General features: G+C 36.9%; 3 protein-coding genes across 4 annotated transcripts in view; 1 reads left to right on the forward strand and 2 right to left on the reverse strand.

Annotated features, from left to right (window-relative positions):
* The window catches only part of LOC117338505, a 6,645-nt gene extending 3,382 nt beyond the window's left edge, over positions 1-3,263 (reverse strand). The window contains exons 1-2 of the mRNA XM_033899861.1: positions 3,117-3,263; positions 1-2,692 (exon numbers count right to left, since the gene is read on the reverse strand). The exon at positions 1-2,692 is cut by the window's left edge and continues 3,069 nt beyond it. Coding sequence (XP_033755752.1) covers positions 1-2,418 — 2,418 coding nt within the window. The 5' untranslated portion in view covers positions 2,419-2,692; positions 3,117-3,263. The remainder of the gene's footprint in view (positions 2,693-3,116) is intronic.
* Positions 3,264-13,271: 10,008 nt separating this feature from the next.
* LOC117337146 (small conductance calcium-activated potassium channel protein 2-like) lies at positions 13,272-18,630 on the forward strand. The gene is made up of 2 exons (XM_033897981.1): positions 13,272-13,372; positions 17,093-18,630. Exon 2 carries the CDS (start codon positions 17,094-17,096, stop codon positions 18,489-18,491), a length of 1,398 nt encoding a protein of 465 aa, XP_033753872.1. The 5' UTR covers positions 13,272-13,372; position 17,093; the 3' UTR covers positions 18,492-18,630.
* Positions 18,631-32,666: 14,036 nt separating this feature from the next.
* LOC117337147 (small conductance calcium-activated potassium channel protein 2-like) lies at positions 32,667-96,353 on the reverse strand. 2 transcript variants are annotated; one of them, XM_033897982.1, is made up of 2 exons: positions 96,134-96,353; positions 32,667-38,620 (listed from the first exon to the last, which is right to left on the reverse strand). In XM_033897982.1, exons 1-2 carry the CDS (start codon positions 96,194-96,196, stop codon positions 37,235-37,237), a joined length of 1,449 nt encoding a protein of 482 aa, XP_033753873.1. In that variant the 5' UTR covers positions 96,197-96,353; the 3' UTR covers positions 32,667-37,234. The 2 variants fall into 2 exon arrangements, with proteins under 2 accessions (XP_033753873.1, XP_033753874.1); XM_033897983.1 differs by lacking the exon at positions 96,134-96,353 and adding an exon at positions 71,572-72,032.
* Positions 96,354-127,586: the final 31,233 nt, after the last annotated feature.

The raw sequence follows: 127,586 nt of genomic DNA on the forward strand, positions 1-127,586 counted from the left end.
GTCTCCATCGATACGTTGATCTACAACATGATGTGCAGATACCAAGTCCCTACCAATCAAAATTTCAATTTCCACACTGTCGTTCACGGGTGGAATAAGTGACGCGATGTCTCGTAAATGACTGTAATTCTCTGCCACTTCTGGAGATGGAATTTCACTACGATTGTTTGGGATCTCATTACACTCAATCAAACAGGGTGATTGCAGAGTACATGAACCATCAAGAGATTGTATTACATATCCAGATGCTCTCCGACCAGAGGTAGTAAACTTGCCAGCACATGAAGTGAGTACATATTCTGCACTTGGACCAAATTCTCTAAAGGCGTCGAAGAATGCTGACGTAGCCAATGACTTATTACTCTGGTCATCAATCATACAGTAAACATTGCGGGCTCGAGATGGCTGCCCATTGGGAAATACACTGACAAGCAGTATTTTAGCACACGACTTACTAGTACTGTGACGAGTACTACAAACCTCAGTACAGTGAGTTTCAACTCGGAGCTTCTCCTCCTCGTGGTCTTCACTAGGTATTTGATGTCGCTGACTTCTGTAATTATCTTGTGATTTCTCCCCCTTATACTGTTTCCCAGAGTCTGCGTCTGGATGAAGTATTCCGATGTGATCTGGGGAACCACAAACATTACACTTGACAGTTTCTTTACATGTTTTCCTTGTATGGCGCTTCTGCCCGCAACACTTCAAACAGTAACCATTTTTATATACAAAGTCTTTACGATCTTTCAGAGTTCTGTTTCGGAATTTAAAACAGTCTTTCAGTAGATGATTAGAATTTTCACCATGAATAGGACATTTCCCACCTTTAGGGTTGGTTTCCGGAGTAACCTCGGTCTTCCGTGATGATATCGAAGTTTGATGATGAGAATCCTGTGACAAGGGTTTATATTTCTGTTGTGTACTAGGAACTTTGTTCGGCTTCACAAACGAAACATCAAAATCAAAACTGGGGTCGTTACGTAGACGGGCCAGATCACGCAAGTATCTTGTGAGTACTGAGAATGGTACTTGCGACGTTCGATTTGTCTCTTTGTAGCGATAACACTGATTGGCCCATTTTTCCCTCAAGCGTTTAGGTAATTTTCTAACAAAATCATTTATCCCACTAGAAGTGTCATAATAGCTAAAAACTGGTCCCAACACTGTGTCGGTTTTAATGGATTCAACCTCCGCTGCCAAATCTGATAGGTCAAAAAAGCGCTTAGTGTCATTTTCCTTAAGATCCGGAAACTGGTATATTCGTTGTTTCAATGCTCTTTCGATAATTTCTGCACTACCAAACTCGCTATCAAGTCGCTTCCAAATTTCGTCCACAGCCTTCTGAGAATTCCTGGGATTAGAAGCGCGTATGTTCTCTGCTTGTGTTTTAGACTCAGCACCAAGATGATTTACGAGCAGATCTAGATGTTCCAAGATAGACGCCCCAACTTCTTCCATTACATTAAGAAAGCCGTATTTCCAGGTTAGGTACCTAGCTGGTTCATCTGTAAATTGAGAAAGTCTCTGAGGCAAAAGTTGATTTTTTGCCACTAATTTTGCTAAGTCAAATGCCTCATTTTTATTTTCAGGCTTAAACGCAACAGCACTAGGGTTAAGAACACGTGTAGTATCAGCCGCTCCAGTAGAGGGAATCTGTACAACAGTTTCTATTGGTTCATCCTGAGTAACATCTTCTGTAGGAACAATAGGTGGAGATACATTATTGTCTTTATTCTCCTCTACATAGCGCAAAATGTGACGATTGGTCTCTGACCCAATATAACTGCCTCGCTTACTTGCAGAATCTTTATTGCTAGCATTTGAAGATCTAAAGTCAAAAGCTTTGTGAATTGCATTAAGTCCAGTCTCAGCTACTTCTAATTCTCTCTTCAGATTTAATAAATTCCTACTTGCCTGTAAAGCTGCCTCTTGTTTTATCAATTCAGCCTCCTCTTGTGCATATTTCATGCGAGATCTTGCCTTTTCAACTTTGGCTGTATGTTTTACCAACATTTCAGTCAACCGACTCGACCCTGAAACACCTGACCGTCTGGTTGACAGCATCTTGTGTGAAATTGACGGCAACAAGGACTGTAAGTGCTCTATAAATGACGTCACTTTATCATGTAAAGCTGCAGATGTGAGACGATGAGCTGCCTCTTCACTGGCACTATGATCTGTGCGAGTCCCTTGTAAGAATTGTTCAAACTTTTTAGCTTTCGCTTCATAGCGAGCTAACAGTTTTTGTATGTCATCAATAATTTGCTGGCCCTGGGCAAGATCTATATTTTCTGAGGAATCGATGATAAAGTCAATGTCCCTTTTGATTTTCAATAATTTGGTTGTATAATGCGACACCTTTTCTTCATAAAGATTCACACCGGACTCTGTCATCTTCCTATTTTGGCGGACATCCATCAGTAAACAAATTAAAGTTGAAAACAATTCAATTCTATTGGTGATACGAAGGATACATTACTACTGCTGTGTACTGCAGGCCAGGTCATCTTACTGCAGGCAAGGTCAAACTACAGCAGGCAAGGTCAAACTACAGCAGGCAAGGTCAAACTACTTCAGGCCAGGTCAAAGGATTTTTTACTGTGATGTATCATGCTTCATAATCATAAAGGACGAATAAAGTCGATGTAGACTCCCTTTATTTGCATCACACACCTCAAGAGAGGGTAAAAAACTACAAAGAAAACAAAACCAAAAATAACAAAAGTTAGGAAACCAACAGAAAGAGTAATCGTCTCGGACAGACCAATAACTGTTCCTCCTAATAAATCATGTTACAAATACAATGAAATACAACACATTATATGTTCCTACCGGATAAAATTATGAGAAATTGCTCACTATCTTTCATATTCTTAATAATAAAGATTTAAACAGCTCAAATGAGGTTATTCGAATGTCATTTGTCCAAGTTATAACATGTATTCAATGTATAAACAAACCAGCAGACGACACTTGATTGAAATATGGCGGGACCTACTCGGCCAAGCCTAACACGATTTACCAAACTTACAAGATGAGAATATATGCATATGACATAATAACAAGCATCATAGATATATTATGCATTAAACCACATATTAATTATCAACACTTACTCCTTAGGGAGGCCAGTATATCCGAAAACAATAGCGTGACAGCGACGCTTCCACATGGTACTGTAGACATGGGAACTTGTAACTAATACACTAATATGCGGATAGAGGCGGACTCTAATTTCCGGACAACAGATTCCGGACTTAGACCATCACAATGTCACCTCTGTGAAACTATCTATACTTAGAGACTCTAGTTTAAGCACTTAAGTGGGATAAACGAGACTGGCTATGGCGTTGTGGTTAACATATACGTGTATATCTAATTTTAAAAATCAATATAAAAGTATCTTTCTTTAAAATTTGTATTATAGATACAGTAAACACCCTGGCATTCTACATTATCACCCAGGGAAACCTCAACACACCGTGTAATTGCTACCAATAGAAGATCACTTGAATTTCAGTTATACTGGAACTGCTTGGGTTAAATATATACCAACCCAATGTAACTGTATGTACATAATTTTATGTATATCACAGGTGTCTGCATCCAGGTAATGTCCGCCTCTATTTCTACTTTATCAACAAAGGTGTAACACTTAAAGATCGGACGATGCATCGACTGTGGAACGGAAGTAGGCAATCTATCTTACCTGAGTATACCATTTTTATATATCAGATCACTGAAAAGATTAAAATAGTTATTCTCCATGAGCCCCACCCCTCAAACTCCTTAGGAGCCAGTCCTTCCTTTTGTACAATATTTTCTTTCTTTCACCTAATGATCATCCGGACCATATTTGATCAGGCCGTTCTTAAGAAGTTTTTTAAATACTTTATCTTTTATATCTCTCTTAGACTTTGTCCCTCCAATCTATAGGGAGCCAGTTCAATTGTTAATACAAAATTAGTTTCTTTACCCAAAAATGATTCAAACAAAATTTGGACCAAATCCTGTCTTCCCAAAGAATTATTTTAAAGAATTAGGTGAATTTATTCTATTGGGCTCTGTCTTTCTGGCCCTTGGGGATGGAACCACTGTTATACAAAATGGATTCATTTATCAAAATATGCTCCAGACGAAGGTTGGGTTTCCAGCAATTTTAATTTCCCATATATTTTTTTGCACTTTGAAACCATTCATTGACACATTGCTTTGTACCATCAAAGTTATTTGGCTATATATTTTACATGCATTTGCCTAATAAACCAATTACGTACTTAAATTACTAAACTAAGAACTCAGATTGTCAAAAATGGATTAAAAAATATTATTCATTAGCGAAATATGAAAGTTTGAACCATTAATTAAATACCAAAATACTAAAACAGTAAGTATACAGACGATAATATTTATTTTTAAGTATTTTGTGGAAAAAGTTAACTTTCGGTGAACCATTAACATTTTGAATGTCTTCCATATTCAGTCCATTCAAAATAGTTTAGCGTAAAGAGAGCTTTATTATTTACCCTAACCCTGTCCGAAGATCAAAACTTTACCATTTGTGCAAGGTGGTTTTTTTACTTTGATGTGTGTCACCCCAATGACTTGTTGAACGATAGTGGACATAACAGACCACCCTGTAACACTCCAAACCTTGATGCACACATGTTCTTTTCCTAATATATAATCCGTAATACACATACAAATGATGCCGACATGTGTAGGCCACATCCTTACATGCCCATCGCTGCTAATTATACATGTATTTAGGACGTGAATTACGATAAAATGTATTACGTGATATTACACGATAGTGATTAAACATATCTACAAATAAATATACAACATATACCCCAATATCATTATTCTTTTGACATTATCGTTTGAATTTTCTTCAAGTAAATAGCTTTTATGTCCATAATTTTAAATATTGCATTAAAGCGCGTCTAAGCTATTAAACAAATTTCATCTGACGGGGAATTTAAACACTCGATACAGTACCGTTCTCGAGAGTTAGGTGTGTAGATTCGGATTGTGAAGTTGTCTTTAGTAGAGACATTAAAACCAAGACATCTGCTAGAGACATTAGACTTCCCCAGTACAATAGGTTGCTCGATGTTTTACAAGCAGATGGCAATACCTTTACTGATGGTCAAGAGGTTGACATGTGTGCGGAGTGTTTCAAGGAAAGCCGCAACCTCAAGATCAAAACGTTAGTGTTGATTTTGAAAAACGGCTGAGCATCCCATTACTATCCATAGCAGATATATGTTATTGCCAGCCTCCCCACACCAAATGCACACTATGTATGAATAGTTTAAATCAAAACCATTTTGCACAAGCTCCTGAAACACTAACACGTCTTTCATCATAAGCTGCGATGTCCTTGGTCCTCACATATGTGTTCACATCATCTTATAGGGAAAGATCCGAACTCTAACGTTGCAATTTACACAGATTAAGGAGAAATCCTGACTTCTCGGCTACATTCCAGTTCAAAGGAAATCATCAATGATCTTCTGGAGATATCACATATGCTATTAATGTAGGAGTCTTCATTTACTCTGCGTTTGTTCCTCTCTGGATGATACAGATTATTGGGCCTGGACAGTTTCTAGAAATCCTTCCACATTATTCGTGCTCTAATGACACTGGTATTTACACTCCAAACCACGATGATGCACTGTTTTTGTTCCGGGGAAATGTGGAATCGGAAACATTGCTTTCCGTAGTAAAAGCATTAGACATAACGTATGTTCCATTGTTCCTTGGACGTGAACATCATACAAGAGAAAACATTCTGGAACACAACACAGTGTTATTCGAAGAATGTTTTGGCAATCGAGCAACTGTCATACTTGACGGTACATAACTATTTAATCCTGAGTTCTAACCACAATCTCCAAAGAATCTCCTATCGTGGCAAGATGAATCAGAGCTATTTGAGATTCATGAGCATAGCCTAATGGTTTCATTCTGGATACAGTGGCTGAAGAAAGATGACAATGTCGTTGTTGATCAAGGGTTAAGGGGTGTTTTGCCAGATTTGGAATAACGGGGTTTAAAAAAAAGGTGCCGTCTTATTTCAAACCTCAACAGACTCAACATGGCCTACAAGCTAACCTAGATAAAGCCATAACAAAATCCAGATTGGGAGTTATATCATACACGGTTCAAGCATTGGGTGTTTTTCAAAAGCACAGCTCGCCTCCAACATTTTTTATTGATGTCATCGAGGCACCTATTAAAATAGTAACAGCCTGTCTCAATGGAATAAGAAGACCCATATACAAAAAAAATGTATGTTGCAACACCAGAGTGAGACGCAGAGGATAGGGTGCTGGCTGACAAAATAAAATCGCGCCTTAGTGTTTACAACTCATTACCTCAACGTGTGAAAAAATTATCCAGATCTTACCGGAAGGGTGAAGTCACTATTTGTCAAACTAGATGCAACTGCGGATAATTGTGACCTTCCAAAGTTAGTTATGGAATACCTGACTATGAGATCGTGATCTATTGGACCTCACGGGACATTGTACGTTGTTGTAAATCCACTCGAGGCATATGTGCAGTGTTGATTTAAGTGTCAAATATCATAATACAGATAATAAAACACAAATAAAATGTACATATGTTATAAAATAATAGTAAAAACAATCCACACATACCCTCTAACATCCTATTGATGTCCACAGACGTACCCTGTAACGTCCTATTGATGTCCATACACATACCCTCTAACATCCTATTGATGTCCACAAACATACTCTCTAACATCATATTGATGTCCACAAACATACTCTCTAACATCCTATTGATGTTCACACACTTACTCTCTAACATCATATTGATGTTCACACACTTACCCTCTAACATCATATTGATGTCCACAGACATACCCTCTAACATCCAATTGATCTCCACAGACAAACCCTCTAACGTCCTATTGATGTCCACATACATACCCTCTAACATCCTTCTGATGTCCACAGACATATCCTCTAACGTCCTATTGATGTCCACACATACCCTCTAACATCCTATTGATGTTCACACACTTACCCTCTAACATCATATTGATGTCCACAGACATACCCTCTAACATCCTATTGATGTCCACATACATATCCTCGAACATCCTTCTGATGTCCACATACATACCCTCTAACGTCCAATTGATGTCAACAGACAAACCCTCTAACGTCCAATTGATGTCCACATACATACCCTCTAACGTCCAATTGATGTCCACAGACAAACCCTCTAACGTCCAATTGATGTCCACACACTTACCCTCTAACATCCTTCTGATGTCCACATACATACCCTCTAACATCCTTCTGATGTCCACAAACATACTCTCTAACATCATATTGATGTCCACAAACATACTCTCTAACATCATATTGATGTTCACACACTTACCCTCTGACATCATATTGATGTCCACAGACACATACCCTCTAACATTCTATTGATGTCCACAGACATACATTGTATCCTCGAACATCCTTCTGATGTCCACACACATACCCTCTAACATCCAATTGATGTCCACAGACATATCCTCGAACATCCTTCTGATGTCCACAGACATACCCTCTAACATCCTAATGATGTCCACAGACATACCCTCTAACGTCCTATTGATGTCCACATACATACCCTCTAACATCCTTCTGATGTCCACTGACATACACTCTAACATCCTTCTGATGTTCACACACATACCCTCTAACGTCCTATTGATGTCCACAGACATACCCTCTAACGTCCTATTGATGTCCACATACATACCTCTAACATCTAATTGATGTCAACAGACATACCCTCTAACATCCTATTGATGTCCACATACATACCTCTAACATCTAATTGATGTCCACAGACATACCCTCTAACATCCAATTGATGTCCACAGACATACCCTCTAACGTCCTATTGATGTCCACATACATACCTCTAACATCTAATTGATGTCCACAGACATACCCTCTAACATGATATTGATGTTCACATACATACCTCTAACATCTAATTGATGTCCACAGACATACCCTCTAACATCCAATTGATGTCCACAGACATACCCTCTAACATCATATTGATGTCCACAGACATATCCTCGAACATCCTTCTGATGTTCACACACATACCCTCTAACGTCCTATTGATGTCCACATACATACCTCTAACATCCTATTGATGTCCACAGACATACCCTCTAACATCATATTGATGTCCACTGACATACCCTCTAACGTCCTATTGATGTCCACAGACATACCCTCTAACGTCCTATTGATGTCCACATACATACCTCTAACATCCTATTGATGTCCACAGAACATCCTTCTGATGTTCACACACATACCCTCTAACGTCCTATTGATGTCCACTGACATACCCTCTAACATCCTATTGATGTCCACTGACATACCCTCTAACATCCTTCTGGTGTCCACACACATACCCTCTAACATCCTCTTTATTTATTATTTATTTTTTTATGCATACATACTCACTCGCTGTATCCATCAGACAGATTATTGAATTGTTTGAAACACTAATTATCAACAAGACTATATATTTTCTATATCATATACATGTTCAAATTAAAATGACCAGACAAAGATCATATGACGACCAATAAAGTCATAAAAAGCCTATACTAGTGTAAAATGGCCTGGATGTTATATTAATATACTCCGTCTATACAACAGCTGTCTCCTTAAGATGTGAAAGCAGACATTGGTAGTTATGCGTAATATTTCAATATTTCTAAGGAGCACTGGTTATTTCTCAGAATTATGCATACTACTAAAAACCAATGATAGCTGAAAAAATGGCATTCAGTAACAACAAATAAAGCACAATATGTCTTCAACAGGTAGTCTTTCGTATCGCCCTGTGTCAAGTACAGACAACACTACTACACCTGAAGAAATCATATGTACATATTTCTATATTATTTATTCAACTTAAACGACTTACGGCTCAGAAACATTCACTACACCATACAATTTGATACATCAGTGATATGAATAACCAAATAAGAGTATCATCAAGAATGAAGTATTATCTTACTTGTACGACACTTATAGTACAGCTGTTCACGGACATTAAAAATGATAAGTTATGAAGATGAACAGCTATTGTATAATATGTAGACATTGCTAACAAACTGGCTGGCTTGCAAATACTTTTCTAGATTCGAGCTGTACAAGTTTAAATAATTATGGACGATTCCAGCAATACTTTTTGAAGGTTTTTCTACGGCATCTAGATGGAGTGGACAAATAAGAATCAAATGGAACTCGTCCTCAACTTGGTTTTGGTTACAATAACAGCATAACCTATATGGCCTTGGATTGTTACGGTTACGACCTTCTACAGATAACTGATGCGACGAAAGTTTAAATTTCGAAATGAGTTTAAGATACAATTCCGGGATAAACTTTGTTGAGTAAATCTGTAACGTTAAGCTATCAGTCATGATTTTTTACAAATAACATTTCGATGACCTTTCAGCAAATTCATCTCTTGTTTGAATGAAATTAACAATCAAACGCTGCTTAAAACAACGTTTTATTACAAACAGAATGGGTTAACTAGACATTTCCAAAACCACACGACAATAATAAATTTCTAACTTGACAACACCAATTACAATTTCTGTGGTTAAATGGATCTATTTCTTCATAAACGAATTAAAGAATACAATAATACGCAAAGTTAGCTAGCTCAGAGTATGCCATCAAAGGTGGCGTACTTGTTTACATTTAAGATTCCTATTTAAAATTTTACCTGAACGTGTTCTACTTTGTCGGCAGTATGAAAACTCCACGTTTCAAAACCATAGCAAAGAACGGACAAAACATTGACGTCGAAAACATTTTGTTTAGATTCTATATTTAAGAACTTATTATAGATTCTCAATGCATTATGCATACGATGTACCTAAGATTTTCGACCCAGTTGCGCAATTGTAGCTAGCGTTTTAGTTAACTTGCCATTAAAGTTTAGCACCGCACCAAGATAATGAAATATGTTTATAACCATTAAAACGATTTTCGCCCGCACGTTATCTGCCACCAATATTTCATTTCGAAATATAACACTTTTAGTTTTCTATGTATTAACTGTCAACTGCCTCTTGTCGCTATATTATTTTAAAGAGTCTAACATTTTCTGCAAACAAAAGGCAGATTCTGAGAAAAAGGTGTCTATTGTATACACCTGAACAAATAAAGAAACATCTCTTAAGAAAAATATATTAATATGTTCATTTTCAGTCATTTATGTACATGGAGTAAAGGAAAGGAGATAACCTATCACCTTATATCAAGGTTAGTTAGCCTGAAATAAAAGGATAATTTTAACTCTAACTAACACAAGATTTCAAACCTTCATGTAAAGATTTTAGAATATCGAACAATTTTCCTCTAACTCCAAAGTGAAAAAGTTTCAAAAATAATCTATTTATATAGACAATATTGAAAGCTTTACAATGATCAACAAAACAGCAGTAGAGCTTACGCTTGTAAGTCAACATTTTCTTAACAATACCATGTAAAGCAAAAATAGAATCATTAGTGCCAACGCCAGGTTTAATCCGAAACTGGGCATTGGAGACTATGATGTTTTCCTTAGACCATTCTAGTAGTCTATTGTTTAAAGCACAGGTAAATAATTGAGATAAACAGCTAACCATTGTAATTCCTCTATCATTGACGTCATCTTTTTTAAACAAAGGGAAAATTATGCCCCTCTACCAGGAGAAATACCTGTGTCAAACATAATATTAAATAGTTTTAAAAGAATCGGAGCAGATGTCTCCTTATGCTCGATAAAACACAAAAGAATATTCAATAAGAATATCATCGATTCCAGGAAATTTACCTGTAACTTTTTCAAAGCATTCATAACCTCGTTATTTGTAAAATGCAAATCTAACTCACCATACACCTGTAAATAATCACCATCTCACTGGACTATCAGAAGCAGCATCACCACTACTTACATTCTTAAAATATCGAAGATTCATATTTTTTAGGCAGTCCGATTTTTTTCTTGAAATATTGATAAAAAAGTTTCGAATTTCGTCTACGTAACATTCTAATAAGGCCACTCTTTTATCCGAAATATTCACTTTTTACCAGCTGGAACCAACAAGAGAGAGCATGTTAAACTGTAGAAAGACTTCTATCAGATTAAAAGGAACATAAATTACGTCGATATAAGCGGTAAAGTCGCCTACATTTATTATCAGACCAGGGTTTGTGATGTTTTACTGTCCAGTGGAGGAGGTAGAAGAAGATTTACAACATGGACCAAGTATCTCGTTGATAACGGATGAAAAAAGTTCAATCCGTTATCTACTGATACTATTGAGGACTATATGTCATTTACAATGTTATGTAACAAATCAATTTTGTCATTTAGATTACTATTTACAGTGTATTTGAGTTTCTTCATTAGCATTCCATTCACATTTATATTCAAATTAATTTTAGCATTACTTGTGTGATTATCAAAGCTCTAATTTATCTCAACCGGACAGAATGAAACTGAATAGGAGCATGGTAAGACTATCCCTTTAAATCACATACATTAAATTAAGTGACCATACCGAAGGTGTCCCTTTGTATGAGAAAGATTGTAAAACGTTACTTTATCTGTGATGTCACCATGTGATATACCATAACACGCCCGGAGGACATTACTTTTACACAGTTATAATAGTTTACGACCAAGCATATTAACAAAGGTTCGACATATTAACTGTATCGCTATCATATGCAAATATATTGGAAAGCGTATTGAGACTTGGCCTGGTCACGGAATTCGACTCTAGTCTATGTCGTCAGCTGAATTTCTAAATCCGCTATTGAGATCACCGGCATTAATGGTGGTACCAAACTATCAGAAAAAACAAGCTTCTGGTACACGTATAATAATGCTCTATCTATACTGTCAAAAGCTTTTTAAAAATCTATATGCTGTGTAAGGATATGTTTATTTTGTTCTTAATGTTTTTTCTTTTCTCAATGAATATAAAATATGATACATGTTCAATAGAAGTTATCCATTGACGGAAACCTTTCTGTTCATCTGACACTTCACCGTTATCCTCCACCAATGGGGGCCGATCGCAGGTTTCCATTATGATTATTACGGAACTAGAGTCACGATCAGCTCTTCTGACTGCAGTCGTACCCTGCTTTGATGATTTGACCTCTTATCGGGATCCCTGCTTGTACAGATGTTCATGACCAATAACACGGATAACAGTTTTCATGTTGTCCCTGTCCAGGGGTGGGATAAGACAGCAGGCACGCGCTATGAAACTACTCAAAATAGCGTGACGTCATCATTTTATCAAGCGTAAACTCGTCGCAAATTGATAACGTCATCAATTTCATCGACATGTCATTGGTCATTGATTATGACGCGATGAAAAAGGTTTCGTTCCTTTTGGGCAAAACATTAATTCAAGTACATGTTCATTAAATGGTTGACTGACATTTACATAGCAATGCATATTGATGATACCAGACAATATTCCGATACACGTGATAAATGATGCAATTGTAATGAGAAACTTTAGCACATGGGATGGTTTACCTTTTCTCTCAGGATATTGAAATCGTTGCAATACACATAGCCAGAATATGTGCAAAATCTCATACACAGCTGGTCAACTTCTACATGATATAGTTGTGTACACTATTGACCAAGAATAAGACGAACGAGAAATATTAATCTCGTTTTTGTATTGTCCATAGTTTAACATAGCCAAGTATGGCGACAGCTTGTACTCAGCAGGGGCACACGAAGGGGAAAATTGGGTTACATATTTTAATGTTAATGTCTGTAGTTTCACTTTCACACCTTAGCTTTAAAAATCCATATATTGAAAATTATTTTGCTTTATATCAACAAGATCAATTGTGTTTTGTATCAATGTGTTCAATTTTATAATTGCTGTAATTAAATATAAGTTTCGATATGGTATGCCCTGGTACATCGATGATAATATGCCGTCATTTTATTGAATTATAATCAAGTGTATCAAATTGGATCTCCTTCGTCACAGATTGGAGAAATGTTCACGTCTAGCAAATCAATATTAGCATTATTCTTACGTTTGATGGATGATCGACATTTTACACGTGCACAACTATAAATAGTGTAGGCGGTATCGACCAAGACGTGTGTTTGGGCTGTAGATTTAATTATTTTGTTTAACCAAAGAAAGATCAACCCGAAAGGTCCCTCACTTAGTCAATGTTTACTCAACAACACCATCATGGAAATCAGAAGATGTCATCTAACTCAAAGCTTACAGCATGCTTTTCTGTTAAAGGTAAGTTGCATAATATCTTCATAAATGCCGTTTTATATATAAAGTATATCATATCTCTCGACGAAGCTAAGTGTAACAAAATTATTGTATAATTTTATCCCAGAGTTTGACGTAACTCTGCCTGCCACGTTTGTAAATTCCTAAGATAGTGGTGCGAATCAGTACATGTTTATTTTATATTTAGTTCCAAATGAACAAATTATTGAATGGATTCAGCTTCGTGGTACGTGCACCTGGTTTTCTATTTGTTTACATTTGTTGAGTCCAGTTCAGATTTTCTTATATTTCTGTGTGGATTTCTGCACTTTTGGCACCTAGCATCTCTGACGAGTTCTATAGGACGAAACAGCTGTATGATACAGTTTTATATTCATCGGTGATTGATGCATATCAAATGTTATCACTAAATTTACATTTAATGGGTTTTTCACATATGTAGTGTATTTAAAACAATTTTAGAGCTGTTTGAAAGTAGAATAAAGTATTGTATTGAAGTATATTGATGTTTTATACAAATATGCATATTACATTGTAGCAAGTAGTGCATGCAGTGATTTTAAACAAATACACTCTGTCTTAACTTAAATATCAGAAAGATTGAATTATTAAGATTATTTTATTTTTCATCAAAATTAGTATTGAAGATTTTTAAAGATAGATATATCAATATATCCTCGCTGTTAAAGCTTAAACTTAATGTCGTTTTTTAGTCAGTCCCCGAGGATGACTATAACCCTCTAGCTGGTGGACAATCAGTCCCCGTGGATGACTGTAACCATATAGATGGTGGACTATCAGTCCCCGAGGATGACTGTAACCATATAGCTAGTGGACTCTCAGTCTCCGAGGATGACTGTAACTCTCTAGCTGGTAACCTATCGGTCCCCGAGGATGACTGTAACCATATAGATGGTGGACTCTCAGTCTCCGAGGATGACTGTAACCCTCTAGCTGGTAGACTATCAGTCCCCGAGGATGACTGTAACCTCTAGCTGGTGGACTATCAGTCCCCGAGGATGACTATAACCCTCTAGCTGGTGGACTATCAGTCCCCGAGGATGACTGTAACCTCTAGCTGGTGGACTATCAGTCCCCGAGGATGACTATAACCCTCTAGCTGTCGTACTTTCTGTCCTCGAGGATGACTATAACCCTCTAGCTGGTGGACTATCAGTCCCCGAGGATGACTGTAACCCTCTAGCTGGTGACTATCAGTCCCCGAGGATGACTGTAACCCTCTATAGCTGGTGGACTCTCAGTCTCCGAGGATGACTGTAACTATCTAGCTAGTGGACTATCAGTCCCCGAGGATGACTGTAACCCTCTAGCTGGTTGACTATCTGTCCTCGAGGATGACTATAACCCTTTAGCTGTCGTACTATCAGTCCCCGAAGATGACTGTAACCTCTAGCTGGTGGAATATCAGTCCCCGAGGATGACTATAACCCTCTAGCTGGTGGACTATCAGTCCCCGAGGATGACTGTAACCCTCTAGCTGGTGACTATCAGTCCCCGAGGATGACTGTAACCCTCTATAGCTGGTGGACTCTCAGTCTCCGAGGATGACTGTAACTATCTAGCTGGTGGACTATCAGTCCCCGAGGATGACTGTAACCCTCTAGCTGGTTGACTATCTGTCCTCGAGGATGACTATAACCCTTTAGCTGTCGTACTATCAGTCCCCGAAGATGACTGTAACCCTCTAGCTGGTGGACTATCAGTACCCGAGGATGACTGTAACCATATAGCTGGTGGACTATCTGTCCCCGAGGATGACTATAACCCTCTAGCTGGTGGACTATCAGTACCCGAGGATGACTGTAACCATATAGCTGGTGGACTATCTGTCCTCGAGGATGACTATAACCCTCTAGCTGGTGGACTATCTGTCCTCGAGGATGACTATAACCCTCTAGCTGGTGGACTATCAGTCCCCGAGGATGACTAGAGAGTTACAGTCATCCTCGGGGACTAATAATCCACCATCTATATGGTTAGTCATCCTCGGAGACTGATAGTCAACCATCTATATGGTTAGTCATCCTCGGGGACTGATAGTCCACCAGCTAGAGGGTTACAGTCATCCTCGGAGACTGATAGTCAACCATCTATATGGTTAGTCATCCTCGGGGACTGATAGTCCACCAGCTATAGAGGGTTATAGTCATCCTCGGGGACTGATAGTCCACCAGCTATAGAGGGTTATAGTCATCCACGGGGACTGATAGTCCACTAGCTAGAGGGTTACAGTCATCCACGGGGACTGGTAGTCCACTAGCTAGAGGGTTACAGTCATCCTCGGGGACAGATAGTCCACCAGCTAGAGGGTTACAGTCATCCACGGGGACTGATAGTCCACCTGCTAGAGGGTTATAGTCATCCACGGGGACTGATAGTCCACCAGCTATAGAGGGTTATAGTCATCCTCGGGAACTGATAGTCCACCAGCTAGAGGGGAACAGTCATCCTCGGGGACAGATAGTACGATAGCTAGAGGGTTATAGTCATCCTTGGGGACTAATAAGCCACCAGCTAGAGGGTTATAGTCATCCTCGGGGACTGATAGTCCACCAGCTATAGAGGGTTATAGTCATCCTCGGGGACTGATAGTCCACCAGCTAAAGGGTTACAGTCATACTCGGGGACTGATAGTACACCAGCTATAGAGGGTTACAGTCATCCTCGGGGACAGATAGTACGACAGCTACAGGGTTATAGTCATCCTCGGGGACTGATAGTACACCAGCTATAGAGGGTTACAGTCATCCTCGGGGACAGATAGTACGACAGCTACAGGGTTATAGTCATCCTCGGGGACTGATAGTACACCAGCTATAGAGGGTTACAGTCATCTTCGGGGACTGATAGGTTACCAGCTAGAGGGTTATAGTCAGCCTCGGGGACTGAGAGTCCACCAGCTATAGAGGGTTACAGTCATCCTCGGGGACTGATACTCCACCAGCTAGATGGTTACAGTCATCCTCGGGGACAGATAGCTATAGTACGACAGCTAGAGAGTTACAGTCATCCTCGGGGACTAATAATCCACCATCTATATGGTTAGTCATCCTCGCGGACTGATAGTCCACCAGCTAGAGGGTTACAGACATCATCGGAGACTGATAGTCCACCAGCTAGAGGGTTACAGTCATCCTCGGGGACTGATAGTACGACAGCTAGAGGGTTACAGTCATCCTCGAGGACTAATAATCCACCATCTATATGGTTAGTCATCCTCGGGGACTGATAGTCCACCAGCTATAGAGGGTTATAGTCATCCTCGGGGACTGATAGTACACCAGCTAGAGGGTTATAGTCATCCTCGGGGACTGATAACACAGTCATCCCGGCTATATCTGTTTTACGCCTGTGGCGTTTTATATTTACAACCAGCCTAGAATTCGTTTCATGTTTACTATAAGTTAACTGCCGTTAAAATATTCAATCACAACAAACAAGGGATTATTGATTGCTGTAATGTATTCGACATGTTGCTGTTATTGATATTGTAACGTTGATCAATACAAATATGGCATCATGTGACAATATATTTCCATAAAATCGTTAACAGAAAACATTAATGATGAGGACCTCTACACCATTGCTAAGATCATGTACATGTTATTAAACAATGTAAATGTCGCTAATGTTGCACGTGTGTTTGTATTGTTTTCCATTTATTCTTCCTAATTCAGTAAACAAAAATCGCTCCTTTTCCAGGATGATGCACGAAGAATATGAAGAAATGGAGTTAGATTCACCTAAAACGCCTCTGTTCAAATTCATCAGAAGTAAGATGACGTACTCTGGAAATGACATCAGTCTGAATAAAAATGACGAAATCCGGATTAAAAATCGTGATGAACCGAACGCTTTACCTCTAGGAGATCGGATAAATCTACGTAAGGAGTATATACAACGCAGACGCTGGATTGTTGATTTAGAATTCGTCTTTGCGATGGCTGGTATAATTCTGATGATGATTGAAACAGAGCTGTACATCAGTCACAACATAGCCAAGACTAGTGTAATATCTCTGGGAATAAAGTGTATTATCTCCGTCACAACAGCTGCACTGCTGGTCACTATCTGTATCAACTACTACACAGTGGTACAGATCAAAGTTTTAGATGTCGGTGTGAAAGATTGGCGGTCAGTAATTACGACATGGATGGTTTGCAGTTTACTTCTAGAAATCATTGTGTGTTCTCCACATCCGTTTCCTGGTGACTATAACATCGTGTATACGTCCCCTGGCGGAAACCAACGATTGGTCAGCATTGACGCGGTATTATCCATTCTAATGATGACCAGGCTGTATTTGGTTGGGAAGTTTGCCGTTGTGCACAGCCGGCTGTTGACCGACACGTCCACTAGTAGTATAGGAACATTGAGTAAGGTGAAAATCAACACCAAGTTTGTCTTCAGGGCTGCCATGACAAATAGACCGGGCATGTTGATTTTCCTGGTCATGGTGATCACATTCCTTGTAAACACGTGGGCGATGAGAACTTGCGAGATTTACTACGAACCAGTAAACAGTAAGAACACTTATTTAGAAACCATGTGGCTGGTCGCCATCACCTTCCTGACAGTCGGGTATGGTGACGCCACGCCTAGTAGCTACTGCGGAAGATACATCTCAATAATCACGGGCAGTATGGGTGTGGTGACGACAGCTCTTCTCGTTGCAATGTTGGCGAGGAATCTTGAACAGTCTCGACAAGAAAAATATGTATTTAATTTCGTATCGAGGATGCAGATTGAGAGCAGAAAGAAAAATGCCGCCGCCAATGCCATTAAAAACGTTTTAAAGATATGGACTCTGAAAAAACATGGCGAAGGTCAAAGTAAAGACGTGCGGAAATATACTGATCGCTTAAAGCACGCCCTGAAGGAAATAAATATTGCGCGAGATGAAATGGATCATATTGGTGACGGAATGCTGGGAATGGTGGATGTGGCTCACACTGTAGACCGGATAGGGACGGTAGTGGACAGGAACTTTCACGGACAGAATAAACTAGAGATGAGAATTAACTCCCTTGATATGCGGCTCTCTAACATAGAAGACAAACTTAACGAAATCCGAACGCTTTTGTCTGCAAAGTTTAGGTAGATTTGTTTAATGTATACACGAGAGCCTATTCGGTTCATTTTGAGAAGCAAAATAAAAATATCTATCTCGTTAAAACGCGATAATTATCTCGTTAAAACGCGTTAGTTATCTCGTTAAAACGCGTTAGTTATCCCGTAAAAACGCAATAGTTATCTCGTTAAAACGAGTTAGTTATCTCGTTAAAACGCGTTACTTATCTCGTAAAAACGCGTTAGTTATCTCGTTAAAACGCGATAGTTATCCCGTTAAAACGCGTTAGTTATCTCGTTAAAACGATGACGTTTGGACGATATAACTAACGTGTTTGAGCTAGAAAATTATCGTGTATTAACATGATATCTAACGCGTTTTAGCGTGATAATTATCGCGTTTTAACGCGGTAGTTATTGCGTTTTAACGAGATAAAATCAAACTTACACGTTTTAATGATATAGTTATTGCTTTTTAATGAGATAACTATCGCGTTTTAACGAGATATATTTTTTTTAGTTTACATTTCAAAATGACACTAATAGGCTTTCGTATGTATATGTATGTTTTAGATTTTAGATTTTTTTTTTTAAATATTTCTTAACGACATTGGTTGGTAAATTATCGGGTCATCTTTCTCGCACGTGTCAAGGATTTATATCATTTGTATAATTGCGTACATTGGGTTTGAATATTAGTAGATCCAAGCAGATGTAGCCCAAGTATATCACGGAGATTATGTTTATCATGCATCCTTACGCCTGAGACAGCAACTGCTGTTAAAAACTTTCAAATTATTAAAAATGTAGTAGTTTGAGAGCTTTGGATTTGAATATAAGGCCGTGAACAGTTTGAATTTAAATAGAAAATAACGATGGTCTATTAAATGTATACAACCATATGCGCTTTGCTTATCAGTGTAAACATAATGGAATACGTTTAACCCGAGTCTAGTGAATATTTCTAAACGTGTGCGTTATCGTATAGAAATAAACGGGTACATTGTACGGGTGAAGGCAAGACTACTTTGTAGATCTGAGTTTGGCATACTCTCTTAGTCACTGCTTATAATACAACAGCATGATATATGCGAAGATTATTTTATGAAGATATGGGATATTGTCATCAAAAACAAAACGTCCTGTTATGTATGCGAAGTCACAGAGATCAGACAAAATGAAAGAAAATCCTATTTACTATCATAGTTTCCAAACGAGTTGTGGAACATCACATCACCTTGTAGTTATACAGGTGCTCTCCCTGCTTTATATAATTATTAGTTAAACTGTTAGGTTGATTTTATTTGCCAGTTCACTAGATATGATTCGAAATCCTCGTCGTTTATGTACAGGATGTAGAAGCTGGTGTTATCATAATACATGAACCTGTGATTGATATTTAGTTTAAACTGTGTTTTATTTGTCAATTTCCATTTAACAATATATATACAGCATATAATTTATACCAAAAGGAATCAGAAACATGTTTCAATACATTTATATAAATCTGACAGCTATATATATATATATAGGTTGACGTTACATAACAGCATAGACATGATAAAACACAACATCGTATCATAATGACAATAGAGTCGAATGTGAAAACATCAGTTGGAATTTGATTAAATTATTAAATACATTATAGTTAAAAAGGGAGAAAAACGCGAAAGAAGATTTGCTGCTTCCACCTGGTTGTAGATATATATTTAATGTGATATAAATCTAAAATAATAAACGTACAAAATATGTACATGCTACGTTAACATGGAAAAGCTGTTTGATTTTTAAGGAAATTTTTCACAGTATGGAATATCCTCGTGTTATCAATATAAAGATAATGTTCTATGTATTATTGTAATTTTCCAATGCAGTTCTGTTGTTATGGGGGTCATGTACGTTTATACATGTACATCTATCATTATATATTATGTTATTACTAGTTCATTATTGATAATTGTATTACCAGATTACCATTGATAATTGTATTATCGGCATATTATTGATAATTGTATTATCGTGATATTATTGATAATTGTATTATCGGCATATTATTGATAATTGTATTAGTAGTATATTATTGATAATTGTATTACCGAAATAGTATACACTTATCAACCTTTGTTTTAGGTGAAATAATCGTATTTACTTGAAAAAAAAATGTTGATAACTGTTTTATTATATGGTATTTTACTAATTGTTTTAAAGCAAAGGTTGACAGGACATAGTTCGTCAACATTCATTTGGAGGAAGTCGGTTTCAATATCATTTTCCTCCATGTAGGATCGCAGGACAGTAATTGCCGTTTCCGCGGCCCTATCTCCTTGTATTTTTTGCATCCTTTTCGTTCCCGATTCTTGCTACTTCCTCCTCGGAAACATTTCCAAAACGCGGTTTGTCCGTTTTGTTTACGTCTGCCAAAACTGAAGCGACCGTGTTGATAATTTTTTAACCATTATATTATTGATAATTGTATTACTAGTTTATTATCCATGTTCAAGCTGCCTTCGTTTGAAGATAAAGCATTTTAACTGTGAAGTAACAGGTTTCCTTGACAAGTTCACATGGAGAAGGTCAAGTCTGTTCCTCGAAAAACTTTTTGGATAGTGGGATTTCTAGTTAAATGCAAAGCTGTGGTAACGAGGCTCCGGGGTATTTCAAACAATAGAAGGTGAATAATTTGATTGTTGGATTTAATTTAAATATATATATTGATTTCCAGATTGTACCCGGTCTAGCCCAATCTAATGCATATCTATTCTTGTTTGATTATTATTTTCCGAGCTACAAATTCAAAAAAAAAACCACTTAAAACATATAAACTTATCGGGGTTGTCTCCCCTTGGTCGTAATGTACTGGCAATGTATGTGATGCAAAATGATATAGAAATAATGTAAATATTGGTCAAATACACATAATGAATCTGTAGATACGATACAATGTGTGCTTTAATAAAACTATGACATACAGCTGTTCAAACGTTATTTTTTATGAATATAGAAAATGTCTATGTACTGTATACATGAATAATTAACATATGATACTTTTATAAAACAAGTGTTTCCAAGGTGTGTGTCGCGACAATTAGTATGTACATATATTATATCATATTTCATATAACACATGTAAATCATGTATTCATACTCCAATCAACACGTTAGTGTCTATTGATAAATATGTATATCACAATAAAAAATAGGTATCCCATCGATATATTTCACGGCGTCACGAGTAAGTTTTGTTTTAATGTATCATCTGAAAAATGTCCTTCGCAACAATTTTTTTCCCACACTTTAATTAATTATTATCTCGATCGTACATATCCTCAATTTTATTCTAGTAGGGACTTTTTTTCTATTATACTTCAGTTACTTCCAGTTATTTTAAGCGGTTTTAAATTTGCTCGAGTAAGTTGATTTCAATATTTTTTCAAACTTCTTACCGGAATGATATTTACGGAAGGAACATTTTTCATTTATAATCGGATACTATGGCAATGTTTGGTTTATTGAAATTGATGGTTTGTTTTCCTCTCCTTGGGATTTATTGTACAAATATAATACAGGTTCGGAAATTCAGAACCACTAAGATATGATTCCTTGTAAGATGGTTTGACCGGAAGTGGTGTGACACGGACGACATCTGGTGTGGTATTTCAGTGTGATGGTACTATAGACTGCTATAAACACATTGGTCAATGATCTTTTCATAGACACAGATAGCTTTTACACTCAGTGATGTACTACAGCTTGCCTTTACACTAGTGATGTACTACAGCTTACCTTTACACTCAGTGATGTACTACAGCTTGCCTTTACACTCAGTGAGATACTACAGCTTGCCTTTACACTCAGTGAGGTACTACTGCTTGCCTTTACACTAAGTGAGGTAATACAGCAATTACCTTTACACTCAGAGATGTACTACAGCTTGCCTTTGCACTAGTGATGTACTACAGCTTGCCTTTACACTCGTGATGTACTACAGCTTGCCTTTACACTCAATGAGGTACTACAGCTTGCCTTTACACTAGTGATGTACTACAGCTTGCCTTTACACTAGTAATGTACTACAGCTTGCCTTTACACTAGTGATGTACTACAGCTTGCCTTAACGTTCGTAATGTACTACAGCTTGCCTTTACACTCAGTGAGGTACTACAGCTTGCCTTTACACTCAGTGAGGTACTACAGCTTGCCTTTACACTCAGTGAGGTACTACAGCTTGCCTTTACACTCAGTGAGGTACTACAGCTTGCCTTTACACCCAGTGAGGTACTACAGCTTGCCTTTACACTCAATGAGGTACTACAGCTTGCCTTTACACTAGTGATGTACTACAGCTTGCCTTTACACTAGTAATGTACTACAGCTTGCCTTTACACTAGTAATGTACTACAGCGTGCCTTTAATCTAGTAATGCACTACAACGTGCCTTTAATCTAGTAATGTACTACAGAGTGCCTTTACACTAGTATTGCACTACAACGTGCCTTTAATCTAGTAATGTACTACAGCGTGCCTTTAATCAAGTAATGTACTACAGCGTACCTTTAATCTAGTTATGTACTACAGCGTGCCTTTAATCTAAGTAATGTACTACAGCGTGCCTTTAATCTAGTAATGTACTACAGCTTGCCTTTAATCTAGTAATGTACTAAAGCTTGGCTTTACACTCAGTGATGTACAACAGCTTACCTTTACACTCATAAGGTACTTGCATGTATTACTGCCCATCCTTTGATTTGACATTAAAGACTTAATTAAATCATATATATTTTCATAAACATTATTCTCTATCAAATAAATCAGTTGAAAAATATTTTAGAAATCAGTTTGCGAATGATACTCCATAGACCTTACACACCTCTTTATTTCCCTGATGACTAGGCTGGTAACAGACAGGGGAATCATTGACACAAATCTATATCAGCCTATAAAACTCAGGCATTAAAACAAAAAACTATATATCTGTGGACGAATAGACGGATACTATGGTGTTCCGTTAGAGCCAAATTTCCAATATCGCCCCTTCGATCTAAACGCGAAGGAACGAAAACACGATAGTGATGGAGCGAAAACACGATGACGAAGGAGCGAAATAGCAAAAGAACGAAGGAGCGAAAACACAATGGTGATGGAACCTCGCTCCTTCGCAATCGTGTTTAGGTCGAAGGAGAGAAGGGACGATATTAGACAATTGACCCTAACGGATCACCATGCGAATACGGCTAGAATTAAACAAAGTGACTCTACATATAAACATATTAATGTAAACTAACTTTGAATTTAGTAACGTAATCAAAACTCTTAAATGTAAAGAGGCGTGAGGACCCGACTGTTCCGACATGTGCAAAACTACATCAAATCCAGCAATAGATTTTGATGTGTATTCACGTACTCTTTCTTGTGAGCCTTTGTCTATGTTAAATGTTCTATATGTTTATGCCTATCTCAATGTTTCCATGTAATGTATTTGTATGATGGGAGAGAGCGTCCATAAGTTGAAAAATATGGTGCCTAATCCTTTGTCTCTATTTTGTCAATAAAATATGTTAAAAGTCAAAGTTAAAAGACCCGAACTATGTATGTAATGGAATCATAAAACACGATAGTCCAGTGATGATGCTAGGACTGTCTATTCCATACCGTTATTACTACCCTGACACTATCTACATAGACAATGTGGCCCCTCTTATCCTGGAAATATACGGGTTTTCTCTAGTATGGATAGATTAATTTAATGTCTGAAGGTGAGAAATCTTTAGTTTGGGTTCAGAAAAAAAACATAGATTTTACCATAATCTATGTCGACCTCCGAGATATAGATACGATCCACGCGGTTAATTGTCACAGAAAAGGTTAATTAAACGATGTCACATTAAAAACACAATAAATGAAAAACAAAACAAGAAGATGACACAAAAACTCCCTGTGTTTCGTAGATTACATACTGACTAATTCAATCACTTTAAGTCCGGGGGCGGAATGAGGACACCTCCAAATAACCAGTAAATATCTGTCTCAGGTGGTGGTGGTGTAGTACAGATAGATTGGTTGTCACAAAGTCTCAAGTATGTGGTACATCTCTGTCATATTAAGGAAATTGATACCGATCGAAATTCCTGTTATAGGCTTGTTAGAACTTACCATTACTATATAAACACGCATCACGGACTAGCCATTTCAGTGAGAAAATAAAGTGAAAACTTTCGTCAACTTTATGTATTTTCAAATGTATTCCTAAACATTTGTGTTTTTAGAGCATTTTAGAACAAATCAGATAGGGTGTGTAATCTGGTGGACGGGGTGAATGGTGGTTGATTGTGGCATGAAATCACGTCAGCATATTAACTATTCCCATTTCGGTATTATTTTTCTTAACTTCGCGAGTCTGTTTAAATTCTATAGCATTAAAATGTTAAGCTGAATAAGAGAATGATTACTCGTTGCACGAGCGGTTGGTCGGTAGAGGAGTTACATGTAACCGTAATTGAAATAATAATGCACATGCAGTCACGTGCGAGCGCGCATACGAAATCCACACCATTACTTTGCCATACTCTAACCAGACCACCATTAACAAAGCGAGATGAAAATCTTTATTACTTACATTATCGGTCACAAACGAGGAAAAGATTTCAAGGAATTGAATAAATGATTAGCCAATGTCGTTATTGTGAAGTGACATATGTCGTTCATATAACGACAGCATTACTGGGCCATATAAACACGACTAGCCCATCTTCTTGTTCCCGTATTTACATCTCATTTGAATATTTTCTCCGGCGTCTGAATGCTATTTACATTATTTTCAAACAAGATGTGAATATCGGTCGGATGGAGTGTTTCGTAAAGTGTTATCCTATATCAAGTCAAAGACACTACTGTCCGAACGACGGGGAACCAAACGATCACAAAATGGTATTCCTAGGCAACACCTATAGCAATATACCAAACCACAGATCAAACGAACAGGTTATCACCTAAAACACTGCTGATCGTTATTTTTAGGATGAAAGTGTGTGATACTGAAAACTTTTAATAGGTATTTCAATATCAAAATCAACAGCAGATATAAATAGTTATATTCCAGTTTGTCAGTCCGGGACTGCAGATATAAATATTTTTTGTCCACATTCTCAGTCCGGGACTGTATATACATTGTATAAATAGTTTTTATCCACATTGTCAGTCAGGGACTGTATATATAAATAGTTTTTATCCACTTTGTCAGTCAGGGACTGTATATACATGTATAAATAGTTTTTATCCACATTGTCAGTCAGGGACTGTATATATAAATAGTTTTTATCCACTTTGTCAGTCAGGGACTGTATATACATGTATAAATAGTTTCTATCCACGTTGTCAGTCAGGGACTGTATATATAAATAGTTTTTATCCGCTTTGTCAGTCCGGGACTGTATATATAAATAGTTTTTATCCACTTTGTCAGTCAGGGACTGTATATACATGTATAAATAGTTTTTATCCACGTTGTCAGTCAGGGATTGTAGATATAGATAGGGGTTTTTTTCCACTTTGTCAGTCTGGTACTGTAGATATAAATAGTTTTTATCCACTTTGTCAGTCCGGGACTGTAGATATAGGTATTTTTTTCCACTTTGTCAGTCCGGAATTGTAGATATAAATAGTTTTTATCCACTTTGTCAGTCCGAGACTGTAGATATACATAGTTTTTATCCACTTTGTCAGTCAGGGACTTTAGATAAAGATAGTTTTTGTCCACTTTGTCAGTCTGGTACTGTAGATATAGATATTTTTTTCCACTTTGTCAGTCAGGGACTTTAGATATAGATAGTTTTTTCCACTTTGTCAGTCAGAGACTGTAGATATAGATAGTTTTTATCCACTTTGTCAGCCAGGGACTTTATATATAGGTGTTTTTTTGCCCTTTGTTAGTCAGAAACTTTAGATATAGATAGTTTTTTCCACTTTGTCAGTCCGGGACTGTAGATATAAATAGTTTTTATCCACTTTGTCAGCCAGGGACTGTAGATATAAATAGTTTTTATCCACTTTGTTAGTCAGGGACTTTAGATAGATAGTTTTTATCCATTTTGTCAGTCAAGGACTTTAGATATAGATAATTTTTTTCCTCTTTGTTAGTCAGAAACTTTAGATATAGATAGTTTTTTCCACTTTGTCAGTCCGGGACTGTAGATATAAATAGTTTTTATCCACTTTGTCAGCCAGGGACTGTAGATATAAATAGTTTTTACCCACTTTGTTAGTCAGGGACTTTAGATAGATAGTTTTTATCCATTTTGTCAGTCAAGGACTTTAGATATAGATAATTTTTTTCCTCTTTGTTAGTCAGAAACTTTAGATATAAATAGTTTTTATCCACTTTGTTAGTCAGGGACTTTAGGAAAACAAATTTCACTTTGTCAGTCCAGGACTGTAGACATAAACAGTTTTATCTGCTTTGTCAGTCCGGGACTGTAGATATAGGTAGTTTTTCCACTTTGTCAGTCCGGGACTGTATATACATGTATAAATAGTTTTTATCCACTTTGTCAGTCCGGAATTGTAGATATAGGTAGTTTTTTCCACTTTGTCAGTCCGGGACTGCAGATATAGATAATTTTCCACTTTGTCAGTCAGGGACTTTAGATCAAGATAGTTTTTGTCCACTTTGTCAGTCCGGGACTGTAGACATACATAGTTTTTATCCGCTTTGTCAGTCAGGGACTTTAGATATAGATAGTTTTTTTTTCCACTTTGTCAGTCCGGGGCTGTAGATATAAATAGTTTTTATCCACTTTGTCAGTCCGGGACTGTAGATATAAATAGTTGTTCCACTTTGTCAGTCAGGGACTTTAGGTAAAGATAGTTTTTGTCCACTTTGTCAGTCTGGTACTGTAGATATAGATATTTTTTTCCACTTTGTCAGCCAGGGACTTTATATATAGGTGTTTTTTTGCCCTTTGTTATTCAGAAACTTTAGATATAGATAGTTTTTTTCCACTTTGTCAGTCCGGGACTGTAGATATAAATAGTTTTTATCCACTTTGTCAGCCAGGGACTGTAGATATAAATAGTTTTTATCCACTTTGTTAGTCAGGGACTTTAGATAGATAGTTTTTATCCATTTTGTCAGTCAAGGACTTTAGATATAGATAATTTTTTTCCTCTTTGTTAGTCAGAAACTTTAGATATAGATAGTTTTTTCCACTTTGTCAGTCCGGGACTGTAGATATAAATAGTTTTTATCCACTTTGTCAGCCAGGGACTGTAGATATAAATAGTTTTTATCCACTTTGTCAGCCAGGGACTGTAGATATAAATAGTTTTTATCCACTTTGTTAGTCAGGGACTTTAGATAGATAGTTTTTATCCATTTTGTCAGTCAAGGACTTTAGATATAGATAATTGTTTTCCTCTTTGTTAGTCAGAAACTTTAGATATAAATAGTTTTTATCCACTTTGTTAGTCAGGGACTTTAGATATAAATAGTTTTTGTCCACTTTGTCATTCCTTGACTGTAGATATAAATAGTTTTTTCCTTACAAAAGCCGGTAAATATCTAGAATACAATATCTTGTGTACTTAGTCTACAGACAACAAAAGTAATATTCTGTTATCGAATAATTTCTTAACGATTATAGGCATGTGAGTTTAAGTAAAGGCTTCAATGGTGAAAAACTCCTTTATTTTCTCTCATTATGAAATGATGGTCTTTATTGAAGCCTTTCAATGACTTAACATCATGTTATTGATAAAATATTGCCGTGTGACTTTGGACCAATCCCTCAGATGACGTTCGGCCATCCAGTTATTGATTTCATACACCAGAGAGGTTTTCTTTCAACTCTAAATTAAATTGTCTTTTGCTGTATTGATACATGCATACTTCTACCAAGTCGATACTTTATATCAAAGTACATCTCTCATCAATTTGATGAGAAAATTAAAACAAAGATATGTTTTACACGTTCATGTTTTAGACGTTGCATTCATGTACAATTAAGCGTACCTAATCTCGTGAATTTGAATGCTTTCTACTCGTTTTTTAATAAGTATATTTAGTCACCATTCAGTCTGTTAATCCTTGCCTACTCGTTAAGTATATTTAGTCACCAAACAGTCTGATAATCCTTGTCTATATTCGTTAAGTATATTTAGTCACCAATCGGTCTGTTGATCCTTGTCTACTGGTTAAGTATATTTAGTCACTAATCGGTCCGTTAATGCTTGTCTACTCGATAAGTATATTTAGTCACGATTCAGTCTGTTGATCCTTGTCTACTCGTTAAGTATATTTAGTCACCAATCGGTCCGTTGATCCTTGTCTACTTGTTAAGTATATTTAGTCACCAATCGGTCCGTTAATCCTTGTGTACTCGTTAAGTATATTTAGTCACCAATCGGTCCGTTAATCCTTGTCTACTTGTTAAGTATATTTAGTCACCAATCGGTCTGTTAATCCTTGTCTACTTGTTAAGTATATTTAGTCACCAATCGGTCCGTTAATCCTTGTCTACTCGTTAAGTATATTTAGTCACCATTCAGTCTGTTAATCCTTGTCTACTCGTTAAGTATATTTAGTCACCAATCGGTCCGTTAATACTTGTCTACTCGTTAAGTATATTTAGTCACCAATCGGTCCGTTAATCCTTGTGTACTCGTTAAGTATATTTAGTCACCAATCGGTCCGTTAATCCTTGTCTACTTGTTAAGTATATTTAGTCACCAATCGGTCTGTTAATCCTTGTCTACTCGTTAAGTATATTTAGTCACCAATCGGTCTGTTAATCCTTGTCTACTCGTTAAGTATTTTTAGTCACCAATCGGTCTGTTAATCCTTGTCTACTCGTTAAGTATATTTAGTCACCATTCAGTCTGTTAATCCTTGTCTACTCGTTAAGTATATTTAGTCACCAATCAGTCTGTTGATCCTTGTCTACTCGTTAAGTATATTTAGTCACCAATCGGTCTGTTAATCCTTGTCTACTCGTTAAGTATTTTTAGTCACCAATCGGTCTGTTAATCCTTGTCTACTCGTTAAGTATATTTAGTCACCATTCAGTCCGTTAATACTTGTCTACTCGTTAAGTATATTTAGTCACCAATCGGTCTGTTGATCCTTGTCTACTGGTTAAGTATATTTAGTCACTAATCGGTCGTTAATGCTTGTCTACTCGATAAGTATATTTAGTCACGATTCAGTCTGTTGATCCTTGTCTACTCGTTAAGTATATTTAGTCACCAATCGGTCTGTTAATCCTTGTCTACTCGTTAAGTATATTTAGTCACCAATCGGTCTGTTGATCCTTGTGTACTCGTTAAGTATATTTAGTCACCATTCAGTCTGTTAATCCTTGTCTATATTCGTTAAGTATATTTAGTCACCATTCAGTCTGTTGATCCTTGTCTACTCGTTAAGTATATTTAGTCACCAATCAGTCTGTTAATCCTTGTCTACTCGTTAACTTATACACCTGATCTCTGACATTTACATGTACACTGGAAATGCCACTTTGGCAACTTTAAAGTCTAGAAAGATCTGCTATATTGTTTCAATCAATTATAATTCAATTTCAATGTATACACAAAACGTTTTAATACATTTATTTAATTCTATCATCTTATATATCGTGAGAGCATATTGGACATTTTTTATATCTACTTGCTACAATACACCCTCCGATAATTATCATTATGGCGTCGAAATGTAATATGTCATCATGTATCAAATTGAGCTCTTTATCACCCAGCTAATAAGTTAATGTACATTTTTGTATCTGGTTCTATACTGGCCATGGTGGTATACTATTTGTCCTTTTTTTCTATTTACTTAATACATTTAGTAAAATTAATGATACATCTCTTTCCGCCTTTAGCATTTAAATACCAGTGGCACCAAGCTACACCGCTCGTACGTAGCTTATATCAACAAGGTTGTGTATGTTTGTAAGTATTGGTTTTTGGACTTGTGGGTGGCATTCATTCAAATAAATAAATAGTTTTTATTCGAAAAAGTACGATTTTGCGATATTTTGGCAGTCAGCTCTGAAAAAGAAATATTTCTTTAAAACTATGTAACATTTATATTTCTAGATTTCTTTAAAACAATATTTTTGTTGTTGTCTTTTCCATTGTTTATCTAATTTATACTCAAATTGTTTGACACTGGTTGAATTCAAAATAATGGAAAGTTAATTGTTTCAAAATGTCGACAGTTCTCTGTGTAAACGAATGCTTTCCGAGATTTAATCTTGGATGTTTTTAATAAATCTTGAAGTGTTAATGAGCCCTCCCTGAATTTAAAATCGTGTTACACTTAACAATCGTATTCCCCGGACAGTATTTTGTAGACGTCTATCATGTCGCCTTCACGCTAGTGTTGGTAGGTGGGATATCGCGGTATAGGATACGTCTTTTAGCCTCGGTGCTTGTTTTGTTGCTCAGCGTTATCTATTATATCATTTCATATCATGGAATAAGCATATAGTAGTTTACTGATGTTTTATTCAGTTTCTCCAACAAAGTACTTATAATTTCGAATTTGTATTATCCCGATTTATATCTACAAAAATATCTCTTACCCATAAAGGATGTCTTTTTGAGAATACATTCCTTCACCTTAACCAAACGTTATAGAGAATAAACATGAACTGTGTGTTCAAAAGTATATTAAGTGATGGATTATGTCAAGTGATGGATTATGTCAAGTGATGGATTATGTCAAGTGATGGATTATGTCAAGTGATGGATTATGTCAAGTGATGGATTATGTCAAGTGATGGATTATGCCAAGTGACTATTATGTCAAGTAATGGATTATAACAAGTAATGGATCATGTCAAGTGACGGATTATGTCAAGTGATGGATTATGTCAAGTGATGGACTATGTCAATTGATGAATTATATCAAGTGACGGATTATGTCAAGTGATGGATTATGTCAAGTAATGGATTATAGCAAGTAATGGATCATGTCAAGTGACTATTATGTCAAGTGATGGATTATGTCAAGTGATAGATTATGTCAAGTGACGTTTATGTCAAGTGATGGATTAGCATGTGTTTTATGCAAGTGTAAAAGTTATAGTGATGGACACACATACACGATCTTACTCTTCCTTTTAACGTTATAACTCGCCGTTAAGTTTCCGTTGTAAGTTTCTGTACTTTCAGTACGATTCAACTGTAATGTACTATATATTTTTTATCACTCTGTAATTGGGCCGATGTACGTGCTGTTATGCTGTTTGCAACCAGAATACCCTCGGCATTTATCCCTAAAAAACTCTTCAAACGTCCTATCATCGTCGATGGTAATTTGAGGACGGCCTCTTATTTGGATGGCTGCAGTGTGTTTGTGTTTGTCTCCTTGTAACTCGAAACTCATGCCGACTTTGTAGTGCTAGCTCACTGAAGCATACTGCCGAAGATACTCAGTAGGACACATGGGTATCAATCACGGGGAGCGTATTATGATTGACACACGATTACCGGTGTTGTTTTTGTGTGCTTTGTGTGTGTGTGTGTGTATTTTTGTTTTTTGTTTTCGTTTTCTTTTCCTTTATAGATTTGTTTTGTATTTATTACCGAAAAACCTAAACATCGATAACTTTGCAATTTGTTAGAAGTTTTAAAATGTTTATGTCATATATATATATATATGGCAGTGTAGAACGATGTTGTAAGCTGTTAAATAGAATCATAAACAGTACAACAAGTAATATGTTTACACTTATTAATCAAAGGATATATTTCCCAAATCTAATTAAAATTTAGATGGTCATTCTCACTACGTTACATGAACATCTAACAACATCCCATAAAGGGTCACGTTCTGATGACCTTTGAGATGTGTGTATTTCACTTTTAGGGCGAAATGTCAAATTGTCGATATCATCGAAGCAAAACATTTCGTCAAAGCATATATTAGCAAATTGACATATTGTGCAAGCTATGCACTCTATTCATGTAATTCGGACATATAAAATTTACTTCCAAGATTCTGGAAGTAGTAATTTGATTGGCTAATCGAAACGGTCACCCTGACGTGACCCCTTATGGGATGTTGTTATAGATGTTCATGCAACGTAGTGAGAATGACCATCTAGATTTTAATTAGATTGATATTTCCAGGTGAACATAACCAATACGTTATACTGTATTGCGGTATTTTATAAATCTATGGCTGGAAAGAAACAACAAAATTCTGATATAATCTTTACTTTTTATTTTGTCTGGTCTTACACTAACAAATTAACTACTGGCACGCGCAGCTTTACTGGGACCAGCAAACAATGCGGTTCTCTAACACACTAGAATACAATTCAACTGGATTCATAATCTACATACTACATGTACATATGGATTCTAGATAGTTTCGCATATAATACTGACGAAAACATTACCACAGATGGCAGCATCGTAGCTAGGAACATTTTTTCACAACCGTCTTCGTGTCGGGTTTCTGAAGTGCTGAACATCGCTATATTTTCTAGAACAATTTATCAGGTATATCGCGATGTACCAATTTGCCTACAAGTTATTCGCGAATTGTTGCATTTTCGAATTTGCTTCATTATTTTCACCATTGATGGAAATCATATTAGGAAATATTTTGAAAATAATAGTCAAATAAACTGTCAATAAGACATAATTTTGATCTCTCACGAAAATGAAGGGATGTACAGAACCACCAAAACCGTGAAATAGCACTACAACATGGTTAGTTCCTATATATATATATATATATATATATGTACATGTATGTCATTAGTTATAAACCATGCTTTATCAGCAATCACATGGACACGCTCACATTGCTTCTATATTAATAGATATACAATTATTGTGTATGAATATCCAAGTACATATAGTAAACACAATACATGGTTATTTAGAGATTAATTTCCGCTGTATTTATGGAGTAGCTGAATGTATACATCACTTGAGACTTTACCTGACGAATGCGGGTACAATGCATGTTCAGGATTACATAGTAAACCTGCAAAACTGTCCTTACGTATTTATTTTCAGAGTTCACTTTTTACATTTCCTTTCCGACAACGCTATGAAGCTGACAAAGTATCGCGCGTATGATAATATTTTATAAACCTCATGGACATATCTAGAACGTCGTTCAACGTAAATAAACAAAAAATGTCAAAGCATTGAAATATGAAAAGTGATGTTAACATATATGGAAGAAGGAATGATTGCCCGAAGAGGGAACGAAATCAATGAAATAGAATTTGCTCGAATTAACAGTAGAATTTATGGTAAGTGCATACTTTATGCTCACTTTATAATAATTTAACCTTAATCATTGGAAATTCATCATTGGTCATATATAAACTAATTCCATCTACAATGTATACGAACACAACCATACAAATATAACAATATTATGTCACCAGATTGACGTGACCTACTTTGATGCTCTACGACCCTTGCTTTGAGACCTTTTCATTTAAAATCATTTATAGCTTGAAAATAATATGCACATTAACAACATATAAATATATGTAACTATATATAACGCAAGCCATGTTTGGCAAATCAACTTCGATAATAAGGTCTGCTACTGTGCAAGGCTGATTTAACAACACACCATGACATCACCTACATTTGTGACAATTCCATAGACGACTATTAACCGTTTTACAACCTCCCCGTAACACCAATACCAATATATTAACCAGATATCAGTTATTGTACGGAACACACATCATTACATTCATTTAAACGTTAATCTTTCTATTTATGATGTGATTTTTGTCGGATTCTTTGAATTAGTGATTGATTCTGGAACCTGCCGAACATCTTTGTGATTCCCACAACATGTGTCTGATATCTAGTAGTGTCACCACGCTATGTGCTAGTATTCTATGCGACAACTACCTTTATGCAGACATTTTATCAATCTGGCTAATATGATCACATCTGATCCATTATATTGTTATACATGGACGTTAGTATTTGAAATGGAGAGATGAGGCACGCACGCTGCATTCTCACTCTTTCGATCAATTTAATGATTAAGGTTCTTCTTAGAATTTATCACTGAAATTGATATTAGCTTTGTTTTAATACTAAATGTTCACCGCGCGTGACATACACATCAAATTCTAACGAAATCCAAACTCTGGAATGTAAAAAATAATTTCATGAAAAATGATTGGATGTTGTTTATCATGTAGTGACACACAGAATATATTATCTGAAATATCTGATGACAACACTACAGCAAAAATGGAGATACTGATTTCATAAACTAAAAATAAATACGAGGATCACTGCTATATTAACAACATATACAGCAATCTGAGCAGGATATTTTTTGTCAATACTGGGTAATATCAAATCACATTGATCAGAGAACATATAGATAAGAAAATCAATAATGTATCACAAATTACGACCGCATGTATATGTACCAATTAAAAGGGATTATGTATTTTATAGAGAGAACGTATATCAGGTTAATATGCCAAACTTATATAACATGATATCCACAACAGCGCTATACTTTTAAATTGGGTATTTTTATGGCAATGTAACAAAGACAGCTGACAAAACCCAAATGAAATATAACCTAGATGGCAATACACAGCCTTTATATCCCGACTCAGTAGCTCCAAAACCTTTGCGGAATGACACAAAATATGTGAAATATAAAATTTCATCCCTTGAGACTGAACTCCTGTCATATCTATTTTCAGATATTACGTATACTATCACGTTTAACACTAAGTTTATATAAAAAAAACATTTGCTATTCCACTGGCAACGGTGGTTGATAATTCAATATCAATATCAAATTGTCGAAAGCTTGGTTAGTTTTTTCCCTCAAAAGTCATGTCTTTTCAGTACATTTTTTCGATAACACTGTTACATACGTTTAAGGAGCTTTTTCAAATAAATAGATAATTCTTGTACATGTCCATAATTTCGTATAAACTAGCATCAATATCCTTATGCTTACTTTAATAAAACAAAATTGCTGCAAAAAGTCATCAATATCAATTATTTCTTGTACTTTACGAATCTGTAAAATATCAGTTCCGTTCAAAGCTCTATCAAATCGTAATTTAATTTGTTACTGGTGCTACTTGATCCAATCTTATTTTTGGATGAAATGGTTGTTTAAAAACATTAAAGTTTAATGATGAAAACATATAAACAATTGAAGAAAAGACTACCACGTACATGTTTGCTATTTATTAATATTAACTTGTCTGATTGTTTTAAGTGATTTGTGACGTTCCTGGACAGAGACAATGATAACAAATCAGTACCGTACAGGTAGTTACATTTCACATTCAAGGACAGAGGCCATACCTATACTTCCTTGTATTCCATAATACACCAACCACATTTTACAGATTTTCGGTATTAATGTTTTTTAATATAACATATCAGTTCTTTTTTTATTTTAGAAACATTAAAACAAAATCATAAACCAAAAACAAGAATAAAAAATCAACTACAGATACGTTGGCAACAAGTTTCCATCCGACGGACTATAATGGTCTTAATGTGTTTTGGCTAGGTTTATATTGTAGTAATTATGTGATAGGTTTAATCCAAATGAGCTGCAAATTGTTCAATATAATGTTTGGTTGAAGAAAGGTTACTCTTTTTCTGATAATCCTAAAGGTGATTGTTTCAAGGGATTGCATTGGTGTTCGTAGGTGCTAGAAAATTATCATCTCAGGGTACAGATTCTAGAAAGATTGATGGGAAATTACAAACGTTATGGATATTGACGCCTGGCATATGCTATCGTCAACAACAACACAAACAAAACAAGATATGGAACAAAATACAACAACTGAAAAAATGTATTGCTATCACATAAACGCTTGTCAAATCAATAGAATACTAACATTCGGTTGTTGTCATACCATGGAAATGAAAATTTGGGCGCCGCAAAGCACTTTGATACAGTTTACCCATATGCATGGTTTAAATGATACAATTTATTTTCAAAATGGCCTATTATTTTACGGTAAAAGTAGACAACTTTCATAACCGGAAAAACAACTACAAATTAATCTATCCTGACAAAAACTAAAGGTTCTGAAGGTACAATAAATACCTACTTTGTTTTTATTTCTGACACGAGAAATCAAATATAGGCCTTGCTTTGTGTTCTTTTTACTTTTGATATCAACAGCCAAACTTAGTTTGCCAATAGTGTTTGCCAAATCTTTTTTTTCGCAAATTATTGATATTCATAAACCGACAACATAGTGTCGATATGATATTGTATACAACTATCTTATTTGAATTTTTCATCTACTTAAGCGTATTTACACAGTAGCACTTGTCCACTGTATGTACGGTCATAACCACAACTGGAAAACAATCCTTCTGGTCTATATAATTAATTATGTAACCTCTTACGTATAATCTATCTATCAACATGTGATTTATGATATCTAAAAGCGGTTTACTTTTGAAAATATTTTTTAACATTTTTATAATGACGCCAAAGATACCATTACATAGCCAACACATGGACCATGTATAACCTCAAGAAGAAAGCAGTCCGTAAAACAATTTAACAACATCCGCCTATAATATGTAAATTTGCAATTAATGAATAACATCTAGGATTAAATGAGGTCAACATGCACATATCATTTATAGGCTTTCATGTAAATTAAGTAGCTTCTGGCAAATACCCGCTTAAAATGATTCCATTGACAACCATATGATAACCAATTTGGCAACCATCACCAAAAGCATCAAAAGGTACTGAACATCTCTATAACACATCTATCTATGAGCAATTGCATGATAAACAGCATCCATTTTGTTGGCAAGGTCATCCATCTTGGATTCCATATCGTTTATCTTAACCTGCATATCTCTCTGGTTTTCCTGTATACTATCCACCACTTCGTTCACTTCATTTATCGATTTTGCTATCTCGATAAACCCTATAGCGCTTTCACCTATGCACGCCTTTTCATTTTTCGCTTCGCGCATATTCGCAATTGCTTGGAGTAACTTTCCATGAAGTCGTATCCGCTTCCGGTCGTCATCAGCATCCTGCCGCCGAAGACGCCATAGTTGAATGACGTATTTTATGGTATCGGCTGCTGCATGCTTCCGTTGTTTGTCAAGCTGAGCACGTGATACAAAATTATGGACGTATTTTTCAGCGCGACTTTGCTCGAGTTTTGAAGCAAGTACGGCTACAAGAAGAGCCGTAGTTCCAACTCCCATCAATCCTGTTGTTACAGCAACAAATCTCCCGCAATATGAGTTTGGGTATATATCACCATACCCAACCGTTAGGAATGTGATAGCAATCATCCACATGGCGTTGAAAAAACTGGAATGTGCCTCGTCAGGATGATAATAAACTTCACAAGTGCGCATGGCCCAAGTATCTACTATCAAAATTGCAAGCATTATACTGACCAAGACAGTCCCAGGATTGGATGACATCAGTGCTTTGAAAACAAATGCAGTGTTGATTTTGACTTTGTTTAAAGCACCAAGACTTTGAGTAGCCGTGTCTGTTAGCAAACGACTATTTACAACCATAAACTTACCGACCAAATACAGACGAAGTAGCATGAGAATACAGAGGATCGGATCAATGGACACCATTTTGGTTTTCCCATCCGGATTCAACCCTGGAATTTCAATGCTACTTGGGAAGGGATGTATTGCGCAGATGAGTAGCTCTGCGAAAATTTTTAAGTATGTCCAAGGAAAAGAGACAGCAAGGCGCCAATCCTCTAGGCTGTTGTCAGTCATGTGGAGCTGGATTCCAGTTATGTGGTACGATATGATAGCTACCAACAAAAACACCGTTGATATTGAAATGCATGACTTTAAAATCAAAGATATAGCATCCGTTTTAGTTATAACCTTTTGAATAAAGAGTTCAGTTTCCACCAACATAAACACAATACCAATCAGAGCAAGGGTGAACTCAACGCTTACTACATGTCGTCGTCGTTTTATTAGCTTCTTACGCCGGCTCAATCGGTAACTGATGTTATCGAATTTGGATACGGGCGTAAGGTTGGAAACAAGATCAGTCTGGCTCGTATTGTCATCCGCCATGTATTTGTTGTACTTCCCGTTCTGGCGATCAACAAGTGGTATCCCTGGATCTTCCACAAGTGAACTTCCGGTCATTTTACTCTGCAAAGACAAAATCAGATGATATTATTAAACGACGTGCTTTCCCTGCTGCACAGTCAACAATATCGTATAGTGTCATCAGATTATACTAGAAAGTTTCCAATTTTCAGCTACCTTTCCACAAAGCGTAGGAAAGCAGCTCAGAGGAATAGTATTGTCTCAGTACTGGAACTTGTTAGATATTTGCAACTTTTTATTTCTTTTACTACATTTCTGGTTTTATCGCACATTGTACTCCCTAGACTTATCTTTGATCGCTTATCATTAAAAAAACATCTGTCGAATAGAAATTAACAAGGTACATGTATAACGTTTCTGCTGCAGTGCAAGTGTTTGACCAACACGTATATATTTTGTTATTAAGTGACTTCATGTATTAACACTCTAATACCACGACATTGGGAACCAAACAATAAACAGAATAAAAAAAACATGAAGTAAAACAATGATGTAAAGAGAAACAGAGACAGGTTTATTTTAGATCGTCGATATCATCTAGGAGTATTAGATGTTTATAGATATTTACAGATAATCAAAACAGTATCTCACAAAGCTTGGTAATAAACTATAACTATATAATAATAAACGACACACCGTCGATTTCACAAATAAAATAGCCTACATTTGTTTATGAACAGCATAACTGATCATATTGAAAGTTTTATTGTCAATATCTGTCAATAAGATATTGACACAATATCAGCGGAGCATCAATCTTACCTGTCCTACTCAGATAGTCTGTTAGGTTCGAGTTCTATAACAGCTGTGCATTTGTTAGTTTATCAAGGACAATCCAAAATCACGTGGTATAGAAACTGGTAACAAATGGTACATGATATATATTATCTACCCTATGTTTATATTTAGTCTTTAATGATAAGGTATCAATTTTAATTGAATGCATGTGTGTATGAAATATCATAAAGGTATAAAAAAAAAATACATACCATCGCCTACGTACAACGACAGATGTAATATAATGGGAATCTGACCCAGTCAGTATTTATTTAATATGCAGACGTCATGTATATCGATTATGTCGGATCGAATTGTACGATTTAACGTTAGGTAGCTGGTAAGTAAAGCTACATAACTGTGTAGTGTCATAAAAAACGATATTCGTAATTTGCTTCTGTTTGTTCATTTGTTTACGTGAAATCAATCGCCAAGTTCATATGAAGATGTACCCAGGGATGATGTGATCATTTCCGCACGTTTTTATTGTATTATATTGCTTTTACCTGCATAAGGTAGCGTAACTTCGTCTGTATTTGGTCGGTAACACCCATCGGAAATAAAACTTTTATATAGGCCAAAGGCAGTTTCTGGTATTACCCAAATCTTTTCAAATTTTTAACGAAATTCGATAGTAAATTATTTCACTGATATTTTGCATGTTGTTCTATGTATGTGATATCGGTCCAAATTAATGATATTTGATATTCTAATACTATATCAATTTTAAGAGAATCTGTGATAATTGTTTACTGTACTATAGTCTTATTTATGTTATATGTGATGACTGTTATATTAACGTGCCTTTTGACTGAATAAACATAACAATAATAATATAACCATATCTTATTGGCTTTCATGTCCCAAAGCAGAGATCATGAAAGCAATCCCCAATTTACGCAATATTTTTCGCCTCTTCCGTCGAGAAAAAATGTGAGAAGAGGTGTCTAGACACATATGGACATACCTATTAAACCACTTATGATGTTATGGATGTATAGCTTTTAATTTAATTTTAATTTTTCTAATATATATATATATAAACTTTACCAGAAAAAAAAACATTTATTTCAAAATTCCTTAGCACATTACCCCGCTTAACGATACTAAACCATGCATAAATGCTTCCCTCTTAAACGTGCAACATATCAATAGTATACCTATGTAAGAAAGAACTGTTAAAGGATCGATTACAACACAGATTATACTCTCTAACTTACGTTTAATGATTCTGCATTATGATAACGAATCGTTCTGATATGATGATATAGTTTAAAACAATTATTGAACCATTGGCAGCTTTACTATGTCTGTAATAATTAGAGCACTGGTCACGTAATTACAAATGATTAGAGCGACGGCCACGCAACCTCAGTCGGTTAGAGTGCCGGCCACGTAACCTCAGTCGGTTAGAGTGCCGGCCACGTAACCTCAGTCGGTTAGAGTGCCGGCCACGTAACCTGTCGGTTGCAGCGCTGACCGCGAAACCTTAGTCGATTAGGGTGCCGGCCACGTAACCTTAGTCGGCTAGAGCGCCGGTCAAGTGACCTTAATCGGCTAGAGCGCCGGTCAAGTGACCTTAGTCGGCTAGAGCGCCGGTCAAGTGACCTTAGTCGGCTAGAGCGCCGGTCAAGTGACCTTAGTCGGCTAGAGCGCCGGTCAAGTGACCTTAATCGGCTAGAGCGCAGGTCAAGTGACCTTAGTCGGCTAGAGCGCCGGTCAAGTAACCTTAGTCGGTTAGAACGCTGGCCACGTAACCTCGGTCGGTTAGAACGCTGGCCACGTAACCTCGGTCGGTTAGAACGCTGGCCACGTAGCCTTGGTCGGTTAGAGCTCCGGCAACGTAACCTCCGGGAAGCTGAGAAACTGGTCGGTCTGTGTTGTCATGGTCTTGTCCTAAGGCAACACACTTTACCCTAATTGATCTGGATGGCATGCGACGGGCCTCCCGTACATTCAGTCTGGCAGTCAACAACTACTTCAAGGAGACCCCGCTTCAAAATGACAATGGCCGTTCACGGAGCAATAAACCCAGCAAACAAACCAAAAAAAAGTATCAGTACCGATCGTTTACTACATCAGATATCGTACCGCCACTCGGTGAATATATACTCACTATTGAGTTTTTAATTATTTTACCATATGTGCATGAACGCTTCACATCCAGATTGAAGAAAGAATCGACCTGTATATGTTTTTGAACATTATTTAATATTGTCAAAACATTGATTTATGGAGACTTTACGGCATGGCTTCATCTAAGTGGGCTTTATTATAAATGCAGTATGTTGTAAAATTTCAACGCGCTCGATCAAATGATGTTATTTATAGCCTAGATTTACGTCATCCAAAACGTGTACGTACATTGTTGATAAGATGTATCGACGTTTTCATTCATCAGAACATCTGGGGCGATACAAACATTGTTTGCATTGCATTAAAAATGAAACTTTCATTGAATGACAATCTTTTCAAACTTCATGAGCGCCAACATATGTTTTTTAATAGCAAAACATGATCATGAGAACCGAAAGAAGTCAATATCGGATTGCCGTGTATGTATTTCTATTGTTGGTATCTTTATTTAGGTTTGTATCGTGACAGTTCCAAGAATTGGTAAATGGAGGACTTCCACATTGGTGTTAATTGTTGGTATAAACGTTATTTTACTGTAGGTTTGTTTAGTGACAGTACCAATGAGTGGTAAATGAAGGACTTCTACGTTAGCGTTAATTGTTGGATATCACATTAACGTGTATTAACTGTTGTATTTAGAATTAAAAAATAATGAGAAACAATATACGAAAAGTATCATGGTACAGATGTTGATTTTGACAATTGCTAGTTTGGTTGTCGTTGTACTGATGAAATAACATCTTAAGAATTTCAAACAACATTACATGCTTAAAATGATACAGACCCAACCTATCTATTTAACCTTACACAGTAACAATAACTGCAGGGCAAATGAAACAGTGAATATTGCGCAACTGCATTAACTAAAGTATGCGTATCACCACAGTCGTTGAAAAAGAACTTTCTAATCAGATTGGCATGATAACTATTGAAGATCAGAAAACGAAGACTATCCAAAATTAACTGTAGTCTCTAAAATTTTAAGTGTAATATTTCCGTTATCTGTGATAACAGAACTACATGTTACATATGTAATAACTAACGGTATCAAATACTGTAATCCTGTATTTCCTTTCATCAGATTTCAAAGTAGAAATTGATGCTGAAATCCTGATATAACCTTGAACATCAACTTACCGTGAACGATATCATCAATGTTTTCATGCAACCCATATGGTGCGTTATGTTATAACTTGACTCTTGGCGTGTTAACGAAAACTGTTATAACTCTAGGTGTGGCTAGCTAGGAAACGAGGATAGAATTTAAATGCGCATCTGATGAGAACCTTCTTCTCTATTACGACCAAATGTTTTTCACTATCTAGCTTTGGATTTACAAGCTTCCATTTACATAAGGAAATCATTACAGAATTAAAGTAAGCTTCCTTCACTGAGCTTTTTTGTTTTTAGTGATTTTCCTGTTCGCTAATATAATCAAGCATTTATGGGTAAAAAGATGGAATGAAATCAAATTGAATGATTATGTTCTTGTTATCTTATATCCAAGATATTCCGTTAAAGTAGCCTTTTGTACGCTTAATCTATTAATGCCACTTATCTTTTTCTTCTTTTTTTTTTTTTGAAGGTTTTTGTTTCATTTATGGCGTTATATTGATAGTCATAATATTATTACGCTCAACAGGACAGCTAATTACAGAACGTCTGATGGTATTTAACATCTGTTCAATACTTATTGTATGATACATGTCTAGGACACATATAACATGACATATTCAATAAACAAAAATATGCAATTGATACAAACACACTTCGCACTCAATCAATTTACTCCTGACATTGGAAACAATCACTTGTCATACAACAAATGTGACAAGCTTGACACGATACAACTTTTTTCAGACATATTATTTAGAAAAGATAAAAAAAAAAAAACTCATTTCAATTAAAGAAAAAAAATAGCAAGCTAACAGCAGTCATTCATCACGAATGAGCGAGTTTCATGTCATACTCCAGTATTTATATCACTTAGCTTTTATAGGCCGACATTAAAATAGACATTTGTAGAGTTTTAGTATAGTGTAACGTTATTCAGGAGGAATTACTGAAATGAAGATAAATTTGATAACGCTTATGAATCATTACTAGAGCGGAATCGAGTGTTTAGGTGGTATCACTTTGCGTTAAGTAATTTAGAACAATGACAATAGAGAAACACTTAAAAATGCTTCAAACAATTGAAGCACGTTATCAGATAACCAAACAATAAACCATAAACAATAAACATTTACGTCATGCGTATTGTATTTTCCCAACTGTTCTGATTATGAGATATTGCCGTATGAAATAAATATTAATTATATCTTGTTTTAACAGGAATAAGCGTTTTACAAAGGTTTACCTTGACTCATCTAAATTATAATGAATAAAATATAAACAATGCTGGTGCTGCAGCTAATTTCATTGAAATTTTGCGAGTATTAAACTCAAGAGATAAAAGATCTTATTTAGCATCACATTAATTTGGAATAGAACTATATAATCATGGGGCAGTGTTATTGAGAATACCATACCTACAGGTAGATCTTAAAATATTTGAGTTTTCCGTGATTAACGTCACTGTCAACAGTACTATGGTCGGAGGTAGTTGTTCAATGCACACCCTTAGCTTTGTGATAAACATGGGGTTAGTTCATATCCCCTCCGATTTAAAAACTTATTTGAAGGACTTATCCCTAGTATTCCCGTATTCTGAGAGTATGTACTGTCAATGGAAGAACAATTCATAAATAAGTCTTAGAATGGTTTAAATACAATATCCAGAATAGCCGAACACTGTCGCCTACGATAAAAAGGCTTCATTTATTATTCATTACATAGCTACATTATTACTTATACTGTAAGATGTTTTTCGATTAATTGAAAGCTAAATGTGCAACAGTACAGATTATGTCAGCTATATTTGTAATATCAAATTTAGATTTGAAAGTAGACGCCTTTTACTATACACAAATTGCAACGACAGTCTTGTGAAAGTAGAGTTGCTGATTAATCTTAATGATAAGGGGTTTTACATTATAATTAATTCTCTCATTGGATTTTGTCTTCTATACATTGTACATCAGCACACTTGATGTATGACATAGCAGTGAAATGCGTGAAATTATTTTAATTAGAAAATATGTCGATGTTAAATCGTCAATGTTGATTTGGCATACCGTAAATTCAAGCCGTCCTTGAATGACCTTGGCTGTTGATAGAATGTTAAGCAATACTAAACCAAAACAAAATCGAAGGTCCCTCCCGGACAATTACAAACTACTGGGGGATGATTTCAATTCAGATAGAAACCACATACATAAATTGCTATTTTGTATTGCCTGATCAAGATTCATTTCTAATGCGTCTGCAGGCTAATCTTTCATATGACACCATAATGAGTGTATTTGTATCATTGTATCTATATATCAATTAGCTATTTAGTAACAGTTTATTTTATTTCTAAACATAGTTAAAACACACATTACGAAATAAATGAAGATAGAATCAAAATGAATTGAAATCTATTTTTAGTAATTTTGTCATTCTGATATCTTGACTCAATGACTTGTTATGATCGCTTTGGAAATCCGTTACAGTACAAACCCATTACAATGTATGCTACATTAAAAAAAAAAACGAATAGATTTCACACTTTACAAAATATGTTCACGATCTCCCAGAATACCAATCTAGAAAATGGAGAGTATTTGTGTAAAACAAGAGCATCAAATGTCGTCCACATCAACCAGAAAATGTCTAGTGCATTATTTATTTTATCTGGCAAATTCGCATTGATTGCATTTCAAAATTGCGTTTCAAACAAGATGGACTGGAGAGGCAATTCGATTTCAGATGCTCCTAACAAAACCCTACTTCGTAGTTCCATGCATAGTTATCCTTACTGGAAGCTGTCGGAACATATATTCCGAACATTAATTAAATGCTATTCAACAGTAATATTTAGTGGTTTCAGAAGATCTTCTTACAGAAAGAAATGCCCAAATACTGTAATACATTCCAAATATTTCTGAAACATTTCTTTTCTAAAATTCGGAAAATTACTTTCTAAGCTATCATGCTTTAAACAACCAGCCTTGAAGTGTTGAATGACTTAAGTCGCTAGTGAATTCCCCATTTATTTAAGGGAGAAAAGCCTGCTGTATTTACAAAAAAAAATCCGATATTTCTAGTACAGACACAGTTTAACACCGTCGCCAGGTGTCACAAATGGTCCTGTTTACATTATTATCAACGTTTATCAGAATTGTGATGGAAAGGTTAAACGTGATTTATAGCTTCATGTTCTATTTTCCGGTCACCCAGCCAGTGCCAGTTTTGAGAATTACTGTAAGTGTTGGAATGAAACACTTACGTTATTAGTGACGGCATATACCAGTTTTACAAAGGTAACGCAGTATATCTAACGTAAAACGCGGGAGTTTTCATTAATACAGTTTTTAAAGAACTGCTACATTAAGAATTTCGGAATGTGACTAAAGATATATTGTACAGTCAAAATCATTTGAATGAGTGGAGAGGTCAAAGTGGACCTCAGGTTATACCACATCCTGACGGACACTAGATAACACATTTTACTATAGTCTATGAAGGTGTTAACAGATTGCGGCTTTAGAACAACAGTAAATACATTATATGAACAAATAATTGATTGGTGGATAATTGAATTAAAAGGTCGGTGCTTATATAGTGGCGAAAGTTAATGTACTGTATGTACCTCAAATATTTGAAAAAGAAATACAAAACTGTTTTAATAAATCGATCATGGTTAATCACTATTCAAACTCAAAATTGTTTTGTTTTGACCCGATGCCTTACGTTTTAAAATATCAAGATTATCTATTACCAACGTTTTTGTGCTGTGAGTGCCAATACAAATTCTGTAATTTGTCCTAATAATTTGGAACCCAGGCCGATAAGTCCCGACACGAGATTGATAATACGCACGAAGAAAAACAACTCACCAATCAATCTGTTCACTTCAGCACAATATTAACTTTTTCTTCTTTTCATTACATGGTACTTGATAATTTATGAAAGCGAAAATAATAAATGACAATAATCAAACGTATCTTCCGCAATATATAACGGGAACACGTGTCACGTGAAGGTTTTGTTTATGATTTGACTCCGTTTTCCAGAACGTTGCATAGGTATTTGATTGGTTTATTTTCAAACTGATCTGTATTTTGGAGTGACATTTCATCGTGTTTACTACAAATGGCTGAAATATGTGAGGCAAAATCACGTATTTCTTAGTAAGCTTCGGATCGACGATATAAAACTATCAATGAAGTAAGCGGTGGAGTAAGTCGCAATGATACATGTACAACTATCCCAAAGAGAATGTCAGCTTATTGAAGGAACTAGCATGTGTATATATGGTGATTCTGTACATAGACTGGATTCCATATTCAACAGCTTAGGAACGTAAGATTGTGGTGTTGATTCTATCTGCATGTTCGTAAAAGGGCCAGCTGTATATACTCCACGTACGTCATTCTATCCCCGAACGTGCTGGTAAATATGTCCCATGGTTTCTTTATGCCAAGCGAATTAATAACACTGATGGCAGGCATATAAACTGCCGGCGTTCGTGTCTTGTGAGGAGGTCACAAGGGGCGACAATTTACGCAGGATCAATCGATGGTTGTTTTCAAAATTATTACCAGAAGCTGTCAAACTGTGTTTCTGTAATTTATTGGCAGACTTTCCAGGCAGGGACCGTATTTCATGGTCAGATCATTTCTACTCACATTATACTACTGATAGTTACAGCAGCACGGGATAGTCTTACCGAGTATTACAGCTAAACCGCCCGAATATGATTGGTAGTCAATGTATAACGAACACTATAGGTGTCAAGTATTTTATTGTCAGATAAGTCTTATTCGTGTGTGAAGGGAGTGTAAAAGATACGACTTTTCAATCTAACTTTCTATAGACATCAGTAATGTATATCCCTGTTTACATAGGACTGCAACATATCAACAGTCCCAGTGTCTTACCATTACGAGATGCTGGGTGTTGTTTTTGTTGTTTTTTGTTGTTGTTGTTGTTTTTTGTTTTGTTGTTTTTTTGCTTTTGTTTTTACGTGTTTGTTTTCATAATCATATGAGGATGATTGTTGCGGAAACACCAAAGGAATAAAAGAAAGCATAAGAAATACAGGGACGAATGGCTGAGTTAAAGATCTCAGTTGTCCAATGGAGAGGCAAAAATTCAATATTGAATTCGTTACTGTACCCCAAACAGAAGGATATCTGTTGTTAAAATCAAACGACGGTATCTTCTTTATAAAGCTATCTTGAACATGGCTGATAATCGACGTTTGGTTCCTAGCCCCATTTTAAATCGATTTACTACAATACAATATTTGGTTCAATATATTTGTATTAGGTTACCGAACATTTTACGTTTTGTATTAATTTTACCTTCCACATCAATGGAATCCTCTTCAATTTCGATATCTCAGATGCCAACGAAATAAATTTGATATTGATCAAAACGTTTCTGTCGAAGTTTGTTGTTTATTTATCTCCATACATTTAAATGAGTAGGAGGATTGGAGTTCTACTACTCTACGTCATCCTTATGTTTGATTAGGCTGGGTTGGCTGAGGTCGGCATGTGTGTAGCTTTTATTAATTCTGTCAGAAGAATAATCAATTTTACGGAATCATATACAAACAATTGCGGAACGAAACAGGATGAATTTACTCGTGTTCAACAATATGATAACAAATTTCGATTAAAGCGGGTTATTGACAGTTGAGTAACTGGTGTTTACTCTCACTTAGGGTCTTGGTTTTGTCAATAATATCACCGAGAGTTAGCTTTGTCTCCAGTCGACAACGGACATTAGGGCATTGTTAACGAAACCAGAATAATAGTCGGATGTATATATGGAGAGTAAGATTCGCCGTGCAATTTTTTCCTCGTATTACGTAACAAAAGTGTCGTCACCATCAGGGGTAAAACCAGGTCTACTGTTAATAGTGATACTTCGTTAATTAAAGTCATATCTTAGTAGTAACAGTTAAATAATTAAATGTATGGTACACCAAGGTCGTCTGCTTCCCCTTAACTCATGCTGGTGGTCCTAGTTCAGTCTTTATCTTCATTGACATGGCATTCCTGTGACTTTCCTATTCGAATTTCACAGTTAACCCCTGACACATCTATATGGGGCAGTTTTGAATTTATTACTTGGCATATACATTTCAATTACTTCATTCTTAATTAAAGTCGCATACATGTATGTGTGTGTGTGTGTCTTTTTGTAGAAGGCATCTTTGTCTTGTATGTACAAGAGTAGTCCAAAACAACGCAAAATCATATTGGATTTAAGAAACCATTTGCACACCTATCAGCCAATCATCGTCTTCATTACAGAAACATCACCGTATGATAAACGTAATTCTCAAAAGGCTTCCATACTAATGTGCATTCGATTATTTTCACACGGTTTGTCAATAGTCCCCCTGATTATAATCCTATAATTGCCATTGGTATTCTTGATTAAGTATTGTTCTATAATGATTTTGTTCAAGAGGAAATCTCACAGCAGTCAAACAATACCTTAGATCAAAGATTACGCGTTCCTCTGCAACACCTGTATAGTAGCACGCGCTAATTAGCGACACAGACATGATACCTGACCAAATTAACATGTTTACACTGGCATTGTAAACACTAATCGTCCGCACTTTGTCACTTGATATGGTTTCAGTTTAAATAGATTTGAACGTTAACACAGTTAAATACACATATGTATGTACACAAATCAATCATGTTGTATAACAAATACATGGATGAAGAGTATAAAAACCTTGTTTATTTCCTTCTTCATTATGTTCTGAGTTTGAATAAAGTATGGCTGGTACAAGTAACTATTGATGGATACATATTTGCAAGCAACATTGTAATTTGCCCATTGACGTCAACTCCTTTCACAAAGAAAAGAACATTCAAGAACAACATTAACAGTACTTAAGAATGTAATTGATTCATGACAAATATATAGTAATTACGAATGTAACAGATTCATGAACATAAGCAGTAATTACAAACTTTACTGATTCGTTACAAATATACAGTCATTACGAAAGTAACTAATTCATGACAAAGGAACCAATGAATATAACGAATGCAAAACAACCGAGATTCTCACTCAAAACAAATTAAAAGAGTTCAAAAATATAAGCCAAAATATCTTTCAGAGGACCGTTGAAAAAGTATTAGCAGAACTTCTGATTCCTGAGCGGCAACCGTAAATAGGGTAGACACAGGGGTTTAAGCCAGAGGGTAGAGACAGAGGGCACAGATAGAGGATACAGACAGGGGGTACAGACAGGGGGTACAGACAGGGGGTAGAGCCAGAGGGTACAGACAGGGGGTATAGACAGAGGGCACAGACAGAGGGCACAGACAGAGGGTACAGGCAGAGGGCACATACATAGGGTACAGGCAGAGGGCACAGACAGAGGGTACAGACAGAGGGTACAGACAGGGGGTACAGACAGGGGGTACAGACAGAGGGTAGAGACAGAGGGCACAGACAGAGGGCACAGACAGAGGGTACAGACAGAGGGTACAGACAGAGGGCACAGACATAGGGTACAGGCAGAGGGCACAGACAGAGGGCACAGACAGAGGGTACAGACAGGGGTACAGACAGGGGGTACAGACAGAGGATACAGACAGAGGGTAGAGACAGAGGGCACAGACAGAGGGTACAGACAGAGGGTACAGCCAGAGGGTACAGACAGAGGGCACAGACAGAGGGCACAGACAGGGGTTTAAGCCAGAGGGTAGAGCCAGAGGGTACAGACAGAGGGTACAGACAGAGGGTACAGACATGGGGTACAGACAGGGGGTAGAGCCAGAGGGTACAGACAGAGGGTACAGACAGGGGGTACATACAGAGGGCACAGACAGTGGATACCGACAGGGGGTACAGACAGGGGGTACAGACAGAGGGTACAGACAGGGGGCACAGACAGAGGGTAAAGACAGAGGGTACAGACAGGGGATACAGACAGGGGGTACAGACAGGGGGTAGAGACAGGGGGTAGAGACAGAGGGTACATAATAATATAACAAATAAGAATGCAAGGCCTTCAATATGTGATACTGTTTGTAATCTTGGGCCAAAAATCGTTGACCGATCGGAGATCTGTTTTAGTATTTCAACTTTATCCAAAGAAACCCGGACACCTGGGCATCTTTATACTGGTTCCGTGGCAATAACAACGTGTAGCGAATAACGTTGTCTAGACAATGGCGACTTCAGAACCATAAATCAGCTCTCCAATGTGATATCGAGGAGTGTTTGTCTAACGAGTAAACAAGCTTCGCTTGGTGGCAATTTCGATAAACAGATGTACAAATTACATTACGTGTACAAACAGGACACAAACGATGACTTCGCCATCTTGCTCACTACGGTGACAAAATATCAAAGGCTTAGCAGTCATTAATTTATATCTTATTTTCCCCCAGATCTCAACGGTTAGAAATGACATCAATAATGTGTTACGAATATGAATACACAAACGCAGTCTAATTAAAATCTAGATGGTCATTCTCACTATGTTACATGAACATCTAACAACATCCCATAAGGGGTCACGTCGGGGTGACCTTTTGGATTAGCCAATCAAATGACTTCTTCCAGAATCTTGGAAGTGAATTTTATTTGTCCGAATTAGCATGACTAGAGTGCATAGCTTGCATAATCTGTCAATTTGTTTCAAGTCATTTCGTCCCAGAAACATAGCTACATGAATACACATGCTGTGCCGAAATAGTTTGCTTCAGATGCATACTGTGACGAAATGGTTTGATTCGATGACATCGACAAATTGACGATTCGCCCTGAAAGTGAAATACAAGGTCATCAGAACGTGACCCCATATGGGATGTTGTTAGATGTTCATGTAACGTACTAGTGAGAATGAGCATCTAGATTTTAATTAGATTGACACAAACGACACAATAATTCCACCATTTACCAATATAGAACGTTACCATAATACTGTCACTAGTAGAAACGAGTATTCTTGTCTTGTGTTCTGTGGGATTTCACAAGGTCTGGCATAGAGGCCTACTATTCAAACTTCGTCAATATGACATATGGAGCGAAATGCTGCCATGCTTGTCAAATTATTCAAGTAACACTTGAACAGACAACGATCAGTTGTATATATGACTAGCGTTTCATCTTTAAAACCTGTTTCCGCAGGGGTTTACCAGGGTTCTGTACTTTGACCCCTGTTATTTCTTGTTGTATTTATGACCTCGCTGATCCAATGGGAACCTTTGTCAGACATTTTGAAGACGGCTCATATTTCCATAGATCTTCTTCTGATCTATTTGAAATCGAACAAGCATTTTGAATCGTGATTTACAATGTCTACAGACTGGCCCGGCCAATGGCTTATACAATTCAATCCTGGAAAGATCGAGACAGTTCTTTTCACTTTTCTGCCCTGCAGGTAGGGCGTAAGAATTGTACCTGCTGTCCCCATTGTATGATCGTAAGAGGCGACTAAATTTGGGATCTTATCTTTTCTCTTCTTTCTTAACAACTTTCTTCTTCCTAATGTCTCCCTTGACAATGCCTTACGCTTGGCATTTAGTTGAGCGTTCGCCCCTGTAAGGAGGGCTTTGGGTTCTGTCCCCTGGCCGAGACATACCTGAGTCTTTAAAAATGGTAGTTGCCACTCCTGCTTAGCGCTCAGCATATTTGGAGTGGGACGACTGGTTCGCCCGTTGTCAGTATAATGTGACCGGGTGGGGTGTCCTGCTGGGTGTCTTCGGCAGCATGCTTCAGTGAGGTAGCACTATAAATCGGCAAAAGATCCGGCCTATCACAAAGATACTCAACACAAACATACCACAGTCTCCCAAAACTCACATACGCACTCACCACACGCATGTATATCGCACGCACGGGAGGCCGTCCTTATAAGCAAATAAAACCAAACCAAACCAAACTTTTCACTTCTAGAATATCCGAAACAAATCAAACTTGGTTTGCAACGATGACAATATAGAGTTCACAGATTCGAATCTTCATTTATTGCAAATGGGCTGACCATATAAATCGAGTAATCAATTCTCCTTCTCAAAAAGTTACCGCTTTAAAGAAAACTGAAACACAAAGTAAGTAAAACTACTACATGGCCGGATAAGTCGCCGCTGTAGTGGTCTACGGTCAGATTTGTTTACAATAGGAATGTGTCAGTCTCCTGTTTGTTAGTGTTGTGGCGGTGTTGAAGATGTACACACTTTCTTTTTATATGTCCATATTTTTTAAATCGGAGCCAAGTTCTGTTTAATACCTTACATGACCTTAATGTATACTTCAATTTAGAAGTTATTTATACGAAACAAATACCGATATTGTCAAATCTGTAAAATCATTTTGCATGCAACACAGATTTTCGATACTACATAAGAACATTTTTCCTATCTATTTATCATTTCGGACAATAAAATATGTTAAAATCAAGGTATGATATTGAATATTAAGTGTAAGTTAATTATAAGTTAAGTTAAGTATAACAATAAAATAAGTATAAGTTAAATATAGATATAAGATAAGTAAAAGTTAAGTATAAATATAAGATAAGTTAAATATGAATATAAGATAAGTATAAGTTAAGTTAATAAGCAAGAAATATTTATAATTTACATGATTATACAATAGGTGATATACACAGGACTATATAAATAAATATGGAATCAGGTATGAACAGAGGATCATGAAACATCTTCGGTAATACAACGTGGCCGAATCATTGGACATTCGGTGTCTCTTGTCTTTTATTATTGATTAATACACACGGCCCGGACCAGCTGTCACGTTGACAAGTTGACATGTAGTCATCCATTAGACGAAGCCTGTGGTCAATATGTGACAATAATGTCCGAACTTGGCCGGTCAGCTGTCGTAGTTAACGTCCGGCTTTTGTTTTAATGTGGTCATTTCATCAATTAAGGAATTATGTTGCCAGCCTCAAACCATTATTGATAGACGAATTTACTCAGTATTGTTAAAGTATCGTCGTTAGAGCATTAAAAAGATCAGGCAAAAATTATTCTAGGACAGGTTTGATGTCGCAAGCAAAATACTGTATGTACATGTATGATGTGAAATAATAAAGATATTTCAAACATTTTTTTCCGATGGGGTTAAATTTACTCAATTGCACAATTGTTATTATTTTGAAAATAGCACATGACTCTATATATATCTTTTCGATAGTCGGTGACTTAGCCTGTCGAGTTGAAATCCAGTCACATATGTTTAGTTTATCGGTCATCAGTGGGCACTATTACAGAAAAACGCTATGTGTAAACAAGTTTTCCGGTATCGCTATGTAACAGTCTACACTGTATGTATGCAGCCGTCTAGAGAGAATGGAATGGCATTCCATCAGGTTGTATTGCTCATCAAAGCAGCATTGAGAGACATCACTGGCTACGAAGAATAAGCGAGGTAAGAACCAAAACATGTCCCAGGAGCGACCGTTAAATGTCGGTGTAATCCAAAATTCTTAATTAGGGTGGATATAGGCGTTTAATTATATATTGGCGTGGACGCATATATTCATCGAGAAATACATGCTTTCCTTTAATTATTGAATCCCTGATTAGTTACTTTTGATAGAAAGGTATTTGTACACCGTCTTGGTTTGTCTTCACGGAAATGTGCCACAAAATTTTGATATAAACGAAGTACATACTAGACCTTACATTCTAGATAGGCTTATTTTGTGGGGACGCATTAACAAGATAAAACCTTCACCTAATCAACAAGGAAAGTTTGGAAAAGATACACAATTGTATGTTATTAGAAAATTGTCGCATGCAATATACACAATCTAATTATAATCTAGATGGTCATTCTCACTACGTTGCATGAACATCTAACAACATCGCATAAAGGGTCATGTCATGATGACCTTTTGGATTAACCAATCAAATTACTACTTACAGAATCTTGGAGGTGAATTTCGTATGTACGAAATAGCATGACTAGTTTGCATGGCTTGCATAATCTGTCAATCAATGATAATTGATATGTTGTGAGGCTCGTATTGAAGGAGTTACTCAAGGATGTTCTTTTGAAGTCCTACTATTCTCTGACTATATAGGGCTGTGTATCCAAGGACTGGTCTCATTTGGTTAGTTTATATCGACGAGGTAGCACTCTAAAGTAAACAAGACAATCGGCTTTTACAAAATGGACATAGTCGGTGAAAGAGCAGTGATGCAATATTTGCATTAAAAAAGGTTTAACACCTAAAGATATCCATAATGATATCATATTATTATTATATTATTCACCTGATCTCGCTCCATTAGACTTGCATCTATTTCCAAAACTGAAAACAGCTATTTTAGGCACCCACTTTTAGTCCGATGATGACGTCATACATGTAGTGGATGACTTTTTGAACAACCAAGAAAAGGAGTTCTATTGAGGCCCTTAAACACCGCTGGCAAAATTGAATAGATACTGAAGGGGATTATGTTGGGAAATAATACAATATGTCAGGCAAAATTCAAATCCTTCAATATGAGGCTCACAACATATCAATCAGCCCTCGCAATATTCCAGCTAGTTCAATTTACCCACAGAGTAATCTCCTACTGTTTTAAGTTGAATAACAGGGACACAATAACGTAATTTGTTTACAATAATGGAGGGCCTCATAGTTACTGATACTACTGAATACCGCTATCCGATGATATTTAAAGTAACTTTTTTTCTGGTAGACTGCTTTATAGCATTGATTAACTGGAAATACCACTATTCTATTTACAGAACAAAATGGCCATTTAATGTTCTAATTAGACGTTTTGGAAACCTGTAATTTTCTACTCAAATGACCACTGCCTAATTGTGCTGGATTCTTATATGCCGTGTCAGGGAAACAGCGATGTCTGGCTTCAGTGACGTAGGGAGAGAGGATGGGACATAGAGTAGCTGGGATTTGATAACTTTTCGGTCATATTCCTATCGTCAGCGTTCGCAGAAAGTCGTAGTGATGTAGCGTTTAATCGCTAGACGTACATTTTTCGGCATAGCCGTATAATATTCGTTTGGCCCCGGATATGACGCGACAGGTGTCGTTACTGGTCAAGATGAAGTATGTGATTGGTCAATGTAGCGGTAAATGCAAAATACAGCTATGAAGTTAAAAACGAAACAAACTTAAGATTGAATGCAAGCTGAATAAGTGGATGTATCTTTTCAAATGACACATTAATAAAGTTATATTCCTGATTCAAATGCAGTCTCATTATCACTAAAAATGATTCAAACTGATATAATTTTGTAATCCGTGCTGAAACGCATTAGTTCGTTAATTTATTTTACCAGCAGTTTTACATTACAACCACCAGCATTAAAACTATGCCGTTTATCTTTTTTAAAGATATTTCTGGTTTGTATTTATAATATAAATGATGCGGTTTCATTGATAGGAAGTTTTATCATTTAATTCTGCTGATGATTTTCTCGTGAATAAAGCCGCAAGCCGTTTTTATTGGTGATGTACGTGTAAGCATGCCTAATGGGAAAAAAAACAACAATTAAATGTAGATTATGTTTTAACGTAGCCGAATGGGAAGGTACCGAACTTGGTGTCATTTAGCTTTTCTCCAAGGAGATGGCTTACCACATTGTAAAACTATAATCAAATTGTATTACATTCAGCCTCGTTTTAATTCATAATATCCTTGTGGTAAGACTGTGTAAACCATAACATAATTACTGCTGTAGTCGTTGATTGTGTTTTTAGTTCTTACAAGTTCAGTGTCGCGATTCCTCTACAAACGTTGTCGTGAGGAGAAGACTGCACGAACGAAATCCTGAGCCCGGACATAGCGAAACCTGTCTAATCTAAATTCCATGTAAGACTCGGCAGATTGGTTAGAATAAACAAACACTATCAGTTTGTATCTAATGTTAGATTATATAAGAAGGATTTACATCACATGATTCTGAATAAAGAGGAACACTTCAGTTTATTTACTGGGGAAATGAGTCAAGCATTATGTTGATAGAACGAAGTTGACGGACTTTTCATTTACCTTAGGATGTATATAGAAACATTATATTTTACATACGTATACAGATTAAGTCTTAGAACGGTGATATTGTGAAAGAGGTACAATTCAAAATAATTTAAAAAATGAATTCAATTTTATAACCAAGAAGATAGCATTGGACAATATAATATTGTTATTGTTCTTTAACAATCTCTTTATTCAATTTTGACTTCTGTTTTGTTTTTGTTTGTTTTTTTATGAATGGAATGAATAAGTGCTTTTTAATTACAATGTATCTCATTAATATTAACCCTGTTGAATTGTAATGGAATATAAGACACGTACTCTTGCTTCTAGAATTGAGGCACTTAAGCAGTGGATTATTCCAGCCGAAAGTTGAAAACAACCTTTTCAACACTCCAGCCGTGGTAATGCCGTATGTATTTGCAACCGTAAGTCCCCAAATACCACAAATTTGTCAATTCAGTGTCTGGGAGCCGCAAAATAAAGGCATTGCTCTATTGTTAGAGTACAAAGCATTACATTAACAGACACGTGTACTGTACATCTCTACGGCGGCTGTTCTTCCCGAGTCTTATTAGTCCTCTTACTTAGACAATCTATGTTATATTAACATTATGGCGAGGCTAAAGCCATTGTCAACGTGGTAACACAACAACCCCCGATATAGTCGTCACCAACTGGTGTTTTGTGTGATTGTGTTCCTCTTAAGTCCCCATATTTATTAAACTACCCCGATCATATACAAAAATCGTTAACAATAAAATGAGTGACCCTTGAATTAGAAATAAGGCCACGTGTTTCAGGAGAGTAAGCGTCTTCTGCTACATCGAAAACACCCGCCATGCAAATCTACGTCATATCCGTGTTAATTGACATACCAAAATGTGAACCAGTCGTATTACCATTGAATACGTCCAAATCTCTGTCGCTCAAGGAAATTGGATGAAGTATATCTTAACACTTTCCGTTGATGTCGAAATCTACATTGTAAATCGTGATACTGGGAATAAGTCACGGAATATCAAATCAACCAGAACATATACACCCGTACATAGGGTAAGCAAGGGTATCACTATCTATATTCGAAAATCAACAATTGAAATAATCGTGGGGTTTTTTCCATACAAACTTTGTATCTTTTGTCAATTAATAACCGTCGCTGTCCGTAGACACTGGAGCATATTTCTTTACAAATTTAAGCTTTGTTTTCTAGTTTACCCTCTTCATAATGGTCAATGCTGATTCTGATAAAAAAAAAATTGGAAAAATTCTAAATAAAAAATTATGATTTACCACAAGTAACATCCATGCACGCCTAACGACTCCGCCAGTAGGTTTATATTTGTAAGCCATTCAACAGTTTGTAAATGTACTAAATCAAAATAATGAGGCTGTCGTAATTTAATAAATACTTTAACTCAGCCTTAGAGTGTCAATTAAAATGATTAATTTTTAGACAGTCGAATAAAGTTAGTCTCCGATACCTCGATTGGGAAGACGAACATCATTTTATTGCCAGTTGTTCATATAAAATAATCATCCAAAGACCTTGATGTATAATGATTTGATATACACAAAACGTAATTAGTCGTAGATATGAAAAAAAAAATTAATTCATATTACAGTTCTTTGAATTTTAGAGTTGAATAATTAAATGTGGGGCCAGGGGACAATATAGTCTAGTCTTTAGTGTAAAACTGTGAACTAAGCTTTGCTAGCGCTTCTATAATGGTAGCTACGGTGGATTTGGTTGTTAGGTTAAAATAGTTCCCATGACTCACAATAAACAGACCAGTATAGACCGCAAAGTAAAAGGATAGTATTTTCTTATTTGATAATTGTAAACTTTTAATTTGATTCATTTTTTATCAGAATTCAGATTTCTTTGTGATTACTATGTGAAGTGATGCGACCAAATGTTGTATAAAACAAAAATGTATGGATATACAGTGTTAAGGGTGTTCCATCTGTTGTGTAATAGAACATGATGGACCTCGAAATGCTACGTTATTTCTACGTGATTTGATAATCGTAAAACCCTCTTAGCTCAATCTGAAATGTATCCTGACAGGCACTACTGGCGACTTCCTGAATAAATATACTTCCCATATCTACTCCCCATGTATACTACCCATGTATACTCCCCATATGTACTCCTCATATGTACTACCAATGTATACTCCCCATGTATATTACCCATGTATACTACCAACGTATACTCCCCATATGTACTCCCAATGTATACTCCCCATGTATACTACCCATATGTACTCCCAATGTATACTACCCATGTATACTCCCCATGTATACTCCCCATGTATATTACCCATGTATACTACCCATGTTAACTCCCCGTGTATACTTCCCATATGTAATCCCCATATGTACTCCCCATGTATACTCCGAATGTATACTCCCCATATGTACTCCCAATGTATACTCCCCATGTATACTCTCCATATGTAATCCCCATATGTACTCCCCATGTATACTCCCAATGTATACTCCCCATATGTACTCCCAATGTATACTCCCCATGTATACTCTCCATATGTACTCCCCATGTATACTCCCCATATGTACTCCCCATGTAAACTTCCCATGTATACTCCCCATATGTACTCCCAATGTATACTCCCCGTGTATACTCCCCATATGTACTCCCCATATGTACTCCCCATGTATACTCCCCATGTATACTCCCCGTATGTACTCCCCCTATATACTCCCCATATATACTCCACAATGTACTCCCTATGTTAACTCCCCATGTATACTCCCAATGTATACTCCCCATGTATACTCCCCATATGTACTCCCCATATGTACTCCCCATGTATACTCCCCATGTATACTCCCCGTATGTACTCCCCCTATATACTCCCCATATATACTCCACAATGTACTCCCTATGTTAACTCCCCATGTATACTCCCAATGTATACTCCCCATGTATACTCCCCATATGTACTCCCAATGTATACTCCCAATGTATATCCCCATGTATACTCCCAAAGTATACTCCCAATGTACACTCCTTATGTATAATCCCCATATATACTCCACATATGTACTTCCCATGTATACTCTCCATGTATACTCATCGTGTATAGTCCCCGTATGTACTCCCACTGTATATTCCCAATGTATATCCCCATGTATACTCCCAAAGTATACTCCCAATGTACACTCCTTATGTATACTCCCCATATATACTCCACATATGCACTTCCCATGTATACTCTCCATGTATACTCCCAATGTATACTCCCCGTATGTACTCCCCATATATACTCCCCATATATACTCCCCATATATACTCCCCATGTATACTACCAATAAATACTCCCCATATGTACTCGCCATATGTACTCCCAATGTATACTACAAATGAATACTCCACATATGTACTCCCCGTGTATACTTCCCATGTATACTGCCCATGTATACTACAATGTATACTCCCCATATGTACTGCCAATGTATACTCCCCATGTATACTACCGATGAATACTCCCATATGTACTCCCCATGTATACTCCCAATGTATACTCCCCAGGTATACTACCCATATGTACTCCCAATGTATACTCCCAATGTATACTCCCAATGTATACTCCCTATGTATATTCCCCATATATACTCCCCATATGTACTCCCCATGTATACTACCAATGAATACTCCACATATGTACTTCCCATATGTACTCCCCATGTATACTCCCCGTATGTACTCCCCCTATATATTCCCCATATATACTCCACAAATGTACTCCCCATGTTAACTCCCCATGTATACTGCCAATGTATACTCTCCATATATACTCCACATATGTACTCCCCATGTATACTCCCCATGTATACTCCTCGTGTATACTACCCATATGTACTCCCAATGTATACTCCCTATGTATACGCCCCATGTTTACTCCCTATGTATACTCCCCATGTTTACTCTCTATGTATACTCCCCGTGTATACTCTCTATGTATACTCCCCGTTTATAATCCTCGTGTATACTCCCCATATGTACCCCACATATGTACTCCACATATGTACTCCCCATGTTAACTCCCCATATGAGACGACGGATCGTTCTCGCCATGTACATTGTTACAAACTACCTGTATAATGTCACACAGAGGTAGGCAAATCGTCCAGAGTGAGTCGTCATATACTCAAAAACAAGAGATCCCAGAGGGATCTTGGCGCCCACCATTGAATGATCTTGATAGGTTCCATGTCAGATTGATCTTCTCTCTATTTTTCCCTTCCTTTTACTAATCTGTGCAAATTGAGAAACATCCCTCCAGTACTTTTCAAACAAGGGAAACCTAGCTATATATGAAATTTGAGATTAAGCGATAATGGCTGTTTGTTGGCCAGGTTGTTTTCAGGACAGATTGGTCCCAAAATGCAATACCAGGGACCAAGGGGAACCTACATATGAAATTTGAGAAAGATCCCTTCAGTACTTTCTGAGAAATAGCGATAACAAACTTCAATTGTCAAAATCCAAGATTGCTGCCTGTCGGCCATGTTGTTTCCCGACTGATCTCAAAATGCATTATTCAAATCAAGGGATCAGGGGGAACCTACATATGAAATTTGAGAAAGATCCCTTCAGTACTTTCTGAGAAATAGCGATAACAAACTTCAATTGTCAAAATCCAAGATGGCTACCTGTCGGCCATGTTGTTTTCCGATTGGTCTCAAAATGCAATATGCATAACTAAGCACCCAGGGGAAACCTACATATGAAATTTGAGAAAGATCCCTTCAGTACATTCTAAGAAATAGCGATAACAAACTTCAATTGTCAAAATCCAAGATGGCTGCCTGTCGGCCATGTTGTTTTCGATTGGTCTCAAAATGCAATATGCATAACTAGGCACCAAGGGAAACCTACATATGAAATTTGAGAAAGATCCCTTCAGTATTTTTTGCGAAATAGCGATAACAAAGAATTGTTTACGGACGGACGGACGGACGGACGGACGCAGGGCGATTTGAATAATAAAGAAGAAAACTGCACTCCGATGCGTTAATCGAACACCGCATTTGCCTGATCAGTGTTCCGTTTGCCGTTGTGATAGAAAAATCGGTCTGGCTGATAACGAATTAATTCTCCATATTTTGAAATATCTGTCTATTTCTCCACAAATGTAAGACAGTCTTGTAATTTTCTTAAGTAGGGGTCCTGGTCTGCATGTATCTCTCTCCATCTTATGATCACTGTTGCGGTTACAACACAGAGCAGAACCTAGAAACCAGTCAATACCATTCCATGGAAAAAAGCTACACATATTCTTACGAGATCCCGTGTCATTGAAACTAGATCGCCTCCAGAGCAAACACGTCTGGTACACTGTAGCCATATTGGACTTCAAATGGTTGGTACGTTTGACATCCAGTCCGGTAAATGTCAATCAATCCACCTTTCGGGTGATGTCACTGATGAGCCAATAATGGGTGCGTCCTATACGGCCGTGTGTTTTACTGAGATAGCAATTGGTATCGAACCACCATACAAAATGTATATAGTCTGTCGACATAATGGTCTATGGTGCATGAGCGTCTGGATTCGGTGCGTTCTATGCAGACAACGTAAATTTGTCTGTAGGGGTAATTACATATATGGGGACGCTACCCAGTCAACATATGGTAGCAACATCTGTCTAAATCTCGAGTCAGCAAGAAACCAAATATGCACTGAATCAGTCTTTCATTGAACTTTTAGCTTGCAGTTACGTTAAATTGGGGAAGTTTTCTCAGATCAATGCTAAATTTAATTACTACACACATCTAAGTAATCCTCCAGTTTCAAATAGGATATCTATATGCACAAGGCATCCAGTTTGTTAAGTATCACTACGAGATACGGGATATACAAAATACCTTGTACGAGACTTGCAATTTACCATCGAATTTACGCATATAAATAAAGTAGTGCATTTGTACTTTGACAAACAACTGTAATTTTTGACACCTTGACATTGGCAAGCATGATGTGACGTCATTGCCACGAGGAGACTGTTAAGGACAAAACGGAAAACGTATGCATCACAAACAAAAACTTACGCTTGTACGATTTGAAGTGGTCACGTTTTTCTAGAAACTTTCAACTTGTGAACTTAAGAATCTGTGATGCGGAATCATACACTCACTTCTTATTCGCGAGAAATTCATTTCACGTTATGTCTTGAGAATACACTATTGCCAGGTTGGCGTCTAGTGAGGTTTCCTGGAATATTCTAGTATCTATAAGTCGATTACATTATGAAGTATTCAAACTTCCTCAAAATCATAATTTTTACAACAAACAGGACGCCGATAGCTTCGATCACTGCAAGGAGTCAATCAAATTATCGTGGCAATTTTGTACTGAAAAATACCTCTTTGTCCCTTAAAATATTGGCTATTCAAATACGCTTCTTCCATTGGTTGCAACGTTAGTGATCGCAAAAACACTTTTGCATTCAAGTTAAAATAAGCAGAAATCATTAACCCTAAACCGCCAATTCTGTTTAGTTAAAGGTAAAAAAAAACACATACACACAAAACATACACAACAAAACATCAAAAAACAAGTCTACAAGCTGTTGCCAACACACCTTTCTCGTAAAACAAATACTGGGTCAATATCTACCAGTCTTTAAAAGGCGTCAGTTTACAGTAAATCCATAGCTATAGCTCCCTGGAGATTTATATCTAAACTGCCATCACCATAAACCGGTATGTACATGTAAGTTTTGTTTACCTTTATATCTGTATATACCGGATGGCTTTAGGTTTCACGCGATTCAATGCTAAGAACGTTATAGTTTGGCGTATTGAAAATCTCTGGCTATCGATCTACAACTCCCCCGCCCTACTCCTCCCCCATTCCGTGTAATGACTAAAATCCATGAATTTTTAATTTCCCAATTTGGACATTTTCCTACCTCCTATTAAATTGCAATGCCTCGTGTCTAGAAAGTAGTTACTTTTAGGAATATACATTTACCAGCATCGTCATACAAGGTTATCGAATACAGGCGCGTGAACGTCGTCACAGTTGAAGGACAATGGCGGTACAGTTGGTACAGGTGTGACGTCAGAATATTTAGGATTTCCTTTAGAGAATAAGAAGAGAAAATGAATGTACCCTTATTTCCGTTTTACAGTCCGTAAATAAGCGTGTATTATGTCAGTAAGGCAAAGCACCGATACAAATATCATAGTGGATGTTCCCTTTCGGAGACTTCTCGACCATTTCTTTCGGGCTCTAAAGTGTTAATCATATCGTGACATCAATTCCAATGTTATGATTGTGACAATATTTAAGTAATATGGCATTATTGACGTCATAATGCCGATGCTGATGACAATATTGTTGTACTGATAACGTAGTGATTGCAATATTCTGATTGTAATGATCCAGTGATGACAACATTATACATGTCATAACGACAGCAATACAACTTCTATGATTTAGGTACTGTAGTATATTATACATCTGTTAAATCTGGCAATGTATAAAGGATGATATAAATAAACAAGGATGATATAAACACACAAGGATGATATAAACACACAAGGATGATATAAACAAACAAGGATGATATAAACACACAAGGATGACATAAACAAACAAGGATAATATAAACACACAAGGATGATATAAGCTAGAAAATGCCCTCACTGCCACTTGACACCCCGAAACACAGTTTGGTGAGGGTCGAAACTGCAGCTCCTGAGATAAGCTATAGTAACATTGCATCGGGAAGAGACGGAGACAGGGACAGGACGGGACGGGACGGGACGGGACGGAGACCGGGACGGAGACAGGGACGGGACGGGACGGGACGGGACGGAGACAGGGACGGGACGGGACGGGACGGAGACAGGGACGGGACGGGACGGAGACAGGGACGGGACGGGACGGGACGGAGACAGGGACGGGACGGGACGGGACGGGACGGGACGGGACGGAGACAGGGACGGGGGCGGAGACAGGGACGGGACGGGACGGGACGGGACGGGACATAGGTAACACTATACCCCCGCCCAGTTTCATGGAGGGGGCATAACAAAGGGGTCTATATAAACGGCAAAGAAATACTCGCTGTGTCCTCCTGAAGGTTGAATGCTTGACATTGTATATACCAGTATGTAACGGCTAAATTGTTTGCGACAAATAAAGGGACTCTATTTTAGACCTAGTTTGTTTAGAAATTATTTAGCATTGTAAATAACATCTTCAACACACTGTATTAATTTTGTTTGTCAAAAGTAATTGACGTCACACAACTTCCGGTATAAAATAGGCCTTGGAATATCACTATGACCCGTGTGCAAGAGCACAGTTGGATGTGAAATTCGGCTAATATAATCAGGTGATGTTTTTAAAATCGACATCCGGCATCCGCTCATCGACACGATTACTTTAGAAGCTATATATCTGAGAGTGCCACACAGGGAATCTGACAAAGTGAAATAACCGCCAACAATACCAGAGTCACAAGTTAGAATCACACAATATTGATGCAAATTACAAAACTGACTTTTTACCAGGAAATTTCTAATGGGAGAAAATCGATAGGGTGGTCCTATAGGATTCTGTTGTAAATTTCAATATTTTTAAATACCATTTACATACGACAGGCGCGAGATTTCGATATCGATCACGCAGCTCAAACATTTGAGCAACATGGACTGCGGTAGCTCGGATCAGATCAACCCTATAATGCAAGCGTTTGAAATGCACAGACTATGCATTGAGATTGGGACATAAAGCAAGAATAATGGATAATAAAACAAAACAGGCTTCAAAAAGTAACGTCGGATTTCCATAAAATTATGTTTTTCTCTCATGCAAGGGTCTAAAGGTTGTAGATTTCGTCTGAAAAAGTCACGTTTATATACGGTGGAACATCAGTCAGATTTCACCGCAGTGCGAAATGGCGTGTGAGGCAGTGCTGTAGCCGACTTCGTGATGTAACATGGTCACGTGGGTGGTCAGTAAAACACCTTCTCGCGACACGTGGGGCATCTAAACAGCAAATGTCTCAAAATACCTCTCTGTCTGTGTGATTATTTCTATTTCTTTTTTCTTCGTATACAGAAACTGTAGTGTATATACTCTACTCTAGTGGCACTTTGATCCAGACGCACGTGATCACCAGACACACGTGACCACCAGACACACATGCTCACCAGACACACGTGATCACCAGACGCACGTGATTTGTAATTTTCAATCATAACATGGGGCGTGGCTTGTCAAATGAAATGCATGCACACATGATAGCTTGAATATTACACCGATTAATATTTGACGCTGCCAGTACGTCCTCGTCAATTTCTGAATATACACTGCATTTCATTTGCCTTAAAATAGACTGACCGCTGTCTGCAGAATATTAAAATTAAAGATGTAATTGAGCTTTGCAGTTTTTGTCTCTAGGATATGTCTGGTCTTAATTTCAAACTAAGGGAGGTAATCTAGTATTAGAATTCAGTCAATCTTATAAAAAATGGGTCCGGAAGCCAGTCTAGACTAAGTGAGCAATTTGAATAGCGTCATCATACCGCTTGATATATAACGTGGGACAAGCGTACGATACAAGCATTCATAACATTTAGATGATGGTTAGTCTTTACGGAAATTACACTGTACTGTTGGTAATTCAATAATCTATTTTTCTGATATGTCTGGTCCAAGAGAACACTGAATAGACTGTGTCAGTTTGTGGTAGATTGTCACCTGGAATAGGAAAGTTAGGCATGGAAAAATTCTAGGAGCTGTGAATGAAATAGTTCAATAAAAATAATGTTTAGTTTCAATTTGAAGCTGAAGTTAAATGATAACTTAATAAATTTCTCATACTCCGAAAACGTCGTCCTTAGCAGTCACGGATACAGACAGAACAATACCATGTCCAACACACCACGTCAGTATATATACATGTATGTATAAATCAATTCCTGGATCTATTGATTCCCAGCCTCATCTTCACCCGAACGATCTATTTTTCGAGGATTCGCTTTTCTGAAATCTCAATGATCCAAATGACAATTAATAATGTGCCGAAATAGCCGATTGTTCTCAGGTCTGAAAATCAAAAACAAAATAGTACGTCTGCGGAATTGCTGTGTCCAATCCTTAACAGACCTATCATTACATCTGTTGAAATGTCCAATCATTTACAGACCTATCATCTGTTGAAATGTCCAATCATTTACAGACCTAGCATTACATCTGCTGAACTGTCCAATCATTTGCTGACCTTACATTACATCTGCTGAACTGTCCAATCATTTACAGACCTATCATTACATCTGTTGAAATATCCAATCATTTACAGACCTAGCATTACATCTGTTGAAATGTCCAATCATTTACAGACCTAGCATTACATCTGTTAAACTGTCCAATCATTTGCTGACCTATCATTACATCTGTTGAAATGTCCAATCATTTACAGACCTATCATTACATCTGTTGAAATGTCCAATCATTTACAGACCTAGTATTACGTCAGCTGAACTGTCCAATCATTTACAGACCTAGTATTACGTCAGCTGAACTGTCCAATCATTTACAGACCTAGCATTACGTCTGCTGAACTGTCCAATCATTTACAGACCTAGCATTACGTCTGCTGAACTGTCCAATCATTTACTGACCTTACATTACGTCTGCTGAACTGTCCAATCATTTCCTGACCTAACATTACGTCTGCTGAACTGTCCAATCATTTACAGACCTAGTATTACGTCAGCTGAACCTTCCAATCATTTACTGACCTAGCATTATAACTTACAAAGTGAAACGAAGGGAAGTAACTCTTATAATCAGACCTGTGGTACTACTCCCTGCAGAAAACACAGTGAAACCCCTTAGTATCATAATCACAGGGATCTGCTAATCAGTAACTATCCCCAACACATACGGTGTAGTCGATTATCACGCCCCTCATGATTAGAATCACAGGGACCTGATAATCAGTAACTATCTTTGGAGCAGTAACAATACTATCCTCACAACACATGTTGTAGTCGATTCTCACCTGCCTAGAAGTACTTTTGGTTTGTTTTTGTTTAATGTCCTATTAACAGCCAGGGTCATTTAAGGACGTGCCAGGTTTTGGAGGTGGAGGAAAACCGGATTACCGGCGAAAAACCACCGGCCTACGGTTAGTACCTGGCAACTGCCCCACGTACATTATGTAGGTTTCGAACACGCAACTAGAGGTGGAGGGCTAGTGATAAAGTGTCGGGACACCTTAACCACTCGGCCACAGCGGCCTAGAAGCACAACTATTGTTTCGTCCATGTGCTAATATTCCGTGTTTAAGAAATGATATTACGTGTAAATAATGTATATAGCTAACTGTCCCTCTGGGGTATATACAGAGTTGACGTTATATGGTACAGTAAATGTTTATGATTGAGGTGAATCTCTTTTACCATAGTAGTCCATATAGATCAAACTAAGGCATGTCCATGAACATGTAGTTCGGAGTCAGACATGGATTTCTGACACCAGAGACAAGGAAGCAACACATCAGGTTAAAATGCATATACAATTTATGTATGTACCTGAGGCCAATATTGCTTTTATCTCCATCATTTTGTGGTATTTAATTCCATACTCCTCCGCCGACGCCTAACATGTATCCTGTGAGGGGACTTTACATCAAATTACACTAATGATATATATACATGTACCTGTACATATGTGTGTAATTATATATATTGGACATTTGATCATTGACAGGTAGATAGTTTATTTTTTTTTTATGTCGAAACACTGTTATTTGCAATTGTAAAATATGAAATTTACATAATGTAACATTGTAATAAATCATTTTCTTACTGTTTCGAAAATAATGTTTTTGTAATATCAAAATGGTTTTTTTTTTCAAATCGAATGTTTTATTTGCAGTTTGCTTCACAGAAGATCAACATATTTTACACATATTTTCAATAGTAACAACTTTGTAATAACACTCTACATAAGAACATAAAAATCGGGTATGTTAATTTCAAAACTAAAATGAATAATTTAAAAAAAAACTTATGACGGCATACTACGTATTATAGTTCCGACTGATACCGAGCGCCAATCGGAAATAATCCGGGAATTTCCGCCATAGCTTTATGATTGGTGGCCGAATAAATATAAACTTTATTTATTTTACAACAATACAAAACAAATTATATCAATCTATATAAGTCATTCTTATTGGCCCAGAGGGGAAGGCGAAAGGGGTCTTACTGTTGGAGAAAACCAGAGTACCCGGAACAAGAAATATCTTTAAAAAAGATGAACGGCATAGTTTTAATGCTGGTGGTTATAATGTTAAACTGCTGGTGAAATAAATCAGCGAACTAATGCGTATCAGCACAGATAACAAAATTATATCAGTTTGAATCATTTCATAATAAGACTGCAGTTGAATCAGGAATATAATTTTATTAATGTGTCATTTGAAAAGATACATCCACTTATTCAGCTTGCATTCAATCTTAACTTTGATTCGTTTTTAACTGCATATCTGTATTTTGCATTTACCGCTACATTGACCAATCACATACTTCATCTTCACCAGTAACGCCACCTGTCGCGTCATATCCGGGGCCAAAAGAATATTATACGGCTATGCCGAAAAAAAACCGTACATGGTCGGGCAGGTGAACCCATCCCTTTTCACGTCCGATCGGCGAATTGAACCCTTGCCGCAAAGGTGAACGACAGTTTGTTACCAGTGTGCCACCCAACCACACGAATCTTATACAGTATAACGGGAAAATAGTCACGCACATAACCTACATGAGCTTTTGATGCTGTTAATCTGATTAAAATACATCTCTTCAATACGCCCACGCTATGAATTGAGAGAATCGAGGTAAATTAAAATATGGTCTAAAAAGATTGTTGATGTTGTTAATTTATAACATTTTTGGGTTGTTCGTTTTGTCAGAGGATTGAACAAACAATACATTTATATGTTTGTGTGCAAACAGCCTTATACTGTTTGGTTAAATTTAACTACTTGTACATGTAAGAAACTATTTAGTACCAGTATGGTCAGACATGATTTTATTTACTCTCGTCCCATTACCGTGTAGTCGGTTATTTTCGCTTTCTCGCGGGCCATTGACGTGTTCGCGAAAATTTGATCGTGAAATGATAAGACACGGGTCATTCTGTACCGTCATTAGCCCACTCGGCTGTATGACGCGCGGACAGTGTCAAAACTTTTGGTACCATTCAAAATTAGCGGGGATTATTGAGAAATCTACGGACAGTATATAGTGGTAATTATCTCTATTGACCAATCACACGCCAAGTTACATCTCCAAGGAATTCAAAATAAGAATACTAAATCATTACGCTGGAAGTTGTGGTTTGAATAAGTAGGTCACTCACATTTATCGGTCTTGTTTTATTCTGTTTATAGTAAATAGACAGAAGATACAAGAGCTACACTATCTTTCTTTACTTCACACTGTATTGCAATAGTTTATAACACTTTGAACAGGTTTGAAAGATACCAAAGCCAAAACGATTCGCTGAAACAACAGAGTTGACTTCTAATGGCGCGTGGTTGCATGTATTTTGACGGCCTACCAGAGGTTAGTCCAACAAAATATCACTATTTAATTCCACAGTATTCCGGAGATCTAGATACGATATTCACTAATATAAATGACAATGAAGTACAATGTGAATTCAGTGCATGTGTAAGTCATGGAATTGGTCAATCTGAATGTTTGCTTCCAACGGTGTTCACACGTAAAGAGAAGCCAGACTGGAAACTTCAGAATGAAGCGGATCCCATGGCGACCATAGTCATGGGTACGCAATCATAGACAGCTACTTATATGGACATCCCTGACTTCGTTGTACATTGTACATACTACTGTAGCACATAACTTACTACTTTAATTTCAGACTCCACTGTTCTGTCCGAAGAGTACAGCTAACGGAATGATTTCCCAGAGGCCATAAAAATACGGAAACATTCACCGCCTGCTTCATTACACAAGTCTTTAGACATTCATCAAAAGTATGTTGTGTTTGATTCAATCCAAAATTGCCCTTAATTCAATTTTTACGTATACAAGGTACAAAAAATGCTGAAACTTTGATAAGATTATACATTAATACAGACCATATCTAGCTCCGTACATCTTCGGAGCCAATTACACGTGTACCCTCAGACGAGAGAATCATTCCCACTAGGTTTGTCCAACGTATTGGTACCATGTTGTCGACACCTGTATACCCTGGGCCCAGACTCTCAATACCGTTATTCGTACAAACTCGGTTCAGAGATACCGGTATACTAGCTATGTTTATAATACTCAACTCAATCTGCCATCTGACCTTTTAGAACCCTTGAGCTGAACGTGAACTGTAAAACTCAACTGATTTACATTAAAAAGGGTATAATCATCTAATTATAACCTTGTTTTATTAATAATTAGAATAATATTACAAGAAACATTTTTAGGTATTCACAACCCATTATTATATCAGGTGTGCAAGCCACTTGAAGCCAGTGACACAAAAACTGAGCAAACTGGAACTTCTCTTGGTTATAACACAGAGCTCAGACACAATCCGCCGCAATTTGTAAATAAGAACGTTTAACGTCAGCACGTGCTTCAAACCTTTTGTTTCGATTAATTAACTCATCTGGATATTCTCTTTCCGTCCCAACAGTTGAACGCTAAACTACAACTGCAATTCAGCTCGACTTCTAACGGGAAACAATTTTTTTGATAAGCAATGCAACTTCTATAAAGTACGATTATTGAAACATTTATAACGATCCCAGTTTAAAACTTGCATTAACCATTGCACTTTTAAATGTTGAAGCTTAATGAATTGAGATACATGGCTATACATGTGTTTACATTGTAAAAGTGATGGATTAAAGAAATCACTAAATGAAGAAAACGAAAATAACTTACAATAGCCGACTGGACTATATGTCGTATTCTCATCCGGGTATCTACGTACTTATCCATGGTACGTCTATGGTGCAGAATTTATATCTTCACATCCCGTTCAACAAGTGACAATAATTATCTAAAACAGATTACTTGTCTCGAAAACCTTTTGTAGAGGCGAGAATGAAATGTCTGTATCTTTTAAGCGTTTGGCACAATCAAAATAAATCCTAGAAGTGCTTGTAATGTCACTTTAAATTGGCAGTTATCTTTTGGGGCTCCAAGCTGATCAACTATAGCGTAATTCACATTTTACATCTTCTATAAAGTTAGCGATAATCCGATGTACTCTCCGCTCCAATCAGGCCTCGTTACAGACCTGTTTGTCTCCGAATCATTCTAACAGAGCTCTGTGTCAGAATCAGTGTGAAATCTGCCAACGAAATTGACATTGTCAATATATCGTTTAGATATATATATATGGCCCGGCCTATTACAGCCAGCCGCACACGACAGCTACTGAACCACCGCGGTGTATTGGAGAGTTGCACTCATTATGGAAATAAATAATAAAGAGAGGGGGTTCGATTGATTTGGGGGAGATTTGTTCCAATACGTTTTCTCACTAACGCCTGCCTGTAGCTGACAAGGACTACCTCGGAGATTCTATTTATGGACCAATGTTTGTCATCCGAGCTATAGACACAGGTATCTTATAATCAAAATATTGAACTCCGCTGCCACTCGAGGCTTGATGAACGCGGTTGTAATAGTAACAGTTGATTAGAATCTATTTTAGTAAATATGAACGGAGTTTTGAAAACTCGTTCGATTTTTTCAGTGACCATGTAACAATACATATTGTGTAGTAATGGGGAAACAATTGTAAACTATTAATAAAAATCAATTTCAGATATCATACATATCTACAGACGATGGGGCATGCGCAGGGGTCGTGTCATTTAAAGTGATAGGAACGGTAGATATCACTTTATACACGTGCTGTCGACTATAGCGCCTGGTTGGCAAATATCATCATAGTGCATACTAATACAGCGGATGTTTAGAGTGTCAGAAAGATAATTCACAGAACCTTCTCGTCACCAAGTCCTATTCCGAGCCAACTCCCGCAAAAATACTCATTTCATGAATGAACGTTACTTTGACTGCGTTTACTACAACTGCGAACATTGTTGGCAACCAATAGCAATATCAGTGGTTTTCCTGTATAGGTCTTTTAGATTAATATTACATCAGCACATTCAAAAGAACACTTAACAATGTAATATAATATTTATTAACAAATGGGGGGGGGGGGGGGGGGGGGGGGGGGATCTTTTGAGGAATCTTTTACAAGACAATCTTAAATGTTTGTACAGCCCAATCGTTAGACATCCATTCATGGTATTGATTAAACATGACAAAATGTCGTGTTTACATAACATAAATGTCAATTTTAATACAAAAGATGTATCCACCACGCACAAGTACTTCCTTTTTGAGGAACATCAATGAGGTTATAGTTTGTTGATATCCACAATAAATAAAAAATAACTTTCCTGTCATCTCCGTTGTTCATTAAAATCAATATACCTTCATTTATTTCAATTGACGTATTTTACAATTTTCAATTGTAGCGACTTCATTTATGTGGTTCGTGCGGTCTGACTGGCCATTCACATTCCATTTGTGTGGTACGTGAGATCAAACCAACCGCCCACCTCCTATTTGTGTGGTACGTGAGATCAAACCAACCGCCCACCTCCTATTTGAGTGGTACGAGCGGTTGAATTAGCTATACACGGGATTGTCAGAAACATATTCCGTTAATATGCAATAACTGGGCACATCATAATACAATTATCCTCACTTATGCGTGATTTTCTATCAGCTCCTTTTTCTGTTATGTCTATCGATAAGTACACGTATAATTATCGTGCATGACAGATTGCAAAATGTGGCCGAATTTTGCAGATTTCCAATTACTTAGGTTTTGGTGAATATTTCTCCTTTGAGATCAACTTAAGAGTGCTGCGATGCATTTCGTTTGATGTCCCCGACATACACATAAGGAAAATACAGAAGATGAGAGGTACCATAGTGCTGAAGCCTCTATGTGATGCGCGGTCATATTTCAACTTAACATTATATGTACAGTACATTATACATGTCCACTGTATCTTCCTGAATGTCGTAAGGCGACTAATTGTCACTGTTACCACCCATTTATCTCCCCTCCCTATCCATATCCTTCTGATCTCGACCATTGACGATCTGGAGGAAGAGGGGTCCCGAAGGTTTGGGACAACATACAGCCTAGGAATAAAATTTCTTATCTATAATATACTATTGATTCAATAAGGCAGATAACTTTAAAAAAAATGGTTACATATGTCTCTACAGGAGGCAGAGAAAGCAACAACAATACGTACATAGATCTCTACAGGAGGCAGAGAACAAAACAACAATACGTACATATATATCTACAGGAGACAGACAGCAAAACAACAATGCTTACATAGATATCTACAGGAGTAAGACAACAAAACAACAATGCTTACATATATATCTACAGGAGTAAGACAACAAAACAACAATGCGTACATGTATGTCTACATGAGTAAGACAACAAAACAACAATGCTTACATAGATATCTACATGAGTAAGACAACAAAACAACAATGCTTACATATATATCTACAGGAGTAAGACAACAAAACAACAATGCGTACATGTATCTCTACATGAGTAAGACAACACAACAACAATGCGTACATGTATCTCTACAGGAGGCAGAGATCAAAACAACAATCCGTACATGTATATCTACAGGAGGTAGACAACAAAACAACAATGCTTACATAGATATCTACAGGAGTAAGACAACACAACAACAATGCGTACATGTATCTCTACAGGAAGTAGACAACACAACAACAATGCGTACATATATATCTACAGGAGGTAGACAACAAAACAACAATGCGTACATATATATCTACAGGAGTAAGACAACACAACAACAATGCGTACATGTATCTCTACAGGAGGCAGAGATCAAAACAACAATCCGTACATAGATATCTACAGGAGTAAGACAACAAAACAACAATGCTTACATAGATCTCTACATGAGTAAGACAACAAAACAACAATGCTTACATATATATCTACAGGAGACAGACAACAAAACAACAATGCTTACATATATATCTACAGGAGACAGACAACAAAACAACAATGCTTACATATATATCTACAGGAGGTAGACAACAAAACAACAATACTTACATAGATATCTACAGGAGACAGACAACAAAACAACAATACTTACATAGATATCTACAGGAGGTAGACAACAAAACAACAATACGTACATAGATATCTACAGGAGTAAGACAACAAAACAACAATGCTTACATATATATCTACAGGAGACAGACAACAAAATAACAATGCGTACATAGATATCTACAGGAGGTAGACAACAAAACAACAATTCTTACATAGATATCTACAGGAGGTAGACAACAAAACAACAATACGTACATAGATATCTACAGGAGTAAGACAACAAAACAACAATGCTTACATATATATCTACAGGAGACAGACAACAAAACAACAATACTTACATAGATATCTACAGGAGACAGACAACAAAACAACAATACTTACATAGATATCTACAGGAGGTAGACAACAAAACAACAATACGTACATAGATATCTACAGGAGTAAGACAACAAAACAACAATGCTTACATATATCTCAAAAGGAGTAAGACAACAAAATAACAATGCGTACATAGATATCTACAGGAGTAAGACAACAAAACAACAATGCTTACATAGATATCTACAGGAGACAGACAACAAAACAACAATGCGTACATAGATATCTACAGGAGGTAGACAACAAAACAACAATACGTACATAGATATCTACAGGAGTAAGACAACAAAACAACAATGCTTACATATATCTCAAAAGGAGTAAGACAACAAAATAACAATGCGTACATAGATATCTACAGGAGTAAGACAACAAAACAACAATACGTACATAGATATCTACAGGAGACAGACAACAAAACAACAATGCGTACATAGATATCTACAGGAGTAAGACAACAAAACAACAATGCTTACATATATATCTACAGGAGTAAGACAACAAAACAACAATACGTACATAGATATCTACAGGAGGCAGAGAACAAAACAACAATACGTACATATATATCTACAGGAGGCAGACAACAAAACAACAATGCTTACATATATATCTACAGGAGACAGAGAACAAAACAACAATGCTTACATAGATATCTACATGAGTAAGACAACAAAACAACAAAACGTACATGTATATCTACAGGAGGCAGAGAACAAAACAACAATACGTACATGTATATCTACAGGAGTAAGACAACAAAACAACAATGCGTACATATATATCTACAGGAGTAAGACAACAAAACAACAATGCTTACATGTATCTCTACATGAGTAAGACAACAAAACAAAAATGCGTACATGTATATATACAGGAGTAAGACAACAAAATAACAATGCTTACATAGATCTCTACATGAGTAAGACAACACAACAACAATGCTTACATAGATATCTACAGGAGGCAGAGAACAAAACAACAATGCTTACATATATATCTACAGGAGTAAGACAACAAAACAACAATGATTACATAGATATCTACAGGAGGCAGAGAACAAAACAACAATGCGTACATATATATCTACAGGAGGTAGACAACAAAACAACAATGCTTACATAGATACCTACAGGAGGCAGACAACAAAACAACAATCCGTACATAGATACCCACAGGAGGCAGACAACAAAACAACAATCCGTACATAGATATATACAGGAGACAGACAACAAAACAACAATGCTTACATAGATATCTACAGGAGGCAGACAACAAAACAACAATCCGTACATAGATATCTATAGGAGACAGAGAATAAAACAACAATGCTTACATAGATATCTATAGGAGACAGAGAATAAAACAACAATGCGTACATAGATACCTACAGGAGGCAGACAACAAAACAACAATGCGTACATAGATATCTACAGGAGACAGACAACACAACAACAATGCGTACATAGATCTCTACAGGAGGTAGACAACACAACAACAATGCGTATATATATATCTACAGGAGGCAGAGAACAAAACGACAATGCGTATATATATATCTACAGGAGTAAAACAACAAAACAACAATGCGTACATGTATATCTACAGGAGAAAGACAACAAAACAACAATGCGTACATGTATATCTACAGGAGAAAGACAACAAAACAACAATGCGTACATATATATCTACAGGAGTAAGACAACAAAACAACAATGCGTACATATATATCTACAGGAGTAAGACAACAAAACAACAATGCGTACATAGCAGAGACGTTCCTTTTTAGGAACACCTGTTGCCCCATTACAACACTGAGAGTATTTTAATTATTTACTGTACTGTGGATTTTTGGATTTTCAATTTGCTGTAAAACATTACGTTTATTTTTGTTTTCCAAAACACCTACAACGGTCTACTTGAAGTTGTTCACTAAGTTCCCCACTGTGTCATGTATACTACATGTAACAGCACCGGGAATGACGTTTACGAGAAATGACTTGTATCCTTACTGTCCATATACCTCTCGGTTTAGACGACGCTACCGGGGAAGATTTTACAGACATACTTGTATCAGGACGAGACCACATGCACGAGCTGCGGGATTAGCCTACACGAGGAAACACTCTATGCATAATTAAGCCAATGCTGATTAGATAGACTCCAGCGGCTAATACCAACACAAAACTTAATTTACTATCGTAGACTTCAATATGATTTATGATTATTTTGGTATATTAGATTTTCCAAAATGTTTTTAATTGATTAAAGCTTTTTTCATCGTGCATATTTAGTTGCTTTCTTAAACGACCCATTGAAACATTATGTGAATACAGTAAATATTACACGTTTTTATGACTTTTGATTTCTTCACGACGCCACAAATTTACTGTCTCTTGGTACACGTAAAAATGCCGAGTTGCTTTAATCAGTTTGTCGCCTCGAGCTCCGCGCTTGGTGTGACATAAAGTTTAGGTAGATTTTTATAGCAGTGCTAATTATAAAAATCTATATCACGTTCTTTGAGGGTCATGCGTACACAGGATTAATCTCGATAATCTACGGAGATGAAGGGATCATGATAGATCCGCTTCCGTGCCGAATCCCACACGATGCCAGCATCCGTACCCTAATAGTGGCAGCAACAAATTGCTCCCTTGACAGTTTAACTCCAGCGACCAAAGAATCTGTGCCCAGAAATTGTCGTGATCTCAAATAAATAAAAAGGAAACGTGCATGATGTAGCGAAATGCGTAAACCAATTCCTGTTACATATCCTATAGTTTAATCAGTGGAATTTCTCTCTTGTGAAAGCTATAAATAAATCATGATCTTCTCATTTGTTTCATGGGACAGAAGGGGTTATCTGAGCATACGAACTCTGGTGAGATGCTTCACAAACAATTAAACTGTATATTTAGAGTAGCGATTCAAAAAAAAATGGCGGAGGAATAAAAATGCCGCATAGATATGTAAATCATAAATAATGCATCTATTCAAGTTAAAAATACGTATGGAAAATTGAAAAGATTTCGGACGATCATGACTAAACTCCTACAGGCGGGCATCAACATCGGTGTTAAACATGCAAGATGTTCAGAACTGCTTGACAGGATGCAGTCAACTTATTTACGATCGCTTTTTGTTTAGTCCCCGTAGACGAAATAGTTTACATACGTTTATGAATATGTATAGGGTTCTCAATCCGTGTACATATTTTTTCAGTCTTTAAACAGGATTGTAAATCTGTATGACATTGACCAGGCGGGTGTACAGCAGTAAGGCTATCCATCAGCTATCATCTAAAGTACAGTTAAGTAATATAAATAGTATACAATAACGACACATATCCGGAGCGTCAGTCCGGAATTCAGTATTAAAGTTAAGGTCGGCAGAGGCCCAAGTTTCAATAACGCTCCTTAAAGCCTTTCTATTTTTTCTATTTTTAGATATAAAACTTTATCAAGTTAAAATTCATAATACCCTATGAGTTTATCTTAATTTAATTCCTTTCAAGACTGCTCAGTTACGTCAACAATTCATAATTAAAACATGTAATAAACATCCAAAAATAGAACGCGAGCCAATCCTGCACGCGACGAGTTACATCCCCGAAATACAAGCTCTTTTGAGCTTTTGTTACTCTGTTGTGTATATTCGACGTAAAATAAAGTTTCTTGTATCTTGATAATAAACAGAAAGGCAAAGGTTTGCTTATTAAATGCAAAGAAGTGTCACTGTTAATTCACTATCCGTTAATTTTGTCTGACAGACTCACATAGACTCTTTAAAATTCGTAGATGATGTTGTGATTTTGCCCATCCTTTTCCTGGAGTTGCCTTCGTGACAGAAAATATCTGTTGTGCGTCTGATTGACTTTGGGCTTCTGATACGTGGCTTGATCGCGAATCCGCCATTCTTCATCAAACAAACCAGTCTACGCAGGCATGTACGACACATTTTCCGTGGCTCATTTACATATAGAGACTGGAGCACCGCATTAGAGATTCCCCGTAATTAGTGGATAGTTTCCCGGTTTTAATTATATTATGAAATACTACGATTTTGACTCTCATATGATATAATCATTAGGGAATATATTCTATCATTCAAGTTATTTTTGTAATTTTGTCATAATTGATATGTTACGGGAAAATAGAGAGGCTTTTTATCTCAAGCATTTCTTAATGATTTTGTGAATTTGGAGGTGTTTTTTTTGTTGTTTTTTTTTAATTTACCTGCATACTGATGTAATAATGACGTTAATGAATTGAGACTTTTGTTGTGGTACTTCGTATAATCCCGTTTTCCACGCTGTCAGAATCTAACCGAGTGGTAATGCACGAGTTGTATCCCTTTAGTTAAGTTTTGTCTGTGTCACTTAGCACAGGGCATCGGCGATAAACGGAAACAAGCAAGGAAGAAATGGCCATTGACATTCTAACTGACACAATGTGTCGCTCTGGATTTTTTTCCTTCTTTTTTTCTATCTTTTTTTTCCCCAGCATGAATCAAATCCAGATTGACCTATAACTAAGGGGCAATATAACGCGAACGGCAGCTAATCATTGCCATATGATGTCTGATTTCTTCAAAAGGGTCCATATTGTCAACGATTTTAAATTTTTAGATATCAAACAAATACAAAACAGGGAAAAAACAGAACTCAGAAATGATGGAAATCAATACAACAAAAGGAAACATATTAGAAATATAATGTTAAGCACCATGAACTCCAAACAAAATATCGATATGCAGTGTATATCAGGGTCTGGTGTAAAAGATGTCTCCCATCACAACTTGTAGAACTCGTCATGTCTCCCGTCTCCACATGTGGTACCCGTCATAATGTCACACATCACTACATGTACAACCCGTCATGATGTCTCCCGTCACTATATGTAGTACTCGCCATGATGTCTCCCATCACTACACGTACAACCCGTCATGATGTCTCCCAACACTACATGTACAACCCGTCATGATGTCTCCCATCACTACATGTACAACCCGTCATGATGTCTCCCGTCACTACATGTACAACCCGTCATGATGTCTCCCATCACTACATGTACAACCCGTCATGATGTCTCCCATCACTACATGTACAACCCGTCATGATGTCTCCCATCACTACATGTACAACCCGTCATGATGTCTCCCGTCACTACATGTACAACCCGTCATGATGTCTCCCATCACTACATGTACAACCCGTCATGATGTCTCCCATCACTACATGTAGTACCCGTCATGATGTCTCCCATCACTACATGTACAACCCGTCATGATGTCTCCCATCACTACATGTACAACCCGTCATGATGTCTCCCATCACTACATGTACAACCCGCCATGATATATCCCGTCACTACATGTACAACCCGTCAAGACAATATAATATAGTAACATTTCTGTAATTAGTTCTATACAAAACGTACCAATTCTGTTTTTCTGAGTGTGATAAAAATGTATGGCAGTTCAATAGTCGTTTTATCACTTAAACCACAAATAATAGAACTACATAAAATATTTTTCTTGTAAATATTTTAATAGAATGTAATTTAAACATTGATTCCATACATAAGTAAATATTATAAATAAGACATAGAAATAATTGTTGTCATGCAACTTGAAATCATCAAAGTTTTGAATTAGGAAAGAAAGTTAAACGAAGTTACACGTACAATGTACGTGCTTCAAACGCGATCAGGAAATCTTCGTGGTATGCTGTAAATATGGCGACAATTTACAAAGTATTTCATCCATTTTCTGTGTAACACTACAAAATCTGTTCGACAGCAGGAATTTCGACGATTACATTATATTATAAATTCTCATACATCTTATCAACAAACTTGACAGATTATGAGCCTCTTGATTAATTGAAACAATTTAGAGGTATTCAACATCCCTTAATCCGCCTCCGTAAATCTGTTCATAGGGCCCTTTTCCATCTTTCTCGTAATACAATTATGTATCCGTTCACTATTCGGAAAACGGTCCTCCACCTCCTCCTCCTCCTCCTCCTCCTTACTACTGCCTCAGCCCACTCCATCCTCCTCTAATCTACACTCATCTGCCCTCAGCTCGTCCTCCTTATCCTTATGTTGCTGTCTACTCATCCAGGAAATGAGACAGTCGTCCGCTGTGGTCCTCAGTCCGGCCACGGTCAGTTGAGGGCGGGAAAGTTTTGGACAACCGACAAGACTTGGTGTGTCGTATATATCATTGCATTCGTCCTCTGTGTCCATAACACAGCGAACTCCCTTGGCAGCTTTCGGACGGACATTTGCGTCCGCGGTAGAACACCCGGGGATAGACTGTGCCACCAGAAGGCTGCTCACATCATTATCAAACGCGCGTATCTTCTTGACCATTTCAGGTGTCCGAGCTCCTCTGGCCAACATTGGGTCAGAATCCGATCCGCTACTGCTCACATCTGTAGCTGATTCCTCGCCATCCTCATCGCTGTCGTCTGAACAGGAGTAGATCTCAACAACATCTGAAACATCGTCGCTGTTGATGTAGTCGAACCGTTTGTAGTCCTCCACTTTTCGGATGATTGTCCTGGTGAGGCGGCCGTCCAACACTGGCGATTGCTCCCCTGTCTCTCCCCTTCTGTCATGAAAGCTATCGACCGTGTCGTGTCCTCCGACAACAAGAAAGTCTTCACTACCGGAGTCTGAGGCACAGGTCTGATCAGTATTACTTTTTGTATGGATGACGAATGTTGTGTTGCTGATAGACCTAGCGAGACGAGGCGGGACCGGACTGCTTGGCCGTGAGCAAGGCTGAACTTCTACTGTGCGGACAGCAGGACGTGGGCTGGTCTGTCCGTCCGACTCTTGTGATTTTACTGACGCTGGAGAACCTATCGGACTTCTAGATCCTCTCCTGATAGTTTTCACCACTTTGCTGTGTTTACAACCCATTTCCAAACTGTATATGACGTTGAACGCGTAGAATTTACTGGAGAGACGAGAAGATTTAGCGTATGTCGTTGTTAAAGGTGCATAGAGATGGGCGATCCCGAAATGCACACGTAAACAATACTATGACGTCATCATGATTATCACGTCATCTCAAGTATAGAACAAGTAAACAATACATGAGATGTAAGCGGCCTACTGAATAGAACGCCCTTCTGCATTTTTATAGAACCGTGTCGAAGAGTGTAAGACGGGTTTCACATGTACGGGGTGGTCAGCTACACAATTAAATCCCGGTTCTCATTAAAAACTACATATGTTAAGATGTATATTTATCCGCCTCTGCAATGAAAACCAGTTGAACCCAATCTCTTTTTAAAATGAATGAGCATGTTGCATTTAAATAATCGGAATAAACGTTACTGGTAATTTTATAAGGCTCCCCCTCCTTTTTTTATTTTACTTTAAAACTAATAATTTTTTTCTTCTTTATTTTATAGATTTTTAACTTTCCAATTCCATTTCATGTAGACGACTGACATGTCCGAAGATTGATATACATAGTAAACTGTTGTAACGTTACATGTTATTGTATAAACGTCGGAATATTCCTGAACACCGGCAGACATGATTCACCATACGAAATAATAATTGGAATTCACGTTAAATCTTATCTTTATTTCTACCTGACTATGAATAATTAGGCTAACATTCGTTGTAACGCCGGCTACAACGATACAAGTACAGTTTTTAACGTTACCATTACGAACATATTTTCACTCAGCTCGAAAATGTACGGATATTTTTCCAAAGTTAAGAAGAAAAAATCCCTTGTTTGACATTTTTTAAAGTGGGGGCAAAAAGATATGTTTGGGATTTAAGTAGAAGCTAATACTAAACGTCCTGTATTGAGTGGATGTCGTTTACACTAGGATATGACAAGGTTGACTTGCAATGAAAACCATGCTTTTTGAGGTCATCATTGCAACTTCCGGTTTGGCTTTTTGGCACTTTCCATAAGCGTGGGAACATTTGAATGATGGCGATAAACATTCACACAACAGGGTCGAGACAGGAAACAACAAATATAAACACAGAACTTTCGAAATCGTCATTCAGGGACAATATGAGAGAAAAACCAACAAAGTCCAATTCAGAGAAACATGGAACAGATATCAATAGTAATTGTATGTCTGTCTATTGATATAATTTCGGAACCACTAGTTCCTCCCCGCATAGCTTCGTGGAATTTTTGTAAATGTTTTCTCATTCAGTAACAGCTAGGTCCTACCAGGGTGTAAACTTATCTTTAATGTACACACCATATAAAACAGTATTTTAGTATTCCCACAGGGACCTTAGTATTAGTAACAATGAGCCAAACTGAAGTACACATTCTGTCACATATAACTTACTCCCATGTCCCGGGGTATCGGCGCGAAGTAAAACACATTAACGTTAACGATACAGCCTTTTTTTTTTTTTTTTTCTACATGACTGGATGTTTATTCTAGGAGTTCAACAAAAATAGTAAAAATGTGTGAGATGTATTTAGATATATGCAAAGTGTATTACTTTGGTTACAGTACATGACCTAGAACCCTTAAAACAAACATATGTGACGTCATGTGAACGTCAAATACCTATTCGTTACATTCCCATCTATCAGAGTTAGTTCCCTTTGTTCCGTTTTATCATCCAAACGTTTTCAAGTATCAAGATATAAACAGATTTTGGAATTTATCAATTCTATTGAAAATTAAGTAATTTTATTTAATTTCAGTAATACCATTTGAATCATAAAATACATGTACACACGATACAGATATATACATGTGTGTATCTATATACAAATGCACTGTACCGGGTACATCAGGTCTTGGCGCACAATCATGTTAACACTACACTAGAGTGAACTCCGTGGCTAAAAGATAATGACACAATGACACAATGACATTGTCTTTGTCTGTTCACTAGACTTCGTGGTCCATTCTAAACATCGATACCATATTGAACTTTATCCTTTGACAAAATCACAAAAAGGCACTTACATCCATTCCTTTTGACCAACCCCTTGCTAAGAAAACGCAATTAAATATGGTTAAATCAAATAAAAAATCCGTTCGTTGAAAAAACCTTAGCTATTTCTTAAATTCGACGGAAAGAGCGAAGCTTAATCGAAAATCTATGGTTTATTCCTTGGGCGAGCGACACGAGTTTAATCTACGGAACTCAAGTGTATATTCTTTGGGCGAGCGACACGAGTTCAATCTACGGAACTCTAGTATATATTCTTTGGGCGAGCTACAAGAGTTAATCTACGGAACTCTAGTATATATTCTTTGGGCGAGCTACAAGAGTTAATCTACGGAACTCTAGTATATATTCTTTGGGCGAGCTACAAGAGTTAATCTACGGAACTCTAGTATATATTATTTGGGCGAGCGACACGAGTTTAATCTACGGAACTCTAGTATATATTCTTTGGGCGAGCTACAAGAGTTAATCTACGGAACTCTAGTATATATTCTTTGTACGAGGGACACGAGTTTAATCTACGGAACTCTAGTATATACTCTTTGTACGAGCGACACGAGTATACTCTACGGAACTCTAGTATATACTCTTTTGGCGAGCAACACGAGTTTAATCTACGGAAATTTAGGGTATGCTCTTTGCAACTAGTGGCTTTAAATACTGTTGTTATAAACATGTGCCCAATCCTTTTTGCTTTGATTTTTGGCTATAAAAATATGTTTTAATCAAAACTATTGTCAATAAACCCCCCTACTAGGAGTAAGCTGGTTCCATGACGTCACAAATGAGGTGTTTTTCTTTGTGAAATTAATAAAAAAAAAAAAAAAAAAAGTGGGTTGAGGGACAGCTAAAACGTAGTCACTTTTGTTAGAATGTTCAGAGCTGTTTTTTTTATTATTTGAAACGTTTACTATGTTTAATACAGAATACGCGCACATACTCACTTTGAAAAAATGTACAATGACACGCGTATGGCAGTTTTGGTCTAAAAGCAAATTGATCACAAATTTTGAACTAGAATTGAAATGTTTATAACCCTTTTCGACGCTAAATTTATTAACCTGGCCTGGGCAATTCCGTCAATTCTACAGCACAAATATATGATCATTTTCATAAATCCAAATAAACAAAACGGATCTCGTGTCTATTGCACAAAGAACGGATAGTATCGTTTTGCGCTATAGTGGACAAAGTGCATTAACATAACACATATGAGTGGTCGTGTGGCACAGTGGTAACACACTTGTCTTTCACCTAGGGAGCGCGATGGCCGAGTGATTAAGGTGTCCCAACACTTGATCACTACCCCTCCACCTCTGGGTTGCGAGTTCGAAACCAACGTGGGGCATTTGCCAGGTACTGACCGTAGGCCGGTGGTTTTTCTCCGGGTACTCCGGTTTTCATCCACCTCCAAACCTGGCACGTCCTTAAATGACCCTGGCTGTTAATAGGACATTAAACAAAACAAACCAAAACCTAGGCGGCTGGGGTTCGATTCCCTGATCGGGCGTACATTGTGTAAAAAGGTACATTGTATGGGGTCACCTGCCCGACCACGTGGGTTTTCTCCGGGTACTCCGGTTTCCTTCCATAGTTACCCCCCAATACGCTTCAATCCTGGCCAACAAGCATGATAAACATAAGTTGATATAACTTGTTTCGCAATTGTTGTAAACAATAAAGTTTACAAAATACAAAACGCATACCTGGTAAGAACACCAAGACAGGAAAATATCGTTAGATGTATTTTCTAGTAAACAAAACGGATGTTCGGTCTACAGCTCTAAGACTAATCATATCATTCCGTTCTAGCAAAACGGCCTTGAATATTAATCTAGAGTAGTAATTCCAGACTCCATTAATGCTTCATACTTTACTGATGTAGTCAATATCAAGAAGGATGATATTAAAATGAAAATATCACTTTAAAGAAAGCAAAAAATGATGAATTACTACAAGTAAAATAAAGGCACACCTACCGTTGGAACAATGACATGGTTCGATTCCCGGGCGTCCATGACAAAGGAATGAAATTGTCCTTATAGCGAGATGATGTTTTTGTCTAGCTGTTGAAAGCAGATGTTTCTCTGTTTAACTTAAGAGTAACATTGATAAGCATGCTAGCATCAGAAGTCGATTTGCCAACTAGAGTCAGCAAAGATCGAGTGGACAATAAATAATGTATGTATGTTACAGTGGAATATGAAAGTTAGGTGATGGGTTTGTTAGCATTGTGAACAACTTCATAGTAATGTATACAGATATCCAGCTGTACAATAGGAACGACGGATCGATGTATACAGAAATGTGGACAGATGTTGCACGCGGATCAGCCCTTACCTCCATAACCTACAATAAAGGCCATTTGCTGTGAGGACTCAATCCTATTGTTCCAACTCCTGAACTAAAAAAACTAATTTATTCCTGTGTGTAGACTTAAATAGTTTATAGATTACCGTAAACATCTGTAAACTATATGTGTGTAGGTATGTACCGAAAGGTCAAGGATATACGTGGCAATAGTTTGTACAGTACAAAACCCGTCAATATTTTGCCGGAGAAAGTGACACGTCGCATAATTACATGTGGAGAATTTATATGTAATGCAAATAACATTACTGACGTTTTATAAAGTTGTTTTCGTTTCGAGAGTATATTCCCTGAAAACATTTTCCATTTTACAACAATTGCGAAACAAGTTATATAAACTTATATCAATCACTCTTGTAGGCCCGGATGGAAGCGTATAAGGGGTCTAAGTGTGTGCTCGGGTAAGTTGACCCCATACCTTTTCGCGTCCGATCGAGGAATCGAACCCCAGTCGCATTATGACTGTGCTGCCTGACCATCAATAATACAGATCTGTGTTTAACACATGGTACATGGAAGTAGTTCGATACGAGATATGACTCCACGTCTTTGCGACATTCTGGCGTCCCTAAAGCTACTGTATACTACTCTCACAGAATGATTGACTTGAACCAAGTCAAGTTGGCGAGCAATGGAGAAATGGCCAGTACGCCGTTTATATTAGGAAACGACTATAGAGCGTGAAACCTCGTTGTGCTTGAAATATTTTTTTCTTCTTCAAAATTTGAAATTTTTAATGTGTCTAATTTCGTTTGTTCTTACGAAACAGTAAAAAAAAAATCATAATTCAATAATTATTTGCTTAAACATTAGAATACAGAAAAAAATGTACAGCGATTTCAAACAACTCCAATGGCTGATGTATATATGTGGAGTTTTTGCTTGGCTTATATTACCAGTATGGTATAAAGTGTGCCAATAAATGTCATTAAGCCGGCGCCACTGTCGTTCTGATTTTACCAGATCCGCAGAGTATGAAGACACAGACGCTGTATTTAATATTCATGTGGCACAGTGTTGGTCGGTAAGGAGATATAACTGTCACACATTAACAGTACATTAATGTGACAGATATATACCAAACATAACTAGGTAGGAATTATTACGTAAATAACAATATTTCCCAAATGTACAATTTAATTTGTTTTATTCTGCAGTGAGAGTATGGCAGCTGGGGGAATGATTGTATTGTGGAGTGTGGTTACTGTGTTCCAACTGACGACGGTTAAACTCTTGTCCATATATAATGTTAGAGAGATTGTACTTTTAATTCCCCCGCGAGTTTACAACCCCTCCACTCATATTTTTTTTTACAGTGACTTAACTCCCCTGGGTAAATACGTGGCCATAACGTACGAATGTATTATTATGATTGTCCCAGGGAGTTTTCAAATCGATTCATATCTAAAATAATATTCATTTCGTCATGATTTTTCAATTTCCAGTGAATTGTGGCAATTATAGTTGAACCGATTGTGTTTTAATGTTTGCTGATTATTTTTATGTCATTGAATCGAATCCACAGTATATATGATGTAGCTGTTTTATATGTATCAACACTTACACGGTATATATGACGTAGCTGTTTTATATGTATCAGCACTTACACAGTATATATGACGTAGCTGTTTTATATGTATCAACACTTACACAGTATACATGGCGTAGCTGTTTTATATGTATCAACACTTACACAGTATACATGACGTAGCTGTTTTATGTGTATCAACACTTACGCAGTATACATGGTGTAGCTGTTTTATGTGAATCAACACTTACGCAGTATACATGGTGTAGCTGTTTTATGTGTATCAACACTTACACAGTATACATGATGTAGCTGTTTTATGTGTATCAACACTTACACAGTATACATGGTGTAGCTGTTTTATGTGTATCAACACTTACGCAGTATACATGGCGTAGCTGTTTTATATGTACCAACACTTACGCAGTATACATGGCGTAGCTGTTTTATGTGTATCAACACTTACGCAGTATACATGGCGTAGCTGTTTTATGTGTATCAACACTTACGCAGTATACATGGTGTAGCTGTTTTATGTGTATCAACACTTACGCAGTATACATGGTGTAGCTGTTTTATGTGTATCAACACTTACGCAGTATACATGGCGTAGCTGTTTTATGTGTATCAACACTTACGCAGTATACATGGCGTAGCTGTTTTATATGTATCAACACTTACACAGTAACCTGCTTCTGTTCCAGAGAAACAATGAACCACGTACCTAACTCACATTTTCATTTCGGAGTGTTTCTCAGTAGTAAACATACATGGTATCGTCACGTTCACCGATCTATCAAAATAATCCCTCCCAATTGAAAACAAAAACTTCGTAAGGACAAATCCAATGCTACAATAGAACCTCGTTAACTTGAAATCAGACTGGCCATGAAAAAATCGAACTATCCCTAGTATTGGAGATGAGCTGCTGGAACTTATTTTTTTTACTTCGCATTAAGCAGGGCCGTCTTCGAGTTATCAGAGTTCGAGATAGTGAAATTTGACTTAATATTTATGGCCTTCATTAGGCCAACTCTCCAATACATCTCCTGTACCTGAGATGGCTGTACTGATGAACTGTCAAAACCATTTAGAATGGTATAGAGTCGTCCCTGGTCTTTCTTTTGTAGCTGTATATGAGGCAATAAAGCTTGAACCTAACCGCGTATGTTGAACATTAATACCATAACTATTCTAACTCTCTATTGAAGGTCAACACTCTAACTTCGCCGTTGGTTTCCCCCGGCGCATATGTCGCTAAGATTTCGATGCAAACACAATAAAATCGGACAAGGCATAACACCTACCTTACATACAATATGGATAGATGAGATAGTATTTATTTACCCCCAAAACACCCATAAAGTCCCATATCAGTGTCATAACGCTGGTCAAAATTCCAAAGGCGCACGTGTGAACCCTACAACAAAGGCTCACAAATGTATCCTACAAGAATTAAGGCGAGCGTGTACATATATTACTCTACAACAAAGGCACACGTGTACATTACCCTACAACAAAGGCACACGTGTACATTACCCTACAACAAAGGTACACGTGTACATTACCCTACAACAAAGGTACACGTGTACATTACCCTACAACAAAGGCACAATTAAGTGTGTGCTCTACACCAAAGACATGCATCCAACAAGAAAGATGGATGTGTGAATCCGACAAAAAAGGCAAGCGTGTGCACTCTGCAATAAAGGCGCACGGGTGTACAGTTCCATACAACAAAGGCGCACGTGTATACCATACAACAAAGGCACACATGTGTACAATACGACAAAGGCACCCGTGTGTACAGGCGGGAAATTGTATGCATCATCTGATGAATACAATGACGTAGATGGTATAATGTATATATTTGTACTGTGTTTTCGACGAAATACACAATGGTAAGGTGAGATCAAGGACGGGCCATCTTCTCCACACGTTAATAAAGATGGGCCCGTATGGATAGAGGACTTAACAAGAGAGTACGTTGTCTGCCAAGATGTACCTTGTCTTTATTAACAGTTTATTAGATAGTATTGAAATAAAGAGAATGATTATACACATCACTTTGTACAGTGAAAGTCTGTCTCGGAAACTATGTAGAAGAAGTGTTTACATGTAGGTAAATCCCAAATTACCTAGCCGAATATTGGTACCAGTTTTGTAACATACTGATATCAAATTAACAATAATGACCTAAGTGTGATTAGCATACAGTTGTATATGTTTATGTACATTGTAGTACCATTGTTTCCTTCAAGGACCTACGTCATTGCCAGTTACTTCTCCATATACATTCTCACTGTCACAAACACCATATTGAACGTTTTTATTAAATCTGCTCTAATATATTATTTTATACCAGTTATGACAACGGGAAGCATATCGGGACGAATACACCGGAAGTAAAGCCATCTCCTGTACCACACATGGGACATGTGTTTGTATCCTTATCACATATCCTGGTAGTCATGTTTCAACGACCATAAAAAGTACAGGCTGCAACTCAAAAATTAACATCCAAAGTGATCCGAGGACGAATGTCAAGCACCAGCTAAAAGAAACGTCCAGTGGAAGAAAATGAAACGAAATTGAGGAAATACCAACTCTTTGCGCTTCCTGTGGAATCCAACTCACGTCACGAGTTTACCATCGTCCGTATGTATACGTGTACCAGAGTTAACATTTGAGGTGTTTATTGTGGAATACGGAAAAATTAACTTGGTATGCGCGGCTGTGTTTCAAAAGCAACCACAGCGATAAGGCCTATACAACGATACAAAAGCGTTGTACCATGTACAAAGATACAAATTGTATAAGTGTACTGACATGCAGACCACAGGGACCATTAACTGACATATTCCTAGCAATATCTCTAACGGAGATGACATCTTGGCGAAATTTCTGTTAATTTAACAAGCCGTTGTCACTTTCCAATAATCGAAAATTTGCAATGTTGCATGATTTTTTCCACAATCGACGATTACAATTCAAGTCATGAACTTAACAGCAGAGCTGCCAGAAGGGTTACGATTTTGACTGTGCAGTTTTTCCTAATTTGAATACTAATGCTGTTATATTTGATAGAGTTGGGAAGGAAACAGTCGATATGAATTAGCTCCGAGGTGTTTAAAGCATGACATAATTGGAAGAATAATAACTAACCTGATTAACCAAGGCGTTATGTGCAAATAGAACGTCACTACACGTAAATCGTTCATGTTTGAGAGGTTCGATCGTTTGTAACGCCTACAGTGTTAACAGCTTCAATTCCCCGTGTCAGATCAGGTCATTTAAATTCCGCGAAGGTGGTCAGGCCACCCGGCAAGAGCAGGAGCAGGTGCCCTTACTCCGTAATATCAACACATGATATGGTAGAGAGAGTATGGTGTTCAGTCTAGTCTTAGCTGCTTGGGGAGAGTCAAGAACTTAGAAAAGCTAGAGAAGTATCTGATAGTGTGTGGAGAGTGTCAAGACTTTAGAAAAGCTAGAGAAGTATCTGAAGACATTCAGCGAAAGTAGAGCTACCTGGTAGTTTGGCCTTTTCAGTGTCACCCAGAATATCTACGGGTAAACGATTACTTACCAAATGATCGGAACTTTCATAGAGGAGATCGACCTTGTTCAAAATGTCACGCCTCAAAAAATAACATTCATATACATTCTCTAAACAAGACAGAATACAGACTTAATGACGAATCGATAGTTCTAACATGGAGATAATTAAAATAGTAAAAACCGATCTAAAACCTTAAAGCATCTTATCTATTGTATATGTACGCTGATTTTCCTGCCGGGCTGATTGGGTATTTATGGTCTAAAATATATCTGTAAAAAGATCTGAAGTTCAATCTTAAAGTTGATAAAACGAAGACAAATGTGGTGTGTTCTAGTGGGGTAAGCGTCTTCTGCTTTATCGACGACACGCGCCATCTACATGTAGGTACATCCAGGGAAGGTCACGTTATCAAAAGGAGATCTGGGGCGGTCACAACGGAACCGTCAGTCCTTGCGCATCGAACGCGCCAAACTTGGTATCGCACAAGGTACAATACAATACTTCTATGTTACATCCTCTTCGACCTGGATCTCTCAGAACACTATTTTTGTCAGCAGTCGACACCTATCAGGGAAATAATGAATATGACGGAACAGGTAAGCAACACAAATTGAGGAAGAAGGGAATGCTACTGTCCAACAATGGGGAACAGCAAACTTGTTATACAGAATCGTCTTACAGGGTACGATTGTGTGTAGGGGGGACATGTATCAGGCTTTTCCTTAAACCTTGTTGTGTTACAGGCAATGACAAGTGAAAGAGTATCCGCTCTATTTTGTCCTGACCATAGACAAACATTGACAAAACTTCAGAAACAGTCTGTCATAGCTACATATTAAGTCATGCCATGTCATTTCATATTAAACGTTTCTGAGTACACGAGAGCGATAGCAGTGACTCTTTAGAATGGTTGGCAATTTTTCGTTATACATGAATAATCATTGGAGCATACTAATGTACGGATTACACACTGCACATCAAGGAGGATATAAATTCACTACGCCATTAACAGGTGTAATGTACTCATTGTACACATGTAACACCTACTACTAACAATCTAACCGTGATTGGTCCTTCAACTGACAAACCATGACAAACCGTCATCTATCCTTCAACTGACAAATCATGACAAACCGTCATCTGTCCTTCAAATGACAAATCATGACAAACCGTCATCTGTCCTTCAACTGACAAATCATGACAAACCGTCATCTGTCCTTCAAATGACAAATCATGACAAACCGTCATATATCCTTCAACTGACAAATCATGACAAACCGTCATCTGTCCTTCAAATGACAAATCATGACAAACCGTCATCTGTCCTTCAAATGACAAATCATGACAAACCGTCATCTGTCCTTCAAATGACATATCATGACAAACCGTCAACTGTCCTACAAATGACAAATCATGACAAACCGTGATCTGTCCTTCAAATGACAAATCATGACAGACCGTCATCTGTCCTACAAAAGACAAATCATGACAAACCGTGATTGGTCCTTCAAATGACAAATCATGACAAACCGTGATCTGTCCTTCAAATGACATATCATGACAAACCGTCATCTGTCCTACAAAAGACAAATCATGACAAACCGTGATCTGTCCTTCAGATGACATATCGTGACAAACCGTGATCTGTCCTTCAAAAGACAAATCATGACAGCGCGTCATCTGTCCTACAAAAGACAAATCATGACAAACCGTCATCTGTCCTGCAAATGACAAATCTTGGCAAACTGTGATATGTCCTTGAAAAGACATATCATGACAAACCGTGATCTGTCCTACAAATGATAAATCATGACAAACCGTGATCCGTCCTTCAAATGACAAATCATGACAAACCGTCATTTGTCCTTCAAATGACAAATTGTAACCTTTTAGTCCAAACAACTAATCATCTAACAACCAATCTTTAACCCATGCCAATATACATTTTCCCCAAAATTTTATGCTTCAATAAAAACGTACGTATCGACTTTGTTACATGTTTCCTTTTTTAGTTATATCAAAGCAGGGGTTCGACCTTGCAGGATTAAATGTCTTGTGTACGATACACCAGAGCAAATTTAAATGTTCATTGTGTATTGAAATTGTAGAAACGTGACCAGACAACAAAGCGAGCGGGGGTGATAATTATACACACACGACCGGTCCTAGTGTCCTTTACCAGAGGGTCCACATGCAGATCTATATTCTGTTCAAACTTTTTCCTCATTTTATCAGCTGGTTACAATTTCGTGTGTGTCGGTACTTTTTGCTTTTTATTGAAGGCTGACCAAGGCATACGAAGAACATATAAAGGTATGCATCAAAATATGTAACTGACCACTCGACGTCCAGTATCTCAAAACGAACCCAATAAATGCTTCTTTATTATTAATAGTGGAAAGTTGATGTTTCAAAAGACACATACTGATACTATACAGCGGCCGGGGAAATGTTCATTTCCACAATTATGTATTGGCCATGTTACAACTAACTTGTAATTTTCGGAAGTTAAAAATTGTGACGGATTTATTTTTAGTGAATAAAGACAGAGTGTGTTCTGCTCACATCATCCGGAAACTAATATCCATAGCAAAAATTACACGAACGCAACCAGATATTTACAGAACAAAGCAAAAAGCAAACTAAAAGAACATTTCACTTTGGATATTTATTTTAAATCCATGCTTGGAAAATGTCATAGTTCATAAATTGCTTGAGCTCTGTACATGGTGAATATTGCTCTTATCGGGCCGCGCAATTTCAATGTAATGATTCAGCGAGTTTCTGAAATATTCCTAAAAGGTGGCGTATACAGTGATAAGAACCCCTGGATCTCGGAGGTATTTGTCTTTATGTGACAACAATTACCATAATTATACTTCAGTAAAATATCATAAACCACACACAGTTGCATATATGTACAAAATGAGAGTTTTTTTAACGTAAAATTTTTCAAGTTTTTAACACTTGCTTGGATCGGAACATATTGGTTACGACTGAATGAGTTAAAGAGAATGACTAGGGTATATTTTAAGTTATCACATCAGATACTAATCACTGGCTGCTTACAGTCTTACCTTTGTTAGACTGTAAATACATATATTCTGTCATCAGTTTTAACAAGTATTAGCACGGACGTGCACGTGTCCTAGATTTATGATACAAGTTTTTCTTTCTTATTTCAAATTTCAACAATTAAAGAATGTTTAAAAAATCCAATATGAACGACAAACATTTTATTTAATGATCAATCTACAGTTTAGCGTCGTTCCTTCGCCAATGACCTCGACGCTTCCTATCAGTTGACCGTCCTTTTTGGTATAACTAAATTACTCTAAACCCGAGGTTGTACCAGAAAATCATAAGCTCTGTTTCCGGTAGTCGAGCTTTCGATCGGCGACGATATTGCCAGTTTAATTTTCCGCGTGAATTGTCCAGTGCTCACACTCATTTAATTAACCTGTGCATGTGTGTATTGCAGTGCTGTATGCTACAGTTGTTCACTTAAAGGGTTAACATGGTCGGTGATTCGCATTCAGTGCGACTTTAGGGGACATGGGGAACAATTCGTGTAACAATAGTCGTACCTGTGTAGGGGGTGTTAATATTATAGGAAACCGGATGGTAAAGTGTGGGTAATATCACCTTACAGTAGACATGAACTCCATCGTCATACAAAATGTATCGTTTCACACACGTGTCACTATGCTATTGTGACCTCACATAATAAATGACGTCACAGTTTCATGTCGGCAATGAAAAGAAAATTAACCCTCAGGGCCTTAGAATAGTATAAAAGGAACAGGTCGATGTGACATGTACATAGTGTTAAATACGGTCTCTGTCACTCCATATGCTTCTTTGGAGATATAGAGCCGATCAGATTTTTCATATATATATGTTTTTAATGAGATGAGTAGAATCTCACACTCGTGGCAATTCAATATGGAAATAGTTACAATTAGGGACTTAATTTCATTACATTAACACATATACAAATGTACTCAAGAAATAAATATTTGGCTAAAACAAAACTGTATCCGTGGTATTAAATTATTCAACATCATTCAGATGATCTATAAGCAATCGAGTTCAATATTCAACACTGGATATGCTTCACATCGTACTGAAATGGACATTAAAAATCCTGGGAACCCTCAACGATACGTCTATGAGCTGACAGCCGAGCTAATTTCATACAAAGCATTGGAAAGGTCGTATGAGTCAAGGTCATCTGTTTGAATTCAATTCACTTTAGCATTATAATACATGTACGTCTACAAATCTGAAACGCAACAGAACACACAGCACAGTTACAAGGGTAACATGAAACAAAACCTGTACCTTCAAGCTAAAACCACACCAGTTTTCCTAGGTCAATCTATAATATTTTGACGACTTCAAATTGAAAACATAAGTGTTTAAGCTGGCCACAAATATAGCCATATTGGTTCTAAATACAGTATGATGTAACAACTTACCCCGTTTGCGTCATCATCGCCCTGTTTTTGTACAACGTCGTGCTGGAAAAAAGTCGTTTCCATTCCACCACTTTAATCCTTGATCAATTAAATCAAAATCCACCCGCATTTATATGCAGAATTTGACAAGCGGACCAAGCTGCAACATTCAGTTATACATACAATTATGTACAATGTACACGTTTTTCTAGCGTCTTTAACTTTCCTCGAGGAGAGGTGTTTTTCCTGTAGAACAAGTACAGCAAGAAGTACATTTACACTGCATAGTTAGCTTGAATTTTAATATGGTGTACATTGGAAAATGGTTTAAATACAACTTTTATATTGCGATGGAGTACCGAAATCTTCGTAATTACAATAGATCTAGTCCACACTAGCACAGACTAATGAAATATGTAAAAATAATATCTCTAACATGTTAACTTAATTCTTGTGTATTAATTTCAAGGTGAACAAGCTTATTTATTGGTATTCGACGTTAACGAATAGTGTCCGAGTTTTCTATAAGTAGCAAAGTAAATGTGCTCGTCATTGTATTGGTAAGGCACGGACACAGACTGACAATATAGTGAGGTTTAAATAGATAGCTAGTTTTCACTTGTTGTAAGCCTCGACAAGCGGGTCGACTATTGTGTTTAGATCTATACAAATGATCAACTTTACCTACAATAACTACAACTGTACTTATATCAACCTAGAGTTCACACAATGGTACTTTTAAAAGTTCTTTATGTATACTACTACTGGAACAACACGAAAAACCTTGAACTGACGTATTCAAAATCTGACCAAAATGTACATAGGCTAAATTCAGATACTATAGTAGTTCGTTAAATCATTTCATAAAATCCAGGCTGACCAAGAGAATCCTGTTAATGTGAATCTGTCCGCCAGTTTAAAGAATTTGGATTTGATTAAAACACGAATTAATGTCACACAGCCGACAATGAATTTGTGTGTAATTTTAGATGTCTAGTGTCACCACTGAAACATAAAAAATACAGATAGACAATAGTGTAAAATACAATAGTGTAAAATACAATAGTGTAAAATAACTTTGAACTTAGTAACGTAATCAAAACTCTTAAATGTAAAGAGGCGTGAGGACCCGACTGTTCCGACATGTGCAAAACTACATCAAATCCAGCAATAGATTTTGATGTGTATTCACGTACTCTTTCTTGTGAGCCTGTGTCTATGTTAAATGTTCTATATGTGTATGCCTACATGTACCTCAATGTTTCCATGTAATGTATTTGTATGATGGGAGAGAGCGTCCATAAGTTGAAAAACCTGGTGCCTAATCCTTTGTCTCTATTTTGTCAATAAAATATGTTTAAAGTCAAAGTTAAAAGACCCGAACTATGTATGTAATGAAATCATAAAACACGATAGTCCAGTGATGATGCTAGGCCTGTCTATTCCGTACCGTTATTACTACCCGACACTATCTACATGGACAATGTGGTCACTTTAACCCTGGGAAATATAGGAGTATCTATATAACAAATTACCTTGATAAATAAATAACAGACTTGCTAAATAAATGTTTGATGACATGAGTAATTAAAAGTGTGGGTTCAGAAAAAACAATATGCCTGTCCTGAAATCCGTGATTATATCAAATATGTGTATGGTTACAGCTGTTGTAGTTGATTGCTTTGTTGAACGTTTAAACAAAGTATTTGATTCAGTATGGAGGAAAGGTGTTCTGTAAAATTTAAGTAGATACGGGCGGGAGAGAGGTTATTTCGTGTATTCAACTGAATCTACCTAAAGACAACCTCTTTGTTAACCCTTGATTTTGACATTTTCAGAGGTGATAAACAAGGCGACAGTCTACGCCCAACACTCTTTAACCTATACATTAATGATTCCCGGAGTCAATTACAGCCGACGCTTTTAAACTTATGGATACTGAAATGGATTGGCTCATGTTGGCTGATGACTTGCTAATACTTTTTGAATCAGCCGAAGGCTTACAGACATCTCTAGACAAACTCCATTCGTATTTATCAAAATGGAACTTGTCAGTTAACTCCAGCAACCCCCCCCCCCCCTCGTACCCCTCAACCAAAAAAACCCCATTACAAATGATTTTTCAGTCCCCAAACCGTATTAACAAAACTGTGTACTATTCAGTTAAAGAATGGATATATAAATTCTACTAATGAATAATTCATTCTGCCGGTTTGTACCAACCATATCTAATAAAGTCCTTAAGGAGTATTTTTGCCAGATCCTTCCCTGTCAAAGCCAAGTGTAAATTATGTGAGTCACCTGTTTAACCCATTCTGATATACAGCTCAGAAATTTGGAATCAAGATTTGTATGAAAAATAGAGACGAATAGTAGGCATTTTGACAATCTCTTTCACATTGATAAGACATCATTTTAACGAGTCCATCTTAAATTCTGCGAACGTACACTTGGCAAAGAGAAACGAGTAATCAGATTTGCCTTCAGAGGAGAACTGTTTAATCTGGCATAACCAAAGCTTGTATTCACGTACTCAATAATGATCAAGATATAAAACATCCATCACCTATCGCCATAAACTAAACAAAATGCAACATAAAAATTAGAACCAGAAATATTCCGTGATAAACTGGTGTCAGCGGGTGAGAGCAATACATTAGCTCAATACAAAAAACGTATAACTTAGTTACCAGAGAGAATTGTGCCTGAATATACAAAATATTTACAAAATTTAGATCCCGTGAGCATGGCCTTGAAATCGGCAAGAACGGGTTAAGGAGTACTCCGACAAAACAAAGACTTTACAAAACCTACAATTCATTAAAAGATGAATTGCATTATCTTTTCCAATGTTCCTTTGACCAATCTGCTGGGAAAACACCATTTCCGGATTGGAAGTCTTTTCAATTAAACATTGGGATATCATGAGGTTTTTTTCAATATAAAGAGAATATCTAACAGTGTCCTCAGTGAGGGTTTCTTTTCTTCGAGTTGCGAGTTGCAAAGTGCGAGTTGCGAGTTGCAAAAAATGCGAGTTGCGAGTTGCAAAATGCGAGTTGAAAAATGCAAGTTGCGAGTTACAAAATGCGAGTTGAAAAATGCAAGTTGCGAGTTGCAAAATGCGAGTTGCGAGTTGCAAATATATATATAGGCAGTACACTTTTCTGTGCGAAAACAAGGCGAGTTACAAAGTGCGAGTTGCAAAATGCGAGTTGCGAGTTGTATTTGACTATTTTTCCATTTTAATCTACATGTACACTTTATACCCTTAGTAGGACACCTAGAAAAAATATCCTGCTGCCTTAGCATTTGCAAATCTAAAACAAGGAATGCACGACAACAAATCAAAAGAGAAAACGATCTTATGTGTTCTATGTAATCTGAAAACTCTGCATTTTTGGAAGTTTGTATGGATATAAACACTTTTAAAGATAATCACAAGAGATATTATCGTTTTTTAGCTCCATTTAAACCAATTGGTCGTGGGCTGCTCCGAGATCCCCAGTTCATTTTCTTTAATGTCTCACGCCCGTTAAACAGTTAACCCTGAAATGTCAGTAGAAAATCGCGAAAATTAAAGTAGGAAAAATGTGATCCTGAAACTTCAACAATATGATGATAATACACCATTTTATCAAGACCTTCTGGGGCGTCCCCCAGATCCCTGCCCTGTTTTCCTTTTAGTACACATTGAATAGTAAACCCTGAAAACATCATTCAGAAAAAAAAAAAAGTATTCCCCCCAGACCCCCCCCCCTTATTTTCTTGACCCTAGAACCATTAATTATGGAAAATAGTATCCTGAAAATAAAAACATAAAAAATAAAATGAAAAACTTGAAAATATGTTTAGTTTAAATCAATTTTACTGCAGATAAAGGCAAATAGATTGGACAAAAGTTGTACAACTTACTTACGTCCTTTCCGTAACAAGGGAATATATACAAAATTCGTCACGCAACAGATTATTTTAACTTATATTGTATTTTAACGAAGACGGGAATAAAGATAGAAAGGGGCAGAACAGATAAGGAATACCAACGAAAACAGAATGTGAAGTTTTGTAAGATGAAGAACATGTATGTGGTTTATCTGGTCTTGTCGACGTAGGTAGACTGCTTTTCTAAATATATGCTCCAGAAACTCCCAGAATTTGATGATAATACACCACTTTGTCGAGAGCTTCTAGGTATCTGGGCGGACCCCAGACCCCCGCCTTGGTTCCTTTAATACGTACATCCTAAACAGTTTATCATGAGAAAAACAGATTAAAAAAATATATAAAAATACAACAACACACACACTGAAAATGTAGATCATATATACCATAGATCACTTTCTCAGTGTGTAGGATTTTGCACCATTTCTTGGATAGCTTCCGAGGGCTTGCCTGAATGATTTGTCTCCTGGATCCGGCCCTGGAAATATTCGAACACAAGTACACAGTACACAACGGTATTCTCGGAAACAATCGAGATGTTATGTCAACAAAGATAATATTTGTTTTCCTGCTTATTTAGCAAATTTTGTCATTGCGTTAGAAGCAAATTGATCGTTTAAATTATTTTTGTATATAAATAGTCTCGAGAATAATTGTTTTATCTTTCGGTCTTTTGCTGTTTGGCGCGAAATTTTGCGATGCTGTCCGTGAAACATATACAGTTTTCGATTTGATTTTGCTCAATCATAATCCGTTCGCTAAGTTCAATAAAATTCGGTAAAGTAATAGTTTCTCCAAACAAAATGACAGTTAATTTATTATTTGTTGTTATCATATGTCGGTCCAGATTTGTCTTGACACTGAGAAAATACCCTAAAGCATTCTGAATAGGTTATATACACTGTAGCGGCTGTACATATAGTTTACATGGCATTGTAAAACATATTATTTCTTTACAACATGTTACAGATGTACATTATACCATTATTGCCCTTGTTCCGGGTTGACATGAATATTTGACCACCCGAGAGGTGTCATGTCACCCGAGGGCGTAGCCCGAGGGTGACATGACACCTCAAGGGTGGGCAAATATTCATGTCAACTCGGAACAAGGGCAGTAATTGTTTTATTATACCGAAAAAAAACATCAGTGAATTAATTTTGGTATCAATAAGTTTATTTATTACTATCAACAGTTTTTAAGAAAAGTTTTTAAGAGGTACCCCATCGTCTTTCTGGACCCGGCATAAAATTCTACCAGTCGAACTTTCAATGTATGGACGTCGAAGTTTTCACAATCCTTGGTCTAGGCCTACCTGTTGCAGATAGGAAATGTCTAAAGGAATCCACGGCCACATTGATGACCCTTTTGGTGTTTTTAGAATCCTTTTCTTGCAATAATTTCGCCAATTCCTCCTCTGTTGGCAGACGATAGCGTCCGCCGGCAGCCATTGTTGTTGTCAAGCAGAATACTCGGAACTTCTCTGATTCGACTACTTTTGAAGACGTTACGGAAGAGAGTTCCGAGTTGGGGCTCACGAGAGGGTGACATAACGATTTTGGAGGGCTCACGAGAGGGTGACATTATGATATTCAGAGGGTGACATGATGTTTCGAAAGCGACAGCAAGTAAATAATGAATTATTTGGAAAGTTGTGGTTGACATAACGAATGTTTTTAATCACGTGACATGGTTTTCACTAATCAGAAGCTGTGATACAAGTCTGAGGTATAATAATATACAATTATTGCCCTTGTTCCGGGTTGACATGAATATTTGACCACCCGAGAGGTGTCATGTCACCCGAGGGCATAGCCCGAGGGTGACATGACACCTCAAGGGTGGGCAAATATTCATGTCAACCCGGAACAAGGGCAGTAATTGTTTTATTATACCGAAAAAAACATAAGTGAATTAATTTTGATATCAATAAGTTTATTTATTACTATCAACAGTTTTAAAGATAATCACAAGAGAGATTATCGTTTTTTTAGCTCCATTTTAAACCAATTGGTCGTGGGCTGCTCCGAGATCCCCAGTTCATTTTCTTAAATGTCCCACGCCCATTAAACAGTTAACCCTGAAATGTCAGTAGAAAATCGCGAAAATTAAAATAGGAAAAATGTGATCCTGAAACTTCATCAATATGAGGATAATACACCATTTTATCAAGACCTTCTGGGGCGGCCTCCAGATCCCTGCCCTGTTTTCCTTTTAGTACACATTGAATAGTAAACCCTGAAAACATCATTCAGAAAAAAAGTAAGTATTTCCCCCAGACCCCCGCCTTATTTTCTTGACCCTAGAACCATTAATTATGGAAAATAATATCCTGAAAATAAAAACATAAAAAATAAAATGAAAAACTTGAAAAATATGTTTAGTTTAAATCAATTTTACTGCAGATAAAAGCAAATAGATTGGACAAAAGTTGTACAACTTACTTACGTCCTTTCCGTAACAAGGGAATACAATGTATATACAAAATTCGTCACGCAACAGATTATTTTAACTTATATTGTATTTTAACGAAGATGGGAATAAAGATAGAAAGGGGCAGAACAGATAAGGAATACCAACGAAAACAGAATGTGGAGTTTGGTAAGATGAAGAACATGTATGTGGTTTATCTGGTCTTGCCGACGTAGGTAGACTGCTTTTCTAAAAATATGGTCAAGAAACTCCCAGAATTTGATGATAATACACCACTTTGTCGAGAGCTTCTAGGTATCTGGGCGGACCCCAGACCCCCGCCTTGGTTCCTTTAATACGTACATCCTAAACAGTTTATCATGAGAAAAACATATTAAAATATATATATATAAAAATACAACAACACACACACTGAAAATGTAGATCATATATACCATAGATCACTTTCTAAGTGTGTAGGATTTTGCACCATTTCTTGGATAGCTTCCGAGGGCTTGCCTGAATGATTTGTCTCCTGGATCCGGCCCTGGAAATATTCGAACACAAGTACACAGTACATAACGGTATTCTCGGAAACAATCGAGATGTTATGTCAACAAAGATAATATTTGTGTTCCTGCTTATTCAGCAAATTTTGTCATTGCGTTAGAAGCAAATTTATCGTTTAAACTATTTTTGTATATAAATAGTCTCAAGAATAATTGTTTTATCTTTCGGTCTTTTGCTGTTTGGCGCGAAATTTTGTGATGCTGTCCGTGAAACATATACAGTTTTCGATTTGATTTTGCTCAATCATAATCCGTTCGCTAAATTCAATAAAATTTGGTAAAGTAATAGTTTCTCCAAACAAAATGACAGTTGATTTATTATTTGTTGTTGTCATATGTCAGTCCAGATTTGTCTTGACAATGAGAAAATACGCTAAAGCATTCTGAATAGGTTATATACTCTGTAGCGGCTGTACATATAGTTTACATGGCATTGTAAAACATAGTATTTCTTTACAACATGTTACAGATGTACATTTGTATGTTATACTATTACAGCTTCTATGAATAAACGTCTATTGATATAGTTTCTGTACATCGTGTTATTCTATGTCTATGAGGCTTACAGATAAACCTGTAATCAGAAAATCTAACATTATTTTAAAAGAAAATTGTGGCTGTATGATCTAACCGATATAAATAAGTTAAAAAGAATGATAAATAGTATTCTCTGGTTTGACACTTTAACCAATCTTTCAAATGTTAATGAAATGTGTTATTTATTTACTGAAAAATTCCATGATGCTATTGATAAATGTATACCATCAAAAGAAATATTAGTACGCGACAGTGATAAACCGTGGATGAATGGAATGGTAAGACGTAATATAAGGAAAAGAGACAGACTTAAAAAAATAATGTTTAATAATAATTCAGAGTCCAATAAGAATAAATACAAGCATATGAGGAATAAAGTAAATAATATGATAAAGAGGGCTAAAGAAGTATTTTATGAAAACATTAACACAGTTATAGACAATAGTTATAACAACCCAAAAGGGTATTGGAAACTTCTGGGAAACCTTATCAGAGGTAAAAAAAAAACACAGATATATCTCCCCTACTTGATATTACAACAAATGAAATTATATGACAACAATAGAAAATGTGAACTGTTAAATAATTATTTTAGCTCTGTGTGTATTCTGTCAGAAAATGTCATAGATAAAGAATTACCCTTTTTTTGAAAAGAGGACAGATTCTATTTTATCAGAAATACATATAGTTTCCAGTGAAGTTGAAGACATTATAAAAATTCTAGATGTTAACAAGGCATCAGGTCCTGACGGTATTAGCCACAGAATGCTAAAATTACTCTCAAGTGAAATTTGTATACCCACTTTCTTTTATATTCAATTATTCTTTGTCATCTTGTATATTTCCTGAGAGCTGGAAAATTGCTCATGTAATGCCTATATTTAAGGCCAATGACGCAAGCATTGTCTCCAATTACAGACCTATCTCGCTGCTAAGTTATATAGGTAAACTTTTTGAGCGTGTAGTATATAAGCATATCTACAATATTTTAATCGAAAATGACCTTATTTATAAGTATCAGTCTGGATTCCTACCAAATCACTCCACAACACATCAACTTATTGAAATATATCATTCAATCATTTCTTCCTTAGAAAATTATGAACATTCTATCTTAATTTTTTTGATTTTTCTAAGGCATTTGACCGCGTGTGGCATAAAGGCCTCTTACATAAACTCAACAATTATGGTTTCTCTGGACCTCTTCTTTGTTGGGTGGCTAGTTATCTTTCAAAAAGAAAACAAGCCGTATTTATCAATGATTCACTTTCCTCTCTTAAGCCTATAAATGCTGGTGTTCCCCAAGGGTCAGTTCTTGGTCCACTTTTCTTTCTACTATACATAAATGATATTTCCTGTAATCTTTTATCTCTATCTAGGCTTTTCGCTGATTATACATCTCTATCCTACTCGTCATATGACTTCAACCTTATTCAGACTGAGGCTAAACGCGACTTATTAAAACTTGAAATTTGGTCCAATGAATGGCTTATGTCATTTAATCCTAATAAAACCGAGGCCCTCGTAATATCAACTAGACAACTTCCCTTTGCTCCGTTCTTTACATTCGACAATACCCCGATTAAAATAACAAGCTACCAAAAACACCTTGGAGTCATTCTCTCCGATGATTGTAAGTGGAACATACTGTACATGTAGAATCTATAGTAAATAAAGTAACTAAATATATAGCCACCCTCCGTAAATTAAAACTTATTTTAAACAGGAACACATTAGAAAAAATGTACCTTACCTATATACGACCATTACTTGAATATGCATGTGAAGTATGGGACAACTGCGGTACAACAAATTCATTGTCATTAGAAAAGATAAATCTAGAGGCCGCAAGAATAGTCACAGGGCTGCCCATATTCACAAAAACAGAATACTTATATCTAGAAACCGGTTGGTTACCCCTTTCGAAGAGAAGAGATGCTCGGAATCTATCCTTATTCTATTCCATAGCCAATAATCTGGCACCTAGTTTTCTTATCGACCTACTACCAATGTATGTTGGCAACATACATGTAGCTCCTTATAATTTACGAAATGCAGATTTATTTAGGGAACAACGCTCTCGTCTACAACTATCAAAAAACTCTTTCTTTCCTTCTACTTCAAAACTGTAAAATGACTTAAACATCACTATCAGAAACTCGACTACTTTGAGTTCCTTCAAATCTAATCTTAAAAAAATCTATGACAGTAAACATTATATATGACAAGCATTTTATGAGCTATGGTCCTCGAAAACTAAATATTCTACACAACAGAATAAGAAATCGAGCAAGTGCACTAAGCTATGATCTTTTTAGAGCCAATCTGGTTGATTCACCTGCTTGTCAATATGGACATCCCTGTGAAGATTCCCATCATTTTTTCCTTAACTGCCCCTGTACAATAACTTAAGAGGAACTCTTATAGCTGATTTGACCTGGTACGGTCCTGTTAATGTAGATGTACTTTGCAATGGTGACACGAATATCTCCTCAGCTGACAATATAAAAATCGCTGTGCAAAACTTCTTGAGAAGGTCGGGAAGATTCGAGTAATTATCACTTCCTAACCCCCCCCCCCCCCCAAGGTCTCTCCTCTTACTCTTTTTTTCATGCCACTTTCCTATAATTGAAAAACAACGTAATGCCAAAAAAAATTCTACTCTCTCTCTCTCTCTCTCTCTGATATGTACATTTTTGAATTGAATAATTTTGTATATACCATCATGTGACTGTTATTGTTTATTATTTTGTTATTTTTACGGGAGAAGTCGTTTATAAGTTGGTAAAACTTGCTGACTCATCATATTTTATTATTTGAGGGATTCAGGAGATACTCTTCTACACACTTCCTGTTGAAATCGACAAACTTTAGCCATTGTCTTGAAAATGAGACCTATTCCATACTCCCTCTATTGTTATACATGTACATATATGTATATGTGTTATAGTAAAGTATCAAAACTGCATAAGTCTGATTTGGGGCGTAGCTCCGAATTTTCTTCTTTTTTTTTTTATAAATATTTCTACCCAATATATGATTTGCAGTGCTATCTTTGTTATATTTCTTGCAAAAAAAAATGGTAACTTGGCAAATTTTAGGGGAGGAGGAGGGGCAACCCCGCCTGGATCCGCCCATTTGTATTGATATCTATTTCCAAGGTTTTAGCGATAAAATGAAGCATACATGATGTACCATGAAAATCATAGGCTTTCGGGGGTTGTATGTTTTAAAGACCAACATTTTTTGTAATGAAAACATAAATAATAGCATTTTGTAACTCGCAACTCGCAACTTGCATTTTGCAACTCGCATTTTGCAACTCGCACTTTGCAACTCGCATTTTTTAACTCGCAACTCGCATTTTGCAACTCGCAACTCGCATTTTGTAACTCGCAAATCGCATTTTTAACTCACATTTCGCATTTTGCAACTCGCATTTTGCAACTTGCATCTCTATTTTGCAGCTCGCATTTTGCAACTCGCAACTCGCACTTTGCAACTCGCAACTGACAAAAAGTGAACCTCGTCTTCAGTAGTACCAACTACATTTCACGAATAGGGCTAATATTTTGATACTTTTCACGAGTGCGTTCATAAGTGCGCAGCACGAGTGAAAAATATCAAAATATTAACCACACAAGTGAAATAGATTTGATATTACTGAAGATACTGTCAAATATTCTGTTTATTGCATTTTTATAGCAAAATATTCGGTTCAGCTTTTAATTTTCCCCATTGTCGTTTGTAAGCAGTGTTTTGATTTGTCGAACTCGCAACTCGCATTTTGCAACTCGCATTTTGTAACTCGCAACTCGCATTTTGTAACTCGCATTTTGTAACTCGCATTTTGTAACTCGCAACTCGCATTTTGTAACTCGCAAATCGCATTTTTAACTCATATTTCGCATTTTGCAACTCGCATTTTGAAACTCGCAACTCGCATTTTTTAACTCGCAACTCGCATTTTGCAACTCGCACTTTGCAACTCGCAACTCGCATTTTGCAACTTGCATCTCTATTTTGCAGCTTGCATTTTGCAACTCGCAACTCGCACTTTGCAACTCGCAACTCGCAACTGACAAAAAGTGAACCTCGTCTTCAGTAGTACCAAATACATTTCACGAATAGGGCTAATATTTTGATACTTTTCACGAGTGCGTTCATAAGTGCGCAGCACGAGTGAAAAATATCAAAATATTAACCACACAAGTGAAATAGATTTGATATTACTGACGATACTGTCAAATATTCTGTTTATTGCATTTTTATAGCAAAATATTCGGTTCAGCTTTTAATTTTCCCCATTGTCGTTTGTAAGCAGTGTTTTGATTTGTCAAATCAGAAAAAGTGATATTTTTCGCTAGTGAAAAATATCGGAAAAAGCGATATTTTTCACTATTGAAAAAATATTATATCACTTTTATAGAATTAATATTTTTTGATATTTCACGGGTAAAAATAAAATGTACTTAATACATATATATTCCATTGTGATACGGATATTGTGTAAGTATTAGTTTACTGTTCGTAGTTTAAAGCCATAAAATTACTACTGTAATTATAAATGACTAATACAGTTGATTTGAATTGTAAATCCGGGATCATGACGAATGTTTACACTTATATACTTAACCCCAATAGATAAGAAATTAATGGAGTGTGGCATTTAGACTTTATTAGGCTGTCTATATATAATATATGGTTCGTGGTATCTATATTTCGAAAGATTTATAAATGCAATATGCAGATTGTTTTATGAGAGACGAATTGATATTTTACTGTGTGCTGTAAATCGGAATTTTTGAGCGATGTAAAAAATAACAAGTTGAAAAACAATGTTTACTTATAAATGAATGTAATTCAAGCATTATTACGAACACGCTTTACTTCTTTACAATTATTATCCAATCAAATTGCTTTAATAAACAAGAAGCCCGAGGATCTTTTAACCTGTCATCTGACTCAATAGCAAGTATAGTGGTACGTTAGGCCATGGCTGTTATGGCGTCCCTCTGGATTTCGGACCGACACAAACATAACAAATTTGGTTAGGACTATTTCAGGACCATTTAAGAAAGTTAGAGCTGAATCCTACTGGTGGAACTGGAAAAGAAGTATGAAATGGGTGTTGTTAAGGAAAACCATTACTGCGCAATCATGTTTCCAAATGATCGCCGTGGCTGCCATGTAAAAGGTTTCACGCAACCAAAAAATAACAACACTTTGATGTCACCCCTTCCTTTACATTCACACCAGTTTCCATCTCTATAGTACCAGTGGAACTGGGAAAGTAGTTTTAAATGTGTTTTTCAAGATGGCGGCTTTCTTGGATTTCGGACCGACCTGAAGAGCTAAGTCACACTCTTTGACCTTGAGAAGTTTGAAATGTGAAACGTTTACGGACGGCGCACGACGTACGACGACGGACGAAGCACAATGACTATCGGGTCAGATAACCTTAACAAATCCTGGCTTATTTCGTCCCCAGCAAAACTATTGGACTGTTATTTGGTATTTATATACAACGGGATATTGCTTCGTTTCTAAAACGTAGAACCATATCATGAGGTGACCGGTCTGCAGAAGGATCGGTTTGGGAAGTTTCGCTGTATGCTAATTGCATATGAATATTTTGTTGATACGGAGGTCGTTAACATAACGAAATCGTTTTCTCCACCGAAACAATTGATACATATTTACATTTATTACATAATGTGTTTGATTTTCCTTATCTATACGCATATGCTATATTTTGAACTATTGCACGATTAAATAGAACAGCGGTCGATTACCAGTACCTCGTGTCAGATATTCTGGACTATTGCACAGACACCCATGATATGTTTGTATAATATTGTTTGAAAAGAAAAGTTTTAAACCATTATCAGTCGAATGTGTAAAATGTCGATCGGCACAATGTAATGCCGTATCAAGGAATCTGGGTAGACCGTCATGAAACGGAAAAGTAGAGACTTAACACATTTTCTCTAAAAGCAGAATTGATTGAATGCCATATCCCTACATGTATGTAACACCTTAATGTTATAAAACTCAATTACGTTTTTGTATACAATAAACTATAAAATATAGAAAATATAATACTGAAAATATGCATAGTTTTCGTGTAGAAAGGGAGGTAATTCTCGTAGAAAAATTGGTATTACTCACCTTTTGAAATCGATTCTTGACTTGGGTCACAGTGAAGTTTGGTTTGGTTTGGTTTATTTTGTTTAACGTCCTATAACAGCTAAGGTCATTTAAGGACGGCCTCCCGTGCGTGCGACATGCATGCGTGTGGTGAGTGCGTATGTGTGTGTTTTGGGAGGCGATGTAAGATCCCAGTCAATGATGGAATTATTGTACGACACACTAAGTATAACAGGTGTGTAGAACAATCGGCGTGACGTCATGCATACTGTAATCACAGAAGTTTGTGAAGAATCGAGATCGATATAATATAGATCTCGACTCTTTTTTAATTATTTCCATTTTTATTACAATTACCCGTGCTTTAACATAACAGAACAATTAACGCTTAGAGTTTCGTTCATTTGATTTCACAGTACAAATATATACATATGGCACCACAGACCTAAACCTAATTCCTGGTATATGTTGAATGTTGATATCTCACTTGATTAAGTATATTGAAATGCTGCCTTTAAAATATTCAGAACTAATATAAACAACATACATCGTGCATGAATCGTCAGACGTCGGCAGTGAGAATCCCGAACACTAAAACCCCTTATCTATGCGCCATCAGTCACTCGCCCTCACGACGGTCAGTCAAGTGTGTTCGTGTTTCCAAAGAAAGCAATTAGGACATAAAGTAAGGTGTCCTAATGGTACCGAAGACGGTCTCTAAGGTTTTCCATAAGCAGAAGACACGGAGAAAGAAAGGGGTGCAATTGATGGCGCACGCGCTCGCGTTCCTCAAGCTACCAGCTCAGTAGTTATGACCTGTTTACCATATCTAGCGCAGTTCATTATTTTCATTTAAAGGTGCAGTTAAATGGTTTAATGTTGCTCTTTGCTCTCGAGGAATATAGTTTATCTTCCATTCATTCAACATCATCGACGTTGCCTATGTCAGTTTTATTTCATTCAATATTATAAGGGAGATAACTCTTAAAGAACTATACTATATTACGATTGTACGATTACAAACAGCTTCTATCGCCGTTGTATTTATATCATATGCAGGTAGTGCACATTTAAGGAGGTTTTCAATCATAATTGTTTGGATTAGATTAACTTACATCTCTAGGCGGACATGGTTATCATATTATAAATGTACTGTAAATCATACATGTATGACTTTAGAAATGTGTAATCGTTAAGTAACTCATATATATGGGTGTCCATGGGAAATACATTTAATGTAGGGTATCAGGTCACTGTTGGATAGCCTGGCCATAAGCGATTACAAATGTACAATACATGCGGGGGAAAAAAGATAAATAAATGAATACATAAATAAATAAATAAGATAAATAAATGAATAGTCTATGTAACCCTGGTAAATACTAGCCGCAATATACCGCTCGGTAATGAAGTTGTCTATATCGGCTTCAAATTTCTCAATAAAAATATATTAACTGGGTTTGAGGTTAAGGGGTTATCCGAAGGTGTGTCTACACCGGAACATTCATATGAAGCTTTAAGAGGCAGGATATTTTTGGCCTAGTAGACGAGGAAAAGTAGCAAAAAGTTGAAATTGAACATACAGTGTACATATCAAAACAATGTCAACTCTGCCATCGCGATAGTGATACTTGATTCCAAACAGGCTTCAAGAAAAAAAAAATAACTAGAGGGGTGCACAGCAATTTTCGGTCAAAATCATCATATCTCACTTTTTAATTTTCCATGATACAGTTATCAAGTACTTGTTATGCTTTTGTATAGTACTATGCATGGTTAACTGCGTATGTTTAGATATATGAAAAAAATGTGTTCCTTATTGATTTCAGTCGGGCATTTCTGATTGTTCCATGATCTTTAGTGTGTATGACGCGATAATGGTGATGACGTCACAACTATGTTTACGTGTGCATTTCGGGATCGCCCAACTCTATACATGCAAACAACCACACAACATATCAAGTATCAACTCTCTTGTTATTTCACGTCAGATCCTGCTCTAGAATGGGCTGTAAACACAGTAAAGTGGTGACCATTAATGTTAACAGAAGACCGAGGAGTCCGCCAGATTCACATACTTCAGTAGAGCCAATGAAAACTCTAAGACAGGCAAGCGCCAGTCCGTCTGTTCGGGCAATAGAGGTTCAGCCTTGCTCACGACCAAGCAGTCCGGTCCCTCCTCGTCTCGCTAGGTCTATCAGCAACACAACATTCATCATCAATATAAAAAGTAATATTGATCAGACCTGTTCCTCAGACTCCGGTAGTGAAGACTTTCTTGTTGACGGAGGACACGACACGGTCGATAGCTTTCATGACAGAAGGGGAGAGACAGGGGAGCAATCGCCAGTGTTGGACGGCCGCCTCACCAGGACAATCATCCGAAAAGTGGAGGACTACAAACGGTTCGACTACATTAACAGCGACGATGTTTCAGATGTCGTTGAGATATATCCCTGTTCAGACGACAGCGATGAGGATGATGAAGAATCAACTTCGGATAAGAGCAGTAGTGGATCAGATTCTGACCCCATGTTGGCCAGAGGAGCTCGGACGCCTGAAATGGTCAGGAAGATACGCGCGTTTGATAATGATGTGAGCAGCCTTCTGGTTGCACAGTCTATCCCCGGGTGTTCTACCGCGGACGCAAATGTCCGTCCGAAAGCTGCCAAGGGAGTTCGCTGTGTTACGGACACAGAGGACGAATGCAATGATCTATACGACTCATCAAGTCTTGTCGGTTGTCCAAAACTTTCCCGCCCTCAACTGACCGTGGCCGGACTGAGGACCATAGCGGACGATTGTCTCATCTCATGGATGAGTAGACAGCAACATAAGGAAAAGGAGGGCGAGCTGAGGGCAGATGAGTGTGGATTAGAGGAGGATGGAGTGGGCTGAGGCAGTAGTAAGGAGGAGGAGCAGGAGGAGGAGGAGGAGGAGGAGGAGGAGGAGGAGGAGGAGGATAAAGAAATATATTCCACAATATGAGGACTGTCGTCAATAGAGTGACGTATATGTGTAGTTGTCTGATAACATATGTGATGATAGAATGAACAAAAACACTGATGTGGGTACTCGACGTCCACAGAAACCAGTCAATCCTTCATTGTTACATGTAGATATACATGTATGTTTTGTATGTAGCGGCAAACGAACACCTCTCGGGACGTGAAACTGTCCTAATAAATTCTGTAAACGAGGAATCAGTTTGTGCTGTTACATATCTATTACATCAATATCGTTCTATGTGTGTCACTGTCGGAGGGGGAAATGATTTCAATGCCTGTGCCCATATTTTACTATCAACATCCCCGATATGCAGTTCGTGCAGGATTGATAATATTTACAAGAAAGCTGATATCAATTATATCTAGTCATATTTTGTCAGAACAGCATCCGAAACTTAAATTCGAATCATAATTCCGACGATAGCCTCGTGTGTTTGAAAGCGTGTCATTGATACATTGAGTTTGATTTCAAACGTATTAATTACAAGAATGATAACATGTCATATATATCGTATATCACACCTGGCTGTATTTAAAGATTGACATCAACAAAAATAGGGTTATGAGTGCAAGTTTTCAGGGGTCTGAAATAATACATAATAATACATAAATAAATAATCATTTGAAAATATATTGTCTATAGGAAGAATGGAGGAAGAAGAAGTGTGTACGTTTTTGTTGATTTACATTAATTTTGTCTGATCTGAAAAAAATGGCAGAATGAAGCATTTGGGTTGGAAGTATCCCTGCCACCCCGTCCCTATCACACTCTAAACAAAGCGGGGTCAGAAATATTTTTCCGACACCACTGCACGATAAAGCATTTAACTACTTACTCGAATCTAACTGACATACATGATTGACGTTGGTGGTACATAAGTAAACACAATTCTTCATCGATGTTTGCAGAACATTTATCAACTTTGAATTAAAATTGGTTCAATGCAAGCGTACATAAAGAAATACCTTAATGCGATATTGATGTTTCTCTAAGAATGCACACCTCTCCCCTCATGTCCGAGTTCCCACACATTAACGATTTTTACTATAGCTATATATTACATTATAATTACATTGTGTTAATAAGATTAGCCCAAAACTGTCTAGTATGTAAAATAGTTGATAGTCTAAGGCGCTAACCTAATACAATACAATGCAATACAATAAAATAAAATAAAATAAAATACAATAAAAAAACAATACAATAAGACGTCGTTTATTTCACTGTTATATATCACAATCACACAATACAATACAATACATTAAGACGTCGTTTATTTCACTGTTATATATCACAATCACGCAATACGATACAATACAATAAGACGTTGTTTATTTAATATAAACTTTATTTTATTCATTCAATTCATACATATACAATACACAATCATACAATCATAATGTGAATAGGATTCGGAAACAAGTATAAGACTTATATTAATCCGTTTCCTTTTATGACACATTGAGTAAACGGCAGCAAGTGGGAAAATACGTAAGTGAGCAATTTAATACTTGAATAAATGAAAAATGGGGAAATTCGGAAAGAGGAGAGATGAAAAGACCAGAAGAAAAAGATCAGAGAGGAATTTTATGCCATGACATGAGATATACAACCTGCTGTAACAGCTGTGCAAACAATAAAGAATAAAAAAATAAAAACAATCATTCAAATCTTTTAGAAATAATTATAAATTCTTGAACACTGGAAAAAATCTAAAGATTTTCATCATACGTGAGTTCGTTATCACCGAAGAGTAGTATTTCAGTTGATAAGGGATAGTTTAGAGCACTAAAACAACGTAAGCGAAACTGCGCGAAAAGTGGACAACGTAATAAGAAATGTTCGTTGGTCTCATCTTCATGATTACACATGCATAGAGGACTATCTATAAGATTTTTATGAAATAGATAAAATTTTAGTGGACTGCACTCCATCCTTAATCTTGCATGGTGAATCTGACCCAGTCTATTACCGCTAAGGAAGTAATGTGGAACTTTGTGGCGTGGTTTATTCAAATGACTTTTCAATTTAGTTATGGACGGATCACTTTTGATTGCATCTGGCAAGGAATTCCACAAAGGGATTACAGATGGCAGGAAGGATTTCATGTAAAGACTTGTGTGACAAGGAGGAGGGCGAAAGTTATTTCCAACACGAGTATTGTGATCATGGATGCTATTATTACGTCGAGGAAGAATTTCTTGTAGATACTGAGGAAGGAGACCGTGAACCATTTTATGGAAATGAATTATTTTGTGGTGTTTACGTCTTTGCTCTAAGGGAAGCCAGCCTGTTTCAAGATAAAGTTTTACTCTACTTGTGAGTTTAGTTCCGCCAGTAACTATACGCGCTGCCTCTAATTGGAGATTTTCTAGCATGTCAGACTGAGTTTTTGTAAGGTTATCCCAAACAATGTTCCCATATTCAAAAATAGGTCGGATAAGAGTAAAATACAGAGTTTGAAGGGAAGTACGATCTAAAGTGAATTTGAATCTGCGTAAAATATTCAATTTTGGTGAAACCTTGGATATGATCAAGTTGATATGATCAGTCCAACCGCCATTGTTGGACAGAGTCAAACCGAGATGCCTATGTGAACTTACCTCAGAAAGCAAAATATTGTTCATATAGTAGAGGGAGGATGAATTGGGGAATTAGTCTTTTTGGATATTAATAAGGTTTCTGTTTTAGTAGGATTGAAGTTAACCAACCAATTCACTGACCATTCATGAATTTTACGAAGATCGAAATTCAAATCGACTGCACTTATCCTAGGTGAGTCGATAATGACATACAAAGAGGTGTCATCTGCGAATAATTTTATATTAGCTCGTATGTCTTTCACAATGTCATTTATAAATAAAAGAAACAAAAGGGGGCCCAGTATCGAGCCTTGGGGAACCCCGGCCTTAATTTCAGACCAATTAGAAAATTTTCCGTTGATAACAACTCTTTGTTTACGATTGTAGAGATAATTTTCGAACCATTTTAGAAGTGAACCCCGAATTCCAAAACCTGAAAGTTTACTTAGTAGTCCCTTATGCCAAACGCGGTCAAAAGCTTTGCTAATATCACAAAAGACCATTCGTATTTCTTTACCATGGTCTAAAGCAGAGTAAATATCATGAGTTATAGCAAGAAGTTGATTAACGGGTGAGTCGCCGTGTCTAAATCCAGATTGGTGAGGAGAAAGTAGCGAGTGGGCATGCAAAAAATTGTGAACATATTTAAAAATGCATCGTTCCATTAATTTTCCAACAATAGATAATAAGGATATCGGTCTATAGTTTGTTAAGATAGACTTATTTTCTTTTTTATGTACAGGGGTTACATTAGCAGATTTCCATTCTGTTGGGAAAATACCAGATGTTAGAGATAGGTTAAACAGTGTGCTTAAGGGCTTACATATAATATCAACAGCTTCTTTAAGCAATCGAGGATTCACAAGGTCGGGGCCAATGACTTTAGAACAGTCTAGATTTAATATAGCGTCTTTTACATCAGTAGCAGTGATATGTATATTAGAAAGACTGTGGTTACATTCGTAATTAATGTTTGGAAGTTCAGCGTTTGAGTCATCAATAGTTGACTGGGCACAGAAAAAATCGTTGAACAAGGAAGCTTTTTCGAAATCATCTGAAACTACAGTGTCATTGTGAAGAAGTGGTGGTATCGGGGATTTTCTATAATTTGGCAATAATGAGTATACAGGTTTTCCACCACTTCCTCACATTGAGATTAGATGGTTTCTTGAGTGTACAACAGAGATTGTTAATGTATGCGGTTTTTGCATGTTTAATAGTGTTAATGCATTTATTACGAATGAGACGGAATTTAGCCCAATGATCATTGATAAGTGTACGTTTGGCTCTTTTGTGTGCACGTTTCCGTTTTCTAATTAGTCTTCGAATTTCATTAGACATCCACGGAGGCTCGTTAGATTTGACAGTAATATTTTTATTGGGGATACAAGTTTTTGCGATGTCAAGCAATGTGTCTGTAAAATTCTTAACCGAAACATTTATATCGTTAACATTAATCAATGCGTTCCAATTAATATGTTTCAGTTTATCTTTAAAAACATTGTAATCACCATGATCAAAGAGCCAAACGTTACGCTTAAAAGTGTGCTTCGCCGGCTTCGTTACGTTAAAAGTACCGTAAGTAGGACAATGATATCTGACAGGTTGGTCAAGAAAACTTTCTCCAACTATGCATTTATTAATAACATTGATATCACTGGCACAAACTATATCTAACAGTGAAGACGAAGCTTCAGTATAAAATGTTGCGGATTCTACTAGTTGTGACAAGTTAAATAAAATAAGCATATCACGTAAGTGAGAAGACTGGTTTTCAACTAGTAACAGAAACAATGATTGAAAGAAGAACATCAGAGTGATATGGAATCAGAGCAGACCATAATATGTTATAGCATTGAAGAAAATTAGATTGATGCACAATTATTATATTAGTTAGATTCGTACAAAAATATTTCTCAATACAAGTGCAGCACATGCACGCACGCAAACACATATACACACATAAATATATAGTGACATATAGTTAACATATTTAGTATTAACTTATTTGCGGAAGCCTTACTAAAATTGGTTAATATCCAAGCAAACGATGAAAATGTCAAGTAAGATAAATCAGTCAAAAGATATGCTCAGGGGACCATGACTTCTCCAAAAGAACATTTGAACAAAGACGAGTATGGGGTTCATAGAGGGAATGAAGACACGGAAGAACTAAACACGGAGATATGACTTTACGAGAATATTAATATCAACCATGATTACAAACCATATGTACAACCAACACACATCAATCAGTAAAAGATGGAATATGTCATGAATTAATTGATCAGGGTACATGTAAGAGAGGTCATATCGTTTTGTCCAGTCAGGTAGATCATACATTGTTATTTCAGCATTTTCAACATTTGGTAACGCGAAGAAAAAATAATAATCTAAAAATGAGAGAGGAAAAATAGAAAAGAAATGTTAGATAAGATGATTAGTTCATTGATGGATTTAATAGGTCCTACTAGATTTTAGATCAGATAAATATTTAGATTACTGAATTTACTACTATTTACAGATCAATCTTTGATGGATCAAAATGCTATATGTTATTAGAGCATCAATAGATAAGTTGTATTACACATTGATGAATCACATGTAACATACATTATTGAACCGTATGCTTCAGTTACCTAATATACCTAATGAAACATTGATATCATCATATTAATCAATCAAAAAGCTGTTCTATCGAACAGAGTGCTTAATGTTAGATCAAAATTTGGAATAGATTTCTTTTATCGGGACATGTCATACATTTTGAAACAATAGTAAGACATTATTGGATGTTATATAATGGATCCTACATTGTAAGATCAAGTATAACATACAGTGTTATATCAATCAAATCGTACGCTATAAATCAAAAAGATCATACATTGATGTACCAAATAGAGCACACATTGTGGATTGGACGTATTTATAAGTGGGATAACTGAAAAATGTAAAAGAAACAAAAGGCGGTGACAAATGAGGGGGTAACAGTCCGTAAATACCCCGTTGTCATTCATACCACCGGTGTCATTACACAATTGACGACATGGAGGATTATGGATGGAGGTCATTGGGTACGTCCATTACATGACCAAATGGAACTAGATCGCCTTCTGCCCTTATTTGATATATTTTGGACGATTTGTCCTTGACCATAACTTTACCGTTGGTTGTCCATGTTTGCAAAATAAGTTTGTTTTTCGCTAGTTTCCTCGCGAAGAACGCCAATTCGTTGCGATATTTAGTGAGATCTTCGTTCACAGATATGTTGCGGTACGTAGGGTTGTTCCGAAATTCGCGGCTGGATTTTAAAAGTTTAAATTTAGTATCAACAGATTTCAGCCTCATGATTATTTGGCGCGGTTTGACTTTACCAGGATTACCAACTCGGTGTGAACGTTCAATATCATCAGAGGTCAGATCTATGCCACATGCTGTAACAGCATCAAGGACTAGGTTGGTTGTGTTTTCATTTTCATTTTCAGGGAGACCGGAAAATCTTACCAAAGATCTCCGACCATACTGTTCAAGGTCGTCAAGTTTAAGTCGTAACTCAGTATTTTCGGCCTCCAGTGTAGTAAGACGATTCACAATGGGGTTAATATGTTTATCTACAATAGTATTTATATCGTCCAATAGAAGATTTCTAACAGCACTAGCTATGCGTTGCACATCATGATCTGAGATACCAGTACTAGTGTGGCCATACCCTGGAGTAGGCTGCAGGGGATTAAAGTTCTGAAACATTGGAACCATCTGAGGATTGCCTTGGGAAAGGATCTGGGAATAGAGCTGTTGAGGGACCCCCGAGGGTGGGGCAGTCAGGGCGTTGTGAGATGGTACGTTGGACTCGGTAGAACTTACATCAGCCATAGGTGTGGATGTTGATATATCGGGAATAGAATCACTTTGTAGTCTGCCTTTTTTAGCAGATCTCAATATTGGAGAAGGGGTTGAAGAAAGAGTTAATGACCGCTCTCTTTTATTACTGTCTGGGAAAGTCCTTCCATACATGTATGACAGAATATTGGTGAACCGTACACATAAACAAATAACCAACAGGCGCTCAATGAGAGTGTGTCGCTTTACACGTACACGGTACAGGTGTCGAATCTATATTTAGAACACAGGTGAGTACAGGTAAACGCGCTTGTATTCAGGTTTCACGGCTGGTTGGACACATATATTGCATATTTAAACAAATATAAGCATCTTTCAAAGACGTATTATGCAAAGGTTAATAAAGGTTACGACAGTCATTTCAATCTCATAGTATTTCAAATCATAATACTCATCGATTCATCATGGCCATATGGTCCTGCTGATTCCATAAACCTTGAAAATTACATATTTGGAAGGAACTCCATACGATGAGTGTGTCCCACTCGCAACCGGAAGTACAGTACGTTGTTTATTTCATTGTTATATATCACAATCACACAATACAATACAATAAGACGTTGTTTATTTCATTGTCATATATCACAACCACACAACACAATACAATAAGACGTTCATTTCATTGTCATATATCACAATCACACAACACAATACAATAAGACGTTCATTTCATTGTCATATATCACAATCACACAATACAATACAATAAGGACGTTTATTTCATTGTCATATATCACAATCACATTTCTGCAAAATACATGTATAGAAAATATATGTTACCGGAATCAGTCTTATCTTTGTGAATGATTATATGTTAAAATAAGCATAATCGGGTACAGGCCGGAGAGTATGTGATTGGGAAAGCCTCTACCTAGTAAACTCTCTGACTGTATAACATGTACATAAAATATGGTAAAAATGATTTAGATCGTTATTACATGGTATATCAGTTATTACATCCATCCTGATTGTTACAGATTGAGACCAACAGAGTTATATTTTTCCGGGGGTCGGGCACTGACACGCGTTTTGATGCTCAGAAGGCTGTCATACGATATGACACTATTTTTCTTCCACCTCACTTAATCGGACAAGACCTGCACGAAACTGAAACTTCAACTCACGCACAACCATTATGTCTTGTACAAATTCAGGTTTCATCCAACTGGGTCAGAATTCAGGTCATTGTTACTATAAATAGAATTTCGATGTCCATACTCTGCCAACTTTATTAATTTTCTCCTTGTCTGACACTTCCATTCTCGACCCCAATCGGCTGTTAAGCTTATCGCTATACCATCTGACACAGTGAAACGAAGGGAGGTAACTGTAATAGATCAGAAAGTGAAACCGGATCCACCTATTTAGGTTGCAGCCTCATGGGGTTTAAAGTTCGGTCACTTACTATAAATAGGTTTTTTATTGTATTTAAATCTCCTTTGGAATCCACATTGAGATCACTCTGGCTACAAATAGATTTTCGTCGCCCTACATGTATCTCTACCAACTATCAGATAGTTTACTTCAATATATCACTTCTATCATCTTTTGTAATATTTTCACGTGTTTTTTTTCAGAGCAGCACTGTGATTACACAATTCCTACCTTCTTTTGTTGTAATATAATTATAAGTTACATGGGTTTTTCTGAGCAGTGATTACACAATTCCTACCATCGTTTTTTGTGATATTTACACGTGTTTTTTTTCTGAGCGGCACTGTGATTACACAATTCCTACCATCTTTTGTTGTAATATAATTATAAGTTACACGGGTTTTTTTTCTGAGCAGCACTGTGACTACACAATTCCTACCATCTTTTGTTGCAAATTGTTCCATGTGGAAAAGCGATGGGATCCATATCTTTTGAGATTTCGTGTTTGATAAAATCTTCACCACATCATTCCAACTTTAAATGAGCTATTGGGGTGGTGTTACTAGTAATAACATACATTAAAGTAATTATTTAGGCGAAACTGATTCTTCTTCTTTTCTATCTTGTAATAATTTCTTGTCCCGGCCATCACTTCAAAAAAAAAAAGAAGAGAATATATTGATGAAGTTTTGGAGGATACTTGCACCACCTAACGCCGATGTACATTGTACAATGCACTGTCATAAGGTCACTGAGCTTGACCTCGGGGTCAAAGGTCAAATAAGTGCGAATCTAACTTCTAAACTGTTGAATACATGCTAATGAAACTTTCATTATAGTTGCATAACCTAAACAAAATGTGAAGATAATTGATGTTAGGTCACAGTGACTTTGACTTCTGTGCAAACATCGTAATGATTTCTTGTCAGGACGATAACTTCTAAGCCGCTGAAGATATTTTTAGGAAATTTAGAGGATACTTGCATCAATTAAAAAACCCGATGTCAGTGCACTGCAGTTACAACACTATGACCTTGACCATAACGTAAAATAAACGATTTTTTCAGCAATTTCTTGTCCAGACCAAGCGTTCTACGATTTTAAAGATATGTTGATGAACTTTGCAGCACAATTACATCCTCTAGTTATGATGAACAGGACACTGCGGTAGGTCAAGTTGACCTTCACCTTAAGGTCAGAGGTCAAATAAGTGCTAATTTTTTCCAATAATTCTTGTCCGGGAGATAACGTTTTTACTTTTTACCTAAAGGACATCTTCATAAAAATTCTGTGTACCTTCACCACCCACTGACGAAGTGCCATGTACTGTCATTGGATCATTGTGACCTTGCCCTCACGGTAAAGGGTCAAGTAAGTGCGAGTTTCGTCCAGGCATTAACTTCGCAACTGAAGAAATATTGACAAAAGCTGAAATATACTTCCATTACCTGAAACCGATGTCCAATGCACTACCATACGGTCACTTTGACCTTAATATCGGGGTCAAAGTGCATATTTTTTGTAATAACATCTTATCTGACTACATGTATATTAATTAAACCGTTCAAGATATTATAATGGAAGTTGTTGTACTCCTTTATCAGCACACTCACACAGTTCAGTGCGACCTTCACTTACTGGCCAATGAAATACAAAACAATCAGTGCAGAGTAAGGGTGTACTTATAATCTAGGACTCACTACGTACATGACGATGAATGTTTAGATTTTATGTATGGGTTCATTTGACCTTCGAAAATTCAAGATTAATTATTTACTATGATTAGCCTTCAGTTACACGCTAACTGGACGATATGAAATGACAGAAGCATACTTCGATGATTAGTACGATATGTACACTGTCACTTTCATCGTCGATATCAGCTACACTACGAGCCATGTGCTCGACTCACGATTGTTTAAATCAAAACATATGGGGGAAATAACACATTATAGTAAACTACAACAGTGCAATATGATAATCACAGTATTAATGTAATTTATCTTACTAGTACCACTTGTCCGCCACGTCGCTTTGTAACGAAAGATCCAAGTTCTTTTCTCGTCATATTTTAGTAGATTAAGCACCTCAAAGAACAGCTTTTTAGTAATTAAATCTTTCAGTTGGTTGTAAACCAAGCGCTTATAATATGGAGGTAAGGGAACGACGCATGGACCTGGCCTCCGTTCCTGTGTATGATTTGGCGGACTAATTCAGGAGGCGAGACCAATAAGCCCGAGATAGCGAGAGCAAGACGGCAGTCATGACACGGGGTGGGGCTTTTGGGCAGAGGCGGACTGAAAAACGATGATGCGGAGTTCTTGGTTATTGCATTTAGCCCGTAGTCTCAACAAGACACCCTAAAACAGTAGAAACAAATAGTATAAGTTTACAGTAGATATGGAAATCACAAATAGATTTAACAATACACTAACTTTATTACTTTACATATGACCACATACAGTTACCATGATGAGAATACAATTACATCATCTCCAATTACATAGATAATAATAAAGATCATAGGCAAAATGACCTTGTAAACAATTTGACATATTTTATATTAGTAACAACACTTACTCTATCAATGCGACAGGGGTTGAGTCCATGGATTATATACAGTCAAACCTCGTTAACTCGAAGTCGTCGGGATCGTGAAAAAACTTCCGAGTTATCCGAGTCTTCCAGTAAACTGAGTTTCAAGGTAACACGCATCCTTAACAGAAACACGCCTATTTGATTTCAAATACTAATTATAACAAAATCGTATTTATTATTTATGCTAGACACGACATTTCTAAAAAGTAAATTATATATAATACAATACTATCATATCGTTTTGAAATCAAGTAAGCCAGTATATTTGTGATTAGGAGTCGTGTCCGACATGCCATTTCTAAGTGAGTGAAAGACGAGAAGATTAACACAACATTTCATCACTTTAAAATCTATTTAAATAATTTCTATCGTGGTACAAAAATTACATTTTCGTTAAAAATCATAAAAAAAACAATATACGAAGTCTGCGGCAAATAATACATACACAAATGTATCGGCACAGATCACGTGTTGACAAGTGCAGTAGCAGCAGGAAATGCACAGTTTATCATAGTTCGATCAGAAACGAAGTCCTGGAATTAATTCACACGTTACCCGGCCATAGGTGTGATTTCAGGTGTGTCGGATAGTTCTGCCTGAACGCACATAGTGACCTAGACGGATTTTACAGTAAAAATAGTCAGATATGTTTAAGGTAATTTAATAACAAAACGAAACAAAAACTGGATATTTCCCGTGCACGAAATTGTAAACAATTTAACCAAGACGTACGATGAGTATTTTGCCGACACATTTTGTTTAAAAATGAGAATGATGTTTTCAACTTCGGGATAACCGGTACATTTTACATAGGTTTTATAATATCGCGACCAATATTTTACCTCGGAATAACCGAGTTTTTCGAATTATCCGAGTTTTTATTACTAAGAAAAAGAAGGATTTTTGCCGGGACCGGAGTAATACTTCGAGTTGAACGGGGTTTTCGAGTTATCCGAGTTCGAGTTAACGAAGTTTGACTGTAGTCTTTTTTACAGTAAACCTGACAAAATGAAAAACTACCTTATACCACTATACTTTATACATTGACAAATATATAGATATAAAATACTTCAGAGGTAACTGATATACCATTTAATAGTGCTATATTTGACACATAGCATTAAGTTATGGATAATTATGAATTATTTTCAATATTGCCGTCAAGCCGAACACCTTACATATGTTTGCAGATAAAGTTAATACTGAACCTAATGGCAATTAATTACCAGATAATATGTAATTTGCTACATCTGTATGTACAAATACAATTCCTAATTGAATTAAATACTAAACTATATTAGAGAACTGTATAATTAAAAGTACCTTATCAGGAGTCTTCTATGTATCACTGCATCTTCTGGTCTGACCAGTTCTGTCCCTGTTCTGTATGTGCAGGGTGGCCCAGGTGAGCAAAAAGTGGTCACAGGTGAAGGCTACAAGGTATGAGGTCAAGGGTCACAAATACAAAACAACCACAACCACATGGCACTTGACATAGACACTAACACAGAACAGGACTTGATTACAGTTGACATAGACAGTGACACAGAACAGGACTTGATTACAGTTGACATAGACACTGACACAGAACAGGACTTGATTATAGTTGACATAGACAGTGACACAGAACAGGACTTGATTACAGTTGACATATACATTGACACAGAACAGGACTTGATTACAGTTGACATAGACAGTGACACACAACAGGACTTGATTACAGTTGACATATACACTGACACAGAACAGGACTTGATTACAGTTGACATAGACAGTGACACAGAACAGGACTTGATTACAGTTGACATAGACAGTGACAATTTGGAGATGGTAACTCACTTCAGATGCTTAAGTTTACATTTCTTCGGAATACAAGATTTCCATGCAAGTTTAAGAAACAGAAGTTTGTTCCAAAATTCCAAACATGCCTTTTCATAGAAGCCCATACATTACTTTATTAAACACAGGACATCATTACATATTAGTAAGATCATCAATTAATCAGTGTAATTGTATGTGTGATCCAGTTGCCCTGCAGGTAGGGCGTAAGAATTGTACCTGCTGCCCCCATTGCATGATCGTAAGAGGCGACTAAATTTGGGATCTTATCTTTTCTCTTCTTTCTTAACAAGTTTCTTCTTCCTAATGTCTCCCTTGACAATGCCTCACTTTTGGCCTTTAGTTGAGCGTTCGCCCCTGTCCACTGGCCGAGACATACCAGAGTCTTTAAAAATGGTAGTTTCTATTCTGCTTAGCGATCAACATATTAGTAGTAGGACGACTGGTTCGCTCGTTGTCAGTATAATGTGACCGGGTGGGGTGTGCTGCTGGGTGTCTTCGGCAGTATGCTTCAGTGAGATAGCACTATAAATCGGCAAAAGTTCCGGCCTATCACAAGGAGACTTAACACGAACATACCGCAGCCTCCCAAAACACACATACGCACTCACCACACGCATGCATGTCGCAGGCACGAGAGGCCGTCCTTAAATGACCTTAGCTGTTAATAGGACGTTAAACAAAATAAACCGAACCAAACCAAGTACCCGTTAGTGCTATAATTGGGGAAGCCAGTGAAACTTTATATGGGACAGCTATGGTAACGTCAACACCCACACCTAAAACAAAGCCTAGCCAAGAACAAGACAACTTCCAAAAAGACATGTACAAAAACTTTGAGATCATCTTAAAAAAAACTTGATAGACTTTAAATGATTGAATACAAAATTGACAAAATGGAATCGAGGATGGCAGAAAGTGAAAGAAAAGCAAAAGATCTTGAACGATCAGTTAAATTTGTCTCGGATAAAATTGATGAGTTTGAGAAGAATAACACAAGTACCCAGAACGTCTTACGTAATTTCACAAAGGAACAAGGGGGACAATCGGAAAACATCAGCGAGTGCAAGGGGACTATCGTTAAACTGACTGAAAACATTACCAATATTACAAAAGAAAACAAGGAACTGAAAGAAAAACTGACTGATCTAAAGTGGAGGTCAATGAAAAATAACTTAGTGTTCAGCGGCCTTGCTGAAAACCAAAGCGAAAATACAGAACTGTTACTCCAGGAGTTCATCCAAGTAGAACTTGGCATCGATCACCACATCGAATTTGGAAATGTTCATCGCTTCGCAGAGTTGTTGATGGGAAGAACAGACCAGTAGTAGCCCGATTTCTTTTCCATAGAGACCGGGAAAATGTGCTAGGGTGTGCGCGAAGGTTGAAGGGACCTTCTACATCAACGAGTAATTTCCGACGGAAATACATCAACATCGGAGAGAACTCGGACCCACCATCAAAGATCTCCGTAGCAAAGGTAAAAATGTGCGTTTGGTGAAAGATAAATTTATCGTTGATGGGAGACTTTACAATGTACCTGTCATCAAACAGAACAATGGTAGCAAGTCTCCAGCACCAACTATGCCGCGATCTACAAATAGTCCTTCTTTCAGTGCAGTGACCAGCGAGAGAGCACCAACCGCATCACCTAATGCCTCATCGAACATTAACTCGCGCAACGGTAATCAATCACAAAGAGAAACCGGAAGGAATTCTCAAGGACAACATATTCTCGACCAATCTCGCAACGCCGCTCCATCCGGTTACCGTCGCTAGGGACGCGCACCAAGAGGTCGCAATATAAGTCACCATGACAACCCCGGTGTCGCGAGTAAAATAACATGTCTCAATGTTTGTGGTATCAAAAGCAAACTGCTTTTACCTGAATTTATTGATCTTATTACATGCCATGATATACTTATTTTTGTTGAATCCAAAACAGATGATATCGATATACATGATATACCAAAGGATTATTCTTATCATGTGAAAAATAGATCAAAATTTAAGAAAAAAAATCCGGGGCATTGTAATCATATACAGAACCAAGCTGAGTCAATTTCTAAAATTTTGTACAACAGACTCTGAATATGTCCAGTGGGTTATACTGTCTGCACATTTAATAAGTAACGCAGGTGATTTATTATTAGGGTGTACGCATGTGCCTCCCGAAAACTCTAAATACTTCTCTCATGAGGAGTTTACTGAAATTGAGAATGAACTAATTAACCTTCAAAATAGTAGTTATAGTGGAATGTTGATTGGTGATTCCAACGCCAAAACAGCACAGTGTGTAGATTACAATGTACCCGATACTAACCTAACAAATATAGTTGATTTTAATTATAATGATGCGTTATATAATTATTTGTATGACTTTGAAAATTAATGTTACCGGTATTAAATGTTCCATTGCTTAGATGTAGCCAATGCAAATCTCGACCTAATAATTACGGGTTTAAGCTTCTTGACGTTTGTTAAAATAACAATTTATATATATCCAATGGCAGAATTGGTAAGGACAAACTTTTGGGCAAGACAACATGTGGCGGAATTAGTGT

This window comes from Pecten maximus, chromosome 11 (genome assembly GCF_902652985.1).
Source record: "Pecten maximus chromosome 11, xPecMax1.1, whole genome shotgun sequence".
Taxonomy (NCBI): Eukaryota; Metazoa; Mollusca; class Bivalvia; order Pectinida; family Pectinidae; genus Pecten; species Pecten maximus.

Bases quoted from the DNA above. Each gene is read 5' to 3' on its own strand.
- LOC117337146 (XM_033897981.1), top strand. From the start codon at position 17,094: ATGATGCACGAAGAATATGAAGAAATGGAGTTAGATTCACCTAAAACG.
- LOC117337147 (XM_033897982.1), bottom strand. From the start codon at position 96,196: ATGGAAACGACTTTTTTCCAGCACGACGTTGTACAAAAACAGGGCGAT. The intron at 38,621-96,133 runs GTAAGTTGTTAC...TTGTCTTTGCAG, and splicing joins GCGATGATGACGCAAACGGG to AGTAAAATGACCGGAAGTTC.